This window comes from Staurois parvus, unplaced genomic scaffold (assembly GCF_062004578.1).
Source record: "Staurois parvus isolate SC_StPar_1 unplaced genomic scaffold, SC_StPar_1.0 ptg001181l, whole genome shotgun sequence".
Taxonomy (NCBI): domain Eukaryota; kingdom Metazoa; phylum Chordata; class Amphibia; order Anura; family Ranidae; genus Staurois; species Staurois parvus.
The window spans coordinates 2,568,374-2,710,088 of NW_028318977.1; the positions used below are offsets into that span (position 1 = coordinate 2,568,374).

Genomic DNA, 141,715 nt, shown 5'->3' on the forward strand with positions numbered 1-141,715 from the left:
GATTGCTGAGGGTATGACAGTGGGCAGTATGTACAGGAGATCAGTGTGGAGGGTATGACAGTGAGTAGAATATACAAGAGAGGAGTGTGGAGGGTATGACAGTGATCAGTATGTACAGGAGAGGAGTGTGGAGGGTATGACAGTGAGCATTGTGTACAGGAGAGGAGTGTGGAGGGTATGACAGTGGGCAGTATGTACAGGAGAGGAGTGTGGAGGGTATGACAGTGGGTAGTATGTACCGAAGAGGAGTGTGGAGGATATGACAGTGATCAGTATGTTAATGAGAGGAGTGTGTAGGGTATGACAGTGGGCAGTATGTACATGAGAGGAGTGTGGAGGGTATGACAGTGATCAGTATGTACATGAGAGGAGTGTGGAGGGTATGACAGTAGGCAGTATGTACAGGAGAGGAGTGTGGAGGGTATGACAGTGAGCAGTATGTACAGGAGAGGAGTGTGGAGGGTGTGACAGTGGGTAGTATGTACAGGAGAGGAGTGTGGAGGGTATGACAGTGGGTAGTATGTACAGGAGAGGAGTGTGGAGGGTATGACAGTGGGCAGTATGTACAGGAGAGGAGTGTGCAGGGTATGACAGTGTGCAGTATGTACAGGAGAGGAGTGTGGAGGGTATGACAGTGTGCAGATCGTACAGGAGAGGAGTGTGGGGGGTATGACAGTGGGCAGTATGTACAGGAGAGGAGTGTGGAGGGTATGACAGTGGGCAGTATGTACAGGAGAGGAGTGTGGAGGGTATGACAGTGGGCAGTATGTACAGGAGAGGAGTGTGGGGGGTATGACAGTGGGCAGTATGTACAGGAGAGGAGTGTGGAGGGTATGCCAGTGGGCAGTATGTACAGGAGAGGAGTGTGGAGGGTATGGCGGTGGGCAGTTTGTACAGGAGAGGAGTGTGGAGGGTATGACAGTGATCAGTATGTACATGAGAGGAGTGTGGAGGGTATGACAGTAGGCAGTATGTACAGGAGAGGAGTGTGGAGGGTATGACAGTGAGCAGTATGTACAGGAGAGGAGTGTGGAGGGTGTGACAGTGGGTAGTATGTACAGGAGAGGAGTGTGGAGGGTATGACAGTGGGTAGTATGTACAGGAGAGGAGTGTGGAGGGTATGACAGTGGGCAGTATGTACAGGAGAGGAGTGTGCAGGGTATGACAGTGTGCAGTATGTACAGGAGAGGAGTGTGGAGGGTATGACAGTGTGCAGATCATACAGGAGAGGAGTGTGGGGGGTATGACAGTGGGCAGTATGTACAGGAGAGGAGTGTGGAGGGTATGACAGTGGGCAGTATGTACAGGAGAGGAGTGTGGAGGGTATGACAGTGGGCAGTATGTACAGGAGAGGAGTGTGGGGGGTATGACAGTGGGCAGTATGTACAGGAGAGGAGTGTGGAGGGTATGCCAGTGGGCAGTATGTACAGGAGAGGAGTGTGGAGGGTATGACAGTGAGCAGTATATACAGGGGAGGAGTGTGGAGGGTATGACAGTGGGCAATATGGACAGGAGAGGAGTGTGGAGGGTATGCCAGTGGGCAGTATGTACAGGAGAGGAGTGTGGAGGGTATGACAGTGAGCAGTATATACAGGGGAGGAGTGTGGAGGGTATGACAGTGGGCAATATGGAAAGGAGAGGAGTGTGGAGAGTACAGCAGCTTATTTTTATTTTATTATCAACAAATCATTCTATAACAACAATGAATAAAAAAAGCCCTCAATCTCTAGATTACATTCCAGTGTTGATGTGAGACTGTAAAGTTCATCATATACAGGGCTCAGTACAATCTGAGCCATCTAAAAGGTCTGAGCCTACAAGACTGAATAACATCCCGATCCCAGGTGGAAGATCCTTCTGTCCATCCTTTCACTGGGGAAGACAACCACGAAGATCCACATTTGCTTCTGCTATGGCAGTTCACTCAAAATTGTTTGTTGGTTGAACTGAGAAATAAAAAATGTAAAATGTTAGGTCCGATGTACAGTGCATTGAAAAAGTATTCCTACCCCTTGATACCTTCCACATTTTGTCATATCACAAGGGGCTCATAATTGTGAAGTGGAAGGAAAATGAAAAATGGTTTCCAACAATTTTGACAAACAAAAGTGTGGCAGTATTTGTATTCAACCCCCCGGAGTCAATACTTTGTAGGACCCCCTTTCTCTGCAATTCCAGCTGCAAGTCTTTTTGGGGATGTCTCTCCCAGCTTTGCACATCTAGAGAGGGACATTACTGCCCATTCTTCTTTGCAGAATTGCTCAAGCTGTGTCAGATTGGATGGAGAGCGTCTGTGAACAGCAATTTTCAAGTCTTTCCACAGATTCTCATTTGAATTTAGGTCTGGTCTATGACTGGGCTATTCTAACACGTGAATATGCTTTGATCTAAACCATTCCATTGTAGCTCTGGCTGGATGTTGGGTCGTTGTCCTGCTGGAAGGTGAACCTCCGCCCCGGTCTCAAGTCTTTTGCAGACTCTAACAGGTTTTCTTCTAACACTGCCCTGTATTTGGCTCCATCCATCTTCCCATCAACTCTGGTCATCTTACCTGTCCCTGCCGAAGAAAAGCATAACCACAGCATGATTTTGCCACCACCAAGTTTCAAAGTGGGGGATGGTGTGTTCAGGGTGGTGTGCAGTGTTCATTTTCCGTCACACATAGCGTTTTGTTTTTAGGCCAAAAAGTTAAATTTTGGTCTCATCTGACCAGAGCTCCTTCTTCCACATGTTTGCTGTGTTCCCCACATGGCTTCTCGCAAAGTGCAAATGGGACTTCTTATGGCTTTCTTCCAACAATGGCTTTCTTCTTCCCACTCTTGCATAAAAGTCAGATCTGTGGAGTGCATGACTAATAGCTGTCCTGTGGACAGATTCTCCCACCTGAGCTGTGGAGCTCTGCAGCTCCTCCAGAGTTATCATGGGCCTCTTGGCTGCTTCTCTGATTAATGTTCTGTCAGTTTAGGTGGATGGCCATGTTTTGGTAGGTTTGCAGTTGTGCCATACTCTTTCCATTTTCGGATGATGATTGATTGAACAGTGCTCCATGAGATGTTCAAAGCTTGGGATTTTTTTTATCACCTAAACCTGCTTTAAACTTATCCACAACTTTATCCCTGACCTGCCTGGTGTGTTCTTTGGCCTTCATGATGCTGTTTGTTCACTAATGTTCTCAAACCACTGAGGGCTTCACAGAGCAGATACAGTATGTTTATACTGAGATTACATTACACACAGGAGGACTCTATTTACTAATTAGGTGACTTCTGAAGGCAATTGGTTCCACTAGATTTTAGTTAGTGGTATCAGAGTAAAGGGGGCTGAATACAAATGCATGCTACACTTTTCAGATAATTATTTGTAAAAAATATTGAAAACCATTTTCATTTTCCTTCCACTTCACAATTATGTGCCACTTTGTGTTGGTTTATCACATTAAATCCCAATAAAATACATTTACATTTTTCGGTTGTAACATGACAAAATGTGGAAAATATCAAGGTGTTATGAATACTTTTTCAAGGCACTGTATTGCCTATTTTCTGGACGGAATTATATTGTCTCCCTACCCACCTGTGGTCATCCCCTGCCTTGACCCTAGCCTCCTTTTTGTCCATGCTAGCCTCCTGTTGTGTTTGTATACACTGCATAATTCAGTTCTTCTTTGGGGTAACTACAACTCACAGCATACCCTGCCGGTCAGATCCTCCAAGTATGGCACTGTGCAACTAGACATACCTGGTTGAGGGGTGCCACTGCTATGGAATTACATATTCTAGCATGCCTAGTCACCCTGTGCCGTACATACACAATCTGTATAAGGCTCTAAGAAATTTAAAAAAAATGGGGAGCAGCTGAGGATGGAGCAATTAGCTGGAAATTTAGTGGTAGAAGTTTATTCCATGAGATCTGCTCCCACGTTGTGTACTTACTATGCTTCTATACTTTCTACTACCGGTCCATGACTTGCACATACTTTATCATAAGTTCACGGACAGTAGGAAGGTCATGGTGGGACCACATGAAAACATTACTGTGACGAGAGTGACTTTGGGTGGGGGGCCCATGGGGCACAGCCCCCTTTGGAGAGGTAGGGAGATCCCTGTCTCGGCTCCTCATATTCCTCTTATGTGTAAGCCACCCTGTGCCTGTTAGGGGTACAGGGTGGAATGTCCTAGTATTGTGTGGACATGTATAGGTGGGGGTGTGGGGGTTGTTCATTGTTCACTGCCACATGCTGCATCCCATTGTTCTATTTGTCTTGCTTGCCAGCAAACTATTATGGGATGTATGTGTTCCTGTATTGACTACTGCCATGTGGTGTATCCCTTTGTTCTATTGTGTGTCTTGGTTTGGTGGGGGGTGTTTCCGGCAGCCCTTCCCCCTGATGGGACGGCCTGCTGATGTGTTTCCTGTTACTGGTTGTATTTCCCCGCCCTGTGTATACATCTTGTGTTTGTGTTAAAATAAAGAAGTTTACTTCCTGTCTTTCAAGCCTGGTGCTGTCTCGTCCTGTATTGCCAACGGTGGTGTCCATGGATAATGTTCAGACAGGGAAGCGGAAATACGCTAGCACAGTAGGGGTCCGGTTCCATTACAATTACTATGGAGCCCAAAGATCTGTAATTATTCCCATTGACACATGTACAATATTGAATAGTGGTGCCACTTGTTTCCATAGTGTGGTGGGGAGTGTAATCAGCATGTTGCAGTGTAGATGTGGACTATATGATGTGGATGGTGTCACTCTCCTTATAACTTACACGGCAGTATCCGCGTGCACTGACGCCTGCACTGGAAGCAGCACTTGTATGAGCCGGGACACTGGTCATCTCGGTGGCACTCATGAGGTAATGTTTGCTCGCTGTTACATAGGGCGGGCTCATATAAAGGACAAGAGCCAGACTTCACTGTGGAAATAAAATGAAATTCATTAGATCCGGAGGAAATGACCCAGAAGACATTTCAGAGGACAGCAGACATGTTAGTGCTCTTGTGTCAGGACCTTGGCAAGACCAGTACTTGATATCCACCAGCTAGGCTCCCAGACAGAACTGAAGTCCATCCTGCACCTTCACCTTTCGTGCTTTACACCCCGGTCCCACTGGATGTGAATCGGCATGCCATGCGATTTGCAAATCACATGCCAAATCAAAGCCTATTGTCCACAATTGGAGCAGTCATATCGGTGTGGTTCTGACTTGGTCGGAGCCACACCGAATTCTAAAGTAGTCAGATGTCTTGCAAGTCGCACCTGAAATCATCATGTCCCCTGAATTTGAAATCGTGCCACTTCACTGTAAGTTGCAAAATTTCTGGACTTGATGTGACCGGGGTGTTAATGAGTATGTCACTCCAACATTTCATATTCCAGATACGCTATATTGCCAAAAGTATTGGGCCCGCCCTCCAAATCATATGATTCAGGTGTTCCAATCCCCTCCATGGACACAGGTGTATAAAATCAAGCCCCTAGGCATGCAGACTGCTTCTACAAACATTTGTGAAAGAATGGGTCGCTCTCAGGAGCTCAGTGACTCCAAGCGTGGTCCCGTGATAGGTTGTCACCTGTGCAATAAGTCCATCCGTGACATTTCCTGACTACTAAATATTCCACGCTCAACTGTTAGTGGGGTTCAGGGGCGGACTGACCATTCGGGGCACTCAGGCACTGCCTGAGGGTCCCAGGTTAGTAGGGGGCTCCATGAGATGCCCCTATACCTTTCATAGGCTTTTTTGGGTGTGGTTAGAGTGTGGGTGAGGACACAGGGGACCCAATTTCCCCTATTACTACGCCACCCTCACCTAACTGCCGTTCTTCTTCCTACCACTCCATCCCCCACAGCCACTTCCTCCTGTACCACTACCCCCTCCCTCCTAGATTGTAAGCTCGAAAGAGTAGGGCCCTCTAACCCTCGTGTGCTGTTTGTTGTTGCTGTACTGTCTCATGTATTGTCCCCCCTCTATTGTACAGCGCTGAGCAAACCCTTTGGCGCTATATAAACTCGATGTAATGTAATGTAATGTATTACCCAGGGGCCCCATGAGTTGTCAGTCCGTCTCTGGTGGGATTATAACAAAGTGGAAGCAACTGGGAACAACAGCAACTCAGCCACCAAGTGGTAGGCCACGTCACATGACAGAGCGGGGTCAGCGCATGCTGAAGCACACAGTGCGCAGAAGTCACCAACTGTCTGCAGAGTCAATAGCTAAAGACCTCCAAACTTGGTGTGGCCTTCAGATGAGCCCAACAACAGTGCATAGAGAGCTTCATGGAATGGGTTTCCATGGCCGAGCAGCTGCATCCAAGCCTTACATCACCAAGTGCAATGCAAAGCATCGGATGCCGTGGTGTAAAGCATGCCGCCACTGGACTCCAGAGCAGTGGAGACGTGTTCTCTGGAGTGATCAATCATGATTCTCTGTCTGGCAATCCGATGGACGTGTCTGGGTTTGGTGGTTGCCAGGAAAACGGTACTTGCCTGACTGCATTGTACCAAGTGTAAAGTTTGGCGGAAGGGGGATTATGGTGTGGGGCTGTTTTTCAGGGATTGGGCTTGGCCCCTTAGTTCCAGTGAAGGGACCCCACATCAGAAAGTGCAAGGGAAAAGAGAATAGAGGGAGGAGGTGTAGGGTCATTGCCAGGGTCCCAGGGGTGTAAATCTACAATCTCCATCATAACTGCTGTATTAAGCTCTACTTTTGGTAGTCCCATGGAGGGAAAGCTTTATAGACATGTGCAGAACAAAAACATTTGTTTTGTTTCAATTCACTACCTAAGTAATTTTGTTTAATTAATTTCCTTTAATTTGTTTAATTAGTTTTCAGAATTTGTTTAATTTAATTTTTTTTTACTTTGAATCAAATTCAATTTAAACAATTGGCATTCAAATTCAAATGTATTCTATTTAATTTTGGAAGAGGGTTATATTATTTCTATTTTGTTCTATTGTTTTTTCTATTTTAATCAATTATTTTCTACTCTATTCTAATCTATTCAAATTAAATATATTCTATTTCAAATTTGAATTTCGGAAGACAGCTAAATTCTTTCTATTTTTTTCTATCCTATTGAATTCTATTCTATTATGCAATTCTTTTCTATGTTATTCTAAATTCAAATTTCAGAAGACAGCTATATTCTATTGTATTCTATTGTTTTTTTCTATTCTATTCTATTCAAATTCAAATTTATTCTATTCAAAATTTGAAATTCTGAATGCAGTTATATTGTTTCTATTTTATCCTATTCTATTGTCTTTCTATTCTAGTCTATTCTATTCTTTTATATTGTATTCTTTTCTATTATATTGATTTTCTATTCTATTCTTTTATTTTATTTTCTATTCTCTTCTATTCTCTTCTTTTATTTCCTTTTCTCTTCTCTTCTCTTCTCTAGTCTTCTTATACTATCAATTCTGTTCTTTTATGTTCTATTCTAATTCTTTTCGTTTTCAAGTTTGATTCGAATTTGAGTTGAATTCTATTCAAATTAGAATCTTGTCCGGATCTCGTTTTTTTGGATTCGTAACTATTGTAATTCTGAAATTCAAACATATCCGAATTTCTGAATAATGAAAAATTTGTCCTGATTTCGATTCAGAAACGAAATGAACCGTACATGTCTAAAGCTTTATACCTGCAATCTTGCTCTCAGGACTCTTGGAAATGAACACGGCAGATTAGAGTGCTGGAGGGTATAGCTTGCAGAGTGATGGGAGGAATTTCTGTGGGGCCTCAGTGTCACATTCTGCCATATGAAATACTGCTTATTATATCAGATTTACATTCACATCCAGGGGCGGACTAACAACTCATGGGGCCCCCAGGCAATAGGGGATCATGGGGCCCCTGTGTCCTTGCCCAAACTCAAAAAAGCCTATGAAAAAGGTACCAGGGGCATCTCATGGGGCCCCCTACTGACCCCGAGCCCTCGAGCAGTGTACGAGTTTCCAAATGGTCAGTCTGCCCCTGTTCACATCATTAGTCAAGCTCATCCCTCCTCTTCCCATACCTTTTAGTGTCATGAGACAGAGCTTGGTACAGCCAGATATGCAGCATTTCCTTCCTCCCTCACAGTCCTTGTCCGTAGTACACTGGGTTTGCTGTATCTCCCGTTTGGGTCCACATTTTGGGTAATCCACATTTAGAGGGCATTTAGGGGCTTCCACCACTATATACTCCGGCTCTGAAATCACAGAACAGTTTATAAGACCCATCATCACTGGAAGAGAACTCATGGTATATAGATTTCTTCATTGTCTACAGCAGCCTTTCACACAACTCAGTCTGAGGCACTTACTTAGAATGTTTTAGGTAACTTTGGGTTTGAAGGCTGTGCCGTATTTATAGAATTTCCCTCTATACAGATCAGTCAGAGCTCTCTCTAATGACTGTCTACATGTTAGATAGTACAGCTAGCATCTCTAATAAACACCAACCTGCAAATTCCAGCTGAAACTCTGCATGAAATGACATAACCAAGAGGAGGGATAAATCGTAAGGATCATTTCATTTTGATGTGAATAATCTGACGTATTGTAAACAGGTGCCAATGGTTTCCAAGGTTTTTCATCAAGTGGAATATTGACATTATAGTTGCTCCTCACATCCTCTATCCATGAGACAGTTACGGCCTGCTGGTTTCAATAGGCCTTCCTCAATGGTGAGAAGACCTTGCATGTGGGGACTATTCATTGGCTGGTAGGAGGAAACCACTCATTGCCATGCCACTGTTCTAGCATCTCATAATTTATCTCAGGTATTCTTGGGTGGAGTGATCTTCTGCCCCATGGTGCCTTTGTAGTCCTGGCCATGAAGTCACCACAAGGAGCAGCATATACAATGAATTGAACACTATTGAAGGGCACCGTTCTTCCCAATAAACAATGATAGGCACTATACTAATTAAATTGACCATTTAACACCAACGATGGAGCATTATTCCTACCACTGACCATTGGACACCAATGATGAGCAGTATATTCTTCTCACTGACAACTAAAAATCAGTTATGGAGCACCATTCTTTCTACTGACCACCAAACACCAATAAGGGGCGCACTATATTCTTCCCACTGACCACTGAATGCCAATGGCGAGACACCATTTTTCCAATTGACAAATGAACACCAAAAATGGGGCATCATTCCTCCCTCTGATAATTGAACACCAATAATGGGGCATAATTCCTCCCATTAACCTCTGAACACCAATAATGAGGCGCCATTCCTCCCACTGACTCCTGAGCACAAATAATATTTCACCATTCTTCCCACTTACCACCAAACACCAATTTTAGGGTGTTATTGCTCCCACTGACCACTGAACATCAATAATGGGCACCATTCTTCCCACTTACCACCAAACACCAATAATGAGGTGCCATTACTTCCATTGACCACTGAACCCCAATAAGGCGGCGCCATTCTCCCATCTAATCATCAAACACCAATATTGGGGTGTCATTACTCCCACTGACCAACAATAATGGGGCATAATTCCTTCCACTGATCACCAAGCACCAATTTTGGGGTGCCATTGCTCCCACTGACCACTAAACACCAATAAGGGGGCATCATTCTTCCCACTTCCCACCAAACACCAATAATAAGGTTCCATTAATCTCACTGACCACTAAAGACCACTAATGGGACACCATTCCTGCCACTGATCACAGAACACCAATTTTGGTCTGCCAGTGCTCCCATTGACCACTGAACCCCAATAATGCGGCACCATTCTTCCATCTGATCACCAAATGGGATGCCATTACTCCCACTGACCAATAATGGGACACCATTCCTCCCACTGATCACCAAACAAAAATTTTGGGGTGCCATTTCTCCCACTGAACACCAATAGTGGGGCACCATTCCTCCCACTGTTCAAACACCAATTTTGGGGTGCCATTGCTCCCAATGACCACTGAACACCAATAATGGGGCACCATTCCTCCCACTGATCATCAAACACCAATTTTGGGGTGCCATTGCTCCCACTGATCACCAAACCCCAATAATGTGGCACCATTCTTTCCATTTACCCCCGAACACCAATAATGGGGTGCCAGTACTCCCACTGACTACTGAACAACAATAATGGGGAACCATTCTTCCTACTTACCTACAGACACCAATAATAGGGAACCATTCCTTTTATTTATCCACTTAGCACCAAATACCAATAATGAGGCATTATGTCTCTGACTGACCACCGAACACCAATAATATCAGACCATTCCTCCCACTTACCACTGAACACCAATAATAGGGCATCATTCCTCCCACTTACAGTGGGGATCGAAAGTTTGGGCACCCCAGCTAAAAATTTGTATTAATGTGCATAAAGAAGCCAAGGAAAGATGGAAAAATCTCCAAAAGGCATCAAATTACAGATTAGACATTCTTATAATATGTCAACAAAAGTTAGATTTTATTTCCATCATTTACACTTTCAAAATAACAGAAAACAAAAAAATGGCGTCTGCAAAGGTTTGGGCACCCTGCAGAGTTAATATCTTGTACTGCCCCCTTTGGCAAGTATCACAGCTTGTAAACGCTTTTTGTAGCCAGCCAAGAGTCTTTCAATTCTTGTTTGAGGTATCTTTGCCCATTCTTCCTTACAAAAGTCTTCCAGTTCTTTGAGATTTCTGGGCTGTCTGTCACGCACTGCTCTTTTAAGGTCTATCCATAGATTTTCAATTATGTTGAGGTCAGGAGATTGTGAAGGCCATGGCAAAACCTTCAGTTTACGCCTCTTGATGTAATCTCCCGTGGATTTCGAGGTGTGTTTAGGATCATTATCCATTTGTAGAAGCCATCCTCTCTTTAACTTCAGCTTTTTCACAGATGGCATCAAGTTACCATCCAAAATTTGCTGAAATTTTATTGAAATCATTTTTCCTTCTACTCGTGAGATGTTCCCTGTGCCACTGGCTGCAACACAACCCCAAAGCATGATTGATCCAAACCCATGCTTAACAGTTGGACAGAGGTTCTTTTCATTAAATTCTGTGCCCCTTCTTCTCCAAACGTACCTTTGCTCATTCCAGCCAAAAAGTTCAATTTTAACCTCATCGATCCACAGAACTTGTTTCCAAAATGCATCAGGCTTGTCTATATGTTCATTTGCAAAGTTCAAACGATGATTTTTGTGGTGAGGATGTAGAAGTGGTTTTCTTCTGATGACTCTTCCATGAAGACCATATTTGTACAAGTATCTCTTTATAGTGGAATAGTGTACCACAACTCCAGTGTCTGCCGGATCTTTCTGGACGGATCGTGCAGTCAAACGTGGGTTTTGAATTGTTTTTCTCACAATCCTGCGAGCTGTTCTGTCTGATATTTTTCTTGGTTTTCCAGATCTTGCTTTATTTTCCACTGTTCCTGATGACTGCCATTTCTTAATTACATTTCGAACAGAGGATATTGACATCTGAAAACGCTTTGCTATCTTCTTATAGCCTTCTCCAGCTTTGTGAGCGTCAACTATTTTCAGTTTCAGTTTTCTACACAACTGCTTAGAAGAACCCATGGTGCTGATTGTTGGGGCAAGGTCAGATGAGTCTGGGCATTTAAAACCTTTGAGATTGACATCATCTGGTCTTCCCAGACGATCATTGAGAACAATCCATGACACTGGCAGGTCTCAGCTTGGCAAAGGGGGCAGTGCATGCTATAAATTCTGCAGGGTGCCCAAACTTTTGCAGACGCCATTTTTTTGTTTTCTGTTATTTTGAAAGTGTAAATGATGGAAATAAAATCTAACTTTTGTTGACATATTATAAGAATGTCTAATCTGTAATTTGATGCCTTTTGGAGATTTTTCCATCTTTCCTTGGCTTCTTTATGCACATTAATACAAATTTTTAGCTGGGGTGCCCAAACTTTCGATCCCCACTGTACCACTGAACACCAATATTAGGGCACCATTCCTCTCATCTACCACTGAACACCAATAATGGGGCATCATTCTTTCCACTTACCACCAAACACTAATAATGAGACACTATTCCTCCCCCAGGCCACCGAACACCAAAAAGATGGAATCTTTACTTCCACTCACCACAGATGCATTTATTATTTCTACTAATGGGGCAGTTTTTACGACCACTGAGCAATAACCTGGGAATATTTATCATTTAATTTGACCTCTTTTTTTTCTTTTACTCTCACTGGCCAATTGTTTATTATTACTAGCAACAGTCAAACCTCAAAACAATCTGATAGACAATGAACTGTCCTTAGTTTAAAAATTTGAGGATCTCTGAATGATAGTGTTCTTGGTCAGTTGAGCTGCCATGTTATTTTGGTTATAATATAGTATTTATTGCCAGGATAATACACTGTATGTTACCCTGGGATTTAGGATTAGGGTAATGGTTCAGATAGGTTGATCGGCTACATTACAGTTAATTGTTGGGTTCATTGGTCTGGTTGATTTTTACATTTAGGGTCAAACTTAACTCTGTAGGTTACACTGCAGTTAAAACCCTTTAAGTAAATATATTTTTTTGTGAAATAATTTAATTCATTTTATGTAATAAGTAGGTATTTCCCTACAAGGACTCTGGTGTATGGCACTACCTGAATGCGGCAAAGGGTCTGATTCCTAGGTTTTGGCATAGACCAGAGGCGCCGAGGGAGGAGGATTGGGTAGAGAGAACGAATCAGATATGTAAGATGGAGAAATTATAATATACGCAAGAAGACAAGATGGGGCTATTCTATAAGAAGTGGAGAAAATGGGAAGAATTTGTAGCGAGATATACGAAGTAGTAATGAGAAAGAAGAGGAAGTATTTGTATATACTATTTAGGAAAAGAGTAAATAGAATAATGCAGAGTGGGAGGGTTCATTAGTGGGGAGGGTGGGTACTCTGAGGGGGGTGGTGGGGTATTAGACAGGGGCCGGGGAGGTAACGGGAATAAAAGATAGGAAGAAAAGTAATTAATGGTTTGGAAAATGATTTTTGTATGAAAATAATGAAGAAATGTGTATTTTATATGGAAAATTAATAAATATTTAAATTAAAAAAGTAGGTATTTCCCTTTGATAAGTGTCTATTACATGGATACCAGATACTTTTTCATTCAATTTTTGCTGGCTCCGCCACCAAAAATAACCAAAACAATTTTCTAACATTGAAAATTAATATCCTTCCCCACATATAGAGAGAGTAGTAATTACTTCTACATTTTAGAGGTTTAAAAAAAGTAAAACAAAGTACATAAAGACACATGCCTCCCATCTGATATAAGAATCGGAGTATGCAGTAGAATATGATCACTCCCCAGACGCGTACAGGAGTCTCTGGTCAGACGAGTTATCAGTCTGCAGAGTGGAGAACATTTAAGAGGTCTGGAAATGGAATGTTTATAATCTCATGTGCTTCTGAACTACAAATTCCAGACACCTACCCTCCACCATTATACTGCAAGCAGCACAGTAAAACTATGACTTTGCTGTACAATGACATAAATCCTGGATGGATGACGGACACAGCACTTGGATATCTTTATAGAATCAGTATTGGTGCTGAAAGCCAAGAAATTTGGTGTTTATGGAGAAACCTGTATCACTAAGATAATGATGGGAGCCCATAGGAAGAGCATCATTGGGTCCCCTTGTTTTTCAGCCATTGGGGCCCATGCCAGTATAAAACAATAACCCAATAATGATATTTTTGCCCTCTTTGTATCCCAATCAGAGATCTCTGTCTTGACAAAACATCATACAGACAGAACAAAGTGCTCCACTGTTCCAGGGCCCCGAAGCACGTGCCCGGTCTGCTGGGACAACCATGCCTGGCACACCCATTGGCTAACTACTCACCATCCAGAAGGACTCTGGAGTAGACCAGAGAGGGCAGAACAAGAAGGACAATCACTGGGTTCATTATTGGTGCTGTGGATGTGTCTGTTGTCCCGTAGTATACAACAATGAGACAAACATTCTTCTTCATACAGGTGACACACTGACAGGAGGCCTGGGGGCCTGACAACCTTCCACCCCATAGATTCCTCAAGTAAATGTCACAGTCAGTGCAAGTGCAATGTGCTCAAAGGGAGTCTGTCACAGAACACCTGGGTGACTAGGCTGTGATGGAAGCAGTCTTTCGCTGTACCCCTTTGGTCTGGTAAACATACCATTAAAATCAATTTGTTATATTTGCTCAATAGATGTGTGGACAGGGCCACCCGCATGGCAGAGATGAAAGGGAACAGGACAAAACAAGCTATGTAAGGGTTTCTCTTTTTGTAAGTAATAATCTGCGGTTACAACAATGTGTTTTTCTTCCTTTACAGATCAATTTCATACAACAAAGCACTATATACATATACATATGCCAGTCACTAGGCAGCTGAAGAATGGAAGGCTTACGTACAAGGCAAGATTTTAAGCATGTAACCCTTAAATTTCAGAGGTGGCTTTCCTGAATGTGGATTCATATACTGTATGTGCGGTGTGGATTGAAGCTCATATTTCACATCTAATTGACTAAACCGAAAATCACGTTAACCGAGACGCTCATAAACCAAGGTGCTTAAAGATACACCTCAGGGCCCCTACCATTTCAAAATCCAATCCAATTTTATTAGAAGTTAATCCTAAGGTGCGTGATATATATAATGATCAGAAGAGATATATAGCCATTGAATACGACCGTTCAGAATATTATTAGTACCATGTGTGGGATAGTGATGCCTCCACTCTGTCCGGTTCGCCGGTCAAACATTCGAACCTACAGAATGTTCGACCGCGAACTTCAAACACAAACAATATACTGATGCGGTATCTTGCTGCACCTGAGTATGTGGTAAGATACCGCTCAGTTACTAAAATCTGAGTTACAGTATATTATGAAGTCATGCGGTATGTTAGTATGTTAGTAATGAACATTCATTCATGTTTCAGCTGTCAGTGGATTTTAAGGGGAACCAACCCAAAATTCATAAAAGAGCATGCAGCCTGGCAGGTCAGGAAAGGGAGGGTGAGCAAGTGCCCCCCCCGAACCAGACCAGGCTACATGCCCTCAACATGGGGGATACATTGGGGCAGGAGGGCTCCCCTCTCCAACGCAGCTTGTTTCCATTTTTATGGGGACAAGGGGCTCTTCCCCAGAACTGTGGCCAGTGTTTGTGGGGGTTTGTGGGCAGGAGATTATTGGAATCTGGAAGCCCCCTTTAACAAGGGGGCCCCCAGATCCCCCCCGCCCATATGAATGAGTATGCGGTACATGGTACCACTACCCATTCACAAGAAAAAGTGTAATGTAAAAAAAACAGTAGGCAGTATTTGACAAGTCCTTTATTAAAAATAAAAGTAAAAAAAAAATGTCCCCCCAAAGTAGTTCCAATGTCAATCACGATGCCCGCCGCCACCACCCAAAAAATGAAAAAAAAAAACCCTGCTACGTTTGTGACACTGAGCCTCGATGACAGTTCTTAAAGACTGTCATGATGTCACAAGGGGGGCGGGGTTCACCAATTCTTAAATAGTGTCATAACGTCATCCTGAGCTGTGATTGGCCAAAGCATTGCACCTGAGCTGTGGTCAGGTGCATTGCTTTGACCAATCACAATGCACTGTCAGGCGAACAGCCTGCCAAACGCCCGTACCATTCATGTGTTCAGCGAACACACGAACTGTCTATGTTTGAGTCAAACTTAGGTTCAACTCAAACATAGAGCCCAACACTACTACCGTTCAGAATATTATTGGTACCGTGCATGGGAGAAAGAAAGAAAGAAAGAAAAGAAAGAAAAGAAAGAAAGAAAGAAAGAAAGAAAGAAAGAAAGATCATATGAAGCCATTTATTATCAAATAGTTTGACAGAAATCACTAGAGATGAGCGAATCGAACCAGGCGAACCGGAATTCGATACGAATTTCAGGAAAATTTCGATTCGCGGCGAATCCGAACATTTGCCTACTTCGGGTGCGCGAATCGGATTTTTCCCGATCAGCCGGCAAAAGTGTCCCTGCAGAGAGCTCCGCTATTTCTGACATTTCTCTGACAGTTCCTTCACATGTACAGCGGTTGAAACATTGTATCTATTAGTTTCCATTTAGGATACAGATGTTTCAACCGCTGTACATGTGAAGAAGCTGTCAGAGAACTGTCAGAAATAGAGGAACTCTGCACATACACTTTTTGCCGGTTTGGAATTCTTATTTTCATCCTACTTCTTCTTATTCTTCTTCTTTTTCTTCATCCTCATCCTCATCCTCAGAAGAAGAAGAAGAGGATGAGGATGAGGATGAAGAAGAAGAAGAAGAAGTAGGATGAAAATAAGAATAATTCCAAGCCGGCAAAAAGTGTATCTGCAGAGCTCCTCTAAGTGTATCTGCAGAATAGAGGAGCTCTGCAGATACACTTTTTGCCGGCTTGGAATTATTCTTATTTTCATCCTACTTCTTCTTCTTCCTCTTCATCCTCTTCTTCTTCTTCTGAGGATGAGGATGAAGAAGAAGAAGAAGAAGAAGAATAAGTAGGATGAAAATAAGAATAATTCCAAGCCGGCAAAAAGTGTATCTGCAGAGCTCCTCTATTCTGCAGATACACTTAGAGGAGCTCTGCAGATACACTTTTTGCCGGCTTGGAATTAATCTTATTTTCATCCTACTTCTTCTTCTTCTTCTTCTTCATCCTCATCCTCATCCTCAGAAGAAGAAGAAGAGGATGAGGACGAAGAAGAAGAAGTAGGATGAAAATAAGAATAATTCCAAGCCGGCAAAAAGTGTATCTGCAGAGCTCCTCTATTCTGCAGATACACTTAGAGGAGCTCTGCAGATACACTTTTTGCCGGCTTGGAATTAATCTTATTTTCATCCTACTTCTTCTTCTTCTTCTTCTTCTTCATCCTCATCCTCAGAAGAAGAAGAGGATGAGGATGAGGATGAAGAAGAAGAAGAATAAGAAGTAGGATGAAAATAAGATTAATTCCAAGCCGGCAAAAAGTGTATCTGCAGAGCTCCTCTAAGTGTATCTGCAGAATGTCATTTATGGAAACAAATAGATACAATGTTTCAACCGCTGTATGGAGTGAGTGTCCCAGAACTGTCAGAAATAGCCTATTTCTGACAGTTCTGGGACATTCACTCCATACAGCGGTTGAAACCGCTGTATGGAGTGAATTAGAGATGAGCGAATCGAAGTATCCGAAGTGGAATTCGAGTCGAATATCTGAAAAATTTTTCAGATCGAAATTTTTCAGAAAATGGCGGCTGACATGTGCGGCGACGGAGCGGGGATGTCTGGGAAGGCGCGCAGACAAGGCGCGCTGCCCCATAATGCATTCCTCAACGACATGTGATCGCATCAGCCAATCAGCAGCCAGCCAGCCAGCACTGTGTAATGGTCGAGGTATATATAGCGGCCATTTTGGAATTCTTCATTTGCCTGCAGTCATTGAACAGAGGCAGACCGCTCTGTACTAGGGACAGGGACAGAGTTAGGGCCACAGAAACGAGAATTGGGGACAGAGAAAAGTTACTTAGGGACAGAGAACCATTACTCAGGGACACAGACTTGTTAATGAGGGCCACAGAATCGTTATTTAGGGACAAAGAAACGCTAGTTAGGGCCACAGAATTCATACTCAGGGACAGACAGAATTGTTACTCAGTGCCAGAGAATTGTTACTTAGGGCCACAGAAACGTTATTAGGGCCACAGAATTTTTACTCAGGGACAGACAGAATTGTTACTGAGTGCCAGAGAATTGTTACTCAGGGACAGACAGAATTGTTACTGAGTGCCAGAGAATTGTTACTCAGGGCCACAGAATTCAGACTCAGGGACAGACAGAATTGTTACTCAGGGACAGACAGAATTGTTACTGAGTGCCAGAGAATTGTTACTCAGGGACAGACAGAATTGTTACTGAGTGCCAGAGAATTGTTACTCGCACAGACACAAAATTGTTACTCGCACAGACACAGAATTGTTACTCGCACAGACACAGAATTGTTACTCGCACAGACACAGAATTGTTACTCAGGGCCACAGAATTCATACTCAGGGACAGACAGAATTGTTACTGAGTGCCAGAGAATTGTTACTCAGGGACAGACAGAATTGTTACTGAGTGCCAGAGAATTGTTACTCGCACAGACACAAAATTGTTACTCGCACAGACACAGAATTGTTACTCAGGGCCACAGAATTCATACTCAGGGACAGACAGAATTGTTACTGAGTGCCAGAGAATTGTTACTCAGGGACAGACAGAATTGTTACTGAGTGCCAGAGAATTGTTACTCGCACAGACACAAAATTGTTACTCGCACAGACACAGAATTGTTGCACAGACACAGAATTGTTACTCGCACAGACACAGAATTGTTACTCAGGGCCACAGAATTCATACTCAGGGACAGACAGAATTGTTACTCAGGGACAGACAGAATTGTTACTGAGTGCCAGAGAATTGTTACTCAGGGACAGACAGAATTGTTACTGAGTGCCAGAGAATTGTTACTCGCACAGACACAAAATTGTTACTCGCACAGACACAGAATTGTTACTCGCACAGACACAGAATTGTTACTCGCACAGACACAGAATTGTTACTCAGGGCCACAGAATTCATACTCAGGGACAGACAGAATTGTTACTCAGGGACAGACAGAATTGTTACTGAGTGCCAGAGAATTGTTACTCAGGGACAGACAGAATTGTTACTGAGTGCCAGAGAATTGTTACTCAGGGACAGACAGAATTGTTACTGAGTGCCAGAGAATTGTTACTCGCACAGACACAAAATTGTTACTCGCACAGACACAGAATTGTTACTCGCACAGACACAGAATTGTTACTCAGGGCCACAGAATTCATACTCAGGGACAGACAGAATTGTTACTCAGGGACAGACAGAATTGTTACTGAGTGCCAGAGAATTGTTACTCAGGGACAGACAGAATTGTTACTGAGTGCCAGAGAATTGTTACTCAGGGACAGACAGAATTGTTACTGAGTGCCAGAGAATTGTTACTCGCACAGACACAAAATTGTTACTCGCACAGACACAGAATTGTTACTCGCACAGACACAGAATTGTTACTCGCACAGACACAGAATTGTTACTCGCACAGACACAGAATTGTTACTCAGGGCCACAGAATTCATACTCAGGGACAGACAGAATTGTTACTCAGGGACAGACAGAATTGTTACTGAGTGCCAGAGAATTGTTACTCAGGGACAGACAGAATTGTTACTGAGTGCCAGAGAATTGTTACTCGCACAGACACAAAATTGTTACTCGCACAGACACAGAATTGTTACTCGCACAGACACAGAATTGTTACTCGCACAGACACAGAATTGTTACTCAGGGCCACAGAATTCATACTCAGGGACAGACAGAATTGTTACTCAGGGACAGACAGAATTGTTACTGAGTGCCAGAGAATTGTTACTCAGGGACAGACAGAATTGTTACTGAGTGCCAGAGAATTGTTACTCGCACAGACACAGAATTGTTACTCGCACAGACACAGAATTGTTACTCGCACAGACACAGAATTGTTACTCGCACAGACACAGAATTGTTACTCGCACAGACACAGAATTGTTACTCAGGGCCACAGAATTCATACTCAGGGACAGACAGAATTGTTACTCAGGGACAGACAGAATTGTTACTGAGTGCCAGAGAATTGTTACTCAGGGACAGACAGAATTGTTACTGAGTGCCAGAGAATTGTTACTCAGGGACAGACAGAATTGTTACTGAGTGCCAGAGAATTGTTACTCGCACAGACACAAAATTGTTACTCGCACAGACACAGAATTGTTACTCAGGGCCACAGAATTCATACTCAGGGACAGACAGAATTGTTACTCAGGGACAGACAGAATTGTTACTGAGTGCCAGAGAATTGTTACTCAGGGACAGACAGAATTGTTACTGAGTGCCAGAGAATTGTTACTCAGGGACAGACAGAATTGTTACTGAGTGCCAGAGAATTGTTACTCGCACAGACACAAAATTGTTACTCGCACAGACACAAAATTGTTACTCGCACAGACACAGAATTGTTACTCGCACAGACACAGAATTGTTACTCGCACAGACACAGAATTGTTACTCAGGGCCACAGAATTCATACTACTCAGGGACAGACAGAATTGTTACTGAGTGCGAGAGAATTGTTACTCAGGGACAGACAGAATTGTTACTGAGTGCCAGAGAATTGTTACTCAGGGACAGACAGAATTGTTACTGAGTGCCAGAGAATTGTTACTCAGGGACAGACAGAATTGTTACTGAGTGCCAGAGAATTGTTACTCGCACAGACACAAAATTGTTACTCGCACAGACACAGAATTGTTACTCGCACAGACACAGAATTGTTACTGAAGGCCACAGAACTGTTACTTAGGGCCACAGAATTGTTACTCGCACAGACACAGAATTGTTACTCGCACAGACACAGAACTGTTACTGAGGGCCACAGAACTGTTACTTAGGGCCACAGAATTGTTACTCGCACAGACACAGAATTGTTACTCAGGGACACAGAATTGTTACTCAGGGACACCTAATCGTTGAATTAAAGAGTATGTCAGACAACATGCAGAGGAGTGGCAGAGGAGGCAATGTTTTAGGAGCGAGCAGACGTGGCAGCAGAGGAAGGGGTCGAGGCAGCAGTATTCGCAGCCAGAGGCCAGTGCTCCCGGTGTCATCCAGCGGTCGTGTCTCCACCGACAACCCTGCCGTCATTGATTGGTTGGCTCGGTCGTCTTCCTCTTCCCAGGTCACCTCTGACACCTACAGCCAACGGTCGGTGGGTACGTCAGACACAACCGTTAGTTGGCATGGCCCGGGAGCAAGCCCACTGAAATCACGTGTCCTCTACCTGCCCCTGTCCTTTGCTGTTCCCTCACCAAGCGAAGTATCGCATGCTGTGGGCTCAGCCCCACTGTACAGTGAGGAAGAGCTAACAGAGGGCGGTCAGGAACGGGGGGAGACATCGGCCTTTTCAGCAGCCAAGCGAACAAGTACTGGCGAGGAGAGTGGCTCGGTAGCCGGTCTAGAGACAGGTCTGTCTCCTGACCCAGACGCAGCCGAGGGGGCTAGTAGTGAGGCGGAGACCGTACTTGATGATGAGGAGGTTGATCGCACTTGGCTGCCTCGTCGTCATCAGGCAATTTCTTCCGCATCATCAGGAGAAGAGGGTGCCAGCTTGGCAGCGAGCGAAACAGTCGGTGGGTTGCCCAGGAGGCAGCAGGGTCGCATCAGTGTCAGTGGAGCCAAACGTCCACGGAGTAGAGCACCAGCTCCACTGCAGCCTACCACCACGGCCAGTAGTGGTGCCGGTGCGCACGGAGGAAGTAGCAGTCAGCCAGTGAAGAGTAGCGGGGGCAAAGTTTCCTACTCGGTGGTGTGGCAATTTTTCGTCAAGCCGCCCGAGGAAGTAAACGTAGCCGTATGTCGACTATGTGGCCAGAAATGCAAGCGTGGCCAGGGGGCCCATGTTGGGACTACAGCGTTGCGTCAGCATATGCAGCGTCACCATTCGGTGGCCTGGGAAAACCGTGATAAAGATATGGCGGTTCTGCCTGCCCCAGCCCCCGCTCCATCACCCGCTCCGTTACTTGCTCCGTCACCCGACGTCGTCAATCACCCTCTATCAGCCAGTCAAGGCTCCAACACCTCTGCTGAGGGGAGTTGTCGCTCGTTGGCATCTTCCGCTCGTTCAGATGCTCCTTCTCCTGCTACTCCTCTTCTCGGATTCCGTCAACAGTCTTTCTTGGAATCCGTATCCAAGAGACAACAGTTTGCGAGCACGCACCCGACGGTGCAAAAGCTGAACGTCCTCCTGTCCAAGTTGCTGGTGCTGCAGTCCCTCCCTTTCCAACTGGTGGACTCAGCACCTTTCCGAGAAATGATGGCTTGTGCCGCGCCGCGGTGGAGAGTGCCAAGCCGTCATTTCTTTGCCCAAAAGGCAGTGCCAGCCCTGCATTCACATGTAGAAGAGATGGTGGGCCAGTCTTTGAGCATGTCGGTCTCTGCCAAAGTGCACGGCAGCGCCGACGTGTGGAGCTGTAACTACGGTCAGGGACAGTACATGTCATTTACGGCCCACTGGGTGAACGTGGTGCCGGCACAGCCACACCAGCAACTTGGACAGGTCACGACGCTTTTGCCTCCACGTTTGCACGTCCTTGGTCCAGCAAGCATGTCCGCCTCTACCACCTCTTTTTCCGCCGTGTCCTCAGCCGCCACCCCCGTGCCAAGTCCCATTACCCGACCGGCATATCACATGTGCAGGGCGCAACGGTGTCACGCTGTGCTGCACCTGGTATGCCTTGGCGAACGTAGTCACACAGGGGAGGAACTTCTGAGTGTAATGAACAGAGAAATCGACAGATGGCTGTCTCCGCGCAAACTGAAAATCGGAACCATGTTGACTGACAACGGAAAGAACATGGTGTCTGCTCTGCGTCAAGGAAGGTTGTGCCATGCGCCATGCATGGCTCACGTGTTCAATCTGGTTGTCAAGCGGTTCCTAAAATCCACCATCCCACTGCAAGACATCCTTAAAATGTCACGTAAACTGTGCATGCATTTCAGCTATTCCTACACCGCAAAGAACACCCTCATTGAGCTGCAGCGGCAGAACGGAATTCCACAGCATCGCCTGATCTGCGACGTTGCAACAAGGTGGAATTCAACCCTACACATGTTAGACCGCCTTTACGAGCAGCGAAAGGCCATCACCGATTTCCTGATGTTACAAGCGGATAAAGGTACTCCCCTGTGTAACTTAGATGTCAGCCATTGGCAGCTCATGCGTGACACCTGCCGCTTGCTCAGGCCCTTTGAGGAGGCCACGCTATTCGTGAGTCGGCAGGACTATGGGATGAACGACGTCATTCCTCTGTTGCACGTCCTGGAACAAATGCTGTTAACAATGGCTGGTCAGGGTGCGGTAGACGTGGCGCACAGATCTCAACGCCACATGACCCCTGTGGGGGCAGGACAGGAAGAAGAGGAGGAGGTAGAGGAGGACATTTGTGCTCAGGAATTATTGAGTGAAATGGGTGGTTTTTCCACTCAGCGGACAGGAGTGGAGGAGCAGGAGCATCTGGGAGAGGAGGAGGAGGAGGAGACAGAGGACCCAGACGCACCGTGGCAGTATGCTGTGGAGATGGAGGCAGGGAGTCCCTCGCATTCCTTGGCACAAATGGCCCATAGCATGCTCGGTTGCTTGCGTAGCGACAGCCGAATAATAACCATCAGACAGAGGGATGACTTTTGGCTGTCCACCTTGTTGGACCCTCGCTACCGGTCCAAAATGGTGGCCTTTTTCACACCTGCTGAGAGGGAGGCCAAAATTACGTACTATAAAAACCACCTATGTAGTCAGTTGGTCTCTGCCTTTGTGCGCCAACGTCCATCCTCAGACACTGTGGGCCCTGTGCGCTCGCGTTCCGCTGGTATGGCAGCAGGGGAGGGGTGGGGTGGTAGGAGCAGTGGCAGCTCCACCAGCAGCGGCTGCCTCAGTCTGCAGTCGATGATGAGTAGCTTTCTTCACCAGCGCAGTGAGGAAACTACTAACCAGCCGCAGCAGCAGCAGCAGCATCAGGTGGACCTGGAGCAGGAGCTCAAACAACAGGCTTGGGCCTACTTGGACAGCACCCTGCCAACCGAGGTAGACAATCCCCTTGACTACTGGGCAACGAAACTTGACCTTTGGCCCCAACTAGCTGAATTTGCCCTTGAAAGGCTGTCATGCCCGGCCAGTAGCGTGGCATCGGAGCGCGGGTTTAGTGCGGCAGGAGGTATTGTAACTCCGCGGAGGACACGACTGTCCACCCAAAGTGTGGAGAGACTCACGTTTGTGAAAATGAATCAGGCGTGGATTAGTCTGGATTTCAAACCACCAGTTCCTGACACAACTGACTAAATCCGCCATGAATCATGCCTCAAACATGTGCCACTTTCAGGTCTCCTCACACACTGCTGGTGTGTTGAATTTTTTGACATAGGGTGCTGGCAGATTACGGGCCTCCTATAGCTGCTGCCAGGCCCCTAATCTGCCATAGGCCCCTATATACCACCTCCTCCTGCTGCTGCCAGGTCCAGAGTCTCTCATGGGTCCCTGTACGGCCTCCCATTGCTGCTGTCTCCATCGCCACACTCTGCTGCCATGTGCCACTTTCAGGTCTCTTTACACTTTAGTTGTGTTTAATTTTTTGACATAGGGTGCAGGCAGATTACGGGCCTCACATAGCTGCTGCCAGGCCCCTAATCTGCCATGGGCCCCTATATACCGCCTCCTCATGCTGCTGCCAAGTCTAGAGTCTCTCATGGGTCCCTGTACGGCCTCCCATTGCTGCTGTCTCCATCGCCACACTCTGCTGCCATGTGCCACTTTCAGGTCTCTTCACACTGCTGGTGTGTTTAATTTTTTGACATAGGGTGCAGGCAGATTACGGGCCTCACATAGCTGCTGCCAGGCCCCTAATCTGCCATGGGCCCCTATATACCGCCTCCTCATGCTGCTGCCAAGTCTAGAGTCTCTCATGGGTCCCTGTACGGCCTCCCATTGCTGCTGTCTCCATCGCCACACTCTGCTGCCATGTGCCACTTTCAGGTCTCTTCACACTGCTGGTGTGTTTAATTTTTTTAAAATAGGGTGCTGCAAGATAACGGGCCTCACATAGCTGCTGCCAGGCCCCTAATCTGCCATGGGCCCCTATATACCGCCTCCTCATGCTGCTGCCAAGTCTAGAGTCTCTCATGGATCCCTGTACGGCCTCCCATTGCTGCTGTCTCCATCGCCACACTCTGCTGCCATGTGCCACTTTCAGGTCTCTTCACACTGCTGGTGTGTTTAATTTTTTTAAAATAGGGTGCTGCAAGATAACGGGCCTCACATAGCTGCTGCCAGGCCCCTAATCTGCCATGGGCCCCTATATACCGCCTCCTCATGCTGCTGCCAAGTCTAGAGTCTCTCATGGATCCCTGTACGGCCTCCCATTGCTGCTGTCTCCATCGCCACACTCTGCTGCCATGTGCCACTTTCAGGTCTCTTCACACTGCTGGTGTGTTTAATTTTTTTAAAATAGGGTGCTGCAAGATAACGGGCCTCACATAGCTGCTGCCAGGCCCCTAATCTGCCATGGGCCCCTATATACCGCCTCCTCATGCTGCTGCCAAGTCTAGAGTCTCTCATGGGTCCCTGTACGGCCTCCCATTGCTGCTGTCTCCATCGCCACACTCTGCTGCCATGTGCCACTTTCAGGTCTCTTCACACTGCTGGTGTGTTTAATTTTTTGACATAGGGTGCAGGCAGATTACGGGCCTCACATAGCTGCTGCCAGGCCCCTAATCTGCCATGGGCCCCTATATACCGCCTCCTCATGCTGCTGCCAAGTCTAGAGTCTCTCATGGGTCCCTGTACGGCCTCCCATTGCTGCTGTCTCCATCGCCACACTCTGCTGCCATGTGCCACTTTCAGGTCTCTTCACACTGCTGGTGTGTTTAATTTTTTGACATAGGGTGCAGGCAGATTACGGGCCTCACATAGCTGCTGCCAGGCCCCTAATCTGCCATGGGCCCCTATATACCGCCTCCTCATGCTGCTGCCAAGTCTAGAGTCTCTCATGGGTCCCTGTACGGCCTCCCATTGCTGCTGTCTCCATCGCCACACTCTGCTGCCATGTGCCACTTTCAGGTCTCTTCACACTGCTGGTGTGTTTAATTTTTTGACATAGGGTGCAGGCAGATTACGGGCCTCACATAGCTGCTGCCAGGCCCCTAATCTGCCATGGGCCCCTATATACCGCCTCCTCATGCTGCTGCCAAGTCTAGAGTCTCTCATGGGTCCCTGTACGGCCTCCCATTGCTGCTGTCTCCATCGCCACACTCTGCTGCCATGTGCCACTTTCAGGTCTCTTCACACTGCTGGTGTGTTTAATTTTTTTAAAATAGGGTGCTGCAAGATAACGGGCCTCACATAGCTGCTGCCAGGCCCCTAATCTGCCATGGGCCCCTATATACCGCCTCCTCATGCTGCTGCCAAGTCTAGAGTCTCTCATGGATCCCTGTACGGCCTCCCATTGCTGCTGTCTCCATCGCCACACTCTGCTGCCATGTGCCACTTTCAGGTCTCTTCACACTGCTGGTGTGTTTAATTTTTTTAAAATAGGGTGCTGCAAGATAACGGGCCTCACATAGCTGCTGCCAGGCCCCTAATCTGCCATGGGCCCCTATATACCGCCTCCTCATGCTGCTGCCAAGTCTAGAGTCTCTCATGGGTCCCTGTACGGCCTCCCATTGCTGCTGTCTCCATCGCCACACTCTGCTGCCATGTGCCACTTTCAGGTCTCTTCACACTGCTGGTGTGTTTAATTTTTTTAAAATATGGTGCTGCAAGATAACGGGCCTCACATAGCTGCTGCCAGGCCCCTAATCTGCCATGGGCCCCTATATACCGCCTCCTCATGCTGCTGCCAAGTCTAGAGTCTCTCATGGATCCCTGTACGGCCTCCCATTGCTGCTGTCTCCATCGCCACACTCTGCTGCCATGTGCCACTTTCAGGTCTCTTCACACTGCTGGTGTGTTTAATTTTTTTAAAATAGGGTGCTGCAAGATAACGGGCCTCACATAGCTGCTGCCAGGCCCCTAATCTGCCATGGGCCCCTATATACCGCCTCCTCATGCTGCTGCCAAGTCTAGAGTCTCTCATGGGTCCCTGTACGGCCTCCCATTGCTGCTGTCTCCATCGCCACACTCTGCTGCCATGTGCCACTTTCAGGTCTCTTCACACTGCTGGTGTGTTTAATTTTTTTAAAATAGGGTGCTGCAAGATAACGGGCCTCACATAGCTGCTGCCAGGCCCCTAATCTGCCATGGGCCCCTATATACCGCCTCCTCATGCTGCTGCCAAGTCTAGAGTCTCTCATGGATCCCTGTACGGCCTCCCATTGCTGCTGTCTCCATCGCCACACTCTGCTGCCATGTGCCACTTTCAGGTCTCTTCACACTGCTGGTGTGTTTAATTTTTTTAAAATAGGGTGCTGCAAGATAACGGGCCTCACATAGCTGCTGCCAGGCCCCTAATCTGCCATGGGCCCCTATATACCGCCTCCTCATGCTGCTGCCAAGTCTAGAGTCTCTCATGGGTCCCTGTACGGCCTCCCATTGCTGCTGTCTCCATCGCCACACTCTGCTGCCATGTGCCACTTTCAGGTCTCTTCACACTGCTGGTGTGTTTAATTTTTTGACATAGGGTGCAGGCAAGATTACGGGCCTCACATAGCTGCTGCCAGGCCCCTAATCTGCCATGGGCCCCTATATACCGCCTCCTCATGCTGCTGCCAAGTCTAGAGTCTCTCATGGGTCCCTGTACGGCCTCCCATTGCTGCTGTCTCCATCGCCACACTCTGCTGCCATGTGCCACTTTCAGGTCTCTTCACACTGCTGGTGTGTTTAATTTTTTTAAAATAGGGTGCTGCAAGATAACGGGCCTCCTATAGCTGCTGCCAGGCCTCTTATCTGCCATGGGCCCCTATATACCGCCTCCTCATGCTGCTGCTAGGTCCAGAGTCTCTCATGGGTCCCTGTACGGCCTCCCATTGCTGCTGTCTCCATCGCCACACTCTGCCATGTGCCACTTTCAGGTCTCCTCACACTGCTGGTGTGTTGAATTTTTTGACATAGGGTGCTGGCAGATTACGGGCCTCCCATTGCTGCTGCCAGGCACGTAATCTGCCATGGGCCCCCGTACCGACTCCTCATGCTGTGACGTTGCAACAAGGTGTAATTCAACCCTACATATGTTAGACCGCCTTTACGAACAGCTAAAGGCCATCACAGATTTCCTGATGTTAAAAGCGGATAAAGGTACTCCCTGTGTAACTTAGATGTCAGCCATTGTCATCTCATGCGTGACACCTGCGTTTGCTCAGGCCCTTTGAGGAGGCCACGCTATTCGTGAGTCGGCAGGACTATGGGATGAATGAGGTCAAATCGGCCATGGGCCCCCGTACCGCCTGGTCACGCTGCTGCTGAGCCCACAGTGTGACCTGGGTCCCTGTACGGCCTCCCATTGCTGCTGCCAGGAGGCAGCAGGGTCGCAGCTTTGTCAGTGGAGGCAAACGGCCACGGAGTAGAGCAGCAGCTCCACTGCAGCCTACCACCACAGCCAGTAGTGGTGCCGGTGTGCACGGAGGAAGTAGCAGTCAGCCAGTGAGGAGTAGCGGGTGCAAAGTTTCCTACTCGGCGGTGTGGCAAGTTTTCGTCAAGCCTCCCGAGGAAGTAAACGTAGCCGTATGTCGACTATGTGGCCAGAAAGTCAAGCGTGGCCAGGGGGCCCATGTTGGGACTACAGCGTTGCGTCAGCATATGCAGCGTCGCCATTTGGTGGCCTGTGAAAAACGTGATAAAGATACGGCGGTTCTGCCTGCCCCAGCCCAGGGTTCCATTTTGTCATAGGTTGCTGGCAGATTAGCGGCCTCCCATAGGTGCCGCCAGGCCCCATATCGGCCATGGGCCCCCGTACCTCCTGGTCACGCTGCTGCTGAGCCCACAGTGTGACCTGGGTCCCTGTACGTCCTCCCATTGCTTCCACTCTGCCATGTGCCACTTTGAAATCTCCTCACACTCCTGCGGTTGTCCATTTTGTCATAGGTTGCTGGCAGATTACAGGCCTTCCATAGGTGCCACCAAGCCCCATATCGGCCATGGGCCCCCGTACCTCCTGATCACGCTGCTGCTGGGCCCACAGTGTGACCTGGGTCCCTGTACGGCCTCCCATTGCTTCCACTTTGCCATGTGCCACTTTGAAATCTCCTCACACTCCTGCGGTTGTCCATTTTGTCATAGGTTGCTGGCAGATTACAGGCCTTCTATTGATGCCGCCAGGCCCCATATCGGCCATGGGCCCCCGTACCTCCTGGTCACGCTGCTGCTGAGCCCACAGTGTGACCTGGGTCCCTGTACGGCCTCCCATTGCTTACACTCTGCCATGTGCCACTTTGAGGTCTCCTTACACTCCTGCGGTTTTCCATTTTGTCATAGGTTGCTGGCAGATTAGCGGCCTCCCTTAGGTGCCGCCAGGCCCCATATCGGCCATGGGCCCCCGTACCGCCTGGTCACGCTGCTGCTGGGCCCACAGTGTGACCTGGGTCCCTGTACGGCCTCCCATTGCTTCCACTCTGCCATGTGCCACTTTGAAATCTCTTCACACTCCTGCGGTTGTCCATTTTGTCATAGGTTGCTGGCAGATTAGCGGCCTCCCATAGGTGCCGCCAGGCCCCATATCGGCCATGGGCCCCCGTACCTCCTGGTCACGCTGCTGCTGAGCCCACAGTGTGACCTGGGTTCCTGTACGTCCTCCCATTGCTTCCACTCTGCCATGTGCCACTTTGAAATCTCCTCACACTCCTGCGGTTGTCCATTTTGTCATAGGTTGCTGGCAGATTACAGGCCTTCCATAGGTGCCACCAAGCCCCATATCGGCCATGGGCCCCCGTACCGCCTGGTCACGCTGCTGCTGGGCCCACAGTGTGACCTGGGTCCCTGTACCGCCTCCCATTGCTCCCACTCTGCCATGTGCCACTTTCAGGTCTCCTCACGCTCCTGCTGGTTTCCATTTTGTCATAGGTTGCTGTATGGCCTCCCATTGCTGCTGGCTCCACCACCACACTGTGGCTCCAAACACTGGTTTTGGCCCCGTGACTGGCCAAAGGAGTGAAGTGTGCAGTGATTCTAAGATCGACGGCACTCATCTGCATGTCATACTGACTGACAGTATTATTTCTCTTCCCCAGCAGACTCCAAGGGCATTTAAATTAAAGGTACAGTGTTCTGCACTAATATTAAGTCTCTCTGAAGCCTAGAAACACCCTTTTTTAAGTTAAATTCACAGCGAATTTATTCGACTCGAATCGAATATTGTCCACGAATTCGCCGAATCAGTCGAATCGAATTTTTCATTTCTTCGCTCATCTCTAGAGTGAATGTCACAGAACTGTCAGAAATAGACAGAAACTGTCACAGAACTGTTCTCAGACCTTCTTCTCATCCTTCTCCTTCTTCTCATCCTTCTTCTCATCCTTCTCCTCTTCTCATCCTTCTCTTCTTCTCATCCTTCTCCTTCTTCTCATCCTTCTTCTCATCCTTCTTCTCATCCTTCTCCTTCTTCTCATCCTTCTCCTTCTTCTCATCCTTCTCCTTCTCCTTCTTCTCATCCTTCTTCTCTTCTCCTTCTTCTCATCCTTCTCCTTCTCCTTCTTCTCATCCTTCTCCTTCTTCTCATCCTTCTCCTTCTTCTCATCCTTCTCCTTCTCCATCTTCTCATCCTTCTCCTTCTCCTTCTCATCCTTCTCCTTCTCCTTCTCATCCTTCTCCATCTTCTCATCCTTCTCCTTCTCATCCTTCTCCATCTTCTCATCCTTCTCCTTCTTCTCATCCTTCTTCTCATCCTTCTCCTTCTCCTTCTTCTCATCCTTCTCCTTCTTCTTCTTCTCATCCTTCTCCTTCTCCTTCTTCTCATCCTTCTCCTTCTTCTCATCCTTCTCCTTCTCCTTCTTCTCATCCTTCTTCTCATCCTTCTTCTCATCCTTCTTCTCATCCTTCTTCTCATCCTTCTTCTCATCCTTCTTCTCATCCTTCTTCTCATCCTTCTCATCCTTCTTCTTCTCATCCTTCTCCTTCTCCTTCTTCTCATCCTTCTCCTTCTCATCCTTCTCCTTCTCCTTCTTCTCATCCTTCTCCTTCTCCTTCTTCTCATCCTTCTCCTTCTCCATCTTCTCATCCTTCTCCTTCTCCATCTTCTCATCCTTCTCCTTCTTCTCATCCTTCTCCTTCTTCTCATCCTTCTCCTTCTTCTCATCCTTCTCCTTCTTCTCATCCTTCTCCTTCTTCTCATCCTTCTCCTTCTTCTTCTCATCCTTCTCCTTCTTCTCATCCTTCTCCTTCTCCTTCTTCTCATCCTTCTCCTTCTCCTTCTTCTCATCCTTCTCCTTCTTCTCATCCTTCTCCTTCTTCTCATCCTTCTCCTTCTTCTCATCCTTCTCCTTCTTCTCATCCTTCTCCTTCTTCTCATCCTTCTCCTTCTCCTTCTTCTCATCCTTCTCCTTCTCCTTCTTCTCATCCTTCTCCTTCTCCTTCTTCTCATCCTTCTCCTTCTTCTCATCCTTCTCCTTCTTCTCATCCTTCTCCTTCTTCTCATCCTTCTCCTTCTTCTCATCCTTCTTCTCATCCTTCTTCTCATCCTTCTTCTCATCCTTCTTCTCATCCTTCTTCTCATCCTTCTTCTCATCCTTCTCATCCTTCTTCTTCTCATCCTTCTCCTTCTCCTTCTTCTCATCCTTCTCCTTCTCCATCTTCTCATCCTTCTCCTTCTCCATCTTCTCATCCTTCTCCTTCTTCTCGTCCTTCTCCTTCTTCTCATCCTTCTCCTTCTTCTCATCCTTCTCCTTCTTCTCATCCTTCTCCTTCTTCTCATCCTTCTCCTTCTTCTTCTCATCCTTCTCCTTCTTCTCATCCTTCTCCTTCTCCTTCTTCTCATCCTTCTCCTTCTCCTTCTTCTCATCCTTCTCCTTCTTCTCATCCTTCTCCTTCTTCTCATCCTTCTCCTTCTTCTCATCCTTCTCCTTCTTCTCATCCTTCTCCTTCTTCTCATCCTTCTCCTTCTCCTTCTTCTCATCCTTCTCCTTCTCCTTCTTCTCATCCTTCTCCTTCTGCTTCTCCTTCTCCTTCCTCATCTCCAAGGGCATTTAAATTAAAGGTACAGTGTTCTGCACTAATTTAAAGGCTCTCTGAAGCCTAGAAACCCTTTTAATAAGTTAATTTTGTAGCGAATAAATTTGCATCGAATCAAATTTCTTCCTGAAATTCGCCGAATCAGCCGAATCAAATTTTTGAATACTTCGCTCATCTCTAGAAATCACCCAAATGGCCCAGATCAGAAGTCTCCGCCCCCTGGATCAAAAGTTTACATACCCTGGAATGTTTGGCCTTGGTACAGACACACAAGGTGACACACACGGGTTACAATGCCAATTAGAGGTTAATGTCCCACATCTGTGGCTTTTTAAATTGCATTTAGTGTCAGTGTATAAATAGTCAATGAGTTTGTTAGCTCTTACTTGGAAGCACTGACTAGGCTAGATACCTATAGGCTAGATAATATAAATTATTAACTCCCAATAGTGAAGTTGTCCTTTAACACCCTGAACTCCAAATCTTCAACACCAAATCTCAATTCACCCCTAAGGCTAAAAAAAAAAAAAAAAAAAAAAAAAAAATCAATCAATAATCCATATTTAGAAAAGAATGAAAATGTATGTATTCTAAGAATAATAGTTTTGTAAAATAAAATTTGGTCAGTTTGATATTAGGTCACTTTATCATCTCTTCAGTGGACAGCAAGACAGTCTCCAACTGCCCAGGAAATGTGAGGAAATCTGAATTTATGGCCCAGTATTTGTCCCTGCCTCTTCCTCTCACATGACCCAGCTACCATAATTCAGCAGGGTTTTCCTTGCTCTGCTCCAGCATCATAAGTGTTGTTATTGGAAAGACATGACCAGGCATAGTGCAGAGATAAATGATTCTTTATTTTTATAAGATTGTCTGCTGGGTGTGATCACCTATACATACAAAGGGGTTAATATCATTGTAATCTCTCATCGATCATCTTGTTCTCACACCGCATCCCATGTTCTGAGACTTCTGCGGAGACAAGGAAATGTGAATTACTGCTTTATATTGGAGAGTCTCAGCAACAGAAACCACGGATACATATGTACATAGGAAAGTAGAGAATGGCAGGGACATTATGGAGGGTTCTGCTAGAGCAGTGGTTCTCAACCTGTGGGACGCAACCCCTTTGGGGGTCTAACGACCCTTTTACAGGGGTCCCCTAACACCATCAGAAAACACATAATTCTGATGTGTAAAGAGCAGCTACTGTGTAGAAAGCAACTACTGTGTAGAAAGCAGCTACTCTGTTAAAAGCAGCTACTGTGTTGAAAGCAGCTACTGTGTTGAAAGCAGCTACTGTGTTGAAAGCAGTAGTATTGGAGGTAAAACGACACTCATGAATTATAATTACTGGGTAAATAATTTTATGGTTGGGGGTCACCACAACATGAGGAACTGTATTAAAGGGTCACGGCATTAGGAAGGTTGAGAACCACTGTGCTAGACTATACTTATTTAACTCTAAATTTCCCTTATATAGCTCTGACATATACTATAGTGCTGTACAGAGAACATTGAGCCAGTCACATCAGTCTCTCCACCAGTGCTCTTCTTTAAGGTGCTGCTGGCTTACTCTGCTCTGGTGTCAGCTGGGAGAAGCAACAAGCTTGGGGCTCTCCTCCCACATGGAAGAAAAATATATATTAAAAATATTATTCCTAAATATATTGACATATATTTGAAATACTACAATTTTGTCCATATTTAATATATATATATATAAAAAATAAATTATTTATATATATATATATTATTATTATTATTATACAGTATTTATAAAGCGCCAATGGTTCACTCAGCGCTGTACATTACAAAGGGGGACAGAACATGTGACAGAATAATACCAATACAATGCAAAACATGAGGGGATGGAGGGCCCTGCTCTTTCGAGCTTACAATCTAGGATATAGTATATATTTATATATATATACTGTATGTTGAAATTTTTTTTTATATATTACAAAATATAAGAAAAACATTTTTAGAAATAAATTTTCAAATATACTGTGTCTTTAAAAAAACATTTAATCTATATTTTTGGAATGAATTTACAAATATATGTAAAAACATGTTAAAATGAATTTTGTATATGTTTAAAAAAATGTGAAGAATATATTTTAAAAATATTTTTAATATATTTTGTAAAATATATAAAAAACACATTTCAACATACATTGTGTGTATATATACTGTATATGTGTATATGTATATATATTGTATATGTGTGTGTATATATATATATATATATATATATATATATATATATATAGCATATGGACAAAATTGTAGTATTTTGGAATGAATTTACAAATATATGTAAAAACAAAGGTTAAAATGAATTTTGTATATGTTACAAAAAATGTGAAGAATATATTTTAAAAATATTTTTAATATATTTTGTAAAATATACAAAAAACACATTTCAACATACATTGTGTGTATATATACTGTATATGTGTGTGTATATGAATATATACTGTATATGTGTGTGTGTATATATATATATATATGTATATATATATATATCATATGGACAAAATTGTAGTATTTCAAATATATCTCAATATATTTGGGAACAATATTTTTAAAATATATTTAAAATATATTTTTCTTCCATGCAGGCCTCTCCCCAGCAAGGATACAGCAGGCTGGGGAGGATGAAGGCAGGGGCTCTCCAGAGGGACTGCTGCAATGGATCCTGGCCAGGGGCGGACTGACAACTCATGGGGCACCTGGGCAATAGGGGATCATGGGGCCCCTATGTCCTTGCCCAAACTCAAAAAAGCCTATGAAAAAGGTACCAGGGGCATCTCATGGGGCCCCCTACTGACTCCGGGCCCTCGGGCAGTGCCCGAGTTTCCAAATGGTCAGTCCGTCCCTGATCCTGGCTATGCCCTATGCAGGGCGAGTCTTTACCAGTCTTCCAGGACAGAGTGGTGAACAAACTTTTCTGTATAACTAAAGAGGAAGGGAAGCTTGCTGTCCTAAAGGAACATAGGAAAAAAAAAACTTTGCAAGACCTGGAGCAGTAAGAGGCAAGACTCCAAGTTGAAGTCTCTGGAGGATGCAGCAAAGCAGCAGGAGAAGTTGGTCATCTGTCTGTAGGAAAGCAGCGGAGCGTTCAGATTAAAATATCAGAATGAGGAAAGGTTCCAGCAGATAAAGAAAGGTGCCTCTGCCAGTACCAGCCAGAGGGCAGATACCAGAGCAATGGTGACAGTATGGATGGGGGGGTGGGTAAGGAAGTGGTTTCATGTGGTGACCCCAGTACTACCCCTGTCTCAGGATCTGTCGCATCTGAGTCAATATCTGCCCCCCTCCATCCTTAGCAGCCTGAGTTATCTCAGGAGGAGGTTGAGTAAAAAGGCGAATTGTTGAAAGCCATGGAGGAAACAGAATCTCCCTTGAGTGGCAGAATAAATTGGGCTTTCATTTGGTGGTAAATGGTAATGGATATCTACTGATTTTTTTTCTATTACCAAAGGAAAACTGACCCAAAATAGTAAAAAAAACTGCATTTTTTAAAATTTAGCTGTATATTTCTTGCTACTACCATAACCTACCACCAAACAACAACCCAAAATAGTTTCTCCTGCTCCTGATGACTGCAGTGATACCACATAAGTGTATATTAGTTGTTGTTTGTACCCATAGTACAGCCCGGAAACAATAGTATGAAATTAGCTTTTTTTTATCCTGCTACTAAGTTATGCTGATACTAATTTAAAAATTAAAGAAAAAATCCTGACCAAAAAAAAACCTGACCCTGACCCTTGATCCTGACCTTTGACCCTGACCTTGACCCAAACACAAACCATGGCACAGACCTAGATCTAGGTATTTTTGTTTATTTTTTTATTTAAATGTTTTAATTAATATTTTTATTTATTTATTTTTTACACATACTTGTTTTTCTTTCTCTCTGAAAGGACAGAGAGAGATACAATGTATATCTTTCCTCCATTCAGAGAGAGAAAACAAGAGGGGCGGGCTTCACAGTGACTGATCACCAATCAGAGGCTATTACAGCAATGAGGTGACCCGAAATCGGGAGTTCCAGGACCCGATCGTTAGAACACTCCCAGCACAAAGACAGGTCCACACACTGAGAGAGAAATTTTCGCTAGGCATTCCCTCACCAGAACTTTCTTTAACCCTTTGACGCCGACCGTACGCAAATTAGCAGCCCCACAGAAAAAAAGCCCAGTTCTGTGAGGCCACTAATTTGTGTATGGTCGGTGTCAAGGGGTTAAAGAAAGTTCTGGTGAGGGAATGCCTATCCAAAATTTCTCTCTCAATGTGTGGAGGATTTTTCTGTGATTTACAGAAGTAGAGATTACTTCTGCTGATGAATCATTGCAATCAGCAAGGAATGCAGGAGGAGATGGCATGAATCCAGAAGAAGATGGTGGGAATCAAAGAGGTTCCTGCTGGCTGTGAGGACACAGAGCAGGAGTCCTGCATGGACCACTAAGACTTCAGAGCAGGAGTGCCATATAGACACTAAAGCAGCAGGAGATTTTTCTGAACAGAGGACTTTATTTGATAACAGGACTGCTGGTAATTGTACTACTAGGAGTATGATGAGCAGGACCAGGGGTGGCCTGACAACTCATGGGGCCCCTGGGCAATAGGGGATCATGGGGCCCCTGTGCCCTTGCCCAAACTCAAAAAAGCCTATGAAAAAGGTACCAGGGGCATCTCATGGGGCCCCCTACTGACCACGGGCCCTCGGGCAGTGCCCGAGTTTCCAAATAGTCAGTCCGCCCCTGAGCAGGACTTTTTGTGCCAGGGGGAGGAGGGAGGATCAGGTGGTGGGTAATCCTCCAAACATGAATTCAAAGATTCCTATACAGCCATTAAATGTGCCTGAATGCAGCAATTCTGTGTCACCATCTGCTGTCCGGGGTAGGAGCTATGCTAAGGCTGGGTCAGGACAAAGTCATACTGATGCCGGAAGGGAGCCAGTTGTGGGACTTTCACCTAACACACCTTCTTCCTTTAAATGCTGGAATGTGGTACAGATCAGATGGGAAGGAGAAGGTATTCCACCTCTTTTTACAGTCCAGCAAGTTGTCTTCAGTGGTGACTTTAACACCGTCACTAAGACTAAGGTACCGGAGTCAGGCTGGATTGTGACGGCTTTTTAAAAAAAAAAAAAAGCTAGAGAGGCAGGTCTGGTTGATATGCACATTCATTGCTGCCCAGATGACACGGGATTCACTTTTCAGTGAGGTGCTAGTAAGAGTAGAATCGATAGGGATTTCTTAAAGGGGAACTTCACATTCTCGGCACCAGTGTGTCAGGCGGTGGAGTTTTCTGATCACTGTATTTTGTCTGTGACTCTGAATAGCCCCAATACACCACCTAGGAGGAGGGGTACCTGGAAGCTGAATTCGGCACTCCTGGGCGATGAGAAGATGAGTCAATACTTTGAGGATTTTTTTCAGGCACATGTATCAATCATGGACTTTTGCAGCAGTAAGTCAGAGTGGTGGGAGCTTACACAATGAAGGATCGTTGGGTTTTTCAAGGCCATAGGAAGAAATAAACAGCTTAATAAGTATGTCACCTACCAGCATCTGCGGAGGAAGCACGGTAGGCTTGTCTCCCATAATGGAGATCCAGGGGCAATCTCTGAGGTTAAACTCTTGCTCAGGAAGTGTCAATATGACAGGCATGCCTCTTTGGTTCTGGAAAGGGATTATGGGAAATATCACTCGCCCGACGCTTACCAGAATTGCAAACAAGGTAGAGCAGTTAAGTTGGTTGTAGGCCTGGTTTACAGTACGGGTTCCCTGATAATGTCCATTTTGGGGTTCCTGGAAACCTCCAGGTCATAATATGCTGACCTCTTGGGTAGGAGGGACCTCGATCGGGTGAGCGTGTTGGGTTTTCTGGACTCTACTCCAGGACTGGGAAATGGCAGTTCTCCTGTGAGTTTGACAGAGGACATTACGGCAGATGAGGTGGTTAAAGCTATTGATAAGCTTGCCATTAAGAAGTCGCCTGGGCCAGATGGATTGACAGCCGAGTTTTATAAGCACTTTAAGGTTACTCTGGCAATCGATCCCTAGAGAGCGGACAGTTGTGTGCAGTTCCTTTGGCCATTCCTGGGGAGCCTCCTCTGAGGGCTATGGCCTATGCTGATGACATGTCTGTTTTTATCTCTGGGACGCAGGAGGAGGAGGTGGTTTTAGTGTTGGAACAGTATGCTAAAGCATCTGGCTTAAAGATTAATCAGAATAAGAGTGCGGTTTTCTAGATGGGAGAGAAAAGCGAAGGCTTTACCCTTCTGGACGCCTTCCCAGCAGGAAATTAAAGTTTTAGGCATCAGATCTGGTCCCGGTGATTACGGCTTTGCAAATTGGGTAAGCAGGCTACAAGATGCCGATGCCAAGGTTGCCAGCTGGAAGGATTGGAAACTCTCTTACAGGGAAAGGATTGACCTGATTAAAACCTACCTGATCCCAGTATTTCTGTATGTCAGCTTTGCCTGTGTTTTGTCAGTGTCTCTTTATGCAAAGGTCCAACATGGAAAGCTCCTGACTTATGTTGCCCCGTGTCCGAAATTGCTTTGGCAGTGGCAAGTGAAGGCAGAGGAAATTAAGTCTCTTCCTAGGAAGGCCCTGGAGAGGAGGGTTGTTGAATCTGCCTTTAAAGAGCCACTGGCCTTGAAGGATTGCCCAGGCCCTGTTATGACGAAGGGTCTGCGTTTAAATCTGGAGAGAATCCCAGTTTCGGGATTTGGCCTGGCGATCATTCCATGGCAGACTCTATGTGAAGGGCAACCTTAAAACCTTGGTTTTCCAAGAGTGGAATGCGGTGGGGTGGAGGAGACCATGGACCATTTCTTGCTTCAGTGCCCCTTCAATATAGTCTACAAGCGAGTGGGTGGGGCTCTGGGTATCCCTTTCCTTTCCTGCTTGAGTTATATGGAATGGTCTTATGGAGCTTTTCAAGCTCACTGTGATTTTGATTTTGAGACACTTTTATTAGTTATCCTAGTAGTCCGTTACTACATGTGGAAAGCACGGTGTCAGGTTTCCATGCGGAAAAAAGTCCTTCCTGTCGAGGTGGTGGTGCACAACATTCTGTGTGAGGTTGGGAAGATTCGGGGTCTTGAGTAGGACAGGTGGAGGCCGGAAGCTTGGACAAAGGTGTGGAGGAATTTCAGGTCCCTGTAACTGCTATCTGTCAGTCTCTGGGTACATGGCTCATCTTTCTGTCCTTTCACATCCCCCAGATTTTTGTAAGATCAGATTTTTGAAAAAAGGCTGTATGCATGGGATAAATGTTTAATCGTTTCTTAGCCTGAGGGGGTGTTTAGGTAAAGGTTGGGTTTGTTAAGTTACAACATAAAGATAATAATATTAAAATATGATTGGTTCTGTTTATGTTTTTCCTGAAAAAAAAAGCCATTTATTGTTTTCTATGCTGAAGTAAGCTATTCTGTTTAATGATATATATATAGAATATATATATATATTCTGTATATATGTAAATATGTTTTTTATTATATTTGTAAGATTTTTAATAAACAAAAATTTACATTCTAATGCAGCAATGGGCAAACTACGGCCCGCGGGCCGTATACGGCCCGGCGGACCTTTTAATCCGGCCTGCGGAGCTAGGCTCCCGCTAGGCTCCTCTCACAGTCCGCCCTGAAGACCGGTGTAGCATGAAAATCTGTCTCCTATGAGGATCTGTCCCCCTCGACGTATCTGCGCATGTGCCGGAGATCGCCGATCGGCTGCTAATGCCGGAAACTGGCACATGCGCAGATACGTCGAGGGGGACAGATCCTCATAGGAGACAGATTTTCATGCTACACCGGAATGGCGCGAGAACACGGCGAGAGGAACGCGCGGAGCAAAGGTAAGTGAATTGACACAGGGGGGACTTACTATAGGGGGGATGAATTACTATAGGGGGGATGAATTACTATATGGGGGATGAATTACTATATGGGGGATGAATTACTATATGGGGGATGAATTACTATAGGGGGGATGAATTACTATATGGGGGATGAATTACTATGGGGGATGAATTACTATATGGGGGATGAATTACTATATGGGGGATGAATTAATATATGGGGGATGAATTACTATATGGGGGATGAATTACTATGGGGGATGAATTACTATATGGGGGATGAATTACTATATGGGGGATGAATTACTATGGGGGATGAATTACTATATGGGGGATGAATTACTATATGGGGGATGAATTACTATGGGGGATGAATTACTATATGGGGGATGAATTACTATATGGGGGATGAATTACTATATGGGGGATGAATTACTATGGGGGGATGAATTACTATATGGGGGATGAATTACTATATGGGGGATGATTTACTATGGGGGATGAATTACTATATGGGGGATGAATTACTATGCTTACTATGGGGGAATATTACTATACTTACTATGGATGACACATACACATCATTCATCTACTCTTGGTCCGGCCCCCGGGTCCAATATATGAACCCATTGCGGCCCTCAAGTCAAAAAGTTTGCCCACCCCTGTTCTAATGTCTCCACACAGGCAATCACTATTATTATTATACTTTTATATAGCTCTGACATATACTGCAGTGCTGTACAGAGAACACTGAGCCAGTCCCATCAGTCTCTGAGCCAGAGGAGCTTTTACCACTAATACCAATGGTCCAGTATTAATAAACCCGAACGGGTGTATGGGGAGGTGTACTGTTCAGTTGCAGAAACAGAATTTGTATTAAGGTTGAAGTTCAATAATTAACAAGCTCGGCAGAATGGCACCCGACCAGGAACACTCACAAGATGCAAAGCAATGTGTTGCAGAGCAGGTCTTAGGAGTGCCAACAGTGTCTGTCTTGAGGAGGAGAATGTGGCCTGGCCTGTCCAAGCCCAAATGGGGAAGCTTCCAGGAAGAAAGTAGTGTCTCTATCCTTTCTATACTCATTTGGATCCTTTCCTTGCCACCAATCACTGTCACCTGTCCATAAACTACCCACACCTGAAATGTGCACCAAGCCTGGGAGCCAGGTAATTAAATAGGTTCTTCCTGACCCAAGATAGCTGCCAGAGTCACATGGAATAGCAGCATCCAACTGGATAGCTTCTCCAGTGACCTAGAAAACCATAGAGGAACCATGTTCCTCTTGACATCCCCTCCAGCTGCAATGCCACTGCGGTTGAGCACCACCAACATGGGAGAAAATAGACTGCCCCTGTCTACAACTGAATGGTAACATTGCTCCTCCTGTGTAGCAGTCCTTCACAAATCATTGTTCTGTAGAGTGTGGAAGCTCTTTGTGATCTCTGGGCTGATGTACCTTAATGTTTGGCGACAACGCACTTCAACCCACATTGAGGGCAGCACTTCTTGTCCTGGGGACAGTGCCAATCTAGTATGCACTCAGGACCTAAAACATTCGTGCAATGTTTTTTCCAGACTGGGCATTTTCCAGGTCTGTCTGTGGAAAGAAGACAGAGATTGGACAGTCAGTAGCTTTCTACACCAGGCAAGTCAAGCTCATATACAAGAATCAGCCTCAAAGTTGGTCACACCTTCATCCATTGGCAATACATAGATGGATATACTGTACATGGTAAAAGGATATTGTTAAAAACAAAATTTTACTTACTAATATTTACTGTTTAGATTCACCTTCTTCAGCTCTGGCTCACCATTTATACCCTTCATTACAATATTTCCTATCCACCCAACTGTCTGTCCTTCATAGAGTCAGAGATAATGTAAAAGAGCACATTACAGCTACAATGGCTCTGACATGCACAGGGACATTGTGCTGACTGTAACTTGGGTCACTCTGCACACTACGGCCAAGGTGAGCAGTAGCATCACTAGGATTGTTGTCATCGGTACGGTAAAACATGGTGTCACTTCCCTCTCCACCAAGTATAGTTTCCACTCAGTACAGATCTCCCCCTCCCTCACTACAGACCCCCCTCTCCACTAAAGTGGTATTCACACTTGAGCGATAGACCTCCTCCCTCAGTACAGACCCCACTCTCCACTAAGTATAGACCTCCTCCCTCAGTACAGACCCCACTAAGTATAGATATCCTCCCTCAGTACAGACCCCACACTCCACTAAGTATAGACCTCCTCCCTCAGTACAGACCCCACTCCCCAGTAAGTATAGACCTCCTTGTAACAATCATGCACACAGGGAGAGGCGTGATTCTCCATTTTGCTCCAAACTTCTGCATTTTGGTATTTCTCTTAAATTCCAAATCAGTCTCCCCCCTCCCTCAGTAATGCGGTCAGTGTACCTTGCTAGTCCCTGCCTTTATACAATACTTTTACCAAATAAGGCAATTGCGTTCTGTTGGAAGAGACACCCCGTTGATTTTGGGTAGAAAAAGAGGCTGGTATGTTTTGTGTGTAGACAGAGAAGTGAGGACCTTCTGCGTTTTAACATCTAGCAGACAGAGAGAAAGGAGAATCTTGCTGTAACAACGAAACTGAGTGCGAGACCAGAAATCCCTTTTTGAGCTCATCAGACTTGAAACTGCTTAACCCCATGCAACTTTTGGCAAGTACTTATTTACCTAAACTTCTTTCTGTTATCTGTTTGCTGTGCTGTTGTGCTCTGTATATATATATATATATATATATATATATATATATATGTTACATCTTTTTTCTGTAAATATTTTTACTGCACCCTTTTGACCTGCTAGTAATAAATCTTACTTTCTGAAAGTGTTGAACTGTTTCTATAGCCCTTTAATGTAACTTTTGAATCCCTGCCGCTGAAGAGCGCTACTATGAGTGTTTAACCCTCTGTATAACCTGTCTGTGGAGATAGTGGTATACCGACAATTAACCAATCATCCTAGTGTATTGCTGGAGTTTCCTCTTTCTCTGTACAAAAAGGAGGTGGTGGCAGTATAAAGGGTTAATTGCGTAATTAACCTGACCCAGTAACAAACGCTCCCAGGCTGCAGGTACACCGATTGTGGTCCAATTAGCTGGAAAATCATTGTGCAGGGTGCAGCTGGGCGTGGCATTGGCATGCACGTGACAGATTGGCTAGTCCTTCGGTCATGAGTTTGGTGAGAAGGTCAGGGGTCTGACGCCACGATCGTCACAGTCCTCCCTTCTGCTGACTTGGCTGTCTGACTGAGGAGATTCGGGGAGCTACTAACCCCCCTGAAGAAGATTGTGGATGAGAGGGGGATATAGACTGGAGGGGGGTCAGTGCAGATGAGGCTGTATGTGTGTGGGAATGTGTTCCAGCATCTGCCCTCCTCAGCCTTCATTGGGAAGGATAGGATTGTCATGTTCTACCCTGGACAGCCCAAGCTCTGTAATAAGTGTGGTTCTCTGGGTCATTTCGCCTCCTCATGTCCAGAGATGAAGTGCTCTCTGTGTCAGGATCTGGGGCATCTGGTTAAGGATTGCAATATTATCAGGTGCAATCTTTGTGATAAGGTTGGCCATTTGTACAGCCAGTGCCCTGAGGCCATGCATAATCAGTCAGCTTTGATAGAAGTGTTTTTTTTGTCTGGACATGGAAGAGGCAGAGGAGAGGGGGGCTGTGCCAGTGGTCTGCAATGTCTCTGTCCCTGTTGTCTTAGTGGTATCAGTGTCTGATGATCCATCTAATATGTCATCTCCTTGTGTTGTGCCCCTTGAGTTAGTCAGGATCTGGGGCATCTTGTTAAGGATTGCATTATCATCAGGTGCAATCTTTGTGATAAGGTTGGCCATTCCTACAGCCAGTGCCCTGAGGCCATGCATAATCAGTCAGCTTTGGTAGAAGAGTTTTTTCATCTGGACATGGAAAAGGCAGAGGAGAGGGGGCTGTGCCAGGGGTCCCCAATGTCTGTCCCTGTTGTCTCAGTGGTATCAGTGTCTCATGATCCATCTAATATGTTATCTCCTTGTGTTGTGCCCCTTGAGTTAGTGTCCATGGATGTTGTGTCTGATCCTCCTGTGTCAGTTTCCCCAGAGGAAATAGTGGGGGCCGTGGAGGGAGCTTGACCAGTGTGTATGGTTGCACCGACCCACGCTCACTGGCGTCTGAGGATCAGAGGGTGTGAGGCACTGGGAGGTGGAGTGGGTGATGGTGGGGGTGCTGGAGTGAAGGTTGGGGGGACCGCTGTGGTGAGTGGAGAGAGTGGGGTGGATGATGTTGTGGGTGATGTGGAAGGGAAGGGAAGGGAAGGGGAGGGAGCTTTGCAGTCCAGGTTGTCAAATGATGATATAGAGTGGTTGGAGGCAAAAAGAAAGTCTGGGAAGAAGAAGAGAAAGACAGATGTGCCTGTAATTGAAACCAGGGAGGGTGGAGGTGTCTAACACATTTGATGTATTATCTGAGATGGAGGGTGAGGAAACTTTGGGTGATGAGTCAATGGTTTCCATGGAGGAGGAATCACAGAGGACACTGAAGCCTGCAGGGTCTCAAAGTAGGGAGGGGGGTAAGCAGGCTAAGAAACGCACACCTCAATAAAAGAGCTTGGGCTGTCCAAGGTAGACCTCTTACCTCAGTACAGACCCCTCTCTCCACTAAGTATAGACCTCCTCTCTCAGTACAGCCCCACTCTCCACCAAGTATAGACCTCCTCCCTCAGTACAGACCCCACTCTCCACTAAGTATATACCTCCTCCATCAGTACAGACCCCACTCCCCACTAAGTATAGACCTTCTCCATCAGTACAAACCTTACTCTCCACTAAGTATGCACCTCCTCCCTCATTACAGACCTTACTCTCCATTAAGTATAGACCTCCTTCCTCAGTATAGACTCCACTCTCTACTAAGTATAAACCTCCTCCCTCAGTACAGACCCCACTCTCCACTAAGTACAGACCTCCTCCCTCAGTACAGACCCCACTCTCCACTAAGTATAGACCTCCTCCCTCAGTACAGCCCCACTCTCAAACAATTATAGACCTCCTCCCTCAGTACAGCCCCACTCTCCACTATGTATAGACCTCCTCCTTCAGTACAGTTCCCACTCTCCACTATGTATAGACCTCTTCCCTCAGTACAGACCCCACTCTCCACTAAGTATAGACCTCCTCCCTCAGGACAGACCCCATTCCACAATAAGTATAAACCTCCTCCCTCGGTACAGACCCCACTCTCAACTAAATATAGACCTCTCTCAGTACAGACCCCACTCCCCACTAAGTATAGGCCTCCTCCCTCACTACAGACCCCACTCCCCACTAAGTATAGACCTCCTCCCTCAGTACATACCCCACTAGGCATAAACATCGTCCTCAGTACAGACTCCACTCCCCACTAAGTATAGACTACCTCCCTCAGTACAGACCCCACTCCCCACTAAGTACAGACCTCCTCCCTCAGTACAAACCCCACTCCCCACTAAGTATAGACCGCCTCCCTTAGTACAGACTCCACTCCCCACTAAGTACAGTCCTCCTCCCTCAGTACAGACTCCACTCCCCACTAAGTATAGACTGCCTCCCTCAGTACAGACCACACCATTCACTAAGTATAGACCTCCTTCCTCAGTACAGACGCCACTCTCCACTAAGTATAGACCTTCTCCCTCAGTACAGATCCCACTAAGTATATACCTCCTCCCCCAGTACAGACCCCACTCTCCACTATGTATAGACCTCCTCCTTCAGTACAGTCCCCACTCTCCACTATGTATAGACCTCTTCCCTCAGTACAGACCCCATTCTCCACTAAGTATAGACCTCCTCCCTCAGAACAGACCCCACTCTCCACTAAGTATAGACCTCCTCCCTCAGTACAGACCCCACTCTTCACTAAGTATAGACCTCCTCCCTCAGTACAGACTCCACTCTCCACTCAGTATAGACCTCCTCCCTCAGTACAGACCCCACTAAGTATAGACTTCCTACCTCAGTACAGACTCCACTGTCCACTAAGTATAGACCTCCTCTCTCAGTACAGACCCCATTCCCCACTAAGTATAGACCTCTTCCCTCAGTACAGTCCCCACTCTCCACGAAGTATAGACCTCCTCCTTCAGTACAGTCCCCACTCTCCACTATGTATAGACCTCTTCCCTCAGTACAGACTCCACTCTCCACTATGTATAGACCTCTTCCCTCAGTACAGTCCCCACTCTCCACGAAGTATAGACCTCCTCCTTCAGTACAGTCCCCACTCTCCACTAAGTATAGATCTCCTCCTTCAGTACAAACCGTAATCTCCACTAAGTATGCACCTCCTCCCTCAGTACAGACCCCACTAAGTATAGGCCTCCTCCCTCAGTACAGACTCCACTCCCCACTAAGTATAGACCTCCTCCCTCAATACAGACTCCACCCTCCACCAATTATAGACCTCCTCCCTCCGTACAGCCCCACTCTCCACTATATATAGGCCTCCTCCTTCAGTACAGTCCCCACTCTCCACTATGTATAGACCTCCTCCCTCAGTACAGACCCCACTCCCCACTAAGTATAGACCTCCTCCCTCAGTACAGACCCCACTCTCCACTAAGTATAGACCTCCTCCCTCAGTACAGACCCCACTAGGCATAAACATCCTCCCTCAGTACAGACTCCACTCCCCACTAAGTACAGTCCTCCTCCCTCAGTACAGACTCCACTCCTCACTAAGTATAGACCTCCTTCCTCAGTACAGATCCCACTAAGTATAGACCTCCTCCCTCAGTACAGACCCCACTCTCCACTAAGTATAGACCTCCTCCCTCAGTACAGACCCCACTCTCCACTAAGTATAGACCTCCTCCCTCAGTACAGACCCCACTCTCCACTAAGTATAGACCTCCTCCCTCAGTACAGACCCCACTCTCCACTAAGTATAGACCTCCTCCCTCAGTACAGACCCCACTCTCCACTATATAAAGACCTCCTCCTTCAGTACAGTCCCCACTCTCCACTAGGTATAGACCTCTTCCCTCAGTACAGACCCCACTCTCCACTAAGTATAAACCTCCTCCCTCAGTACAGACCCCACTCTCTACTAAGTATAGAATTACTCCCTCAATACAGACCCCACTCTTCACTAAGTATAGACCTCCTCCCTCAGTACAGACTCCACTCTCCACTCAGTATAGACCCCACTAAGTATAGACTTCCTACCTCAGTACAGACTCCAATCCCCACTAATTATAGACCTTTTCCCTCAGTACAGACTCCACTCCCCACTAAGTATAAACCTCCTCCCTCAGTACAGACCCCACTCTCCACTAAGTATAGACCTCAATAAATGTTAACCATTTGACCACCGGAAGGTTTTACCCCCTTCATGACAGGGCATTTTTTGCTATTTAGCACTGTGCTACTTTAACTGTCAATTCCCAGCCAAAAACCCTTGTGCTGAATGCATGCTCAAAGGAATTACTTCAATCGTTAACAAATAAATAGCAAATAATGATCACTGCTGCCACTTTAACCACTTGCCCTCCTGAGGATTTACCCCCCTTCATGACCAGGCCATTTTTTGTGTTACAGCGCTGCGTTACTTTAACTAACAATTGCGCAGTGATGCAACGCTGCACCTAAATGAAATCTATGTCCTTTTTTCTCCACAAATTGAGCTTTCTTTCAGTGGTATTTGTGCCGGGTTTTTTTTTGCGCTATAAAGCAAAAAAAAGACCGACAATTTTTAGAAAAAAAAAACAATATTTTTTACTTTTTTGCTATCAAACATGTCCAGTAAAAAAATGTTAAAAAATCAAATTTCGTCGTAAATTTAGACCAAAATGTATTCTGCTCCATGTCTTTGCTAGAAGAACCCCCAATACGTGTAAAATAATTGGTTTATGTGAAAATTATAGCATTTACAAATGGTGGTATAGATAATGGGATTTTTTTTTCCTACTAGTAATGTCCATCATGACATGTAGATGTCACTTTCAGTGTTGCAATCTTCTAATATTCCCAAACCCAAATCACCACATGCTCATGAAACCACCTTCCCTTTTGGGTATGCCCTCACCAGACCCACATGCCTTCCACTCTCATGGTTGGCACGTATCGCTTGTGAAATCTCTAATTGTGGTATCAGCATGTAAACTTGTAAAAATGGATATCCTTTAACCATTAGCCGCCCGGCCAATGGCCGTTTGGCGGCCGCAAAAACGCTTCAGCATTGCGGGTGCACGCCATTTGGCGTGCTCCCGCACATGCGCAGTTCACGCGGTTGCAGAGACGCGCAGCGGTGCGATCTGTCACCGGCCGTGTACCTCGGACATCCATTGTATACCAGTGCCTAGCTGTGAATGGTCACAGCAGGTCACATGCACATGTCATGTGATTAGCTGTGACCAAATCACAGCTAAGCACAAAAAAAAAACACCTGAATGAATCGATTTCATTCAGGTAAATGCTTGCTTATAGCAAAGTAATTCTTTGCTATAAGCAAATTGTGTATAAAAAAAATACTGATCACTTCCCCAAAGTAGTACGATGTTACTATGGTAACATTTTACTACTTTGGTCATAGTAAAATATGAAAAAAAAATCTTAAAAAAAATAAAAAAAAAATTAAAAAAAAATTAAAAATAATAAAAAAATAAAAAAAATTAAAAAATATATATATATATTTTTATTTCATACTGTCACCAGTCAGTGTCCCTGTTCACCGCAATGCCAGTTATATGATGATGCTGTACTGCACTGGTGACAGTATGTAAAAAAAAAATAGTGAAAATAATTTTTTTAATTTTTTCATTTTCCGAAAAATTATGACAAAAAAATACAACTTCAAAAAACTTGCCATTCCTCTTATGAAGTACGTCGGACTGTCTACTCTGCAAAAAGGGGTCATTTGGGGATATCTGTACTGTTCTGACATTCTTGGACCTCAAGAAATTAGATTGGCTGTCAGTACTTCAGGATTGATCAATATTCAGATCTATACCATAGTTTGTGAACTCTATAACTTTCCTACAAACTAAATAATACATCCTAATTTGGGTTATTTTCACCAAAGACATGTAGCAGAATACATCTCGGCCTAAATTATGAAGAACAATTATTTATTTGTAAACTTTTATAACAGAAACAAAGAAAAACGTTTTTTTTTCAAAATGTTTGTTTTTTTTTGTTAATTTAGCAAAAAATAAAAACCCCAGCGGTGATTAAATACCACCAAAATAAATCTCTAGTTGTGTGAAGAAAATGATAAAATTTTAGTTTGGGTACAATGTTGTATGACCGCGCAATTGTCATTCAAAGTGTGAGAGCGCTGAAACCTGAAAAATGGCCTGGGCAGGAAGGTGTAAAATTGCCCAGTATTGAAATGGTTAAAATCATTTTAAGCTACACATAGTGAAAGGCTTCTTCACAGTAAGAGCTGTGAAAATGTGGAACAGACTCCCTTAGGAACTGGTCCTGGCCAGCTCAGTAAATGTTTTAAAAACAAGCTGGTGGATTCCTAAATATTCAAAATTTAACTGAATATTAACATTTATAGGTAATACTTCCAGGGTAGTTGATCCAGGAAATATTCAATTGCCTCCCTAGATTTTTAGTCATGTTTGAGCAAATTAGATCATGCTATATAGTGATTTTTTTTTGCCTTCCTCTGGATCAACTGAGGGCATAGGTTTCTGTATTTTGAGTTTTTTTATTTATTTTTTTCTATTGGTTGAACTATGTGGGCTTTTGTCTTTTTTCAACGTGACTAACTAAGTAAAAAATGTCACCATTGGGTTGTCTTGGCTGTTGTACCTGGTTCAAGTGGGTTATAACACTTTGTCTTTTCGCATCGATAGCAGCACATGTGATTCTCAGGACAGTTCTGATTTGTCTCACAGTCATCTTCTATTGCATCCCCTATGCAGTATTTTGGGCTTGCAGGGCAATGCATGAATTTTTCTGTGAAAAGAAGACAAAGAAGGACAGTCAGTAACTCTCTACATCAGACATGCCAAACTCAGATACAAGACTGGGTCCCAAAGGCGGTCATACCCTTATCCATGGACAGCACTTTCCTAGATATACATGGTAAAAGGACTGTTCTGTCTCTCCAATCTAAGCATTGACAGTGTGATCTCTGTAACTTACAGATGTGATGAGATAGCGATAACTCCAATCTTATTTAAATGAACAGGCTGTGACTCAATCCAGACAGGAAAGGGAGGAGCAGAGACAAAATACAAAGAACACTTAAAGGCATATGACAGCCATGTGAAACATGACAAGGATATTTGTAAATACAAATTTTTACTTTTACTCAAATTCACAATTCAGCTTCACCTTCTCTTGCCCAAATTTACTGTCTGTGTCCACCATTACAATAATTCCTGCCCACCCAACCACCTGTTCTTCTCAGTACACACAACAGATAATTTTTATGCTTCACAGAGTCAAAGACAGTGAAGAGTACTTTATAGCTACAATGGCTCTGACATGCACAGGTATGTAGTATCAGTTCAGCAATCTGCAGGAAAAGACAAAGTCGGTCTATCTATGTCATGGTCAAAGATCAGGTTTAAAAGCCAGTAGCTATAGCAGTGAAGCTTCACACAGAAACCAGCAGGATAATAACTGCCCCTAACTACCTCACCGACCTGATTCCCAGGTACCACCCTACCCGTACCCTTCGCTCTTCACAGGACCTCCTTCTATCTTGCTCCCTGGTCTCCTCCTCCCACGCACGACTGCAAGACTTCTCCAGGTCCTCCCCCATCCTCTAGAACTCACTACCCTAATCCATCAGACTGTTACCTTCCCTCCTCACCTTCAGGCGCTCCCTGAAAACCCACCTCTTCAGGGAAGCCTACCCCACCCTCACCTAACAGCCGCTGCCCTTCCCTCCTCCTACCACTCCATCCCCCACAGCCATTTCCTCCTGTACCACTACGCTCTCCCTCCTAGATTGTAAGCTCGAAAGAGTAGGGCCCTCTTACCCCTTGTGTGCTGTTTGTTGTTACTGTACTGTTTCATGTATTGTCCCCCCCCTCTATTGTACAGCGCTGAGCAAACCCTTTGGCGCTATATAAACTCGATGTAATAATAATAATAATAATAATGAGCAAGCAGGTCCCCCGGAAGGTGATGTAGGCACATACAAGGGTCTAAGCACTAGCCAAGCTTCGTGAGAGCTGCTGATGGTGGAGATGGGTTTCACTGTTTGTTAGTGCCCGATCAGGGTCCTCAGGATCACTACACTAAGAGGTGAACAAGCCAGGGTCCAGTAGCAGATGTCTCAGGTAGGGATCAAGCAGGAGCGTAGTTAGTAAGCAAGTCAAAGGTCAGTAACAGATGGTTGCAGGTTGAGATCACCAGAAGTATAGTCAAGGAACACGCAAAAAGTCGGTAAATAGTGGAAATGATGATACGAATGTCAGCAAGAGTTTAAGGAGCAAGATTTTGTCTGGAAAAGACCACAATAGCTTGGAAAACAGGAAGTGCAAAGGCATGGCTTAAGTAGGAAGTTCATGGGAGGAGCAAGGAGTTCAAGATTCACCAGAATCAGGAAAGAAATAAGGTTGTCCAAAGGAACAGACAGTTGTCCAACATCTCAGGTGGCACAGTAAGATGAGCTACTGCCAGATGCAACCTTGGTGTCACGTACCTGATAGGAGACTGAAATGACAAGGTTGGCCTCACTTGTGTCACTAGTCCTGACCCCACTGGAAGTGGAACAGAGGGTGTCTAGGGACCAGGGGGACAAGAGTGCCAGCAGATGTTGTTTGCAGCTCTTGCAGCTGGAATCCTTAAAAGACTGATGAACCACCGATATGCAAAGCTGGTGTAGTAGATCGCCAGGCGTGCACCAGAGCAAGGCAGGAAGCTGGGATGGGAGTCAGGAGCAATGTCATAGGAATAGCCGGGGTCATCAACGGGCGGACAGCAAGGTACCAAATCATAAGCAAGCCAAAGTCAGGAGCAGAACCAAGGTCAGGAATGAGTATCAAGTCAGGAACAGGCTGGGTCAGCAACAAGGGAATCACACAGGAATGAGCAGGACACAGGGACAGCTGAAGACCAGTCAGCACTTAGCATAGACAAAGGCACCCTTTAAATAGTCCGTCAGGCACCAATCTTCGCATACGTGTGTGCGATCACGCATTTCTGTGCGCATGCGCATGACTGGTCACTCTTCTCCGGACATTTCTGTGTGCATGCGCATTTCTATTCGCCAACCGTCTCACAGGAATTCCCTTACACTTGGGTTCGGATCCTGGTTCTGATAATCTATCTTTAGGAAGGCAGGGTTCCCTTTAAAAGTTGCTCTTCCCTAGAGGTGGAATGGTCACATGAGTTTATTTAGTGGAAGGAGCTTGTATTGAGGAAGAACATTCCTGGTGCCACTAACAGGGAGGAGAGCTAAAGGGTCCTAGTGTAGTGTGCTCTCCCCTTCAGAAGAGGGTAGGTGCACAACTCCATGAACCAAGTTATGGACTGTTATCATATTGTGATTGCTTTGTACTTCCACTGTTTTTCAAGATACAACAATATAAGAAACTGATGTGTTCTACCTCCCTTAATATCACAAAAGGTTGTTGCTATTGAGGTAGATTGTTTTTTATCTTGCTTATCTTGCTTCAGGATAAAGAAGGCCTCTGTGTAATTTTCCATTGAGAGTAAAGGTTAAGTACAGCCAATGCTTGGGGGTGAAGAGTTGTGTGCTTTACTAGTGAAATCCTGGAAGCTCTGGAGTGGGTGGTGATGGAGGAAAAGGAGTCCCCACCCAACAGTGGGAGAAAAAAACCCTCATGTATCATGTATCAGTTGGCCCAGGCTCCAAGTCTCATGAGCCCCTGGTGGACAGTAGGACTTCTGGAACTTTTGTTTGGAACATGTGTCAAGCATAGGTGTATGTGTAGGTATTCCAGGCCAGAAGTGTTAAGGCTTGTAGTGACCAGGAGAATGTGGAGTAGAGGACTAGGATTGTCATCTGTGCATGCGAATAGTATGTTGGCTCGTACTGAACACTTTCACTTACCCTGCAACCCTTTACGCACTGCTCAAAAAAATTGAAGGAAGACTTTGAAAACACATCAGATCTCAATGAGAAAACATCTCATGCTGGATATCTATACTGATATGGACTAGGTAATATGTTAGGAACCTAAGAATGCCCAATCGTTTGATGGAAATGAAAATGACCAACCCACAGAGGACTGAATCCAAAGACTCCCCGAACATCAAAGTGAAAAAATGATGCAGCAGGCGAGTCCATTTTGCTGAAATTTCATTGCAGCAACTCAAAATGGTACTCAGTAGTTTGTATTGTTTTGTACGTGCTTGTATGCATGCCTGACAACATTTGGGCATGCTCCTAATGAGATGACAGATGGTGTCCTGGGGTATTTCTTCCCAGATCTGGACCAGGGCATCACTGAGCTTCTGGACAGTCTGAGGTGCAACCTGGCAGTGTCTGATTGACCGAAACATGATATCCCAGAGGTGTTCTATTGGATTTAGCTCAGGAGAGTGTGGGGGCCATTCAATGGTATCAATTCCTTCTACTCTTGCCACATGAGGCCAGGCATTGTTGTGCACCATGAGGAACCCAGGACCCACTGAACCAGCTTAGGGTCTGACAATGGGTCCAAGGAATTCACCCTGATACCTAATGGCAGTCAGGGTGCCATTGTCTAGCCTGTAGAGGTCTGTGCATCCCTCCATGGATATGTCTCCCCAGACCATCACTAACACACCACCAAAACGGTCATGTTGAACAATGTTACAGGCAGCATAACATTCTCCACGGCTTCTCCAGACCTTTTCACGTCTGTCACATATGGTCAGGATGAACCTGCACTCATCTGTGAAAGGCAAAGGGCTCCAGTGGTGGACCTGCTAATTCTGGTGTTCATTGGCAAATGCCAATCGAGCTCTATGGAGTCGGGCAATGAGCACAGAGCTCACTAGAGGATGTTGGGCCCTCAGGCCACTCTGAAGTCTGTTTCTGATTGTTTGGTCAGAGACATTCACACCAGTGGCCTGCTGGAGGTAATTTTGTAGGGCTCTGGCAGAGCTCATCCTGTTCCTCCTTGCACAAAGGAGCAGATACCGGTCCTGCTGATGTGTTAAGGATCTTCTATGGCCCTGTCCAGCTCTCCTAGAGTAACTGCCTGTCTCCTGGAATCTCCTCCATGCTCTTGAGACTGTGCTGGGAGCCACAGCAAACCTTCTGGCAATGGCATGTATTGATGTGCCATCCTGGAGGAGTTGGACTGCCTGTGCAACCTCTGTAGGGTCCAGGTATGGCCTCATGCTTCCAGTAGTGACACTGACCCTAGCCAAATGCAAAACTAATTAAAAACAGAAAAGATGAGTAGTGAAAAAATGTCAGTGGCCTCCACCTATAAAACCATTCTTGTTTTGGGGGTCATCTCATTGTTGCACATCTATTGCACTTGTTGTTAACTTAATTTACACCAAAGCAGCTGAAACTAATTAACAACCCCCTCTGCTACTTACCTGACCAGATCAATATCCCAGGCATTTCATTGACTTGATGCTAGACTCGGATTACAAAGTCTTCCTTTCATTTTTTTTTTAGCAGCCTCTTAGAATGAGAGATATATTAAAGGGATTGTTGTGTGGATGGTACATGGGAAGATCAAACAAATGCAACACAAGTCTCTCTACTGTATGAGTTGTCAAACAGGATAGCAACTATCATGGAACTTTTTTGAAGGTGAAGGCTACATAAATGTCAGGGCAGGGCTGTGGAACGGACAGGTAGGCCTAGTGGCAGGGTAAGGCACTGGCTGACGACAACCACCACCAACAGACCGAAGTCCCTCAGGGCGCGGAGTCTAAGTCCCAGGCTGCCCTTCACCAGGGCCCCTGATGGTGGGGATGGACTTGACGCAGCCAGGAACCAGGTCGCGGCCCCCGAGACACCCCGGCTGCGGTAATGGCCGCCGCCAATGGCATGTAGCTGGTGAGAATGACAATAGCGTAGTCAGGCAAGCGGAGTCGACAACAACAGGACAAAACAGTACAGAACAGTAGACAGAGAATCACAGGTCAGGGGCCGGGTTCAGCAACGGAAGGTCAGATCGAAGGAAAACACAGAGAATGGTCTTAGTCACAAGCCGAGTCAGAATACCAGAAGAGTCACGAGCGTATACACAGAGCTGTAGGAAGACAAAGACACAAGACACAAGTGCAAAGAGCATGTGCGGATCACAGGCTTATATGTACTCAGCCACACCCCTCTGGGGGATGGACCTCAGAGACCTGAAGGCATAAAAGCTTCCCACCATGCTCAGCAGAAATCCAAGATGGATGCCAGCACATGGAGTAACATAACCTCTGGGAAAAGGTAGGACCTTGACAATAAGAACATGATTTTAGAGGTTTTGAATGGGTATATCCAGGAAATTATTTATTATTTACCCCTCATGATTTAAATGACATACAGTTGTGACCAAAATTATTCAACCCCCACTGAAATTGAGTGTTTTGGCCAGTTTGACATTGCTTTTGATCATTCAGTCATCTTGCTTACATTTACATTAAAGAGGCACTTGTAGGTCAGACAAATATAACATAACAGTTATAATGAAATAACCACAAATGTCTTTTCTGTGCTCACAGCATTATCAGTTTTATTCAACCCCCAAGTGACATTCAATCTTAGTACTTAGTACAGCATCCTTTTACAGTTATAACAGCTTTTAAACGTGAAGCATAGCTTGACACAAGTGTCTTGCAGCGATCTACGGGTATCTTCGCCCATTCTTCATGGGCAAAGGCCTCCAGTTCAGTCACATTCTTAGGCTTGCGCACTGCAACTGCTTTCTTTAAGTCCCACCAGAGGTTCTCAATCGGATTTAAGTCTGGTGACTGCGATGGCCACTCCAAAATGTTCCAGCCTTTCCTCTGCAACCATGCTCTAGTGGACTTGGAGGTATGCTTGGGATCATTGTCCTGTTGAAAGGTCCAACGTCTCCCAAGCCTCAGGTGTGTGACGGACTGCATCACGTTTCCATCCAATATCTCCTGGTACTGAAGAGAATTCATGGTACCTTGCACACGCTGAAGCTTCCCTGTACCTGCAGAAGCAAAACAGCCCCAAAGCATGATTGACCCTCCACCATGCTTCACAGTAGGCAAGGTGTTCTTTTCATCATAGGCCTTGTTCTTCCTCCTCCAAACATAGCGTTGATCCATGGGCCCAAACAGTTCTAATTTTGTTTCATCAGTCCACAGAACACTATCCCACAACTTTTGTGGTTTGTCCACATGGCTTTTGGCATACTGCAGTCGACTCTTCTTATTCTTTGGAGACAGCAAGGGGGTACGCCTGGGAGTTCTGGCACGGAGGCCTTCATTACGCAGTGTGCGTCTTATTGTCTGGGCTGAAACTTCTGTACCCACATCTGACAAATCTTTTCTCAGTTCCTCAGCAGTCACACGGGGACTTCTCTCCACTCTACGCTTCAGGTAGCGCACAGCAGTCGAAGTCAGCATCTTCTTTCTGCCACGACCAGGTAGCGTTTCAACAGTGCCCTTTGCCTTGAATTTGCGAATGATGCTTCCTAAGGTGTCTCTTGGTATGTTTAACATCTTTGCAATCTTCTTATAGCCATTGCCCTTCCTGTGAAGAGAAATCACCTCTTCTCTTGTCTTCCTGGACCATTCTCTTGCCTTCACCATGTTTGTAACCACACCAGTAAATGTCTAGAAGGAGCTGAGTATCACAGTCATTTTAAAGCTGCCTAATTGGTGCTTATTATGCTTGATTGCTGCTCGGTGACATCCACAGGTGTTTTCAATACCTGATGGAAAGCACCTGTATGAACCTCTGTTCTTCAGAGTGGTAGTCTTTAAGGGGTTGAATAATTGTGGCAATGAAGAAACCACATAAGAACCATTTACTACTGTATTACATAAACAATTGATGTCATTTTAGTTGCATTTGGGTAGTTACAACGTCCTTGTAGGATTTGATTCTGAATACAATTCCAAATGTACACTATAGTCCCTAAACCCCTTTACAGCATTGGGGGTTGAATAATTTTGGTCACAACTGTATTAAGAGCATAGCATGTGTTTAGAAAATCAAATGAGGAAGCTGTGAGAGTTGATGTGGCAGAAGTGTTTAGAAGAGATCAGCAGATTAAAAATGTATCCAAACAGCCAGGAGAGATTTACCCAAAACATGTGATCCTAAAATGCCACATAAAGTTAACAAAATAATATTGAACAAAATTTCAGGACCCGGATACCATTTTCTGGTAAAACAGAAATATGACCATATGAAAGCTGAATATAAGAAAAATAGCAGAATAGAAAAGAATAGAATAAAATAGAAAAAAATAGAAAGAATGTAGCTTTCTTCCAAAATTTGAATTTAGAAAAGAATAGAACAAAACAGAATAGAATAGAAAATAGCATAGAATAGAAAATAGCATAGAATAGAAAATAAAGGAATAGATTAGAAAAGAAAAGAATAGAAGATTCAAATTTCAAATAGAATAGAATAAAATAGAAAGAATATAGTCGTTTTCCAAAGTTTGAATTTTAAAAATAATAGAATGGAATAAAACAGAACAGAAATTATAATAATAAATTATAATAATACAATAGAAAAATAAAATAATGAAATAGAATAGAAAGGAACAGAATACATTAGACTAGACTAGAATATAGCCATCTTCGCCAAATTTGAATTTCAAATAGAACCCATGAATTCAGATCGATTTGATATTTTTTGTTCAACTTTTGATTCAAATATATCAAATCCATTGGAAAACTTCTAATCTGGTTGAAAACGGATAAATGAAGCAAAATGAAACTAATCAAAACAAATTTTGTTACATATACTGTACAACAAAACGTAATGAATAACTTACTGAATCGATCTGAAACTAAACAATTTTTTTCATTTTGCACATGTCCTTTTCTTGTATCTTTATCTTAATTGCTGACCGGGTACTTTTACCCCCTTCCTGCCCAGGCCAATTTTCAACTTTCAGTGCTGTCGCACTCTGAATGACAATTGCGCGGTCATGCAACACTGTGCCCAAATTAAATTTTTATCATTTTTTTGAGACAGAGCTTTCTATTGGTGGTATTTAATCACCACTTATTTTTTATTTTTTTGCTGAACAAACTAAAAAAGACTGAAAAATTAGAGAAAAAAAAGTTTTTCTACGTTCTGTTATAAAATGTTGTAAATAAGTAATTTTTCTCCTTCACTGATGTGTGCTAATGAGGCTGCACTGATGGGCACTGATAGGTGGCACTGATGAGGAGGCACTATTAGGTGGCACTGATGGGCATTGACAGGCATCACTGATGGGCATTGACAGGCATCACTGATGGGCACTGAAAGGAAGCACTCATATACAGCACTGATAGGTGGCACTGATGGGCACTGGTAGGCGGCACTGATTGGCAGCACTGCTTGGCACTGATAGGCGGCACCAATTGGAACTGTTAAGCAGCACTGATGGCCACTGATAAGCGGCACTGATGAACACTGATAGGCAGAACTGACTGGCACTGATGGGCAGCACTTACTGGCACTGATAGGCGGCACTGATTGGAACTGTTAGGCAGCACTGATGGGCAGTGATAGGCGGCACTGATGAACACTGATAGGCTGCAATAACTGGCACTGATAGGTGGCACTGATGAGGAGGAACTGATAGGGAACACTGATGGGCATTGACAGGCATCACTGATGGGCACTGAAAGATAGCACTCATATATGGCACTGATAGGCGGCACTGATTGGAACTTTTAGGCAGCACTGATGGGCACTGATAGGTGGCATTGATGGGCACTGATATGTGGCATTGATGGGCACTGATATGTGGCATTGATGGGCACTGACAGGTGGCAATTATGGGCACTGAAAGGTGGCACTGATGGGGCTACATTGTTAATCAGTGCCCTGATAATCATTGTAGATGTCCCTACATGCGATCAGCTGGGATTGGACACAGATGATCACATGATAGAGCCTACGTCATCGGCTCCTTACTGTGATCAGTGATGCGCTGTATCCCAGGGACATATTGCATCACCAATCGCTGTGGCGTGCATGCGCAGCTAGAGTAGGAGGACGTCATATGACATCCTCCCAGAATGAGAGAACAGCCGCCCGCCTGTCATTTCATTATATGGCGGGCGAGAGTCGGTTAAAACCAGAAAGACGAGTTAACACCGAACCATCATCATTATCTTTATATATTGTATGTAATTTCTAAGGTGGGATGCTACACCATGGCTGTGTATGGCATTACTTTCTGAGTTCAGAGAGCGTTTGCATTGATGCTCAGACTGGGTAGGTTGGAAGGAGGTTTTCTCTAAATTTATGAGAGGTGAGTGAAATGTTTCACTTTAGTTCAGTTTAGCATTTAGAATCTTGTTGAATCGGTCGTTTATAATACGGTGAAGACTGTGATAGACATGGAAAGAACTTTCTACATTCATGGATATGATACTGAGAAGAAGTCTACTGTTGGACTTGTCATCTTTTGCTGGGATCCAATAAACACAACATTCTCTGGAAAAGAACCGAGACTGACTGTTTCTACGGAAATAATATTTCATAAATTATTATCTATTAATATTATTAACAACATAGAGGAGCTGCCCATGGGTGACATGTTCGACACCCCTGCTATACACACTCTATATAGAAAATTCACTGCTTGGTCCTCCATTGCATGCACAGGTCCAAAGCCGACTGGGCCAGGACTTGCTTGGCCATTTTCGGCTGGTCGGGCGCATGTGCAATGAGTCATTGAGGTCATAGCGCTGCTTTGTTTGAATGAACAGCAGTACAGCCGGAGACCAGAAATGACCTGCACCATCCCACCACCATGCCACTGTGTGCAACATGGAGTCCTGGAGACTGGACCTGTGCCCTGCACCAGCCATCCATGGCTGCTGGAGACACCCATCACACCAATGTGAGCATTAGAGATGAGCGAATTATTCAAAAATTTGATTCGGCTGATTCGCCGAATTTGAGGAAGAAATTCGATTTGATGCGAATTTATTCGCTACGAAGTTAACTTATAAAAAGGGTTTCTAGGCTTCAGAGAGCCTTTAAATTAGTGCAGAACACTGTACCTTTAATTTAAATGCCATTGGAGATGAGGAAGGAGAAGGAGAAGGAGAAGGATGAGAAGAAGGAGAAGGATGAGAAGAAGGAGAAGGAGAAGGATGAGAAGAAGGAGAAGGATGAGAAGAAGGAGAAGGATGAGAAGAAGGAGAAGGAGAAGGATGAGAAGATGGAGAAGGAGAAGGATGAAAAGAAGGAGAAGGAGAAGGATGAGAAGAAGGAGAAGGATGAGAAGAAGGAGAAGGAGAAGGATGAGAAGAAGGAGAAGGAGAAGGATGAGAAGAAGGAGAAGGAGAAGGATGAGAAGAAGGAGAAGGATGAGAAGAAGGAGAAGGAGAAGGATGAGAAGAAGGAGAAGGATGAGAAGAAGGATGAGAAGAAGGATGAGAAGAAGGAGAAGGATGAGAAGAAGGATGAGAAGAAGGAGAAGGATGAGAAGAAGGATGAGAAGAAGGAGAAGGATGCGAAGAAGGAGAAGGATGAGAAGAAGGATGAGAAGAAGGAGAAGGATGAGAAGAAGGACGAGAAGAAGGAGAAGGATGAGAAGAAGGAGAAGGAGAAGGATGAGAAGAAGGAGAAGGAGAAGGATGAGAAGATGGAGAAGGAGAAGGATGAGAAGAAGGAGAAGGAGAAGGATGAGAAGAAGGAGAAGGATGAGAAGAAGGAGAAGGATGAGAAGAAGGAGAAGGATGAGAAGAAGGAGAAGGAGAAGGATGAGAAGAAGGAGAAGGAGAAGGATGAGAAGAAGGAGAAGGAGAAGGATGAGAAGAAGGAGAAGGATAAGAAGAAGGAGAAGGATGAGAAGAAGGATGAGAAGAAGGATGAGAAGAAGGAGAAGGATGAGAAGAAGGATGAGAAGAAGGAGAAGGATGAGAAGAAGAAGGATGAGAAGAAGGAGAAGGATGAGAAGAAGAAGAAGGATGAGAAGAAGGAGAAGGATGAGAAGAAGGAGAAGGATGAGAAGGAGAAGAAGCATGAGAAGAAGAAGAAGGATGAGAAGAAGGAGAATTCCAAGCCGGCAAAAAGTGTATGTGCAGAGCTCCGCTATTTCTTAGCGGAGCTCTGCAGATACACTTAGCGGAGCTCTGCAGATACACTTTTTGCCGGCTTGGAATTCTTCTTATTTTCATCCTACTTCTTCTTCTTCTTCATCCTCATCCTCATCCTCTTCTTCTGAGGATGAGGATGAAGAAGAAGAAGAAGAAGAAGAAGTAGGATGAAAATAAGAAGAATTCCAAGCCGGCAAAAAGTGTATCTGCAGAGCTCCGCTAAGTGTATCTGCAGAGCTCCGCTATTCCTGACAGTTCTCTGACATTCACTCCATACAGCGGTTGAAACATTGTATCTATTTGTTTCCATAAATGGAAACAAATAGATACAATGTTTCAACCGCTGTATGGAGGGAATGTCAGAGAACTGTCAGAAATAGCGGAGCTCTGCAGATACACTTAGCGGAGCTCTGCAGATAGATACAGCGGTTGAAACATAGGCTATGTTTCAACCGCTGTATGGAGTGAATGTCACAGAACTGTCAGAAATAGCCTATTTCTGACAGTTCTGTGACATTCACTCCATACAGCGGTTGAAACATTGTATCTATTTGTTTCCATAAATGGAAACAAATAGGTACAATGTTTCAACCGCTGTATGGAGTGAATGTCAGAGAACTGTCAGAAATAGCGGAGCTCTGCAGATACACTTAGCGGAGCTCTGCAGATACACTTTTTGCCGGCTTGGAATTCTTCTTCTTCTTCTTCTTCTTCTTCATCCTCATCCTCATCCTCTTCTTCTTCTTCTGAGGATGAGGATGAAGAAGAAGAAGAAGAAGAAGTAGGATGAAAATAAGAAGAATTCCAAGCAAAAAGTGTATCTGCAGAGCTCCTCTAAGTGTATCTGCAGAATAGAGGAGCTCTGCAGATACACTTTTTGCCGGCTTGGAATTCTTCTTATTTTCATCCTACTTCTTCTTCTTCTTCTTCTTCTTCATCCTCAGAAGAAGAAGAAGAGGATGAGGATGAAGAGGAAGAAGAAGAAGAAGAAGAAGTAGGATGAAAATAAGAAGAATTCCAAGCCGGCAAAAAGTGTATCTGCAGAGCTCCTCTATTCTGCAGATACACTTAGAGGAGCTCTGCAGATACACTTTTTGCCGGCTTGGAATTCTTCTTATTTTCATCCTACTTCTTCTTCTTCTTCTTCATCCTCATCCTCAGAAGAAGAAGAAGAGGATGAGGATGAGGATGAAGAAGAAGAAGAAGAAGAAGTAGGATGAAAATAAGAAGAATTCCAAGCCGGCAAAAAGTGTATCTGCAGAGCTCCTCTATTCTGCAGATACACTTAGAGGAGCTCTGCAGATACACTTTTTGCCGGCTTGGAATTCTTCTTATTTTCATCCTACTTCTTCTTCTTCTTCTTCTTCATCCTCATCCTCATCCTCTTCTTCTTCTTCTGAGGATGAGGATGAAGAAGAAGAAGAAGAAGTAGGATGAAAATAAGAATTCCAAACCGGCAAAAAGTGTATCTGCAGAGCTCCGCTAAGTGTATCTGCAGAGCTCCTCTATTTCTGACAGTTCTCTGACTTTCACATTTACAGCGGTTGAAACATTGTATCTGTTTCCGAATAAAAACATCTGTATCCTAAATGGAAACAAATAGATACAATGTTTCAACCGCTGTACATGTGAAGGAACTGTCAGAGAACTGTCAGAAATAGCAGAGCTCTCTGCAGGGACACTTTTGCCGGCTGATCGGGAAAAATCCGATTCGCGCACCCGAAGTAGGCTAATATTCGGATTCGACGCGAATCGAATTTTTCCTGAAATTCGAATCGAATTCCACTTCGCCTGGTTCGATTCGCTCATCTCTAGTAAGCATGACCACAGGGAGTCCCAGAGACCGGACCCCTGCACCAGCCATCCGTGGCTGCTGGAGATACCCACGGCCCTGTGAGCATGGTTATGGCTACAATCTCTGACTATCTCTTGTATCATGTCCGCAGTCTCTGACCATCTCTTGTATCATATCCACTATCTCTGGTCATCTCTTGTATCACGTCCGCAGTCTCTGACCATCTCATGTACCATATCCACTATCTCTGGCTATCTCTTGTATCATGTCAACAGTCTCTGACCATCTCATGTACCATGTCCACTATCTCTGGCTATCTCTCAGTCTCTGACCATCTCTTGTATCATATCCACTATCTCTGGTCATCTCTTGTATCACGTCCGCAGTCTCTGACCATCTCATGTACCATATCCACTATCTCTGGCTATCTCTTGTATCATGTCAACAGTCTCTGACCATCTCATGTACCATGTCCACTATCTCTGGCTATCTCTTGTATCATGTCAGCAGTCTCTGACCATCTCATGTACCATGTCCACTATCTCTGGCTATCTCTTGTATCATGTCCACAGTCTCTGACCATCTCATGTACCATGTCCACTATCTCTGGCTATCTCTTGTATCATGTCCACAGTCTCTGGCTACAGCTTGTTTTATGTCCGCTGTCTTTGACCATCTCAAGTATCATGTCTACAGTCTCAGACCATCTCTTGTATCATGTCCATTATATCTGGATATCTCTTGTTTCATGTCTGCTGTCTCTGACCATCTCTTGTATCATGTCCACTATCTCTGACTATCTCTTGTATCATGTCTGCTGTCTCTGACCATCTTAAGTATCATGTCCCGTTTCTGACCATCTCTTGTATCATGTGCACAGGGGGGTGTGACACCATGTTTTACCACACCAGGTGACACCAACCCTAGTGACGCCACTGGTCTTTTCAGATTAACCAGTTTTAGCATTTGAGACATCATTGGTTTTCGGCCATTTATTCCTCGTGATATTAACCTGTAGAGCGGGGACATGCTCTTAGGTGGGCACCAGATAGCAGTCAGAGAATCAAGAAGAAGACAGTATTTTCAGAGCAGCACTGATTACTGCTTTTCAGTTCTGCAGATATACAATGTAACCGGATTTCCCTTGCTGCATATACGAGCAACAGCAAGGTAGTAAAGCTCGTTCTTCTGCTCTCTCCATCTCTCTCCACCGTCTGCAAGTTCCATGCTATCCTTATGTGAATCCAGCACTCCTGATTGTCTCCTAGTACTGCCTTGGATTTCAAGAGACTAATACCAAGTCAGTTTCATGTACTTATACTATCTGCTACTTTTAATGATTTCTAATGAACACAGATTGTGCAATAGTTGCTGTTTCGTTGGGTTTTTTTTCATTTTCTTAAATATTAGTTTTAAAGTGTAGGAATTTGGCTGTTCTAAATAAACATATGAAGATTGCTGATCTAATTTAATCTGATTAAATCTTCATTTATGATGCATTTCTAAAAATCAATACACATTTTAAAACAGAGGGAGGGATGAATAAAAGAAGGGGTTATAGTAGTCATGGCATAGATCCACTTACCTGCGGTCACTGTTTGGAGTAGGACTGTCCCCAAGAGAAGGAAGAGAGATGCCACCAACACCTTCATGTCTGCTGAGAATATTCCTCTGATTATTGGCTCTGCAGATGGATTTTATACCCAGATCTCAGAGATATTTAGGACAGGTCAGGAACTGGAACAAAATGTTATTTTTTAATATAGTTCTCAGTTTTGCAATAGGTTAGTAACTCAAGAATGAGTGAATATTTAAATGGCTATTAGATTCTTGGTCTAGAAAAGTTACCAAACAAGTAAAAAAAATTTGCCAAGTCCACCAAACTCAATGTGATGGGGAATTCCTGGGTATCTCTGAAGATTTGTTTGTTTGGCTTGTAGGTCATAAACAAGTCATGATTGTCCAAAGATAAAGCCATTGGATTAAGGCTCCTTTCACACAAGCATGATCTGTTTTTTTCTCAGCAGGGGATCCGTTCCTTGATCCCTTCCTGAGCGGAGCGAAGTGGCTGGATGACAGGCCCACTCCAATTATTCAGAGTGGGCAGTTGGATGAAAAGGACCGGCTGTTAATTCAAACCTGACTGCCCTCCTATAAGACTAGATGGATGGGAATGGATCCCCTTCCATTTACTTTAGACGGATCAGAGGTAGCCAGGTATAAACTAACACAAGTCAGTTTACATCTGACTGCCCATAGAGGAGAATGTCTGATCAGGTCTTCCTGAAAATTGGACAGGAACAGATTGGACGTTTTGTATGAAAGGGGCCTTTGGGTAATTCTTCTGGTTGCAAGCACTTATGTTAAGGGGCCAAGGTATTACATTTATTTAATTATAGGGCCAAGTTATTCAAATAGTTTTTTTTCCAACAAAATATTTTAAAGCCCTTTCTTTAATAATGTCACACTTTACCTGTGTATTGCAGCCTACCATCCATAGTCTCCTGCATTATCTAGAATAATGACCACCAAAATCCATAAAAATATTCAAAGCTTCACAAAGCTGTAAAAATGGATCATGATTGTTCCTTATTCAGGTAATGCTTAATCGGGTGAAAAATATTTCATTACATCCCAGGGATTTTTATGCTGTATAAACATAGATAGTTCCCCAGAACTAACACATCTTCTAAGTGAAAGGAGACACACAATGGGCATAGATGGAGTTTCATTGGGAAAAGTGGAAGGGGGTTAAAACCCCGCTTAGAGTTTGCATTGTGTACAGTAACCAATAGATGGTGGAGCCAAGATATCAAGGTTTTAGAAGTTGACAAGCCTGCAAAAGGGAAAAAAAATTGCAAAAACACGGTCCACTAAATAAAGGGTGCTGACTTTACATTATTTGGACTACAAAAAGGCAATCCTGACCATACATGGTCTACCAAGAGGCAATCCTGACAATTTCATGGACTACATAAGGTGTAAACCAAACAATACGCATACTACAAACAGGCAAATGCATGGGCTGCAAAGAAGCATTTTCAGAATATGTTGGCCACAAAAGGTCAATCCTGATAATATTTGAGCTCCAAAAGGGGGAAACTGAGCAAAAGGTGTAATACCAAAGTGCATTCCTGATAATATGTTGACTAGAAATGGGCAACCAGGATGACATATGGCATTTTGACAATACAAGGGCTACAAAGGGTCAATCCACACAAAATGACGGCTACAAAGTGGAAATCCTGACAAAATGTTGACTACAAAGAGCAATCCTGTCAATATGTGGCAAATCACATATTTACAAATAGTTACATATATAGTTACATAGTTAGGCTGGCTGAAAAAAGACAAAAGTCCATCCAGTTCAACCATAAAAAAAATGTGTAATCCTATATCCACAGTTGATCCAGAGGAAGGCAAAAAACCCCAGCAAAGCATGATCCAATCATGCTCCTGCTGGGAAAAAAATTCCCTCCTGATCCCCGAGAGGCAATCGGATATTCCCTGGATCAACTTTACCTATAAATGTTAGTATCCAGTTATATTCTGTGTATCTAAGAAAGAATTCAGGACTTTTTTTAAATAGGCCATCAGGACAATACATGGGTTACTATTTTAACAATATGTGGGCTACCTAGGGTATACCTAGATAGAATATGGTCTGCAAAGTGGTCATCCTGACAAAATGTAACATACCAAGAGGGAATCCTGACAACATGTAGACTTGAAATAGGGGCAATCCTCAGAGTATGTAGGCTACAAAATGGGCAATTCTAACAATAAGTAGACTACAAACAGCCAACCCAGATAATACAGAGGCATTTTAACAATACATTGGCTTCAAAGGGTCATTCATGAAAAGATATGGGCTACAAGGGGGAAACCCTGAAAATATGTGGGCTACAAAGAGGCAATCCAAATGAACAGTGGACTACAAAGGGGCAAACCTGTCCATACGTGATTTACAAAAGGGGCAACCCTGACAACATATGGGTTACCAGGGGGCAAGCCTGAGAATACGTTGACTACAAGTGGGTAACCTGGATAAATCATCGGAAGCAAAGGGGCATTTTGACAATATGTGAGCTACAAATGGTCATTTCTTAAAATACTGTATGTGGGCTAAAAAAGGCAATCCTGACAATACGATGACAACATACAATTGTTACAATATGCTCGCAGCAAATGGGAGAGCAAGACATAAAATTATGGCATTGGAGAATAAACAGTTGTGTGCTAACCACATATTAGAAAAAGTATGTTCCTTTCAAAACTGGCCAAGGTGGGGATATTATAAATACTGCAGAGGGTATGAAAGCAAGCAGTATGTGCAGTATAGGAGTGCAGTGAGTATGAGAAGGGCTTTATGTGCTGGAGAGGAGTTTGATTGAAGTTTTGGGTACAACATGGTGACCAAGCAATAAGTATCTTCAGCAGTTTCAAATGGCAGTCTAGGCATTTCTCTCAGCAAAGGTCTCCTGCAGTGATATCAGGACACATGGCATTTGTTATCAACTGACGTTAATGGTTGCAGGTTCTCAGTGCAGCACTACAGTTTATGTAGGTGCCAGATTCATCAATAGTGACCAGCCTTACCTGTCTACCTGTGCATGACTCAGCTTTCCCCTGATCTGTCATTGGATTTATACCTGCCTGCCTGCTTTGACGTTGACTTGTATTCGGATTCTGCTCCTGTCTTGTATTCCTGTACCTCGCCACCCGGTTGTGTACTGATCACAGCTTGTGCCCTGACTATGTCTCTGCCTGATATTCCTGTACCTCTTTGCCTGGCTGTTTATCATCTTGTGTCCTGGCCAAGTTCCTATCTGGCAATCAAGTATCACCGTGTTCCAATTCCTGTTTCCTGCCTTGTGATCTACTGTCATCTGCTACACCGGCCATCATGCCACTCTGTGTCCTCACACCTCCTGTCATCACTGCCAGGGGTGTTGGACAAGAGGTTCAAGAGAAGCCCCATCTCCAGCTCAATCTCCACCAGGTACATGACAGTCTGTCTGGGGACTACACTTCTCACCAGTCATAGTTGCAGCCAGCAGGCTCTGTCCTTCCCACTATCCACAGAAGCTTAGTGTCCTCTTCCTCTCTCAGATCTTGGGTGGTGGATGGGACTTTCATCCAGCTTTTTCTGTGGCAGAATACCTGCAGCTTGCCAGTGTTCTTTCTACCTCTGTCTCCCTCTGTGGCTGCCTACAGTTCTTACCAGCATGGAAGGAGGAAAGGAAGTGCAGAGCAATAGCAGTCATAGAAGCCAAGTCCCTGCTACTAGACATAGTAATGTTATCAACCAGGGGGTTAAACACTCCTCCCCCCCCCCACCAATAGCCTTTTGTCCCCAAAGAAACCACAGGATCTAACAAATACACAGATATAAAAAAAAGTATACAATGCTCTAACATTCAACTAAACAGGCCTATTGGACATGAACATTTCAACCAAGGGAACTTCCCACCAAGGTGTGTCAGGAGATGGGCCAGAGTCGTTATTCACCAAAGCCATAGTGGAAAATCCTGGCTTCTTTTGGGACCTTCGGGTTGTGGACAAAGTTCACAAGAACAGGAATGTGCATCTGGTAAATTCTGCTAAAACTGAAAAAAAAGTTGTGTATATCGGGACCAGTATGATGGGTGCTACATTACTTGGCTTAAGAAGTCATAGCAGAGATAGAAAAAACTGTTTTGACAATCAGCGACCAGTTCTTAAAGTGGTTGTAAAAGCTCAAGGTTTTTTACTTTCATGCATTCTATGCATGAAGGTAAAAACCCTGTCACGACCAACCTGTCACGGGTCCCCCACACGCCACGCACACAGCGACTAGCTAACCGAGACACGCATGTGCGGCTGTGACTTGGGGTAAAGAGGGAGTAAAGGGACTTAACTTTGAATATATATAAAACCGTATATAAGATTAGCCGTGACACACTTTCACAGCCCGCACTACCTTTGGCCACCACCAGATGGAGACTCCACTCCAATCCAGCTGGTCGACCACACACTGACAGATACAAATCTTACATACAATCTGGTGCACTGAGTAGAGTTGAGAACCAGCTTAGTAATTACACACCCTTCTAAGGTCCCTCCAGCTCCCTACAGCTTGAACCCCGGTGTTAATCACCCTTTCACTGTCCACAACCCCCCCCCCCCACACCAGACACACCACAAAAGGTAGCCTGCCACCACCCAACAGTTTATCCGCAGAATGGTCTGCTGGGGCACCCCACACACACAGATCTCCATCTGGCCGATCTGTTACCTTTTACAATCTGCACGCAATCTGCCCACACACAGTGCAATTGCATACAGACTGGCAATGAGCTTGACCGAGCCCTTAAAGGCACTAAAATACAATACAATCTAATCTCTCCAATCCAATCTCTCCGAATATATGAGCACGTGCTTAAATACACAGAAGTCACTAATTAGTTTTAAGATTTAATTTCCTGAAAGTGGGCAGTGCATAAAATATGTACAAAATATAAAAGTTACAGAATTACAAACAATACAAGAAGACACACAAATGACTATTCACTATAAAATAAAAAGGGAATAAAAGACAGAGATAAAACTTTACCAGGATTTACCCTGCGACTGGAGCAAGTCAGAGAATCAGCAATCCGTTGGTCGATAGAACCAGCTCTGTATGAATAGCAAATGTCCCAATGCCCGGGTACCCCATTTATGGGGATATGGATGAAGGCGGGACATTAGTCCTCAGCCAATTGAACATGAGGGCTGCTCCTGGACCGGCCCACAGGATGTTCTGTGTGTTGATCTGCCCAAGTTCAATCGGGCCAAGACCGGCTTGAAACCCTAAGTCGGGGATTGGATTTCTGTCACAGCGCATCGGCCCGATCACGACAGTACCAAACACCATTCAAATGTCGCAATCCAGTGCCACCTAACCATTTCTTGCATTTTCCTGGCATTCTACCTAACACAAATATGGTTTTTATATGCAGCTGTAGCGCGCAGAATGCCCTAACAGAAGGGAGCATGCTCATCTCTCTGCAACTAATATTTTAGCTTTTATGAGAGATGAAACATACCCCTTTTGATGGATGGATGGATATTCCTTTTAGAGCTTCCAATGTCAGACAGACCCCTGTCGGCAGCCATTTCCTCCCAAACCAGTTTTCCCAGAAGGTGACAACCTTATTAACACAAAGGTGTCACATCCCAGAAGCAGGGCTTTTCAGCCTAATTGATGCTAATTGATGACCACTGTCTGAGTATCTCATTTCCCCAATGACAAGAACTGAATACACATCCTTAATGACAATGGAATGTCCCTACAGTATATACATCCTTAATGACAATGGAATGTCCCTACAGTTACAATTACATTTTGCTACTGATCACATTGCATCTACACAAATCTGTACATTTATGTCACATGCATGTTACATCATTCACATGTACGTTACACCTTCTCTGTGCGACAGCCCCCTCAATACTCACCTAATCTCCCTCTCAATCCAGCAATGTGCACTAGAGTCTCAGCTATCCTGGGTTTCCCTCTTCTCAATGGCTGAGACAGCAGTGGGAGCCATTGGCTCCAGTAGCTGTCAATCACAGCCAATGAGCCAATAAGAAGAGAGAGGGAATGAGGCCAAGCCATGGTTCCATGTGTGAATGGACACAAGAAACAGCAGGTGCCCCCATAGCAAGCATCTTGCTGTGGAGGCACCCTACAGGAGGGAGGGGGCAGGAAAGCCTGCAGGGGATCCAAGAAGAGGAGATTCTGGGTTGCTCTGTGCAAAACCACTGCACAGAGCAGGTAAGTATAGACATGTTGGTTATTTGTAGAAAAGAAAATTTAAACCTTTAATATCGCTTTTCATAAAAAAATAGTGATACCCAGATGCCTAATACATCTAAATACAGTCTATATATTGCACATGTGATTAATAAACTCCACAGTGCAAAAGTGGCATCGGAGGAAAATTAGGACTTTCCTTTCTCTGAGGGAATAGGGGTGTAACTGACAGAAGAATCATACAGTATACAGAACATACATATAACCTGTGCACTTGTGCTACAAAATGATTCTGATTAACATTCCAATGACAAAGTGTAAAAATTACATGATTTCTGTGTGTTGGGAACATCGTCTTGTAAACTTAGACTGACAATTTAAACTTAGACCATGGGAAGACTGACCATTTGGAAACTCGGGCACTGCTCGAGGGCCCGGGGTCAGTAGGGGGCCCCATGAGATACCCCTGGTACCTTTTTCATAGGCTTTTTTGAGTTTGGACAAGGACACAGGGGCCCCATGATCCCCTATTGCCCGGGGGCCCCATAAGTTGTCAGTCCGCCCCTGACTTAGACTGACAATCGTGCAGCTTGTTCTCCGATCACATTGTGGTTGATGAACTTGTCATAGGAACATAAACCAGATCATTTTATTCAAAGTCAAAGGTATGGTTTAGAGAATAAAATCATTAAAAAAATAATAACTTCTTACCTGAAATAGAAGATGTTTAGAACTCTGAGGGAACAGGACTGCAACTGACGGGATGTTCCCACCAGAAACAGGTGACTACATTCCACTTTCAAATCATTTGCATTTCCAAATATTTAGGTAGTCAAGCATATCAACGTCAGCAAATAAAAGGAATATAAATAAAATATAAGAATGGATTTATTTTTACAAAAACTTGAAAAACTGGGCACACGCTCAACAAACTCCATTAACTCCACCTATCACATCACTAAAAGGGGAGATAGCAGCTGCTTACAATTTTTCCCCTCACCATAACATAAAGTCAACAGAGCAATTTATTTACAGGCAAACTAAGGCCAGCCATACATAGGTCGAAATTCGACTGATTTTTCATCCGAAAATCGGTTGTAAGATTTCACTCTGTTAGTGGGTGAATGGCACCGGACAATTTTCTTGGTTCCTCCCCTTTTCGGTGATCGTGGCATGTTGGAAAATTCAAGAGAAATTACTGATTTTCGACTCAATGATGGTCAAATCGTACGATCATTTTTCCGAAAAGAATAACCGCATGAGCCATGACCTGGAAGGAATAGAAGCATTGCCTGTTATATGGGGTGAATTTTATGACTTGGTCGGACGATTTTCGAAATCATTGATGGAACCATTGGATTACAAAGTGAACAATGTTTTCGACAAACAATTGTTCGGAATTCGAACCATGTATGGCCTGCATTACTGCACCTGCCAAAACTGGCTCAGGCAATGGCAAAGGAAAAAAAAACACACACACCAAATATATCTGCCTCAAAAAAAAATCTCCAAACAAAAGGCTTACCATCAGGGCCTATATAGTCAGTCCATGTACACTTCCCCCAAGGAGTGACATCACTTCTGGGTGACCTGGAGGAGACAAACAAATTGCCATATCCAACAAGAATTGGCAAATCACATTGTCAGTGGACAGTTCTTCCTGGGTTGTCATGTCCTGCTGTCACAGGCCCAATTTCTGGCTTCTTGGGGAAGCGGACATGCTGGTTTGGCTTTTGCAGCCAAATGGTCTTAGATACTGAGGTGTTTCGGGTCTTGTGGTTCCTTCTGTTTAAAGGCTAGAAAGTCTACGTCAAGGAAGATTTACCAAAAGATCTTGGAAATCCTACCTTGATAGCTATGGAAGCAGAGGCGGACTGACCATTTGGAAACTCGGGCACTGCCCAAGGGCCCGGGGTCAGTAGGGGGCTACCATGAGATGCCCCTAGTACCTTTTTCATAGGCTTTTTTGAGTTTGGACAAGGACACTGGGGCCCCATGATCCCCCATTGCCCGGGGGCCCCATGAGTTGTCAGAAAGTGGCAAAATCGTGGCTTCCTTCAAACAGGGAATGTGTTACATTTGGCATTTTGCACAATCAAGTGCCACATTTCAACCTTGGCTGTCTTTCTTTAGAGGCTGATTGTTTCTCTTTCCTTGGTGCATGCCTTTGTGGGTTCATGCGTGTCATTCCTCTATTCAGCTGGCTATTTTCTCAATGTCATATCAGATTGGTTCTTCCGTTCTTAAAGAAATAGCTGTTTTAGCTTGTTTGGTACCTTCTGTTTTTGACTTGAAAGGGAATAGATTCTGGTGGCCATTCTTCAGCTTCTTCTTCTTGTAGGGCTTCATAACTTGCTAATTTTTTTTCAGTAGGAGCTATTACTGTTTTTTCCTCAAAATAAAATGACTTTTCAGCCTTGGCTATCTTTTGTCTAATGTGGTTATACCTTTTATTTCAACCAGGATTATCTTCTTTTGACCTAAAACATAGTTAGTGTGGGAATAGACTCTTCTCACAGTGGATGTTGTTCATGTTATCAGGTTACCTGTAGTCAGCTGCTGAAATTCAACATTTGGAATCTTTCCTTGTGTGCCCTGAGGACCAAAGCAGGATCATGTGGCTTTTACTGTTTTCTGTAGCATTCATTAGCTTACTACTCTAAATTATGGTTGGAAAAGAAAGTTTCCATCGTTTTTTCAGTGGTTCAAGTTGCAAAACTACTACCTGGTCTTTAGTTTACTCTTTCTGATGTTACAAGGTGGATGTAATAGATGCTGAGGATAGTGCACAGTTTGGAGGTGGATGGATGAGATTCTTCCTGTTTCTGGATTGTTTTGGGGGGTCTGTTGGCTTGTTGCTGTGTTCTTTGGGAGGTATAAACAACTTTTATACTTCCCCGATCACTTTCCCCTGCATTTAGATGTTCCAAGTTTAGAATGTTTGCTTTACAAAGCAACTTTAGAACCCTTCCATACAGGTGTCCAGCTCTTGTGCATCCAATCCTGTGCCTTCAATCTTGGCTTCATCTTGAGCAGGTAAAGGACAGGAGAAGCTTCAGTACTGAGACAAGGTCACCTAGATCCCAAGATGACAAACATTATCCCCCCTTTCCCCTTGTGTATCCTCAATGAGATTACGTGAACCCTGTGGGCTGTCTTCAGAGAAGCTTCCACAACATTCTGGTGAGACTGCAGTGCCCTGGGATCTCTGGTATGAAGAGTTTTCAATCTACTTACCAACCTGGATGGGACCTCACCTGAGAGACAGAGGGACTTGCTGCCTAACATCAGGTTCAGAAGGCTACAGGATTTTCTCAACTCTGGGAGCAGATTCTTCATGCACAGATATGCACATTTACAGTACAAGCACTGGAAAAGTGCCACGGACAGTAATGGAGCTTCTGTTCAAGTACAAAACCAATTGACAGCACACCTAATTCACATCGTTTTAACTGTGGAGGTAACCACCAAAAGAAAGGCATGAAGCTCTGACCTGCCAAGGCAAACACTGCAGGCGCTGTAACAAACTGAATCATTTTACTAAATGTTTCCATACCACCCCTAGGACATCTGTTGTAAATTAAAGCAGACACATCAGAAGCCTGATGACTTTCAGATTTATGGAATCAGAAATTACCAGACAGATTTTAATCTTTGTCACTGTGTAATTGCTAATGTCAAAATTCCATTGTTAGACACAGGAACAAAGGTTTCCATGTTGAATGCACCCTGCAATGCTCATGTAGCACCCTCCTAGATGGATGCTAGGATTTCTACAGTTAGAATAGTATAACTGTGTTTCTCTGCTTAACGGAAAGACTATTAGCAAAATCTATTTGGGCTATCTGCTTAACAGAGTGCTGTAATTGATTAGTTAGGTCTGCTCTTGATGCTTTGATGTTCTTTGTGTTTGTCTGAGTTCTGCCTGCCTTCAAGAAGCCTTCTAGAAGATGGGTAGGGGCCAGGCAAATGAACAGCATGAATATGGATACAGCCCTGGCCAATTGCAGGGGAGGGTGTCCCCATTGCATGCTGGGAGTGATATTTATGTTCTGTGAGCACATGGGTTCAGTGCCTTTCCCGGGAGTGGATTTCATCAGCCAGGCTGGAGGCAGACTTGCTTTAGGTGGGTCAACCTGAGGGCCTGGAACTAGAGTGACTCTGGTTCTACAGTATGCTGATTGAGGGGAGTTGTCTCCCAAAGCTCTGTCTGGCATCACTGGAAGGTTTTTCTTGGAAGATTGGAAGGAGGCAACCATTCTGTCCTAGGGCCTTGTGAGTACAGACATTAAGAAATTTGGGGACTCAGTGTGCTTGCTACCCACCTCTCAGTACTGCCTCTTTTATAGAATACAAACCCAGGTATCATTTTGTGATGCCCTTCTGAGTCACCTCTTGTCTCCACCCCCTAACCACCTCCGAGCACCGTTCCTTGGTTCAACCCTCTACCCACCTCCCAGTACTGCCCCTTTTATAGAATATAAACCCAGGCATCATTTTGTGTTACCCTTCTGAGTCACCTCTTGTCTCCACCCCCTAACCACCTCCGAGCACCGTTCCTTGGTTCAACCCTCTACCCACCTCCCAGTACTGCCCCTTTTATAGAATATAAACCCAGGCATCATTTTGTGGTACCCTTCTGAGTCACCTCTTGTTTCAACCTCCTACCCACCTCTGAGCACTGTTCCTTGGTTCAACCCCCCTACCCACCTCCCAGTACTGCTTTTTTATAGAATTCAGACCCAGGCATCATTTTATGGTGTTAAGTAATTTGTATGGAATTTGGTAATGATAGAAATAAAAGCAGTAAAATATGTCACCTGGAGCCATCAACAATAGATCCTGCCCAGCAACAGTAGACCTTCCCACCAACAATGGACCCCTCCACAACAAAATACCTCTACAGCAACAAAATACCTCTACAGCAACAAAAGATCCCTCCCAGCAACAATTGAACACCCAGCAACATAAGACCCATCACTAGTAACAATGGATCCCACACAAGCAACATTAGAGCCCATCTGCAAAAACAGATCTTTTCCACCCACAATAGATCCCTCATCGGTCAGCATCAATAGGCTATCCAGCACACCCAAGCACCCCTTGTCATTACCTGCATCCAGAGCTGGAGGTACTGGAACTGCGTTCCCTCGCGTTCCCACTGAAAAAAACCCAGGATATTTGAATGGTGACATCACTTTCTACCTAAAATACCTTAATTTTATCAAGAAAGCTTGTTCTTGATTAAAGTAATGTGCTTTAGGTAAAAAAAAAAAATGTAACCCACTAAACCTTGTTTTTTGAGTATTGAAGCAGATTTAGAGGTCCTATGCAGGATATTTATCTTTGGCATCGCTTTCTCTATGGTAGATAATTTATCCTAAGAAATAATCATCAAGCCCTAGCTTCCTTGTTGTCAGAGTCAAAGTCTGGCCACAGTTTTTTTTGTATACATAGATGGTCAGACAGACTATTTCAGTAAAACCTTGTCAATCGAGTAACAGATGCTTTGTCCCAAATTGTCCTAAATCCAGGAAAAACCAAGAAGAGCAACCACTTCAGACATCCAGTTTCCCAGCCTTTACAGTTACACCACAGGACCTGGTGACCATATCTTAGATAGGTCCAATGATTCCAGAAATACTGATAGCAGATGCTTTGTCCCAAGTTGTCCTAAATCCAGGAAAAAACAAGAAGAGCAACAACTTGAGATATCCAGTTTCCCAGCCTGTACAGTTACACCACAGGACCTGGTGACCATATCTTAGATAGGTCCAATGATTCCAGAACTACTGATAGCAGATGCTTTGTCCCAAGTTGTCCTTAATCCATGAAAAAACAAGAAGAGCAATCACTTGAGATATGCAGTTTCCCAGCCTTTTACAGTTACACCACAGGACCTGGTGACCATATCTTAGATCGGTCCAATGATTCCAGAAATACTGACCTACTTACATGTTGAGTGTTCATCTGCCTTTCCAGGATATTTTCAGCCATACAACTAAGTAAGAATCAAATTGTCACCTTGGAAAGGTGTTTTCCTTTTAGGAGAATGCTGCATTGACAGTTTTGTGCAATAATATGAATTGCATTATCACAGTTTAATGTAAATGTTTCATTTATTGGTAGAAAGTCATCTCGAAAAAGGGCCCGTAGATAGTTCGATTGGCAAAGGCACCCAATGTAGTTGTTCAAAGTATAGGCGCGAGTCTTCGGCTTTAACAAAACATCTTAATTATTTTGTTTCACCAAATAAAGTGTTTTGTGGCTTTAAATGGCCACTTCCTTAGTTCAAGGTGATGAAATTGGTATCTTGTATCAGCTGGTAGTTTGCTCCACTCAGGGCTGTGGATAAGGGGGTACCACTAGTCCTCCTGTATGGGGCCCAGGCCTGCAGGGGGGCCCAGGCAACTGGATGAATCATATGTGGGCAGGGAGGGTGATCAGCATGGCGGGGAGGAGAAATTATTGGAACCGATTTCCTGTATGGTTCTCTCTGCAGCAGCTGACAGCTGGCTTCTTCTCTCCCTCCTGCTGGCTTCTTCTCTCCCTCCTGCTGGCTTCTTCTCCTCTCCCTCCTGCTGGCTTCTTCTCCTCTCCCACCTGCTGGCTTCTTCCCCTTTCCTTCCCGCTGGCTTCTTCTCCTCTCCCTCCCGTTGGCTTTCAGCTGCTGCAGAGAGAACCATACAGGGGATCGGTTCCAGTAATTGCCCCCTCAACACACCCATCACCTTCCCTGTGCACCATACATCTCCCCCTTCTGCCAAGGCCCCCCCCCCCGTGTGCCCCTACCCCCGCAGTCCTGCTGGCTTCCATATTCTCTTTCCCTCCAGCAGCTGCAAACACACAATAGGATCCTTTAGGGTGGAAGGTGGAGAGTGGGGGAAGGGTCAGGCAAATATGTCACATTTACCAACCCCTTCCTTTCCCAAATGAACACAATGAGTGATCAGTACTGAGCACTTACTGTGTTCATTCATAACGGAAGCATAGTAAACAGGTTTTTTTTGGGGGGGTGCTGTCAGGTTAGCTGTATGGGGCCCTGTGGTTTCCAGTAATTTCCCCCTCACCACACCCATCACCTTTCCTGTGCACCATACATCTCCCCCTTCTGCCAAGCCACCCCCCCCCTTTTGCCCCTACCCCCACAGGCTCCTAGATGCCGCTGATATGAAGTGAAGGAGTGGTGTTTCTCTTTGGTGGAGCTGTGACTGCTTCCTTGCTGTCTTGTGGAACGTTTGCTTCCTTGATCTGGGGATCTTCACTGATCCGGGGATTGCATCTACCTCTGTTCCCTGACTACATCTTCAAACTCCATCTCTACCGCAGTATATACATCTTTGATCAGTGTATATGGGCATTTGAAGTCGTCCTTCTTTTTTGAGACTTTTTTTGGCCTAGGGCCTTCCCCTTCCCCCCTCCCTCATATTTTTGCGGACTTATTTTTATTGACTTTATGTGCGTTTATTTTATTTTGTTTTTTGTTTTCTTCAGCGCTGCACTTTACTTTTATATGTATAGAAGGCTTTGTTCCTTTAATGTAAGCAATAGCATTGCTGTTACAGCGGAGTGACTCCCAAAGTTGTCTCTTATATCTCCAACAACTCTTCCTGCACATAGACCATCAACATCATGCGTTAGGAGGAGAAAGATCCTCATGATGTAAAATCCTTTAATAATGTTAAAATCAACCTAAAACTTAATTGATTCTAAGTCCTATGTGATGAAACGCCAATTTTCAGCTTTCAGCGCTCTTCCACTTTGAATGACAATTGCGCGGTCATGCGATGCTGTGGCCAAACCAACTTTTTATCATTTTGTATACACAACTAGACCTAGAGCTTTCTTTTGGTGGTAATTAATCACCACTGGAGCTTTTTATTATTTGCTAAATTAACGAAAAAAGACTGAAAAGTTTGAAAAAAAAACAAAATTTTCTTTGTTTCTGTTATAAAATTATAAATAATTGTTCTTCATAAATTTAGGACAAGATGTATTCTGTTACATTTCTTTGGTTAAAATAACCCAAAGTCCACAAACTATGGTATACAGTATATCTGAAAATCAATCCTGAAGTAGAGACGGTCAATCTAATTTCTTGAGGCCCAAAAATGTCAGAACAGTACAGATAATCCCCAAATGATCCCTTTTTACAAAGTAGACAGTCCAAGGTATTTAGTAAGAGGCATGGCGAGTTTTTTGAAGTTGTAATTTGTTATCATAATTTTTTAGAAAATGAAGAAATTATTATTATTATTTTTTAACATACTGTCACCAGTGCAGTATGGTGTCATCATATAATTGGTGTGGCTGTGATCAGGAGCACTGACTGGTGCAGGAGAGGAGTGTAAAGGATATGACAGTTGGCACTATGTACAAGAGAGGCGTGTGTAGGGTATGACAGTGAGCAGTATGTACAGGAGAGGAGTGTGGAGGGTATGACAGTGGGCACTACGTACAAGAGAGGAGTGTGGAGGGTATGACAGTGGGCAGTATGTACAGGAGAGGAGTGTGGAGGGTATGAGAGTGATCAGTATGTACAGGAGAGGAGTGTGGAGGGTATGAGAGTGATCAGTATGTACAGGAGAGGAGTGTGGAGGGTATGACAGTGGGCAGTATGTACAGGAGAGGAGTGTGGAGGGTATGACAGTGGGCAGTATGTACAGGAGAGGAGTGTGGAGGGTATGACAGTGGGCAGTATGTACAGGAGAGGAGTGTGGAGGGTATGAGAGTGATCAGTATGTACAGGAGAGGAGTGTGGAGGGTATGGCAGTGATCATTGTGTACAGGAGAGGAGTGTGGAGAGCATGACAGTGGGCAGTATGTACAGGAGAGGAGTGTGGAAGGTATGACAGTGGGCAGTATGTACAGGAGAGGAGTGTGGAGAGCATGACAGTGGGCAGTATGTACAAGAGAGGAGTGTGGAGAGTATGACAGTGGGCAGTATGTACAAGAGAGGAGTGTGGAGAGTATGACAGTGGGCAGTATGTACAGGAAAGGAGTATGGAGGGTATGAGAGTGATCAGTATGTACAGGAGAGGAGTGTGAAGGGTATAACAGTGGTCAGTATGTACAGGAGAGGAGTGTGGAGGGTATGACAGTGGGCAGTATGTACAAGAAAGGAGTGTGGAGGGTATGACAGTGATCAGTATGTACAGGAGAGGAGTGTGGAGGGTATGACAGTGGACAGTATGTACAGGAGAGGAGTGTGAAGCATGTGACAGTGGGCAGTACGTACAGGAGAGGAGTGTGAAGGGTATGACAGTGGGCAGTATGTACAGGAGAGGAGTGTGGAGGATATGACAGTGGGATGTATGTACAGGAGAGGAGTGTGGAAGGTATGACAGTGGGCAGTATGTACAGGAGAGGAGTGTGGAGAGCATGACAGTGGGCAGTATGTACAAGAGAGGAGTGTGGAGAGTATGACAGTGGGCAGTATGTACAAGAGAGGAGTGTGGAGAGTATGACAGTGGGCAGTATGTACAGGAAAGGAGTATGGAGGGTATGAGAGTGATCAGTATGTACAGGAGAGGAGTGTGAAGGGTATAACAGTGGTCAGTATGTACAGGAGAGGAGTGTGGAGGGTATGACAGTGGGCAGTATGTACAAGAAAGGAGTGTGGAGGGTATGACAGTGATCAGTATGTACAGGAGAGGAGTGTGGAGGGTATGACAGTGGACAGTATGTACAGGAGAGGAGTGTGAAGCATGTGACAGTGGGCAGTACGTACAGGAGAGGAGTGTGAAGGGTATGACAGTGGGCAGTATGTACAGGAGAGGAGTGTGGAGGATATGACAGTGGGATGTATGTACAGGAGAGGAGTGTGGAGGGTATGACAGTGGGCATTATGTACAGGAGAGGAGTGTGGAGGGTATGACAGTGGGCAGTATGTACAGGAGAGGAGTGTGGAGGGTATGACAGTGGGCAGTATGTACAGGAGAGGAGTGTGGAGGGTATGACAGTGGGCAGTATGTACAGGAGAGGAGTGTGGAGGGTATGACAGTGGGCAGTATGTACAGGAGAGGAGTGTGGAGGATATGACAGTGAGCAGTATGTACAGGAGAGGAGTTTGAATGATATGACAGTGGGCAGTCTGTACAGGAGAGGAGTTTGGATGATATGACAGTGGGCAGTCTGTACAGGAGAGGAGTTTGGATGATAGTGACAGTGGGCGGTATATAGTTGAACAAAGATACAAATAGTTAGAGGCTGATTTCCAAATTTATCAAATATTTTCTCAATCCATTCATCATGTGAATTCTTCATGAATTTTGGTGTGCTTTATGTATTTTTTCCATACTCAATGTGGGACTTCCTGTAATAAAGATAGCTCACTGCTACTATCTCTCCTTGTATAGGGTAACTGGTCTTGTTTCCACCCCCTCTTGTACATTTCTGCAAACAGCTCATAGTAGGTGGAGCCTTCTTGGTCCCTCCCACAGTCCTTTTTTGTTTTGTTTTGTTTTTTTTTGCAGTTTATACCCTCTATTGCTATTAAGGAAAGTTTTTGTGTCCAGAGTTCTGCTTTAAATCCTGACACATTGTTGGTAATGGTGACCCCTCTGTATTGTGTGAAGAAAACTCAGCGTTATAAGTCAGAATTTTTCATTTATAAAGAAAACAGAAATTGTTATATTAGGATTGAAGAATTCTTTATTTAAAGACAATTCCTATGTGGAGGGATTTCTTGCTGGTCCACAAATGTCTTCAATATCTTCTTATTTTTTGTCTGGAAAGACAATAATGAGAAACAATAATAATAATAGTGTGTGACTGTGGTGGGATCTTAGAGTGCAAGCTCTTCTGGTGCAGAGGCTGATGTGATTGGTTCAGTATTCTTTGTTTACTTTCTCACCTATTGCTACCACTGGCTCCAGGGGTCCCTGCAGACATTTCCAAGGAAAGATTTTGGACCACACTTGGCAGTTTATAGGTGGTTCTGTGGAGAGAGGATGGAAGGGAAGTTGGTAACGCTCTACAAACCATTCATGAAAGGTATTCATTTCTACTATCTTGGTAGCACAACAATAATATGGCGTTGAAGAACTTTTCCCCTTTCACTTTTGGTGGAGTGATGGTGGGAGGAGGTCCTATAGAGAATGGTGAAAGGTGAGAGGAGAGGTCCATGTACTGGAAAGTCATCATAACAAGTCCAGTATTAATGAACCCGAACCTGTGAATGGTAACATTGGACCTCTAGTGTAACAGACCTTCAGAAAAATGTTTTTCATTTCCAGTATTTTTTATTGGCAGATTTCAGGTAATGCACATCAAACAGAAACAAATGTTTAACAGGGGGAATTATTACCCATCTAAATCAACCAACAATAACAAACAAAATGGGAGGAGGCCTGAGGCATTTACATCTACCCCCCCCCCCCCCCCCATTGAGTAGAAGAGCTCCTAGACTCCAGATAACCAATCTGTAGTCAAGAAGATAAGAGAAAAGAAAAAAAGAAGAGTAAGTATACTGTACAGTGCAATGATAATACTCCAAACTTGGACTCCAGAAGTTCCTTCAGACTCTACAAATTCCCTACAAGATAGTTACAGTAATCCAGGCTCCAAATCTTTTTGAATTGTAGAATTTTATCATTTAGAATGGCTGAGAGCTTGGCCTTAATCAGATCAAACAGTATTGTGGGGGATTTCCATGACTTACCTATCACAATGCAGGCCACCAAGAAGATGAAAGAGATCAGTTTCCTCACGCATCACAGAATTTCTAAAATTGGGTTGCCCGTTAAGCCCTTTTGTGGATTGTTCTTAAGATTCGTGCCCGTTAATGAGCAGAAAAAATTGCAGACCTGAATCCTGAATCTACAGACTTTCGGACATTCCCACTAAATATGGAGGTATGAACCATCTTGGGAACAGCCTCTAAAGCAGCATAGGGAGACTCCTGGGATGTAGAAGGCCAATCTCGATGGAACCATATACCGTCAAAGTAGCACTTTGTAATTTGATTCTATAAGCAAAGTATTAGTATATGTTCTGGATGCATTTCCCGCTAAATTCTGGCAATCTGCAAGATCCAACTCTACTTGCAGGTCCTATTCCCATTTTAGCAGATACTGTTGTTTAGAAGAAGATGACATTAGCATATAGTAAATTAAGTAATATCAAACCATAATGTTTGTTGTATGTTCTATGTACAGATTCAAAGGCAGTCTGGCTAGCAATATCCCCTAATTGTTGTACTGACTGTACGAAATTAAGTAGTTCTGTATACTGGTAGACCTCTGTGTTGGGGAGTTGGTATCTCTTTCGTAATAATTGGAGCAAAAAAACCTCCCGCCCCACACAGAAGTTCCCTCTGCGCTGAAACCCTTTACTTCTCCACCATTTGAAAGGGTTGAGACCAGGGGTGAACAATGGATTAGACAATATAGGATCAAGGGGGCTATGGGCTGATTGAAGATGATGGGATTTATTGAGTCTGTTCCAGAAGCTTAAGGAAAAGACAAGGATGGGATAAAGACTAGGCGGTCTTGCTTTTGACAGTAGCCACATCAGCTGGCTAGGAGGCCTGTGGGGAGTGGCTGAGTACTCTGTGGACATCCAGGGCATTAACGGTTTGTGAGTATGAAAGCAGACAAATTGGGCCAATTGTGCGCTTGAAATTATTTCCAGAGATCCCCCAGGCCGCCTCTTGTTTTAGGAGCGAAGAGCGTCTGTCTATTCACCCTGGGTCTCATGTCCCACCAAAGGGACCTAAACAGCTTCCGTTGAAACAGAATAAGATCCAAGTTATTTAAGGCTATCCAATGAGTTTGAAAATAATACAGTACCTGGGGCAAAATATTAATTTCGACAATATGCAACCTACCAAACCATGAAGGGGGCTTTATAGACCATCTAGTCAAGTCAGCTGTCAATTTTTGAATAGCGGAGGGGTAGTTATGCTGGTATAAAGTGCTTTACAATGGTGTCAAGAAAAACCCAGATAAGGTAAAGCATATCTCCCAATTTTTTGAGATAGGAATGAGGGACAAAAGCAAACGTATGTAGGCATGGGGTACACCCCATGCCATGCCTCCCCTTAAAGGAGAATTGTACAAAAAAAAATGACTGGTTAAACCCACAAGTGCTTTTTTTGCCACTACTATTCCTTTATATTGCCTTTTGGAATTTACAAATGCAACAATTTAGAAATTGGATGAAATGTTTAGCACCGGGAAACTTTTTGATTGATAAGTAGTGCATTTTCTATACAACTATAGAGATCAGAACAAAATGAGGGACAAATGAGGAGTGTAATGGAACCGACCCCGATTCCTCTTGGGTACTTCCGTTATAATACCGCTTCCTGTCCGAACACCGGCCACTGACACCACCGCTGACCATTCAAGACTAGACGACACCAGTCTTGGAAGTAAACCAGAAAAAAGACTACTTTATTTTAACACAGATGCAAGATATATACATTCAAGGGAACAATTCCCCCTCCCTGCAAAATGACACAAGGCGGGGAAATCCACATCCAGTAACAAGAGACACACCAGCAGACAGTTCCATCAGGGGGGAGGGCTGCCGGAAACACCCCCCACCAAGCCAATACACACAAACACATACATTCCATAATAGTTTGCTACCAAGCAAGACACAAAATAGAACAACAGGATGCAACCACATGGCATTAAACAATCCACAACCCCCCACCCCACCTATACATTTCTACACAATATTAGAACATATCACCTCTGCACCTCTAACAGGCACAGGGTGACTTACACATAATAGGGATATGGGGAGCTGAGACAGGGGTCTCCCCACCTCTCCAAAGTGAGCTGGGTTCCATGGGCCTCCCACCCAAAGTGACTCCCGTCACAAGGAGGAAAGAGGGACAGAGGGACTTTGTTCCAAATGAGAGACAGTCCCTTGAAATCAGGGACAGTTGGGAGCTATGGGTAATGCATCCTCTCTCCGTGTAAACTCGAAATATCTTTTCACGTCCCCTAAAGTCTGACTGTCCAAGGACAAACTCATGGCCTGGGATTTTGTGCGATCAACCACTAAGGCCGAGATATCAAAGAAAACCTGTAGGGTTGCAAGTAAATTTGGAATTGTAGTTATTGGTGATGAAATATTCATCAGTATATCATCAGCAAATAATGCGCATTTATGTACTTTATCCCCGCACTGGATGCCTCTGATATTTGGGTTCTGAAAAATGTTTTTCTATAGCGTGTAAAGGTTTTTCTGTTATCACTGGTCTTTCTGAGCTGATAAAATTGGTTCAGATTTCCTTAGGGGCGAGCATGGGGACAAACTGGAGGCAAAACAGGAAGGGAGGGAGGCAAATAATAAGAAATGGTGTATCTTCGTCATATTCTATCAAATTTTTTCTCCTCCTAACTCCCGATCCATTCCAAATATCTCTTACATGTTTTAAATTCTAACCAACAGCCCCACACCTTCCCAAGTTCTTACTTTTTATCTTCTACCGCATGACACAGCTCCTCCACCCTAAAATATTTTCCACTCTCTTTAACCAATCCCTAATTCTGGGTGGCTCCAACACTTTCCAGAACTTAAGGATCAGGCCCTTGGTGGCACTAAGAAGAAGAACATGATAAGTGAAAATGGGTGAGAAAGGGAAATGGGATACAGATATTTATAGATAAATACTAGAGGAGTCAAAATTAAGTTACTTAAGTAAATCCAGAGATGGACAGGGGTAATTTAGGAAGAGAGTATATGGGTGGTGGGGTGGGAGGTAAGAAATTTTAAAAGTGATTTACGAAATTGGTGTGTGTTAATTATAATGGGTGGTTGTACCCTTTTGTATTGGAAAATTTTATAAAGAAATGAAAAAAAAAAAACTGGTGTAACATATACAGTAAGAAGTAATTAAACCCAGGTCTACTTGAAGAAATGTAGGTTTTGAAATCAGTGAACACACATTTTGAAGGTTTAATTACAAATGGGTGTATGTACCAATTTTAAAACCTACATTTCTGCATGTAGACTTGGGTTTATTCATATTTTATATGTCAGTGGTGTCGCTATGGGGTGCGGGGGGGTATGGACTGTACCAGGGTGACAGCCGCCAGAGGGTGACACCATGGCCGGCCCCACCATTTACACTGTACCTGGTCCGCTGAGCTTTGCCACCCTCCTCCATTCCCACACTTAGGGCCAGAACAGGAGAGGGCAGCCTGGTGCTGTAAGCTGTGATCAGTAAAGTCTAGACAGTGGGTTGCAGTGGTAGAGGAGAGAGAGCCAGTAGAGGGTGTAGGCCATCAGTGGAGCTCTCCTCTATACAGCAGATGACATACGATCGATCTAGCAATCCTATATCATCTGCTGTATGAAGCAGTGCTCCACTGACAGGAGGGGGAGTGCACAGCCCTGTGTAAAGTGTTGTATGAAGGAGTGTTGTCCTGTGTCTTTGTAGTGAGAGGTTTGCAGAGGGGGGAGGCTATTTGTGATGGTTAGGGTAATTTGGGGGGGTGCTAAGAGGAGGATTGGGGGAGAATATGTGCTAGGAGGGGGATTACTGGGGGGATATGTGCTAAGAGGGGGGATTGGGGGGAATATGTGCCAGGAACAGGTAATGGAAGGGGGAATATGTGCTAGGCGCAAGTGTTGGAAAGGATATGTACTAGGAGCGGGGCTTGGGAGGGGTATGTGCTAGGAGGGAGTATTGGTGGGGGGATATGTGCTAGGAGAGGGATTGGTGGAGATATATTTGCTAGGAGGGAGGATATGTGCTAGGATGGGAGTTGGTGGGGGATATGTTCTAAGAGGAGGATTGGGGGAGGATATGTGCTAGGAGGGAGATTGGTGGGGGGATATGTGTTAGGAGGGAGGACTGGGGGATGATATGTGCTAGGAGGGGGAATGATGGGGGGGTATGTGCTAGGAGGCGGATTGGTGGGGGGGATATATTTGCTAGGAGGGGGATTGGTGGGGATATGTGATAGGAAGGAAAATTGGTGAAGGGATATGTGAAGAAGGGGGGATTGGGGGGATATGTGCCAAGAACAAGTCATGGAAGGGTGATATGTGCTTAGGAGGGGGATTGGGGGGATATGTGCCAAGAACAGGTCATGGAAGGGTGATATGTGCTAGGAGGGGGATTGGGGGAATATGTGCCAAGAACAGGTCATGGAAGGGTGATATGTGCTAGGAGGGGGATTGGGGGGGTATGTGCCAGGAACAGGTAATGAAAGGGGGCATATGTGCTAGGAGCAGGTGTTAGAGGGGATATGTGCTAGGAGGGAGGATTTGTGGGTGATACGTGCTAGGAGGGGGATTGGTGGTGGGATATGTGCTAGGAGGAGGATTGGTGGGGGGGATATGTGCTAGGAGGGGATTGGTGGGGGGTATGTGCTAGGAGGGAAGATTGGCAGAGGGATATGTGCTAGGAAGGGGGATTGGAGGGATTATGCGCCAGGAACAGGTAATGGAAGAGGGAATATTTGCTAGTAGTGGGGATTGGGGGGGGGGGGATGCTAGGAGCAGGGATCGGAAGGGCGGTATGTGCTAGGAGGGGGATTGGTGGGGACATAAATGCTAGGAGGGGTTTGGTGGGGATATATGTGCTAGGAGGGGGATTGTGGGGGATATGTGCTAGGAGAAGGGATTGGGGGGTGATATGTGCTAGGAGGGGGGATGGGGGGAATATGTTTATGAGCAGAGATTGGAAGGAGGGATATGTCTAGGAGCAGAGATTGGAAGGGGGGATATGTGCTAGGAAGGGGGATTGGGGTGCGAAAGTGCTAGGAGGAGAGAATTGGGGGGATATGTTCTAGGAGCGGGGATTAGGGGTGGAAATTATTGCTAGGAGGGGGGTGGGAATTTGTGCCATGATTGGGTGGGGTAATTTGGGTTAAGAAAAGAGGGCTGGGGGACAAGACGGGGCTCTGTGGTGAGGGATGCACTACAATTCCTACAATGCATTGTGTCGGTGTACAGTCATGGGATGCAGCTCAGGGCTCCCAGCCGGCCCAGACCCTCTTAATTCCCCGGGGGGGTTTAGCAACACTTTAAGCTTACTTTAATATTACTATAATGTTTTCAATATATAATCGTCATGTTTTGCGAATTTAGTGTACTACTGACCTTCTGAAGAAGCAGACTTCTCGAAACACACTGAGTTTCCAGATCTCTCAGACATTGCAGCTGTTTATCTTATAATAAAGGCCGATGCCCCATGTTTACTCAATGTAACTTTATATTAATGTTGTTAATTATATGTTTGTGATACCAAGGGGGCTTTATAGTTTCACATATCCCTGTAATATGAGGGTGTCCGTTGTTAGCCTCTTGACCTCCAAATGGTTTTACCCCTTTCATGGCCAGACCAATTTTTTTTGCTATTCAGAACTGTGCTACTGTCAGCAAGCGCGACGGCGCACGGATCTGCGCATGTGCAGAACGCCAATGCGCCCTAATCCACTGGCACTAGGACCTGGGCGGCGGCGGTGGCCGCGCATGCGCACTCGCGTTCAACGGACGTGCGCCTGGCACCAATGACGGCGCAGGGCGCCCTATTTAAACCAGCCCTGCACAGACACTAGTTGCCGTATGGTCTAATTATCCTGTGTTCCTGTTCCTGTGTATCTGCTGTTGTGATTGTTGCTGACCCTGCTTGATCCTGACCTCTGCTGACTATCTCCTGCTCTGACCCCTGGCTCGTTTGACTTCTCTCCTGGATATTCCTATTGATCTGAACTCCTGTTACCGAACCCGGCGAGTGACCTGACTACTCTTTGCCTGCTGTCTTGTACTACGCTGACCCCACTGTTACCGAACCGGCCCGTCTGACCACGCTCACTACTCTGCCATCCATCCGTCCTGCAAGGATCCGGTTATCACTGCTCAGGCCTTTCCACCTCTTCACGTCAGGCTCTCTACCTGTATATACCTCTGGCGAATCCCTCTACCACAGGCGGGTGTACTCAGGGGCCGCGACCTGGTCACTGTCTGCTCCAAGTCCATCCCCACCATCAGAGGCCCTGGTGAACAAGCAGACTGGGGCTTAGACTCCGCGCTCTGGGGAATCCTGTCCTGTGGATAGCTAGAGGTACCGCCAGGCGGTGTCTGACAGCTACTTCAACTGGCAATGATTTTGTTATGCATTACTATACACAAATTACATTTATATAATTGTTTCCCACAAATAGAGACTTATTTTGGTGGTATTTGATCACCATTTTTTTTTTGCTATATAAATGAAATTAGAAAATCTTTTCTGCTTTCTGTTATAAAACATATTTAATATAAAGAAATTTCTTTATAAATTTAGACCAAAATACATTCAGTCATTGGGCACCTAAAAGTCCACTTCTTAAATACAGTTAAATCAAGATAGTTAGGATCTGGGTGTTCTGGTAGTAGCATGCAATGCCAAGCTGAGGTTTCTAAAGCTAACAAAATATTTTCTTGTATTAAAAGAAGTTTTGACCCAAAGAAAGAGACATCATCTGTACAAATCATTAGTAAGACCTCATCTGGAATATGTAGTTCAGTTTTGGGCACCAATTCACAAAAAGACAGTTGGGCAACCAAACTGATAAGAGGCATGGAGGAGATCAGCTATGAGGAAAGATTAGAGGAACTGAATGTATTCTCACTTGAAAAGAAGAGATTAAAGGGGGATATGATCTCCATGTACAATACATAAGGGGGGATATGATCTCCATGTATAATACATAAGGGGGATATGATCTCCATGTATAATACATAAGGGGGGATATGATCACCATGTATAATACATAAGGGGGGGTATGATCTCTATGTATAATACATAAGGGGGGATATGATCACCATGTATAATACATAAGAGGGGATATGATCATCACCATGTATAATACATAAGGGGGATATGATCTCCATGTATAATACATAAGGGGGATATGATCTCCATGTATAATACATAAGGGGGGATATGATCACCATGTATAATACATAAGGGGGATATGATCACCATGTATAATACATAAGGGGGGATATGATCTCCATGTGTAATACATAAGGGGGATATGATCTCCATGTATAATACATAAGGGGGGATATGATCTCCATGTGTAATACATAAGGGGGATATGATCTCCATGTATAATACATAAGGGGGGATATGATCACCATGTGTAATACATAAGGGGGATATGATCACCATGTATAATACATAAGGGGGGATATGATCTCCATGTATAATACATAAGGGGGGATATGATCTCCATGTATAATACATAAGGGGGGGGGGATTTGATCACCATGTATAATACATAAGGGGGGATATGATCACCATGTGTAATACATAAGGGGGATATGATCTCCATGTATAATACTTAAGGGGGATATGATCTCCATGTATAATACATAAGAGGGGATATGATCTCCATGTATAATACATAAGGGGGGATATGATCTCCATGTATAATACATAAGGGGGGATATGATCTCCATGTATAATACATAAGGGGGGATATGATCTCCATGTATAATACATAAGGGGGATATGATCTCCATGTATAATACATAAGAGGGGATATGATCTCCATGTATAATACATAAGGGGGATATGATCTCCATGTATAATACATAAGGGGGGATATGATCTCCATGTATAATACATAAGGGGGGATATGATCTTCATGTATAATACATAAGGGGGGATATGATCACCATGTATAATACATAAGGGGGATATGATCTCCATGTATAATACATAAGGGGGGATATGATCTCCATGTATAATATATAAGGGGGATATGATCTCCATGTATAATACATAAGGGGGGATATGATCACCATGTATAATACATAAATGGGGATATGATCTCCATGTATAATACATAAGGGGGGATATGATCACCATGTATAATACATAAGGGGGATATGATCACCATGTATAATACATAAGGGGGATATGATCTCCATGTATATTACATAAGGGGGATATGATCTCCATGTATAATACATAAGGGGGGATATGATCTCCATGTATAATACATAAGGGGGATATGATCACCATGTATAATACATAAGGGGGGATATGATATCCATGTATAATACATAAGGGGGGATATGATCTCCATGTATAATACATAAGGGGGATATGATCTCCATGTATAATACATAAGGGGGGATATGATCTCCATGTATAATACATAAGGGGGATATGATCTCCATGTATAATACATAAGGGGGATATGATCTCCATGTATAATACATAAGGGGGGGATATGATCACTATGTATAATACATAAAGGGGGATATGATCTCCATGTATAATACATAAGGGGGGATATGATCACCATGTATAATACATAAGGGGGATATGATCACCATGTATAATACATAAGGGGGATATGATCTCCATGTATAATACATAAGGGGGATATGATCTCCATGTATAATACATAAGGGGGGATATGATCTCCATGTATAATACATAAGGGGGATATGATCTCCATGTATAATACATAAGTGGGGATATGATCTCCATGTATAATACATAAGGGGGGATATGATCTCCATGTATAATACATAAGGGGGGATATGATCTCCATGTATAATACATAAGGGGGGATATGATCTCCATGTATAATACATAAGGGGGGATATGATCTCCATGTATAATACATAAGGGGGGATATGATCTCCATGTATAATACATAAGGGGGATATGATCTCCATGTATAATACATAAGGGGGGATATGATCTTCATGTATAATACATAAGGGGGGATATGATCTCCATGTATAATACATAAGGGGGGATATGATCTTCATGTATAATACATAAGGGGGGATATGATCTCCATGTATAATACATAAGGGGGGATATGATCTCCATGTATAATACATAAGGGGGGATATGATCTCCATGTATAATACATAAGGGGGATATGATCTCCATGTATAATACATAAGGGGGGATATGATCACCATGTATAATACATAAGGGGGGATATGATCACCATATATAATACATAAGGGGGGATATGATCTCCATGTATAATACATAAGGGGGGATATGATCTCCATGTATAATACATAAGGGGGGATATGATCTCCATGTATAATACATAAGGGCGATAGAATCACCATGTATAATACATAAGGGGGGATATGATCATCATGTATAATACATAAGGGGGGATATGATCTCCATGTATAATACATAAGGGGGGATATGATCTCCATGTATAACACATAAGGGGGGATATGATCTCCATGTATAATACATAAGGGGGGATATGATCTCCATGTATAATACATAAGGGGGATATGATCTCCATGTATAATACATAAGGGGGGATATGATCTCCATGTATAATACATAAGGGGGATATTATCACCATGTATAATACATAAGGGGGGATATGATCTCCATGTATAATACATAAGGGGGGATATGATCTCCATGTATAATACATAAGGGGGGATATGATCTCCATGTATAATACATAAAGGGGATATGATCTCCATGTATAATACATAAGGGGGGATATGATCACCATGTATAATACATAAGGGGGGATATGATCTCCATGTATAATACATAAGGGGGGGGATATGATCTCCGTGTATAATACATAAGGGGGGATATGATCTCCATGTATAATACATAAGGGGGGATATGATCTCCATGTATAATACATAAGGGGGGGATATTATCTCCATGTATAATACATACAGAGCATATGATCTCCATGCATAAATACATAAGGGGGGGTATGATCTCCATGTATAATACATAAGGGGGGATATGATCTCCATGTATAATACATAAGAGGGATATGATCTCCATGTATAATACATAAGGGGGGATATGATCTCCATGTATAATAAGGGGGATATGATCTCCATGTACAATACATAAGGGGGGATATGATCTCCATGTATAATACATAAGGGGGGATATGATCTCCATGTATAATACATAAGGGGGGATATATTCTCCATGTATAATACATAAGGGGGGATATGATCACCATGTATAATACATAAGGGGGGATATGATCTCCATATATAATACATAAGGGGGGATATGATCTCCATGTATATTACATAAGGGGGGATATGATCTCCATGTATAATACATAAGGGGGATATGATCTCCATGTATAATACATAAGGGGGATATGATCTCCATGTATAATACATAAGGGGGATGTGATCTCCATGTATAATACATAAGGGGGATATGATCTCCATGTATAATACATAAGGGGGGGGATATGATCTCCGTGTATAATACATAAGGGGGGATATGATCTCCATGTATAATACATAAGGGGGGGTATGATCTCCATGTATAATACATAAGGGGGGATATGATCATCATGTGTAATACATAAGGGGGGGATATGATCTCCGTGTATAATACATAAGGGGGGATATGATCTCCATGTATAATACATAAGGGGGGATATGATCTCCATGTATAATACATAAGGGGGGGATATGATCTCCATGTATAATACATACAGAGCATATGATCTCCATGCATAAATACATAAGGGGGGGTATGATCTCCATGTATAATACATAAGGGGGGATATGATCTCCATGTATAATACATAAGAGGGATATGATCTCCATGTATAATACATAAGGGGGGATATGATCTCCATGTATAATAAGGGGGATATGATCTCCATGTACAATACATAAGGGGGGATATGATCTCCATGTATAATACATAAGGGGGGATATGATCTCCATGTATAATACATAAGGGGGGATATGTTCTCCATGTATAATACATAAGGGGGATATGATCACCATGTATAATACATAAGGGGGGATATGATCTCCATATATAATACATAAGGGGGGGATATGATCTCCATGTATATTACATAAGGGGGGATATGATCTCCATGTATAATACATAAGGGGGATATGATCTCCATGTATAATACATAAGGGGGATATGATCTCCATGTATAATACATAAGGGGGGATGTGATCTCCATGTATAATACATAAGGGGGATATGATCTCCATGTATAATACATAAGGGGGGATATGATCACCATGTATATTACATAAGGGGGGATATGATCACCATGTATAATACATAAGGGGGAATATGTCTGCGGCAAAAGAGTTGTAACCTCCACATATTGAAAAACTTCTTCACAGTAAAAGTTGTGAAAATGTGGAATAGACTCCCTCAAGAACTACATCTGGACAACTCAACAGATTGTTTTAAAAAAGAGCAGGATGTATTCCTAAATGTCCAAATGTAACTGGGTACTATCATTTAGGGGTGATAACAGCAGAGGTAGTTGATCAGGAAGGATTAATATTTTTTCCACCCCTGGATTAAATTGGACTATGCTTCCTGAAGGTTTTTTTGCCTTCCTCTGATCAACTGTGGCTATAGGATTGTGTATATGGAGGTTTACTATTTTATATGTATTTATTTGCTTCTATTGGTTGAGCTAGATGGACTTTTTTTGGCATAACTATGTAACTATGTTATCACTGGGCTTCTTAGCTGTTGTACCTGGTACAAATAGATCACGGCATTTCCATCCACATTCACTGCAGCACACCTTTCCCAAGGGACAGGACTGACTTTGCCCACATTCATCTATTATTGACTCGCAGACTGCCTCCCAGGGTGGGCACATCGAATTTCTTACTGTTAAAAAAGACAAAAAGGGACAGTCAGGGACTCTACACTAGGCATGACAAACTCAAATACATGAATGAGGCCAATGGTGGTCACATTTATAGGCTTTCATTTTGCCAATATACACAGTAAAAGGACATTGTTGAATACGAACTTTTGCTCACTCAGATTTACAGTTCATGCTCACCTCCTTTAGGTACATTGGGTCACTCTGTATGCCAGAGTTGGACTGATACAGTAACTCTGTCCACCCGCCACCTTTAAATTATTCCTGCAGCTTGCCCCTTGTGGATAGTGAAAGGTGGTTGGTGCTGTGGATATGGCATTCAGGTGATGGGTCTGTCTTTTTCCTGTAGCTGTTTTCATTCCCACCACTTGTATACAGCCATATGCTATTGCCTGCAGCCTGGAAAAGGTCTCTTCCACCCACTGAAGGTGAGGCTACAGAAGAGCTGCCCATGAGTCATCATGAGTTATCATATGATTGAGGGGTCCCAAAACATGAGCCATAGAAATTCCTGCCACCACATCCATATGCAGTAGAAATTAATTCTACAGACATACTTCAAATCATACAAATATCCCACAACTTACAATGATGATATCTACAGAGATCACAGCAGACCAGAAGCTGTTTCCTTTTGCGTCTTTTCTCTATAATTAAAACCTCTGACAGAGCTACATGCAGTGGTCAGGATGAGAGGGGGGGGGGGGGAGGACACTACTCTATCTTATTTAGAAATTTGTCCTAATTTAAGCTTGAGCTTCTGAGTTTGGTAAAAAAAAATGTACAGTATAGTTCATATTTCAATTAGCAGCTGGCAAGGAGGGGCCCCAGGCTCTTTTGTCAATTTTTTCAAGGTTAGCCTTATCGGTTGTATACAGAGATCAATAGCTCAAGCCAAATTTAATACACACAAATTAATGAGTCAGAGCAGAACTTGCTTATCTTCAGAGAAGTCCCCCCCCCCCCATCTCTTTAAAGGGCTCAGTATTGATTTTACATTTTCTATGTTTTTCTTCCTAACTCCAAATCCTAAATACAAATGGATGAATCAGATCAGCAATGTGTTCCCCCCAGAGCAGTGACACTTAACCTCCCCCCCTTTAGTGGGCTCTGCATAGCATTTCAGCTTTGACTCATGCCTAGATACTGAATGTCAGTCTCTGCTAGATACCTGGGGCTAGGCATGGCGTGCAGTTTGTAAGATTACATTACATCGAGTTTATATAGCGCCAAAGGGTTTGCTCAGCGCTGTACAATAGAGGGGGGGACAATACATGAAACATTACAGCAACTACAAACAGCACACGAGGGGTTATAGGGCCCTACTCTTTCGAGCTTACAATCTAGGAGGGAGGGGGTAGTGGTACAGGAGGAAGTGGCTGTGGGGGATGGAGTGGTAGGAGGAATGAAGGAGAGCAGCAGTTAGGTGAGGGTGGGGTAGGCTTCCCTGAAGAGATGGGTTTTCAGGGAGCGCCTGAAGGTGAGGAGGGAAGGCGACAGTCTGATGGATTGGGGTAGTGAGTTCCAGAGGATGGGGGAGGACCTGGAGAAGTCTTGCAGACGTGCATGTGAGGAGGAGACCAGGGAGCAAGATAGAAGGAGGTCCTGTGAAGAGTGAAGGGTACGGGTAGGGTGGTAGGGAGCCAGTGGAGGGATAGGCAGAGGGGGGTGGCAGAGGTGGAGTGGATGAGTCTAGCCGCTGAGTTCAGGATGGTCTGAAGCGGGGAGAGCCTGCACTGGGGTAGGCCGGTGAGGAGGGAGTTGCAGTAGTCAAGGCGTGAGATAATCAGGGAGTGTACTAGTAGTTTAGTGGTGTCTGGGGTAAGGACGGTGCGTATTTTGGCGATATTGCGGAGGTGGAGCCTGCATGTGTTTGTAAGTGATTTGACATGAGGTTGGAAGGAAAGGTTTGAGTCCAGAATGACGCCAAGGACTTTGGCTTGCGGGGCGGGATTGATGGTAGTGTTTAGAGATGAGCGAATTTCTCAAAAATTCGATTCGGCTGATTCGGCGAATTCCAGTGTGAAATTCGATTCGATGCGAATTTCTTCGCTACGAAGATGACATATAAAAAGGGTTTCTAGGCTTCAGAGAGCCTTTAAATTAGTGCAGAACACTGTACCTTTAATTTAAATGCCCTTGGAGATGAGGAAAGAGAAAGAGAAGGAGAAGGAGAAGGATGAGAAGAAGGAGAAGGAGAAGGATGAGAAGAAGGAGAAGGAGAAGGATGAGAAGAAGGAGAAGGATGAGAAGAAGGAGAAGGAGAAGGATGAGAAGAAGGAGAAGGAGAAGGATGAGAAGAAGGAGAAGGAGAAGGATGAGGAGAAGGATGAGAAGAAGGAGAAGGATGAGAAGAAGGAGAAGGAGAAGGATGAGAAGAAGGAGAAGGATGAGAAGAAGGAGAAGGAGAAGGATGAGAAGATGGAGAAGGAGAAGGATGAGAAGAAGGAGAAGGAGAAGGATGAGAAGAAGGAGAAGGAGAAGGATGAGAAGAAGGAGAAGGATGAGGAGAAGGAGAAGGATGAGAAGAAGGAGAAGGATGAGAAGAAGGAGAAGGATGAGAAGAAGGAGAAGGAGAAGGATGAGAAGAAGGAGAAGGATGAGAAGAAGGAGAAGGATGAGAAGAAGGAGAAGGAGAAGCAGAAGGAGAAGGATGAGAAGAAGGAAAAGGAGAAGGATGAGAAGATGGAGAAGGAGAAGGATGAGAAGAAGGAGAAGGAGAAGGATGAGAAGAAGGAGAAGGAGAAGGATGAGAAGATGGAGAAGGAGAAGGATGAGAAGAAGGAGAAGGAGAAGGATGAGAAGAAGGAGAAGGAGAAGGATGAGAAGAAGGAGAAGGAGAAGGATGAGAAGAAGGAGAAGGATGAGAAGAAGGAGAAGGAGAAGGATGAGAAGAAGGAGAAGGAGAAGGATGAGAAGAAGGAGAAGGATGAGAAGAAGGATGAGAAGAAGGATGAGAAGAAGGATGAGAAGAAGGAGAAGGATGAGAAGAAGGACAGTTCTGTGACAGTTTCTGTCTATTTCTGACAGTTCTGGGACATTCACTCCATACAGCTGTTTCAACCGCTGTATGGAGGGAATGTCATGGAACTGTCAGAAATAGTCTATTTCTGACAGTTCTGGGACATTCACTCCATACAGCTGTTTCAACCGCTGTATGGAGGGAATGTCATGGAACTGTCAGAAATAGACTATTAATGACAGTTCTGGGACTGTCCTTCCATACAGCGGTTGAAACATTGTATGTATTTGTTTCCATAAATGGATCCATTTATGGAAACAAATACATACAATGTTTCAACCGCTGTATGGAAGGACAGTCCCAGAACTGTCATAAATAGTCTATTTCTGACAGTTCTGGGACATTCACTCCATACAGCTGTTTCAACCGCTGTATGGAGGGAATGTCATAGAACTGTCAGAAATAGACTATTAATGACAGTTCTGGGACTGTCCTTCCATACAGCGGTTGAAACATTGTATCTATTTGTTTCCATAAATGGATCCATTTATGGAAACAAATAGATACAATGTTTCAACCGCTGTATGGAAGGACAGTCCCAGAACTGTCATTAATAGTCTATTTCTGACAGTTCTATGACATTCCCTCCATACAGCGGTTGAAACAGCTGTATGGAGTGAATGTCCCAGAACTGTCAGAAATAGACTATTTATGACAGTTCTGGGACATTCACTCCATACAGCGGTTGAAACATTGTATCTATTTTTTTCCATAAATGACATTCTGCAGATACACTTAGAGGAGCGCTGCAGATACACTTTTTGCCGGCTTGGAATTATTCTTATTTTCATCCTACTTCTTCTTTTTCTTCTTATGAGGATGAGGATGAAGAAGAAGAAGTAGGATGAAAATAAGATTAATTCCAAGCCGGCAAAAAGTGTATCTGCAGCGCTCCTCTAAGTGTATTTGCAGAATGTCATTTATGGAAAAAAATAGATACAATGTTTCAACCGCTGTATGGAAGGACAGTCCCAGAACTGTCATAAATAGTCTATTTCTGACAGTTCTGGGACATTCACTCCATACAGCTGTTTCAACCGCTGTATGGAGGGAATGTCATAGAACTGTCAGAAATAGACTATTAATGACAGTTCTGGGACTGTCCTTCCATACAGCGGTTGAAACATTGTATGTATTTGTTTCCATAAATGGATCCATAGACAGTTCTGGGACTGTCCTTCCATACAGCGGTTGAAACATTGTATCTAAATGGATCCATTTATGGAAACAAATAGATACAATGTTTCAACCGCTGTATGGAAGGACAGTCCCAGAACTGTCATTAATAGTCTATTTCTGACAGTTCTATGACATTCCCTCCATACAGCGGTTGAAACAGCTGTATGGAGTGAATGTCCCAGAACTGTCAGAAATAGACTATTTATGACAGTTCTGGGACATTCCCTCCATACAGCGGTTTCCGGCAAAAAGTGTATGTGCAGAGTTCCTCTATTCTGCAGATACACTTAGAGGAGCTCTGCAGATACACTTAGAGGAGCTCTGCACATACACTTTTTGCCGGCTTGGAATTATTCTTATTTTCATCCTACTTCTTCTTCTTCTTCTTCTTCATCCTCATCCTCATCCTCTTCTTCTTCTTCTGAGGATGAGGATGAGGATGAAGAAGAAGAAGAAGAAGAAGTAGGATGAAAATAAGATTAATTCCAAGCCGGCAAAAAGTGTATGTGCAGAGCTCCTCTAAGTGTATCTGCAGAATAGAGGAACTCTGCACATACACTTTTTGCCGGCTTGCAATTATTCTTATTTTCATCCTACTTCTTCTTCTTCTTCTTCTTCATCCTCTTCTTCTTCTTCTGAGGATGAGGATAAAGAAGAAGAAGAAGAAGAAGAAGTAGGATGAAAATAAGATTAATTCCAAACAGGCAAAAAGTGTATGTGCAGAGCTCCTCTAAGTGTATCTGCAGAATAGAGGAACTCTGCACATACACTTTTTGCCGGCTTGGAATTATTCTTATTTTCATCCTACTGCTTCTTCTTCTTCTTCATCCTCATCCTCATCCTCAGAAGAAGAGGATGAGGATGAGGATGAAGAAGAAGAAGAAGAAGAAGAAGAAGTAGGATGAAAAGAAGAATAATTCCAAGCCGGCAAAAAGTGTATGTGCAGAGTTCCTCTATTTCTGACAGTTCTCTCACAGCTTCTTCACATGTACAGCGGTTGAAACATCTGTATCCTAAATGGAAACTAATAGATACAATGTTTCAACCGCTAAACATGTGTTCCTTCTGTCAGAGAACTGTCAGAAATAGCGGAGCTCACTGCAGGGACACTTGTGCCGGCTGATCGGGAAATGTTCGATTCGCGCACCCGAAGTAGGCAAAATTTCGGTTTCGCCGCGAATCGAATATTTCCTGAAATTCGACTCGAATTCCGGTTCGCCTGGTTCGATTCGCTCATCTCTAGTAGTGTTGTTAGTAGTTTTGGATAGGATGGGGGGGGGCGCGGGCAGGGGGGAAGACGAGAAGCTCGGTTTTGGAGAGGTTAAGCTTGAGGAAATGGAGCGACTTCCAGTCAGAGATGTCGTTTAGGAGGTGAGTGATGCGGGCGGAGAAAGTGGGGGTGAGGTGGGGGGTGGAGAGGTAAATTTGAGTGTCATCAGCGTAGAGGTGGTAGTTGAAGCCGTGGGAGTGTATGAGTTTGCCAAGGGAGAAGGTGTAGATGGAGAAGAGAAGGGGTCCAAGGACAGAGCCCTGGGGGACCCCAACAGAGAGGGGGAGGGAAGGGGAGGTGGCACCATTGTAGGAAACGCTGAAGGAGCATCGGGATAGGTAAGAGGAGAACCAGGAGAGAGCGGTGTCTCTGATGCCAAGGGAGAGTAGTTTATTAACCTCCCTGGCGGTATTCCCGAGTGTAGCTCGGGGTAACATTTCAGTACCAAAAGCGGTAACCCCGATCTACACTCGGGAATACCATGCGGCGCTGCTCCGGCATGTGTTCTTCACTTACCTTACCCTGCGCTCCCACGATGTGTCCCCTGCAGCGTCCCCGGCCATCTCCTCCGGCCGATGCCGGCATCCGGCTTCTGTGTCCTGTCCCTGTGACGTCGGGACGTACAGGCGCCGCCGCCGCCGGCGGCGGGAAATTTAAAAATTTTAAAAAATGTCATTTTTTTTTTTTTACATTTTACATAGTAAAACATTGCTGTTTCAACCTATTTCACATACATTTTGTCCCTAGTGCTTTGTCCTGTGCCCTGCCTGCATTTTGTCTGTTCTTTCTGCCTGGAAACTGAGAAATGTCCATGGCGTCCAAAAAGTGTCCCTTTAGGTCAAAAGCGGTTTAGATCAGCTAGAGAACAGCGATAGTAAATCAGAACCACTTGCAGAATTGAGTGATAATGATTCGTGGGGGAAATTCGTCATCAGAAACTGAAAACGATTTTGCGACTGAGCTCAGCAATGTGCGAACTTGGCGCTCTATTTCACATTTCAGTGTTTTTGGTTTGATTATATTATTGAATTAAATTTTTTATTATTTTTATATTATTTTTATGATTATTTATTAAATTATAATTTATGATTTTGTGTTTCAAATTTTATCATACCCGGGATGTTTACTAGACTCTTGTTCGGACAGATTTCAGTGAGTTTTTCCTAAAAATTACAGCCTACAATAAAAAAAATACATATTTCCATGCAAAAAAATGGTACCGCTTTCAGCACCAAAAATCTGAAATAATCATACCGCCAGGGAGGTTAAGGAGGAGGGGGTGGTCAACTGTGTCGAAGGCCGCGGAGAGGTCCAGGAGGAGGAGGACAGAGTAGTCGCCTTTGGCTTTGACGGTTAATAGGTCGTTGGTGATTTTGAGGAGGGCGGTTTCGGTGGAGTGTAGGGGACGGAAGGCGGACTGTAGTGGATCAAGGAGGTTGTTGTCAGTTAGGTGGGCGCTTAGGCGGTCGTAGACTAAGCGCTCCAGGAGTTTGGAAGTGAGTGGCAGCAGGGAGATGGGTCTGAGGTTGTTTGGGTCAGTGGGGTCCAGGGAGGGCTTTTTGAGTATGGGGGTGATGTGCGCATGCTTTAGGGGGGAGGAAAATACGCCGGTAGAGAGGGAGAGATTGAAGATGTGGGTGAGGGAGCAGATGAGGGAAGAGGGGGGTGACCGGAGGAGTCGAGAGGGGATAGGGTCCATGGGGCAGGTAGTGAGGCGGGCTTCTGAGAAGACCCTGGTGACTTCCTCAGTGGTAGCGGGGCTGAAGGAGTGCAGAGCTGGGGGGGTTATGGTAAGCGGGGCCTTGGGTGTGGAGGGGGGCAGTGCGGTTGCGAGGTCAGAGGAGGGAAGAGATGAGGGGGAGATAGGGGGGGGGGAGGCTAGGTGGGGAGGTAGATTAAGATGTCCATTAAGATGGCAGTATGGGAGAAATTTGGAAGGATTCCATACAATAATTATTTTTTTTCTTGTATTTTAGACAGTGTTGAAGATTTTTAGTTTTTAGGGAGGTAGGTAGGATGAAGTTCCTCTTTAATCACTTAACACTGAATTGTAAGGACCATCCATCCCAAGAGATATACAGCCTTGCCTCACAGATTGAGGTTGGTGACTTGGTTATTCTCTTCTGCAAAGAGGAATAAATGGACTGAACACCAATGATATCACAAATGCTAAAGCTGTCTAATCAGATAAGACACGTTCACAACTACCCACCTGTCATCCACCCATGTGTTTCACCCATGGAAAGAGCTTAATTATGGAGGCATGTCTACATGAAAAAGCTCTTTGCTTGAGCGATATGTCAGATATGTCTCCACGATTAAGCCCTTTTTTGGGGAGAAACATGTTGGAGTGGGAGGATAACAGGTGTGAAGTCATGCTGTGAACTTGTCTTATTAGGATAAACACTTTAAGCATTTGTGACATTATTGGTGTGTGCTCTGTTTATTCCTCTGGAAACTATCCTGTAGAGTAGGGTTTCTCAGCCAGGGTTCCATGGAACCCTAGGGTTCCTCCAGAGGTTGCTAGGGGTTCCTTGAGCAACAAGCAATATCTGCCTCTCAGATAGGTTCCAGCTGACACCATTGATATTTTTAGCTATCTATAAGGGGGTAATTCTTCTCAATGACCACAAGTGTAAGGAATATTCTTTCCACTGATCATCACATGAATGTATCATGGGCCAGTGCTTCTCAACCTTTTTTTAGTCAAGGCACCCTTTAAAATTATGGACAGTCCCGAAGCACCCTTTAAAATTATGGACAGTTTTGAGGTTCCCCATTCTAAAACGGGGTACTTCAAGACTGTCCATACTTTTAAAAGGGCACCCCATTCCAAAATGTGAAAAACTATTCTAAAAGTTTTATATAACGCAGCAACATCCACATACTGTATGTAGGGTGTGACGGGAGTCACTTTGGGTGGGGGGCCCATGGAACACAGCTCACTGTAGAGAGGTGGGGAGACCCCTGTCTCAGCTCCCCATATCCCTCTTATGTGTAAGTCACCCTGTGCCTGTTAGGGGTGCAGGGTGATATGTCATGATATTGTGTAGACATGTATAGGTGGGGTGGGGAGGTTGTTCATTGTTTAATGCCATGTGGTTGTATCCCATTGTTCTATTGTGTGTCTTGCTTGGGAGCAAACTATTATGGGATGTATGTGTTTGTGTGTATTGGCTTGGTGGGGGGTTTTTCCGGCAGCCCTCCCCCTGATGGGACTGTCTGCTGATGTGTCTCTTGTTACTGGGTATGTATTGCCCCGCCCTGTGTATATATCTTGTATCTGTGTTAAAATAAAGTAGTCTATTTTTCCTGGTTTTCCTTCAAGAGTGGTGTCTGGTCTGTGTTCGGACGGGGAATCAGGAGTCTAATGGAAATACCCAAGTGCAGCCAGGGTCTGGTTCTGTTACATAGGGCACCCAGCATTAGAGATGATTTATTCTTCCAAAGCAAATACACTTTTGCACACTGGTACTGAGTAGTATTCCAGTGGTTCTCTTCTCCCTCAGTTTTTCTCCATCACTGAGCTAATGTAACCCCCAGCACTGATGGAGAGGGGCAGGGGAGGGTCAGACTAGGGTGCTGTGCAGGCAACTGACATCCTCCTTATCAACTTATGATGTCATTGGTTGTCAGGACACCGGCGGCTAGAAGGTCATAATGGTGAACAATGAAAACTTGTGACTTTGTGTACATAAAAGGTGGGCTTGTTCTACCCACTGGCTTGTATATAAGTTTTGGGCAATTTTTAGACATTTTGCCAATGCACCCCTGAAGAAACCTGAAGGCACCCCAGGGGGCCTGAGCACCCTGGTTGAGAGACTGTCATGGGCTGTAGATACAGTCATTTTTAGCAGGGGTTCCCCAAACCAAAAAGTAATTTCAAGGGTTCCTCTGTGTTGAATAGGTTGAAAAAGGTTGCTGTAGAGGAAGGATGTGCTCTCAGGTTGGCACCCAATAACAGCCAAGGATCAAGATTTAGAGAGCATTTCCAGAGGGGCGATGATTACTACTTTGCAGTTATGCAATGAAGACTGGTCACCTTCCCAGCTCTCCGCTGTGACTAGATGAGGAAGTAGTAACAGCAAGGTAATGAGCTCATCCCTCTGTTCTCTCCACTTGTCTACTGATTCTATGCCAGCTAATGAGCTTCCAGCACTCCTGATTATCTCCCAGTGCTACCATTCTTTCTTGCAGTGAGTAGTCTACCAGACGCTAATACCAAGACAGTTTTATGTACTTATACTACCTGATACGTTTAATGATTTCTAAATAACACAGAATTGTGATAATTGGAATCATTTTCTTGGAGGTTAGCTTTAACGTTTAAGATGATGGGTGTTCTAGATAAACACACTAGGTTTGCTGAAGTCTTAAATCTTCATTTATGATACATTTCTAAGAGTTAGACACACATTTACAAATAGAGGGAGGAATAAAAGACTTGGAAGGAAGAGTAGTCACAGCATAGGTCAACTTACATGCAGTCACTGCTGGGAGCAGGACTGTCCCCAGAAGGAAGAGAGATGCCACCACCTTCATGTCTGCTGGGAATATAGCTCTGATTATCAGCTCTTCAGATGGATTTTATACCCAGATCTCAGAGGTAATTAGAACTGGTCAGGAACTGAAACAAAATGTTCTTTTTAGTACAGTTCCCAGTTTCTCAATAGGTGTGAAACTCTTCAGAACAATGACTGTTTATTAAAATACGAATTAGCTGATTGGTGTAGGAAAGTTAACAAACAAATTAATAAGGCTTTATGAAGTCCATCAAGCTCATTGTGATGACAAATTCCTGGTTCACTCTGAAGATTCCTTTGTTCGCCTTGTATCCTATAAACAAGCCATGATTGTCCGAAGATTGACAAAGGCCTAAGGGTACTTCTGCTATTTGTCAACATTTCCGTAAAGGAACCAAGTTATTAAAATGTTACCTTTATGGGGCCAAGTTATATAAAATGATATGGTTATCTCCATAAATAAGTCATGATTGTTCATGTTTTATTTTTTCCAACAGAATAATCTTAAGCCTTGCCTTTATAAATGACAAACCTTACCTGTCTATTGTAGCCTACCATCCATAGCCTCCAATTTTATCTGAGTGACCACTAAAAAGTCCATAAAAATAATAAGAGCTTTACAAAGCTGTACAATGGTACCTGCTTACGAGTCTGATCATTATAAATGAAGCTAAATAAATAAATAAAGCTAAATTAGGGGGAGAATAATATCTCTACATATCCTAGAGGTTTATATGTTGTGGAAACAGAGAACTAACACATCTCCTAAGTGTAAGGAGATACACAAGGGCAATGGCAGCATTTAATTTAGAAGGGTAGAAGTGGGATAAAAGCATAGGTTACACTTTGCATATTGTGAGGTTTTCAATAGAGGATAGGGCCAAGATATCAAAGTTTTTAGTGGTGTGTGTGTGTGAGACAAGCCTACAAAGGAAGAAATTACAATAATGTGGTAAATGAAACAGTTGGTACTTGTAGGAGGAACCTGCATTGGACTCTCAAGATTTATAGAGTTAGGACCACAGATACTCAGTTTGCCGTGATGTGGCTCTGTGGCTCTGTGGCTTACGTATGTATTTGCAAATGTGTGCTAACTAAACCCCTGTTTTTAAACGCATGTCTTTAGATAGGCTAATTTGGTTTTTGATAGTTGGCTAACTGGCTGGCAGATTGAACTGGCTTTTCTTATCCCCCTCTGTTGATAAGTTATACCTATCCATGTTCCTTGCCGACAATGGCCATTATTAGACTGGGGTAGGCTGGCAAGTTGAACTGGATAGCCCTACTTTTTACTTTTTCACGTAGTGACGCCCTCCATGTTCACTGTTTAAAAAGCCAGTTATAGACCTGGGTAGGTGACCAGTTTTTTGTATACCAGTTTTTTGTATACTTGTAGGAGGAACCTGCGTTGGCACCCTTAAAAGAAGGAATCACTCATGGAGGATGGCTTCAGTTGCTGGGGATGGTGTTTCTGGACTGAATATCCAAGAGGCAATTTTTGTTTTGGCTCCACACTCCCATATTGACCACCAAAGTACAAATAGTGTAGAAAGAGCCTCCTTGAGCTTTCCCTACTCACCTGGAACCTCTGAAAAATACTGGGTGTGTTAATCAGACCAAAAGCATCCAGATGAACTTGTAGAACCCTAAAGGAGTAATAGTAGCAGTTTTCTCTTTACCCTCTGTTTGAGCAGGCACTTGCCAGTAGCCACTTGCTAAGTCTAAATTGGATAACAGGCAAGTCTTACATAGGGGCATCAAAGATTCCTCTACCCATGGTAATAGGTAAAGATCTAGAAGGATGTTGTTGATGTCATTCAAGATGGTGTCACCCGTATGGATAGGATGATCAAAGACATCAGTGCACTTATATTCTTCTGGTCCTTCTGCAAACACTAGCATGTGTTTCTGGAGTATTTGGTGTATCAGCCGCTGTTACTCCAAAGAGAACTCAGGCAGGGGTAAGGCCAACTGTTTCAGCAATTCAGTATATGCTATATATGGTATCTTCTAATATAGATATTTCAGCTATCAAGGAGGCAAAAGCTATCTCCCTCCAGACAAGCCAGTGCAATGCATTTCTTAGGGACCATGTAAACGTCTGCAATAGTCAACTGGGCTGGCAGTGAGGTAGGGGTGGTCCCCATTTTGGCCATTTGGATCAATACCTTGCCTCTATATAATTAAGACAAGGTTCTGACCACCAACCACTCACCATTCACTCATAGGTCTCATTTGGGTTCAACCACAATAGCGGCTCCTTGTTGCCTCTTCTGAGCTCCCTCTGGCAGGGTGTACACCACTTCCTGTCTTGGCTTGAGCTGCATCTTGTGCCTTGAGAGCAGTTTCACTATCCACACCTTTGGCTGCTGACAGTCCTTCTGGAATTGGTCCTGGTAGGCGCTGATCAAGTTTTGAATTTGAAGCTGTTCCTTGAAGGAGATGCTTAACTGAGTTGTGACATTTGTAAAGTGGTTGTAAAGACTTAAGCTTTCTTACCTTCATGTATTCTATGCATGAAGGTACAAAAAACTTTTGTGCCTGTGATCCCCCCCAGCCCCGCCTATACTTATCTGTATGAGCTGTGCATGAGAGCAGCGGCTCTCCTGGCTCTGTCCCTCCTTACAGGGAAGACTGATAGCAGAGAAAGCCATTGGCTTCTTCTGCTTGTCAATCAACCTCTGTGACGAAGAACCGGGGCGGTGCTCTGCTATCTGTATCTATGTACACAGGTAGCTTGTGGCTCAGGAGCAGCATTGCATGAGTGTCCCCAAAATGAGAGCACTGGATGAAGAGAAGGAGCACCACAGAGGGACTCGAGAAGAGGAGAATCAGGGCTGCTCTATGCAAAACCATTGCACAGGGCAGGTAAGTATGACAGTTATTATTTTTTTTAAAATAACAATGCGTAACAATCATTTTAAGTAGCTTAGTGAGCTCTAATTCACATAGGGGATTCATGGCCAACACCACTGGGACATCTTCTAAGACTGACCCACAAGTCATTACTCAAATGCAATCTGCCATCTGGCCAAGTACTTTAAAGGACATCCATAGTCCACAGTGGTTAAGTCTGATTATGTATCAACCAAACACTGGACCTGGCACCCATGAATTGATCTGCAGCATCTGCAGGACGGGCTTGGTAGTTGTCACAAACAATTGTCAGCCATTCAACTGTGTCTGCTGACAAATGAACACTTTGTCTGTCACAAAACCCCACATGGCACTAATATACAGTACATTCAGAGAGGATGCTGGCTCAAAACGAACTCAGCAGCTCAGTTGAATAGTAGACAAGCCAGTGGTCCATCTTCTTTACCCAATAATCAGAGAGGATCCAGAAGGGTTGCCAACAGGTAATGGCTCCTCTCCCCGATGCCATGAATCCTTTCCTTGGGTCCTTTGGGTCACTGTGGTTAACATTGTTCCTAGCTATCTCCCCCAGCCACATATACCTCTCAGGGTTTGTGAGAGATGAAACCCACTAATGGGAGCCTGATCCATACTTCTCTTCATGTTCCTCCTGTGCCTGCTGATGCCTCAAAATTAGGACAATTGTATGGTACAGTTCATAGAGGCCCCAGCTAGGAATGATGCTCTGCTGGACCTGGTAATCTCAAACCATGCAGAGCTTATTAAGAATGTCCATATAAAAGAACATCCAGGTAGCAGTGACCATAACATGATTTAATTTATTAGCTGTAAACAGCAAGCACATACGGGAAAAATAAAAGGCTCAATTTCAAAAGAGCTAATTTTCCAAGGCAGAGAGCTGCTCTCCAAGCTTAAGACTGGGAGGAAATATTGGCATTGATGAACACAACACAGAAATGGGAGTTTGTCAAAAAGACTGTATGTGAACACACTGCAAAATATATTCCCATGGGCAACAAGTTTAAAAGACTAAAAATCAAACCTATTTGGCTTACGGCCAAAGTTAAAAAAACTATAGATAATAAGAAAAGAGCTTTTATTAAATATAAAAATGAAGGAACGCTATCATCATTTAAACACTACAAAGAATACGAGGAGGTGAGCAAAACCTTGGACAGAGGGGTGGTTGTGGACATGGTATACTTGGACAGAGGGGTGGCGGTGGACGTGGTATACTTGGACAGAGGGGTGGCGGTGGACGTGGTATACTTGGACAGAGGGGTGGCTATGGACGTGGTGTACTTGGACAGAGAGGTGGCTGTGGACGTGGTATACTTGGACAGAAGGGTGGCGGTGGACGTGGTATACTTGGACAGAGGGGTGGCGGTGGACGTGGTATACTTGGACAGAGGGGTGGCGGTGGACGTGGTATACTTGGACAGAGGGGTGGCGGTGGACGTGGTATACTTGGACAGAGGGGTGGCTGTGGACGTGGCATACTTGGACAGAGGGGTGGCGGTGGACGTGGTATACTTGGATTTTGAAAAAGCGTTTAATACAGTTCCCCACACATGGCTAATGTGTAAGGTAAAGCCTATGGGCTTGGAAAAATCAGTATGTAAATGGATAGAAAACTGGCTAAAAGATGGTATTCAGAGAGTAGTGGTTAATGATTCTTACTCTGAATGGTCTAGAGTTGTCAGTGGTGTACCTCAAGGTTCAATATTTGGACCCTTACTTTTTAATATATTTATAAACAATATAGGGTCTGGGATTATAAATCCCATTTCAGACTTTGCAGATGACACCAAGCTGAGCCGTGGAATAACATCCTTACAGGATATCTCCAACTTACAAGCCAACCTCAATGCTCTGTGTAATTGGGCAACTATGTGGCCAATGAGGTTTAATGTTGATAAATGTAAGGTTCTGCACTTGGGGGCTAAGAATATGCATGCATCATACATACTAGGGGGGTACAACTGGGGGAATCAATGGTGGAAAAGGATCTGGGGGTTCTGGTAGATCACAAGCTTAATAATGGCATGCAATGCCAAGCTGCGGTTTCTAAAGCGAAGAAAATCCTCTCTTGTATTAAAAGACGTATAGACTCCAGAGAGAGAGATATCATTTCCCCCGGGTACAAATCATTAGTAAGACCTCATCTGGAATATGCAGTTCAGTTTTGGGCACCAATTCACAAAAAGAACATTGGGGAACTGGAGAAAGTACAGAGAAGGCAACTAAACTGATACTAGGCATGGAGGAGATCAGCTATGAGGAAAGATTAGAGGAAATGAATTTATTCTCTCTTTAGAAGAGATTAAGGGGGATATGATCTCCATGTATAATACATAAGGGGGATATGATCACCATGTATAATACATAAGGGGGATATGATCTCCATGTATAATACATAAGGGGGGATATGATCTCCATGTATAACACATAAGGGGGGATATGATCTCCATGTATTATACATAAGGGGGATATGATCACCATGTATAATACATAAGGGGGGATATGATCTCCATGTATAATACATAAGGGGGGATATGATCACCATGTATAATACATAAGGGGGATATGATCTCCATGTATAATGCATAAGGGGGATATGATCTCCATGTATAATACATAAGGAGGGATATGATCACCATGTATAATACATAAGGGGGGATATGATCTCCATGTATAATACATAAGGGGGATATGATCTCCATGTATAATACATAAGGGGGGATATGATCTCCATGTATAATACATAAGGGGGATATGATCTCCATGTATAATACATAAGGGGGGATATGATCTCCATGTATAATACATAAGGAGGGGTATGATCTCCATGTACAATACATAAGGGGGATATGATCTCCATTTATAATACATAAGGGGGGATATGATCTCCATGTATAATACATAAGGGGGATATGATCTCCATGTATAATACATAAGGGGGGATATGATCTCCATGAATAATACATAAGGGGGGATATGATCACCATGTATAATACATAAGGGGGATATGATCACCCTGTATAATACATAAGGGGGGGATATGATCTCCATATATAATACATAAGGGGGATATGATCTCCATGTATAATACATAAGGGGGGATATGATCCCCATGTATAATACATAAGGGGGGATATGATCACCATGTATAATACATAAGGGGGGATATGATCTCCATGAATAATACATAAGGGGGGATATGATCTCCATGTATAATACATAAGGGGGGATATGATCACCATGTATAATACATAAGGGGGATATGATCTCCATGTATAATACATAAGGGGGATATGATCTCCATGTATAATACATAAAGGGGATATGATCTCCATGTATAATACATAAAGGGGATATGATCTCCATGTATAATACATAAGGGGGGATATGATCAACATGTATAATACATAAGGGGGATATGATCTCCATGTATAATAACATAAGGGGGGATATGATCACCATGTATAATACATAAGGGGGGATATGATCTCCATGTATAACACATAAGGGGGGATATGATCTCCATGTATAATACATAAGGGGGGATATGATCACCATGTATAACACATAAGGGGGGATATGATCACCATGTATAATACATAAGGGGGGATATGATCACCATGTATAATACATAAGGGGGGATATGATCTCCATGTATAATACATAAGGGGGATATGATCACCATGTATAATACATAAGGGGGGATATGATCTCCATGTATAATACATAAGGGGGGATATGATCTCCATGTATAATACATAAGGGGGGATATGATCACCATGTATAATACATAAGGGGGGATATGATCTCCATGTATAATACATAAGGGGGGATATGATCTCCATGTATAATACATAAGGGGGGATATGATCACCATGTATAATACATAAGGGGGGATATGATCTCCATGTATAATACATAAGGGGGGATATGATCACCATGTATAATACATAAGGGGGGATATGATCACCGTGTATAATACATAAGGGGGGATATGATAACCGTGTATAATACATAAGGGGGGATATGATCTCCATGTATAATACATAAGGGGGGATATGATCTCCATGTATAATACATAAGGGGGGATACGATCTCCATGTATAATACATAAGGGGGAATATGATCTCCATGTATAATACATAAGGGGGGATATGATCACCATGTATAATACATAAGGGGGATATGATCACCATGTATATTACTCAAGGGGGGATATGATCACCATGTATAATACATAAGGGGGATATGATCACCATGTATAATACATAAGGGGGGGATATGATCTCCATGTATAATACACAAGGGGGGATATGATCACCATGTATAATACATAAGGGGGGATATGATCTCCAGGTATAATACATAAGGGGGGGGGTATGATCTCCGTGTATAATACATAAGGGGGGATATGATCTCCATGTATAATACATAAGGGGGATATGATCTCCATGTATAATACTTAAGGGGGGATATGATCTCCATGTATAAATACATCAGTGGTTCATATAGTGAACTCGGTGTAGAGTTATTCCCCCTGAAGTCATCACAGAGGACAAGGGGTCACTCCTTCCGTCTGGAGGAAAAGAAATGTAATCTCCAAATACGGAAAGGTTTCTTCATAGTAAGAGCTGTGAGAATGTGGAATAGACTCCCTAAAGAGTTGATTCTGGCCAGATCAGTGGATTGCTTTAAAAAAGTCCTGGATTCTTTCTTGGATACACAGAATATAACTGGATATAACATTTATAGGTAAAGTTGATCCAGGGAATATCCGATTGCCTCTCTGGGGATCAGAAAGGAATTTTTCCCCTGCAGGAGCAAATTGGTTCATGCTTTGCTGGGATTTTTTTTTCCTTCCTCTGGATCAACTGTGGGTGTAGGATTATAACTTTTTTTTATGGTTGAACTGAATGGACTTTTGTATTTTTTCAGCCAGACTATGTAACTCAGAGGGATGGCATCTGGATATAGCAGTCCCTAAGACACCAGAAAGTCATTCTCTTTCTCCTTCTGCTCTGCTTCCAGTGCCCTGTCTATAAATAGGCAGGAACACCACAGGAATATTGATGCCGATGGCTGCTTATGCACAGCTCACCATTCTGGCTGCCTACTCAAATGGTAACAGTACAGCGCATGCATGCTGTATGAGGAATTCCAGCTCCTCCGAGTCCGTCCTCATGCCATAATTGCACAGTTACTCATTTATGACCTGCTGATGTATGTGCAGTGACTGCATCATGGCCAAGCTGGTGTTACGCTCAGTGGGCTTGTCACTTATCAAGTGATGTATAGGCAGATGGAGTTCCCACTGAACGTCACCCAGCCATACACTGTCTGAACATCACTGCTTGAAATGGTGATGAACTTTTTTGACCTACCTAAGGACATCCTGTAAGCAAGGGAACCTATCCAGGAACCATTGCACCACCAAGTTGAGGTTGTATGCGAGAACTCCTAAATGATTTGATAATTTTTCCTTTAGTAACCATTGGGAGCAATAGATGGCATTGTTGAACAAAAGCAAACAAGGGCGCACTCTCATCGTGCATTACCGTAGTACACTACGTATTTATTGAAAAAACATATAGATATATACTCACAAACCAAAAGAGAATAAAAACAGAGCAAGTAGTCCGCAATATCAGTCCAATGGAATATTGTGCCCTTTGTAGGGATAGGCTGACCAATTTCGGGAGACAAACTCCCTTCTTCAGTATATCTATCACGTACCTGGTGATGGAGGCCAATGGAGAGAGGGCTTCCCTTGCGGCTAATTTCCGGACTCCCCTGAGAGTGGGACAGCGGGAGGCAGGCCCAAAGTTGCACAGGTTGCCTGTAGGAGTGCTGGTTGGTAGTCCACTCAGAAGCACAGCTGGTTCACAGAGATAGGACTGCAGACAGGAGGCGCCCGTGCGTGGTATTCAAGACCTTCTGGGATTTGGATGTTTACTGGGTAGTTGGTTCAAGCCAAGGTCAGGTACCAGGTGGGAATGAGAGCAGATGTAGTCAGATGGGAAAGCCGAGGTCATTCTCAGAGGAGCGAGAGAGAAAGAGAGAGAGAGTATCCGTAAGCCAAGCCGAGGTGAGATCAGGGGTAAATCAGAGTAGACAGGTCCAAGAGCAAGCTGAGTCGGTAACAGGAAATCACAAGTCAAAATCACAGGAAACAGGAACCAGGAACAAAGCACGGGGAGCTAGAGATCATCCAGCAACTAGAGGAAGTGATGAACCTCCTTATAAAGGCCGTCTGGCACCAGACTGAGGCTGATGTGTACTTCTGCGGCCATGTAGAGTACTGACAGAAATGCCAGATCTTCCAGAACTCCTGTCGTGGACAGGACCCTGACACTATCCCTACACAGGGCACAGTATTCCATTGGACTGATATTGCAGACTACCTGCTCTGTTTTTATTCTCTCTTGGTTTGTGAGTATATATCTATATGTTTTTTCAATAAATACATGGTGTACCACGGTAATGCACGATGAGAGTGCGCCCTTGTTTGCTTTTGTTCACCAGTACGAAGATTTCCCGATCTTTGAAGGGCTGCGCTTCACCATTTGACATTTCTTATGCCCTCTAGTCTGCATGAGGATTTGAGCACTGGTTTCGTTTGTTCTTTTGGATTTCAAAAGATGGCAAGCATAAGTTGTTGCAGTTCCTTCTTATGAAAAGTTTTCTCACTGGAGCTTCTCCATCTAGAGAAAAAGTGAGACGTTTTTGAATGTAGATTGAGTTCAGCATCCAGTTTCTTTCTGGAAAATATATATTAAAGAGCCGTTTTAACATTCGTTATTGTAGGCACCTATTAAAAAGGACTCTAAACAAAACCATCACTGACCAAAGTCTTGCACCCTCTGGCCAACTGAAAGCAGGGGCGGACTGACAACTCATGGGGCCCTCGGGCAATATGGTATCATGGGGCCCCTGTGTCCTTGCCCAAATTCAAAAAAGCCTATGAAAAAAGGTACCAGGGACATCTCATGGGACCCGCTACTGACCCCGGGCCCTCGGGCAGTGCCCAAGTTTCCAAATGGTCAGTCCGCCCCTGACTGAAAGATTTGGCCAATGGGAGTTGTTTGCAATGCATTATGGGATGTTTTTAGGTGGAGCAATTGTCTAAAAGTTCAGAATTATTATGCCTGAACAGTCAATATTCACACCAGATGCATCTCTATTATACATCTAACAATCATCTCCATGGCATTAAGCAGATATAAATACGTATTAGCTATAAAATTCAGTCATTACATGGCAGTGAATATCAAATAGTAAATTATTAAATTAGTGTTCAGTACTTAATTAAAACTAATCATGCTACCTAGTTCTTACCTAGAAAACAATCAAACTTTGTATTCTTCTGTACTATGATGCAAACCGTGAAAACCACACTCTTTATTTCCTCTTGTGCAATCTCCAATAAATACTGCTGAAAACAATACTTGGCTTCTAGCACCTTCCTCCTTATCATTCTTATCAGTCTCATTCAACAAACCAAGTTTTTTTTCTTTTTGCCTTTTTCTCAGAAAGGTCGATATGTGTTTTTCCACCAAATAACTCTAACATAACCAGAATTGGAGAGAGAGAGAGGAAAGAACTCACTGACCGCCCAGCTTGCCACGCTACCAAGCAGGCCACTCTGAAAACAGGAAACAGAGTGGGACACCAAGTCTGAAGCAGAGGGTCCGCGGACTGTCCCTATCCATTGGGAGAGATGGAGCGCAGCAATCCACTGAATCACATTGATTGGGTGAGAGAGAGTCTTTGACAATATTTAAGGATTTTTACACTGTTGATCTTCTTAACCACTTCATGTCCGGACACTTTCGCCCCCTTCCTGCCCAGGCCAATTTTCAGCTTTCAGCGCTGTCACACTTTGAATGACAATTGTGCAGTCATGCAACACTGTATCCAGGGGCGGACTGACCATTTGGAAACTCAGGCGTTTCCTGAAGGCCCGGGGTCAGTAGGGGGCCCCATGAGATGCCCCTGGTATCTTTTTCATAGGCTTTTTTGAGTTTTGGCAAGGACACAGGGGCCCCATGATCCCCTATTGCCCGGGGCCCCATGAGTTGTCAGTCCGCCCAGGACTGTATCCATATGAATTTTTTTGCATTTTTTTGAGACCGATAAAACTTTATTTTGCTGGTATTTATTCACCACTGGGATTTTTTTTTTTTTTCTTGCTATATAAACGAAAAATTTCAAAGATTTTGAAAAAAAGTGTTATCTTATAAAATTTTGCAAATAAATAATATTTCTTCATAAATCTTGGGCAAAAATTATTCAGTTATCTTTTTAGTAAAAAAAATAACCCAAATTAGTTTATAAACAAAAAATTAAAATTAAAAAAAAAATTTTTACATTTGTGTTTTTTTTTATATTATTTTTTTTTTTTTAACATACTGTCACCCTAGCAGTACAGTGTCACCATAGTGACACTGTACTACTTGTGGAGGGTGATGAAGATTTTTTTTTCATTTTACTCTGATTGCTGTTACACCCATAAAGGCTGTAAAAGTGATCATTTCTCCTTGTCTCTGGCTGCATTCTTGCAGTCATTGAGAAGCACTGTGTGAGCTGTGATTGGTCACAGCTTGTCACATGGTACAAGGCTCTTGTGAATAGCCCTGTACCATGTGATCTCTGTGATCATTCACAGATTTCATACGTAGTAAGCAATGATGTCAGAAGTGACATCTTGCTTACACCTATTCATGTTATCACTGATTGGCCAATCAGTGATCACATGATCGGGACCTCACACAGAGGTCCCGTACAGTGATCAGTGTCCTGCTGTGTCCTGAGGACACAGCGGGCACCGCCTCGCGGTGCCGCACGCTCCCAGGGAGTGCACACAATCTAAAATGGTGGGTGCCATTTATGAACGGCAACCCGCCCCTAGACTGCCACCATCCGGCCGTTTATATACAGCGGCCGGACGGGAAGTGGTTAATGTATGACGTTGATTATCCATGATGAGTTGGTGGAAAAATAGTAGGCAATACAAGGAGTATTGCTGGAAAAGTGCATATTGACCTGTCTAAAAATACATAAATTTGGTTTGCATTCCTGCAGACATTGAGAACTACTGCGTGAGCTGTGATTGGTCACAGCTTGTCACATGATACAAGGCTGTTGTGAATAGCCCTGTACCATGTGACCTTTGTGATCATTCACAGATTTAACAAGTAGTAAGAAATGATGTCAGAAGTGACATCTTGTTTACTACTATTCATGTGATCACTGATTGGCCAATCAATGATCACATGAATCGGGACCACACACAGAGGTCCCGTACAGCGACGGGGGACATTTAGAAACATCCACCCACATCGGCAGTGCTCCCGTCCGGCCTTTTATCGGCAATGGGCCGGACAGAAAGAGGTTAAAGGATAAGTTCACACTTTGCACAAAAATAATGCACATATTTTTGCAGGATAAAAAATGAGTATTTATTTATTTTTGACCAAAGGAGCCTAGAAAGCATTGCACCAGTGATCAGTAGATCGATGATGCCATACAGGTCTCCTGCAGACCTGTCAGAATATCTCCTTGCCATACAGGGATGTACAAGCAAGCAGATATTCTGAGAGGAAGCTTCAATGAGCTACTACAGCGCTCCACAGCTCCATGGTAGTTCATTTGTATCTACAAGCCCACAGCCGCTAAGGCTGTCAGGACTTACAGATCATTCATTCACAGAAGTCCATGAATGAATGGCGCGGTCATGTGGGCGGAGCCCAGCACGGCCGCGCTGTTTTCAAATTTGACAGATATTATGGGGAAACTTCTCCTTGTACTATTTGTCAGAGGGAGGGGGGATGGTGGGCGCGGCTGTGGCTATGGGAATATTCTACATGTTCCACCCTAAAAATGAGTGCAACATGTTCCAAAGGTGAACTTATCCTTTAACCTCTTGGCACCGGCCGCACACAAATGTGTGACCTCCCAGTGTCTGGGCCTTGACACCGAGTGACCGCGCATTTGCGTACAATTAAGAAAAACATGTGCTGAGTGCGCACCCTGCACACTCCCCGCACACATGTCCGGTACTCACAGAAAGGTCCCAATCTCCTCTTTCGATCGGGACCTTTCCCGATCATGTGACCGCCGTGAAAGCGAATCACGGCGGTCACATGACCCTAAAACCCCGTCCCACCTCCCGGCTTCTGAAACTCTTAAAGGGGTGGGAGGCACCGGCGCCAAGGGTTTAAGGATAAGTTCACCTTTGGGAACATTTTACATGTTCCACCCGTTTTTAGGTTGCTGTGAAAGTGAGTAGGAGAGTGTCAGTCGTGTTATACTGTATATATACAGGTGAAAATCTGAAAATTTAAAAATTAGAATATCGTGCAAAAGTTCATTTATTTCAGTAATGCAACTTAAAAGGTGAAACTAATATATGAGATAGACTCATTACATGCAAAGCAAGAGAGTTCAAGCCGTGATTTGTCATCATTGTGATGATTATGGCTTACAGCTCATGAAAACCCCAAATCCACAATCTCAGAAAATGAGAATATTCCATGCAATCAATAAAACAAGGATTGTACATAGAACAATATCGGACCTCTGAAAAGTAGAAGCATGCATATGTACTCAGTACTTGGTTTGGGCCCCTTTTGCAGCAATTACTGCCTCAATGCGGCGTGGCATGGAAGCTATCAGCCCGTGGCACTGCTGAGGTGTTATGGAAGACCAGGATGCTTCAATAGCGGCCTTCAGCTCTTCTGCATTGTTCGGTCTCATGTCTCTCATCTTTCTCTTGGCAATGCCCCATAGATTCTCTATGGGGTTCAGGTCAGGCGAGTTTGCTGGCCAATCAAGCACAGTAATCCCACGGTCATTGAACCAGGTTTTGGTGCTTTTGGCAGTGTGGGCAGGTGCGAAGTCCTGCTGGAAAATTTAGCCAGCATACCCATAAAGCTCACCTGGTAGACGGCTGCGTTGACCCTGGACATAATGAAGCACAGCGGACCAACACCAGCAGATGACATGGCTCCCCAAATCAACACAGACTGTGGAAACTTCACACTGGACTTCAAGCATCTTGCAGTGTGTGCCTCTCCATTCTTCCTCCATACTCGGGGTCCTTAGGCCTCTCCATTCTTCCTCCATACTTGGGGTCCTTGGGCCTTTCCATTCTTCCTCCATACTCGGGGTCCTTGGGCCGCTCCATTCTTCCTCCATACTCGGGGTCCTTGGGCCTCTCCATTCTTCCTCCATACTTGGGGTCCTTGGGCCTCTCCATTCTTCCTCCATACTCGGGGTCTTTGGGCCTCTCCATTCTTCCTCCACACTCGGGGTCCTTGGGCCTCTCCATTTTTCCTCCATACTCTGGGTCCTTGGGGCTCTCCATTCTTCCTCCATACTCGGGGTCCTCGGTTTCCAAATGAGATGCAAAGGTTGCTCTCATCAGAAAAGAGGACTTTGGACCACTGAGAAACAGACCAGGTCTGTTTTTCTTTAGCCCAGGTAAGACGCTTCTGACGTTGTTTGTTGTTCAGGAGCGGCTCGACAAGAGGAATACGACATTTGAAGCTGATGTCCAGGATCCGTCTGTGTGGTGGCTCTTGATGCACTGACTCCAGCCTCAGTCCACTCCCTGTGAAAGTCCCCAACACTTTTGAATGGCCTTTTCCTGACAATCTTCTCCAGGCTGCGGTCATCCCTGTTGCTTGTGCACCTTTTTCTTCCACACTTTTCCCTTCCACATAACTTTCTATTAATGTGCTTTGATACAGCACTTTGGGAACATCCAACTTCTTTTGCAATTACCTTTTGAGGCTTTCCCTCCTTATGGAGGGTGTCAATGATGGTTTTCTGCACAACTGTCAGATCAGCAGTCTTTCCCATGATTGTGATTCCTACTGAACCAGACTGAGAGACCATTTAAAGGCTCAGGAACCCTTTGCAGGTGTTATGGCTTAATTAGCTGATTAGAGTGGGACACTTTGAGCCGAGAATATTCCACCTTTTCACAATATTCTCTTTTTCTGAGATTGTGGATTTGGGGTTTTCAAGAGCTGTGAGCCATAATCATCACAATGATGACAAATCACATCTTGAACTATCTTGCTTTGCATGTAATGAGTCTATCTCATATATTAGTTTCACATTTTAAGTTGCTGCACTGAAATAAATGAACTTTTGCACCATATTCTAATTTTACGAGTTTCACCTGTATATATTGTGTTATAGCTTTTATTAAAGGACCTTCAGTATATCACTTTTATTTGGTACACTTAAACAAAAAAATTAAAAGAGTTTTTCTATCATTTGTTTAACATTTGAAATTAACACTGTACTTGTCTTCTTTTAACACTGCATTATTTTTCTGCCAATGAGTGCACAGAGAAAAAATACAGCTTTATCCAGGAGACAGTTTTCAAAACTCATGTGATCATCATATCACAGCTGTCAGGGTGGGTTACATGAACGGGAACCACGCTGATTGGTTTCTGATCATTAGGGATGATCAAGATTGCCAATAGCCAATATGGAACATAGAATAACATTTCTTAACCACTGGGTCCTATTCCAATGAATTTGCTCTACAGATTCCAAGCACATAGCAGTTTATCATTTTTCTTCTTTACAAACGTTTGTTTTTTTTTATTAAGGAATAAACTGCAAGAACGGCATAACAACATAAAGTATAGTATGCAACAGGAAAAAGGCACATAAGTAAAAATCATCTTAAAAAAGTTAAATCACGTAAGAAATTAAGGTCAAGTACATGAAAAAGGTAGGCAGGTAGATATGCAGAGTAATAAAACTACCAACAAAGGAACAATATCAAGCAAACCATGATAAACCATCAGTCAAACAATAGATGCCGATGAGTTTTCCAACCATCCCACTTTCTGTTAACTTGTTGCCGACCGCAGATAGCCGAATGACGGCTGCACTGCGGCCGGCCAGTTCTGAGTGGACGTCATATGACGTCCCCCCCAGAACACGCTCTCCTGTGCGCCCCAGGGGGCGCGCACCCGGCGATCTCCGTGATCGCTGTGTCCTATGGACACAGCTGATCACGTGATGTGGTAAAAGGCCAATCACAGCGGCCTTTTACCACCTGATCAGCGGTGTCCAATGACACGCTGATCAGAGGGAAATGCAAGTGCCGGTTCTCGGCTGCACTTTCCTCACGCTGTCAGATCGTGAGGAAAGTACTGCCGAGAACCGGCAGTTGTCAGAGCGGGGATCGGCACCGATCATCAGGGCACTGATGATCAGTGCCCTGATGATCGGTGCCCAGCAGTGCCACCCGCAAGTTCCGCCCACCTGTGCCCAGCAGTGCGCCCACTAGCTCCGCCCACCTCTGCCCAGCAGATCACCCACCTGTGCCCAGCAATGCACCCACCTGTGCCCAGCAGTGCACCCACCTGTGCCACTCTGCAATGTCACCTACCTGTGCCCAGAAGTGCCACCTACCTGTGCCCAGCAGTGCCACCCACCTGTGCCCACCCACCTGTGCCCACCAGTGCCACCCACCAGTGCAGCCCAGCAGTGCTGCCAGTCAGTGCCACCAGTCAGTGCCCAGGGGTTGTGCCAGTCAGTGCCGCCAGTCAGTGCCCAGCAGTGATGCCAGTCAGTGCCGTCTATCAGTACCCATCATCAGTGTCACCTATCAGTGCCGCCTATCAGTGCTGCATATTAGTGCCGCCTATCCGTGACACCTCATTAGTGCTGCCTATCAGTGCCGCCTATCCGTGCCACCTCATTAGTACTGCCTATCAGTGCCCTTTAGTGCTGCCTATCAGTGCCCATCAGTGCCGCCTATCAGTGCCCATCAGTGCTGCCTCATCAACGCACATCAGTGAAGGAGAAAAATTACCTGTTTGAAAAATTTTATAATAGAAACAAAGAAACTTTTTTTTTTTTTTTCAAATTTTTGGCAATTTTTTATTTATAGCGCAAAAAGTAAAGTGCCCAGTGGTGATTAAATACCACCAAAAGAAAGCTCTATTTGTGAGAAAAAAATGATCAAAATTTCATATGGGTACAATGTTGCATGACCGCGCAATTGTCAATCAAAGTGCGGCAGCGCTGAAAGCTGAAAATTGGCCTGGTAAATAAGGGGGTATAAGTGCCTGGTAGGCAAGTGGTTAAATAAGTGCATTCTATCCAGCAACGTGTAATGAACACGTTTCATAAGCCTCACCATATCGACTTTCCATAGAACCAAGGCCAAAAGGTACTACTGGCGACTTCCAATGAAAGGCTATGGCCCATAGGGTTGAGACACAGATGGTGTGAATTAGCCTCATAGCATTGGTCTGTATCTCCAAGGTGGGGCTGCCAGTAAGCAAATCTGCACAGATAAATGAACCGGAGCATCCGCCACCGCATAGGCCACTTCATAAACTTTACGCCAGACCAATGAAAGGCCTGGACAGACCCAAAACATATGCACAAGGGTACCAGCAAGGCCACACCCCAGGAAGCAGAGGTGAGACGTCCCCGGAAACATGATATGTAGTCTAAAACCTCAAGGGCCGTCTCATGGACCGAAAAAGATCTAGAGATCTTAAGTATGCTATCCATCGTGGATTACCAGTCCTCTTCAGAAAAAGTGATACCACAATCAACCTCCCATTTCTGTCTATACAAGGGTAAGGGAAAGATATGTACCAAAAAAAGAGCGATACAAGTCAAAAATAAGACCCCTACCCCTAGGAGAGTCAAGACTAATGAGTTCAAAAAACGTGATCGGAGACCAAGGTGTCAGTCCAAAATGTGAACTAAAAAAGTGTCTTATTTGCCATTAACGATAGTGTTTGTGAAGTGGGATATCAAAGAGTTCGTAACTTCTCAAAAGAGATATAAGACCCACCTCTCTGAAAATCAGATAATCTGATAAGGGCTCGATCATACCACCAGTGAAACGCCTGTGGAGACGAAAACGCTGTGACAAAATTTGTGCCACCAAAAAATAATGAAACAGAAGAGACAAGACCCAATTTTAATTTATAGTGGGACCTTCATCAAAGGGGTCAGGGAGGCAGCCATCCAATCTCAGTGACTTTTTAGACAGCCAACCCCAGACAAAACTTTTTTATTCATTTTTTTTGGAGAGATAAACAGTGTTAGAGTCATTGCCAGTTTTATATCGCTGTATGTGCCCCTGCTGCAGAAACTTCTCTTCATTTCCTGTCAAGACAGCAAATGATAGGAAATCTCTCTAATAGGGAGACTGACAAATAGACAATTATAGCAAGGCGGAGAAGAGACAGAACTTCTGAAAATGTTCTTATTGTTGTCCGAGAATACTAGATCTGGTAATTTCTGGTATGAGTATAACAAAGACATGAAGAAAGGGAAAATATCTCCCCTCCCAAAAAAACTCAAACACAAAAATCTAACAGAAACTTTAACTCTTACCCAAAAATAAACAAGAAAAATATTCATATTACTGTATTTGGCTGGAGCATACAGTGATCAGTATAGCAGAGGAGAGGAGTGTGGAGGGTATGAAAGTGGGCAGTATAAAAAGGAGAGGAGAGTGGAGGGTAAGAAAGTGAGCAGCATGTACAGGAGAAGAGTGTGGAGGGTATGACAGTGGGCAGTATGTACAGGGAAGGAGTGTGGAGGGTATAACAGTGGGCAGTATGTACAGGGGAGGAGTGTGGAGGGTATGACATTGGGAAGTATGTACAAAAGAGGAGTGTGGAGGGTATTACAGTGGTCAGTATGTACAGGAGAAGAGTGTGGAGGGTATAACAGTGGGCAGTATGTACAGGGGAGGAGTGTGGAGGGTATGACATTGGGAAGTATGTACAAAAGAGGAGTGTGGAGGGTATTACAGTGGTCAGTATGTACAGGAGAGGAGTGTGGAGGTATGACAGTGGGCAGTATGTACAGGAGAGGAGTGTGGAGGGTATAACAGTGAGCAGTATGTACAGGAGATAAGTGTGGAGGGTATGACAGTGGGCAGTATGTACAAAAGAGGAGTGTAGAGCATATGACAGTGGGCAGTATGTACAGGAGAGGAGTATGCAGGGTATGACAGTGGGCACTATGTACAGGAGAGCAGTGTGGAGGGTATAACAGTGGGCAGTATGTACAGGAGAGGAGTGTGGATGGTATAACAGTGATCAGTATGTACAGGAGAGGAGTGTGGAGGGTATGACAGTGGACAATAAGTACAGGAGAGGGGTGTGGAGGGTATGACAGTGGGCAGTATGTACAAGAGAGGATTTTTGGAGGGTATGTCAGTGGGAAGAATGTACAAGAGAGGAATGTGGAGATCATGATAGTGGGCAGTATGTACAGGAGAGGAGTGTGGAGGGTATGACAGTGGGTAGTATGTACAGGAGAGGAGTGTGGAGGGTATGGCAGTGATCAGTATGTACAGGAGAGGAGTGTGGAGTGTATGACAGTGATCAGTATGTACAGGAGAGGAGTGTGGAGGGTATGGCAGTGATCAGTATGTACAGGAGAAGATTGTGGAGGGTATGTCAGTGGGAAGTATGTACAGGAGAGGAGTGTGAAGAGCATGACAGTGGGCAAATAGTACAGGAGAGGAGTGTAGAGGCTATGACAGTGGGCAGTATGTACAGGAGAGGAGTGTGGAGGGTATGACAGTGGGCAGTATGTACAGAGGAGGTGTCAGGAATCTAGGAATGACCAGAAAGGTGTGGACTGACACAGGGAAACGCCGGCTTCAGGTATAGTATAATAATACAGTTTATTATTAGCCACCCAGATATATATATATATAAACGCACAGTGAACAAACTAACCTTCCACTAATCTTAGTAGGTGCAGGAACACAGGCGTAGTCAGGGCTGGAGAGGTGGAATGGTCAGGCCGGCCGTAGGGTTCTGTAACGACTGCCTGGTGGTACCTCTAGCGGTCCTCAGGGCAGGATTCCCCAGGGCGCGGAGTCTAAGTCCCAGTCTGCTTATTCACCAGGGCCCCTGATGGTGGGGATGGACTTGGAGAAGACAGGAACCAGGTCGCGGACCCTGAGTACACCTGCTAGTGGTAGAGGGATCCGCCAGAGGTATGTGCAGGTAGAAAGCCTGATGTGAAGAGGCAGAAGGTGTGAGCAGGGACGGCTGGATCCGTGCAGGATGGATGGATGGCAGAGTAGTTAGCGTGGTCAGACGGCCAGGTCAGCAACGTGCGGGCAGCAAGGTACCAAAGGAGCAGGCAGAGAATGGTCAGGGTCACAAGCTGGGTTCAGTAACTCACGGGCAGCGCGGTACAGGGGATCAGGCAGAAGGATGGTCAGGCAAGCCAGGGGTTCAACAGGAGACAGTCAGCAGAGGTCAGGATCAAGCAGGGTCAGCAACGAAGCAGGAACACAGGATACCAGGTACAGGGGCTCATGGGAAAACATACACCAAGGCCCTGATCACAGGCCTGGTCATGCCTTAAATACACCTTCTGCAATCAGCCCCAGGATTGGCTGATTGCAGGAGTGAGCTTCTGGCTGCTGAGAGCACCCGCTGGTCAGCTCTGGTACTGCAGCCCACACGGCAGGTGAGTCCCACCACCAGTGCTGAGTCCATTCCTGACAGGAGGAGTGTGGAGGGTATGACAGAGGGCAGTATGTACAGGAGAGGAGTGTGGGGGGTATGACAGTAGGCAGAATGTACAGGAGAGGAGTGTGGAGGGTATAACAGTGTGCCATATGTACAGGAGAGGAGTGTGCAGGGTATGACAGTGTGCAGCATGTACAGGAGAGGAGTGTGAAGAGTATGACAGAGGGCAGAATGTACAGGAGAGGAGTGTGGAGGGTATGAAACAGAGGACGAGTGTATGTACAGTATGTACAGAGGACGAGTGTGAAGGGTATGACAGTGATCATTATGTACAGGAGAGGAGTATAGAAGGTATGACAGTGGTCAGTATGTACAAGAGGGGAGTGTGGAGGGTATGACAGTGGGCAGTATGTACAGGAGAGGAGTGTGGAGGGTATGACAGAGGGCAGTACGTACAGGAGAGGAGTGTGGAGGGTATGAAAGTGATCAGTATGTACAGGAGGGGAGTGTGGAGGGTATGACAGTGGGCAGAATGTACAGTAGAGGAGTTTGGAGGGTATGACAGTGGGCAGTACGTACAGGAGAGGAGTGTGGAGAGTATGACAGTGGGCAGTATGTACAGGATAGAAGTGTGGAGGGTATGACAGTGGGCAGTAAGTACAGGAGAGGAGAGTGAAGGGTATGACAGAGGGCAGTATGTACAGGAGAAAAGTGTATAGGGTATGACAGTGGCCAGAATGTACAGGAGAGGAGTGTGGAGGATATGACAGTGGGCAGAATGTACAGGAGAGGAGTGTGGAGAGTATGACAGTGGGTAGTATGTACAGGAGAGGAGTGTACAGGGTATGACAGTGAGCAGAATTTACAGGAGAGGAGTGTGGAGGGTATGACAGTGATCAATATGTACAGGAGAGGAATGTGGAAGGTATGACAGTTGGCCATATGTATAGGAGGGGAGCGTGGGGGGTATTACAGTGGGCAGTATGTACAGGAGAGGAGTGTGGAGAGTATGACAGTGGGCAGTATGTACAGGAGAAGAGTGTGCAGGTTATGACAGTGGGTAATGTGTACAGGAGAGGAGTGTGAAGGGTATGACAGGTGGCAGTATATGCAGGAGAGGAGTGTGGAGGATATGACAGTGATCAGTGTGTACAGGAGAGGAGTGTGGAGGGTATGACAGTGGGCAGTATGTACAAGGTAGGAGTTTGGAGGGTATGACAGTTGGCAGTATATACAGGAGAGGAGTGTGGAGGGTGTGATAATGGCCAGTATGTACAGGAGAGGAGTGTGGAGGGTATGACAGTGGGCAGTATGTACAGGAGAGGAATGTGGAGGGTATGACAGTGGGTAGTATATACAGGAGAGGAGTGTGGAGGGTATGACAATGGGTAGTATGTATAGGAGAGGAGTGTGGAGGGTATGACAGTGATCAGTATGTAAAGGGGAGGAGTGTGGAGGGTATGACAGTGGGCAGTATGCACAGGAGAGGAGTGTGGAGGGTATGACAGTGGGCAGTATGTACAGGAGAGGAGTGTGGAGGGTATGACAGTGGGCAGTATGTACAGGAGAGGAGTGTGGTGGGTATGACAGTGGGCAGTATGTACAGGAGAGGAGTGTGGGGGGAAGGCCGTGGGCAGTATGTACAGGAGAGGAGTGTGGAGGGTATGACAGTGGGCTGTTTGTACAGGAGAGGAGTGTGGAGGGTATGACAGTGGGCAGTATGAACAGGAGAGGAGTGTGGGGGGAAGGCCGTGGGCAGTATGTAAAGGAGAGGAGTGTGGAGGGTATGACAGTGGGCAGTATGAACAGGAGAGGAGTGTGGAGGGTATGACAGTAGGCAGTATGAACAGGAGAGGAGTGTGGAGGGTATGACAGTGTGCAGTATGTACAGGAGAGGAGTGTGGAGGTTATGACAGTGGAAAGTATGTACAGGAGAGGAGTGTGGAGGGTATGACAGTGGGCAGTATGTACAGGAGAGGAGTGTGAAGGGTATGACAGTGGGCAGTATGCACAGGAGAGGAGTGTGGAGGGTATGACAGTGGGCAGTATGTACAGGAGAGGAGTGTGGAGGGTATGACAGTGGGCAGTATGTACAGGAGAGGAGTGTGGAGGGTATGACAGTGGGCAGTATGTACAGGAGAGGAGTGTGGGGGGAAGGCCGTGGGCAGTATGTACAGCAGAGGAGTGTGGAGGGTATGACATTGGGCAGTATGTACAGGAGAGGAGTGTGAAGGGTATGACAGTGGGCAGTATGAACAGGAGAGGAGTGTGGAGGGTATGACAGTGTGCAGTATGTACAGGAGAGGAGTGTGGAGGGCATGACAGTGGGCACTATTTACAGGAGAGGAGTGTGGAGGGTATAACAGTGGGCAGTATGTACAGGGTAGGAGTTTGGAGGGTATGACAGAGAGCAGTATGTACAGGATAGAAGTGTGGAGGGTATGACAGTGGCCAGAATGTACAGGAGAGGAGTGTGGAGAGTATGACAGTGGGTAGTATGTACAGGAGAGGAGTGTACAGGGTATGACAGTGAGCAGAATTTAAAGGAGAGGAGTGTGGAGGGTATGACAGTGATCAATATGTACAGGAGAGGAATGTGGAAGGTATGACAGTGGGCCATATGTATAGGAGGGGAGCGTGGGGGGTATTACAGTGGGCAGTATGTACAGGAGAGGAGTGTGGAGAGTATGACAGTGGGCAGTATGTACAGGAGAAGAGTGTGCAGGTTATGACAGTGGGTAATGTGTACAGGAGAGGAGTGTGAAGGGTATGACAGGTGGCAGTATATGCAGGAGAGGAGTGTGGAGGATATGACAGTGATCAGTGTGTACAGGAGAGGAGTGTGGAGGGTATGACAGTGGGCAGTATGTACAAGGTAGGAGTTTGGAGGGTATGACAGTTGGCAGTATATACAGGAGAGGAGTGTGGAGGGTATGATAATGGCCAGTATGTACAGGAGAGGAGTGTGGAGGGTATGACAGTGGGCAGTATGTACAGGAGAGGTGTCAGGGATCGCGGCGTCCTGTCGGCCGGCGCATGCGCGCTGGCCACGGCTCACGCCGGGACACAGGCACTAGGTCCCGGCGAGCCGTGGATGACAGGATGCCGCGCATGCGCAGTGGGACCCGCGGGCGCGCCTCGGGCGGCCAATGACAGCCCGGGGGCGCGTCCCGAGCGGCCAATGACAGTGCAGGGCGCAATATTTAAAGATGCCCTGCACTGTCAGTAATCGCCGCAAGGTCTATCTGAGTTCCTGAGTCCTGTACCTGTGTTTTTGACCCTGATTGACCCTGACTACGCTGCCTACTCCTGTGTTGACCCGGATTGTACCTGACTACTCTGCCTTCTCCCATCCTGACCCTCGGCTTGTTTTGACCTCTCTACGGACTGACTTATCCTGCTGACCCTGCATGTGACCTGACTACTCTCCGCCTGCCGATTCTGTACCTCGCCTACCCCACGGGACCCCCGCTCGTGATCCATCCTGCTAGGTCCTGCCGTCCTCCTCACATCTGGCTCTCCCGGTACCCATACTTCCCCGGAGGTTGCCCCTGCCACTGGTGGGCCTGCTCGGAGGTCGTGACCTGGTCCCGGTCTGTTTCAAGTCCATCCCCACCATCAGGGGCCCTGGTGAAAGCACAGACCGGGACTTAGACTCCACGCTTTGGGTAGGTCTGTCAAGTGGGCAGCCAGGGGCACCACCTGGCGGGTTCTAACAGTACCTTGCGGCCATGACAGAGCCAGGAAGAGGACCGGCGTCCCTAGAGGATATATGCCAGCACCTGGCGACTCTGACCCAGGCCTTCCAGAATTTTCACAGCCGCTGCACCCGGCTTGAGGACCGCATGGAGTCGTTTGCCACCCAGACTCCCCCTGCTCCAAGTTCCGCAACAGCGGAATCACCCGCTGCTCCAGCATCCGGAGCAGTTGCGGCACCCCTAGCTCCCGAACCCCGCGTTCCCCTGCCGGAACGATTCCGTGGAGACCGAAGCCGTTTTCGGGCCTTCCGGAACGCGTGCACTTTATTTTTTGACCTGCAGCCCCGCACGTTTTCCGTCGAGACCGTCAAGGTGGGGTTTATAATCTCTCTCCTTCAGGATGAGCCCCAGGATTGGGCTCACCGCCTGATGGAGAAGCGTGACCCCCATCTCGATTCCGTGACTGAGTTCTTTCAGGCCATGGCTGTCCTATATGACGACCCCCAGCGGGCTGCCTCTGCAGAGGCTACTCTATACTCTCTGCGGCAAGGCCGCCGGGCGGCCGAAGAGTATGCGTCTGATTTCAGGCGTTGGATGGGAGATACCAGATGGAACGATGCGGCATTATGTCACCAGTTCCGCATTGGGCTGTCTGAGTCTCTAAAAGACGAATTAGCACGAGTAGGACTACCGGACTCTCTTGAGAAACTGATAGAGTTGGCCATCCAAATTGACCGCAGACTGAGAGAGCGTCGCCTGGAAAGGAGTAGCCAGGGTCAAAGGGTGGCATGGATCCCACAGAGAGAAGCAGCTCCAACCCCAGGGAGCCATGCTCGGAGCACGGAAGCAGGGGACACCTCAGAACCCATGCAACTGGGACTGGCCCGTTCCACGTTATCGGCCGAGGAACGTCAGAGGAGACGATCGCAGAACCTATGTCTGTACTGTGGGGAAGCTGGTCACCAGGTGCGCTCCTGTCCTGCAAAAATGAGTAAGTCCGCTTCCTGTTTTCCTTTACCTACAGAAAGGGGTGACCTATCTAGTTACCTGGCAATACCTGTGTCGTTACAGCTTCCCAGAGGAACCCTGTCGGTGACCGCAATCATTGATTCGGGAGCATGTAGTTGTTTCATTGATCTTACTTTTGCTCACCGGCAAAAGATCCCCCTCCAGACCAAAGAAAGGGGGTTTAACATCTTCCTGGCAGACGGGTCTAGCATAAAGTCGGGAGTGGTGGATCAGGAGACTCCCCCTATTTTTACCACGATGGCTGACCATCATCAGGAGTTCCTCCGTCTGGATGCCATCGCATCCCCCCTTTTCCCAATCATTCTGGGGCTTCCTTGGCTGCGGGCCCATAACCCCCGGGTTGATTGGGAGAAGGGAACGGTTCAGTTTCGGTCACCATACTGCCGGGATCACTGCCACGTCCCAGGGCCCGTGCCGCCCCGGTTTCTCCTATGCATGGATGGTGATACGGATCTGTCTCAGGTTATCCCTCCGGCCTACCACGATTTCTTAGACGTGTTCAGTAAGCGAGGAGCAGACATTCTTCCCCCACACCATTCCTACGATTGTCCCATAGACCTCCTACCCGGATCTGAGATTTCATTCGGTCGCATTTTTCCATTATCGGAACTAGAATCAGGGGTTTTGAGGGAGTATATTGATGACAATCTGCGGAAGGGATTTATTCGCCCGTCCACGTCCCCGGCCGGGGCTGGGTTGTTTTTTGTAGAAAAAAAAGACAAATCGTTACGGCCCTGCATTGATTACCGAGACCTGAATAAAATCACAGTAAAAAATCGCTATCCGTTACCCCTAGTCCCTGAGCTCCTCCAGAGGTTAGGTTCAGCAGCGATTTTTACTAAATTAGACTTGCGGGGGGCATATAACCTTGTACGTATCAGGGAGGGGGATGAATGGAAGACAGCCTTTCGTACGAGATTCGGTCATTTCGAATATTTGGTGATGCCGTTCGGGCTCTGTAACGCACCGGCCACCTTCCAACACTTTATTAACGATGTCTTTCGTGATTTCCTCGATGTCTTCGTGGTTGTCTACCTAGATGACATCCTGATATTTTCACCCTCACTGGAGGCTCATAGGGAGCATGTGGCAAGGGTCCTAACACGTTTACGCCAACACGGGCTTTACGCCAAGGCAGAAAAATGCTGTTTTGAACAGTGTGAAATAACGTTCTTGGGACTGGTCCTCTCTCCCGCGGGGGTCGCGATGGATCCCCAGAAAGTCACGGCGATCTTAGATTGGCCAACACCCACCGATAAGAGGGGGGTACAGCGTTTCATTGGATTCGCAAACTTTTATAGAAAGTTTGTCAGGAACTTCTCAGGGCTGGTCTCCCCAATCACGCAACTGACTAAACAAGGGACTCGTTTTAAATGGACCCCTGAAGCCCAGACCGCGTTCGACATGCTCAAGAAATTGTTTACTTCTGCTCCCATTCTCTGCCATCCAGATTCTTCTCTTCCATATGTTTTGGAAGTGGACGCCTCCGAAAACGCGGTAGGAGCGATTCTTTCCCAAAGGAGTGGTACCAAGGAGTTACTGCATCCCGTGGCGTTTTTCTCCAGGAAGTTGACTCCGGCGGAGCGCAATTACGATATTGGAGATCGGGAACTCCTGGCCATCAAGTCCGCTCTAGAAGAATGGAGGTATCTCCTGGAAGGAGCCACACACCCAATCCTAATATTCACGGATCACAAAAACCTCGAGTATTTAAGGACGGCGAAACGACTGAGACCACGCCAGGCGAGATGGGCTCTTTTTTTCTCTCGATTTACCTTTCATATAACGTACCGACCTGGGTCTAAAAATACAAAACCAGACGCTCTGTCCCGCATGTTTGAGGACCCCGACGATACAGTGTTACCTGACACAATTTTGCCATCCGGAAGCTTCCTCGTCCTGCAAACGGAACTTCGCTCCAGACTGATTGACGCTTCCGTTGGACTGCCAGTCCCGCCTGGGTCGCCTCTCCAGAACCGCGATGGTTTGCTTTGGAAGGAAAATCGGATCGTGGTGCCAGAAGGAGTTCAAACTTTCGTCCTGGGGCACTGCCACGACCATCCAATGGCAGGGCACTTTGGGGTGGCGAAGACTCTGGAGCTACTACGGCGCTCATTCTGGTGGCCAAACATGGTCAAAGACTGCGAGCGCTACGTCCAGACCTGTCCCACCTGCCAAAGGAACAAGCCCTCCAGAAGCAAGGCCTGGGGATTGTTGCGTCCATTGCCGATACCCAAACGGGCCTGGCAAATGATTGCCATGGATTTTGTGGTCGAACTCCCACCGTCTCAAGGCTACACTGCTATAATGGTGATCGTGGATCGCTTTTCAAAGATGGCTCATTTCGTGCCCTTGGAAAGAACCCCGTCGGCACCGGAGACTGCACGGATATTCATCAAGGAAGTAGTAAGGCTACATGGGATACCCGAAGACATAGTATCGGATCGGGGAGTCCAGTTCACATCTAGATTCTGGAAAGCCTTATGTGAAGCATTAGGAATCAAACTGTCACTGTCATCTGCTTACCATCCACAGACCAACGGGCAAACAGAAAGGACCAATCAAACATTGGAACAGTACCTCAGATGCTACACCTCCTATCTCCAGGACGACTGGCTAACACTGTTGCCTTCTGCAGAGTTCGCCTATAATAACTCGAGCCACTCAGCGACGGGACAATCACCGTTTTTTACCAATTTCGGATATCATCCTACGTTTCTCCCCGACCTAACGCCCGAAAGTCCGGTACCCGCATCTCAAGATGTCTTGCATTTCTTTTCTGTCAATAACAAAACGATTCAGGAGGCCATCACTAAGGCCCAAGAAGATAGTAAAAAGGCGTTCGACAGGAAGAGAAGAGGAGAGCTGTTGCTCCAGCCGGGGGATCAGGTTTGGTTGGCTACGACCAACTTGAAAATGCTGTGTCCTTCCAGGAAGTTAGGACCGAAGTACCTAGGACCATTTCCAATTAAACGGGTGATCAATGAAGTGGCCTATGAACTTGAGCTCCCGGAGTCTTTCAAAATACACCCGGTGTTCCATGTCTCTCTCCTGAAACCATCCAGACCAGATTCCTTCCCGGATCGCCAATCCAGACCTCCTGAGGCAGTCGCCATAGGTGACCAGGAGGAATATGAGGTAGAAACTATTCTCAGTTGCCGAAAGAGGGGGGGCCAGACGCAGTTCCTGATAAAATGGAAGGGTTATGGCCCTGAGGAGAATTCTTGGGTGCCCATCCAGGATGTTCACGCCCCCAGACTCATCCGGGAATTTTTTCGTGGCCACCCGCGGTGGAGAGATCAGTGGGGCTCCCGGAGGGTGCCCATAGGGGGGGGGCAATGTCAGGGATCGCGGCGTCCTGTCGGCCGGCGCATGCGCGCTGGCCACGGCTCACGCCGGGACACAGGCACTAGGTCCCGGCGAGCCGTGGATGACAAGATGCCGCGCATGCGCAGTGGGACCCGCGGGCGCGCCTCGGGCGGCCAATGACAGCCCGGGGGCGCGTCCCGAGTGGCCAATGACAGTGCAGGGCGCAATATTTAAAGATGCCCTGCACTGTCAGTAATCGCCGCAAGGTCTATCTGAGTTCCTGAGTCCTGTACCTGTGTTTTTGACCCTGATTGACCCTGACTACGCTGCCTACTCCTGTGTTGACCCGGATTGTACCTGACTACTCTGCCTTCTCCCATCCTGACCCTCGGCTTGTTTTGACCTCTCTACGGACTGACTTATCCTGCTGACCCTGCATGTGACCTGACTACTCTCCGCCTGCCGATTCTGTACCTCGCCTACCCCACGGGACCCCCGCTCGTGATCCATCCTGCTAGGTCCTGCCGTCCTCCTCACATCTGGCTCTCCCGGTACCCATACTTCCCCGGAGGTTGCCCCTGCCACTGGTGGGCCTGCTCGGAGGTCGTGACCTGGTCCCGGTCTGTTTCAAGTCCATCCCCACCATCAGGGGCCCTGGTGAAAGCACAGACCGGGACTTAGACTCCACGCTTTGGGTAGGTCTGTCAAGTGGGCAGCCAGGGGCACCACCTGGCGGGTTCTAACAGTAGGAATGTGGAGGGTATGACAGTGGGTAGTATATACAGGAGAGGAGTGTGGAGGGTATGACAATGGGTAGTATGTATAGGAGAGGAGTGTGGAGGGTATGACAGTGATCAGTATGTAAAGGGGAGGAGTGTGGAGGGTATGACAGTGGGCAGTATGCACAGGAGAGGAGTGTGGAGGGTATGACAGTGGGCAGTATGTACAGGAGAGGAGTGTGGAGGGTATGACAGTGGGCAGTATGTACAGGAGAGGAGTGTGGTGGGTATGACAGTGGGCAGTATGTACAGGAGAGGAGTGTGGGGGGAAGGCCGTGGGCAGTATGTACAGGAGAGGAGTGTGGAGGGTATGACAGTGGGCTGTTTGTACAGGAGAGGAGTGTGGAGGGTATGACAGTGGGCAGTATGAACAGGAGAGGAGTGTGGGGGGAAGGCCGTGGGCAGTATGTAAAGGAGAGGAGTGTGGAGGGTATGACAGTGGGTAATATGAACAGGAGAGGAGTGTGGAGGTTATGACAGTAGGCAGTATGAACAGGAGAGGAGTGTGGAGGGTATGACAGTGTGCAGTATGTACAGGAGAGGAGTGTGGAGGTTATGACAGTGGAAAGTATGTACAGGAGAGGAGTGTGGAGGGTATGACAGTGGGCAGTATGTACAGGAGAGGAGTGTGAAGGGTATGACAGTGGGCAGTATGCACAGGAGAGGAGTGTGGAAGGTATGACAGTGGGCAGTATGTACAGGAGAGGAGTGTGGAGGGTATGACAGTGGGCAGTATGTACAGGAGAGGAGTGTGGAGGGTATGACAGTGGGCAGTATGTACAGGAGAGTAGTGTGGGGGGATTGCCGTGGGCAGTATGTACAGCAGAGGAGTGTGGAGGGTATGACATTGGGCAGTATGTACAGGAGAGGAGTGTGGAGGGCATGACGGTGGGCAGTATGAACAGGAGAGGAGTTTGGAGGGTATGACAGTGTGCAGTATGTACAGGAGAGGAGTGTGGAGGTTATGACAGAGGGTAGTATGTACAGGAGAGGAGTGTGAAGGGTATGACAGTGGGCAGTATGAACAGGAGAGGAGTGTGGAGGGTATGACAGTGTGCAGTATGTACAGGAGAGGAGTGTGGAGGGCATGACAGTGGGCACTATTTACAGGAGAGGAGTGTGGAGGGTATAACAGTGGGCAGTATGTACAGGGTAGGAGTTTGGAGGGTATGACAGAGAGCAGTATGTACAGGATAGAAGTGTGGAGGGTATGACAGTGGCCAGAATGTACAGGAGAGGAGTGTGGAGAGTATGACAGTGGGTAGTATGTACAGGAGAGGAGTGTACAGGGTATGACAGTGAGCAGAATTTAAAGGAGAGGAGTGTGGAGGGTATGACAGTGATCAATATGTACAGGAGAGGAATGTGGAAGGTATGACAGTGGGCCATATGTATAGGAGGGGAGCGTGGGGGGTATGACAGTGGGCAGTATGTACAGGAGAGGAGTGTGGAGAGTATGACATTGGGCAGTATGTACAGGAGAAGAGTGTGCAGGTTATGACAGTGGGTAGTGTGTACAGGAGAGGAGTGTGAAGGGTATGACAGGTGGCAGTATATGCAGGAGAGGAGTGTGGAGGATATGACAGTGATCAGTGTGTACAGGAGAGGAGTGTGGAGGGTATGACAGTGGGCAGTATGTACAAGGTAGGAGTTTGGAGGGTATGACAGTTGGCAGTATATACAGGAGAGGAGTGTGGAGGGTATGATAATGGCCAGTATGTACAGGAGAGGAGTGTGGAGGGTATGACAGTGGGCAGTATGTACAGGAGAGGAATGTGGAGGGTATGACAGTGGGTAGTATATACAGGAGAGGAGTGTGGAGGGTATGACAATGGTAGTATGTATAGGAGAGGAGTGTGGAGGGTATGACAGTGATCAGTATGTAAAGGGGAGGAGTGTGGAGGGTATGACAGTGGGCAGTATGCACAGGAGAGGAGTGTGGAGGGTATGACAGTGGGCAGTATGTACAGGAGAGGAGTGTGGAGGGTATGACAGTGTGCAGTATGTACAGGAGAGGAGTGTGGAGGTTATGACAGTGGAAAGTATGTACAGGAGAGGAGTGTGGAGGGTATGACAGTGGAAAGTATGTACAGGAGAGGAGTGTGAAGGGTATGACAGTGGGCAGTATGTACAGGGCAGGAGTTTGGAGGGTATGACAGTGGGCAGTATGCACAGGAGAGGAGTGTGGAGGGTATGACAGTGGGCAGTATGTACAGGAGAGGAGTGTGGAGGGTATGACAGTGGGCAGTATGTACAGGAGAGGAGTGTGGAGGGTATGACAGTGGGCAGTATGTACAGGAGAGGAGTGTGGGGGGAAGGCCGTGGGCAGTATGTACAGCAGAGGAGTGTGGAGGGTATGACAGTGGGCAGTATGTACAGGAGAGGAGTGTGGAGGGTATGACAGTGGGCACTATTTACAGGAGAGGAGTGTGGAGGGTATAACAGTGGGCAGTATGTACAGGGTAGGAGTTTGCAGGGTATGACAGAGAGCAGTATGTACAGGATAGAAGTGTGGAGGGTATGACAGTGGGCAGTAAGTACAGGAGAGGAGAGTGAAGGGTATGACAGAGGGCAGTATGTACAGTAGAAAAGTGTATAGGGTATGACAGTGGCCAGATTGTACAGGAGAGGAGTGTGGAGGATATGACAGTGGGCAGAATGTACAGGAGAGGAGTGTGGAGAGTATGACAGTGGGTAGTATGTACAGGAGAGGAGTGTACAGGGTATGACAGTGAGCAGAATTTACAGGAGAGGAGTGTGGAGGGTATGACAGTGATCAATATGTACAGGAGAGGAATGTGGAAGGTATGACAGTGGGCCATATGTATAGGAGGGGAGCGTGGGGGGTATGACAGTGGGCAGTATGTACAGGAGAGGAGTGTGGAGAGTATGACAGTGGGCAGTATGTACAGGAGAAGAGTGTGCAGGTTATGACAGTGGGTAGTGTGTACAGGAGAGGAGTGTGAAGGGTATGACAGGTGGCAGTATATGCAGGAGAGGAGTGTGGAGGATATGACAGTGATCAGTGTGTACAGGAGAGGAGTGTGGAGGGTATGACAGTGGGCAGTATGTACAAGGTAGGAGTTTGGAGGGTATGACAGTTGGCAGTATATACAGGAGAGGAGTGTGGAGGGTATGATAATGGCCAGTATGTACAGGAGAGGAGTGTGGAGGGTATGACAGTGGGCAGTATGTACAGGAGAGGAATGTGGAGGGTATGACAGTGGGTAGTATATACAGGAGAGGAGTGTGGAGGGTATGACAATGGGTAGTATGTATAGGAGAGGAGTGTGGAGGGTATGACAGTGATCAGTATGTAAAGGGGAGGAGTGTGGAGGGTATGACAGTGGGCAGTATGCACAGGAGAGGAGTGTGGAGGGTATGACAGTGGGCAGTATGTACAGGAGAGGAGTGTGGAGGGTATGACAGTGTGCAGTATGTACAGGAGAGGAGTGTGGAGGTTATGACAGTGGAAAGTATGTACAGGAGAGGAGTGTGGAGGGTATGACAGTGGAAAGTATGTACAGGAGAGGAGTGTGAAGGGTATGACAGTGGGCAGTATGTACAGGGCAGGAGTTTGGAGGGTATGACAGTGGGCAGTATGCACAGGAGAGGAGTGTGGAGGGTATGACAGTAGGCAGTATGTACAGGAGAGGAGTGTGGAGGGTAAGACAGTGGGTAGTATGTACAGGAGAGGAGTGTGGAGGGTATGACAGTGGGCAGTATGTACAGGAGAGGAGTGTGAGGGGAAGGCCGTGGGCAGTATGTACAGCAGAGGAGTGTGAAGGGTATGACAGTGGGCAGTATGAACAACGAGAGGAGTTTGGAGGGTATGACAGTGTGCAGTATGTATAGGAGAGGAGTGTGGAGGTTATGACAGAGGGTAGTATGTACAGGAGAGGAGTGTGAAGGGTATGACAGTGGGCAGTATGAACAGGAGAGGAGTGTGGAGGGTATGACAGTGTGCAGTATGTACAGTAGAGGAGTGTGGAGGGCATGACAGTGGGCACTATTTACAGGAGAGGAGTGTGGAGGGTATAACAGTGGGCAGTATGTACAGGGTAGGAGTTTGGAGGGTATGACAGAGAGCAGTATGTACAGGATAGAAGTGTGGAGGGTATGACAGTGGGCAGTAAGTACAGGAGAGGAGAGTGAAGGGTATGACAGAGGGCAGTATGTACAGGAGAAAAGTGTATAGGGTATGACAGTGGCCAGAATGTACAGGAGAGGAGTGTGGAGGATATGACAGTGGGCAGAATGTACAGGAGAGGAGTGTGGAGAGTATGACAGTGGGTAGTATGTACAGGAGAGGAGTGTACAGGGTATGACAGTGAGCAGAATTTACATTAGAGGAGTGTGGAGGGTATGACAGTGATCAATATGTACAGGAGAGGAATGTGGAAGGTATGACAGTGGGCCATATGTATAGGAGGGGAGCGTGGGGGGTATGACAGTGGGCAGTATGTACAGGAGAGGAGTGTGGAGAGTATGACAGTGGGCAGTATGTACAGGAGAAGAGTGTGCAGGTTATGACAGTGGGTAGTGTGTACAGGAGAGGAGTGTGAAGGGTATGACAGGTGGCAGTATATGCAGGAGAGGAGTGTGGAGGATATGACAGTGATCAGTGTGTACAGGAGAGGAGTGTGGAGGGTATGACAGTGGGCAGTATGTACAAGGTAGGAGTTTGGAGGGTATGACAGTTGGCAGTATATACAGGAGAGGAGTGTGGAGGGTATGATAATGGCCAGTATGTACAGGAGAGGAGTGTGGAGGGTATGACAGTGGGCAGTATGTACAGGAGAGGAATGTGGAGGGTATGACAGTGGGTAGTATATACAGGAGAGGAGTGTGGAGGGTATGACAATGGGTAGTATGTATAGGAGAGGAGTGTGGAGGGTATGACAGTGATCAGTATGTAAAGGGGAGGAGTGTGGAGGGTATGACAGTGGGCAGTATGCACAGGAGAGGAGTGTGGAGGGTATGACAGTGGGCAGTATGTACAGGAGAGGAGTGTGGAGGGTATGACAGTGGGCAGTATGTACAGGAGAGGAGTGTGGTGGGTATGGCAGTGGGCAGTATGTACAGGAGAGGAGTGTGGGGGGAAGGCCGTGGGCAGTATGTACAGGAGAGGAGTGTGGAGGGTATGACAGTGGGCTGTTTGTACAGGAGAGGAGTGTGGAGGGTATGACAGTGGGCAGTATGAACAGGAGAGGAGTGTGGGGGGAAGGCCGTGGGCAGTATGTAAAGGAGAGGAGTGTGGAGGGTATGACAGTGGGCAGTATGAACAGGAGAGGAGTGTGGAGGGTATGACAGTGGGCAGTATGAACAGGAGAGGAGTGTGGAGGGTATGACAGTGTGCAGTATGTACAGGAGAGGAGTGTGGAGGTTATGACAGTGGAAAGTATGTACAGGAGAGGAGTGTGGAGGGTATGACAGTGGAAAGTATGTACAGGAGAGGAGTGTGAAATGTATGACAGTGGGCAGTATGTACAGGGCAGGAGTTTGGAGGGTATGACAGTGGGCAGTATGCACAGGAGAGGAGTGTGGAGGGTATGACAGTGGGCAGTATGTACAGGAGAGGAGTGTGGAGGGTATGACAGTGAACAGTATGTACAGGGTAGGAGTTTGGAGGGTATGACTGTGAGCAGTATATACAGGAGAGGAGTGAGGAGGGTATGACAGTTAGCAGTGTGAACAGGAGAGGAGTGTGGAGGGTATGACAGTGATCAGTATGTAAAGGAGAGGAGTGTGGAGAGTATGACAGTGGGTAGTATGTACAGGAGAGGAGTGTGTAGGGTATGACAGGTGTCAGTATATACAAGAGAGGAGTGTGGAGGGTATGACAGTGATCAGTGTGTACAGGAGAGGAGTGTGGAGAGCATGATAATGGCCAGTATGTACAGGAGAGGAGTTTGGAGGGTATGACAGGTGGCAGTATATACAGGAGAGGAGTGTGGAGGGTATGATAATGGCCAGTATGTACAGGAGAGGAGTGTGGAGGGTATGACAGTGATCATTATGTACAGGAGAGAAGTGTGGAGAGTATGACAGTTGGCAGTATGTACAGGAGAGGAGTGTGGAGGTTATGACAGTTGGCAGTGTGTACAGGAGAGGAGTTTGGAGGGTATGACTGTGAGCAGTATATACAGAAGAGGAGTGAGAATGGTATGATAATGGCCAGTATGTACAGGATAGGAGTTTGGAGGGTTTGACAGTGATCAGTATGTACAGGAGAGGAGTGTGGAGGGTATGACAGTGGGCAGTATGTTCAGGAGAGGAGTGTGGAGGGTATGAGAGTGATCAGTGTGTACAGGAGAGGAGTGTGGCGGGTATGATAGTGATCAGTATATACAAGAGAGGAGTGTGGAGGGTATGACAGTGTGCAGTATGTACAGGAGAGGAATGTGGAGGGTATGGCAGTGATCAGTGTGTACAGGAGAGGAGTTTGGAGAAAATGACAGTGGGCAGTATGTACAAGAGAGGAGTGTGGAGAGTATGACAGTGGGCAGTATGTACAGGAGAGGAGTGTGCAGAGTATAACAGTGGTCAGTATGTACAGGAGAGGAGTGTGGAGGGTATGAAAGTGATCAGTATGTACAGGAGAGGAGTGTGAAGGGTATGACAGTGGTCAGTATGTACAGGAGAGGAGTGTGGAGGGTATGACAGTGATCAGTATGTACAGGAGAGGAGTGTGGAGGGTATGACAGTGTGCAGTATGTACAGGAGGAGTGTGGAGGGTATGGCAGTGATCATTGTGTACAGGAGAGGAGTGTGGAGAGCATGACAGTGGGCAGTATGTAAAAGAGAGGAGTGTGGAGAGTATGACAGTGTGCAGTATGTACAGGAGAGGAGTGTGGAAGGTATGATAGTGGAAAGTGTGTACAGGAGAGGAGTGTGGAGAGCATGACAGTGGGCAGTATGTACAGGAGAGGACTGTGGAAGGTATGATAGTGGAAAGTGTGTACAGGAGAGGAGTGTGGAGAGCATGACAGTGGGCAGTATGTACAAGAGAGGAGTGTGGAGAGTATCACAGTGGGCAGTATGTACAGGAGAGGAGTTCGGATGATATGACAGTGGGCATTGTGTACAGGAGAGGATTGTGGATGATATGACAGTTGGCATTATGTACAGGAGAGGAGTGTGGAGGGTATGATAATGGCCAGTATGTACAGGAGAGGAGTGTGGAGGATATGACAGTGGGCAGTATGTACAGGAGAGGAGTGTAGAGGGTATGACAGTGGGCAGTATGTACAGGAGAGGAGTGTAGAGGGTATGACAGTGGGCAGTATGTACAGGAGAGGAGTGTGGAGGGTATGACATTGAGCAGTATGTACAGGAGAGGAGTGTGGAGAGTATGACAGTGATCAGTATGTACAGGAGAGGAGTGTGGAGGGTATTACAGTGGGCAGTATGTACAGGAGAGGAGTGTGGAGGGTATGACAGTGATCAGTATGTACAGGAGGAGTGTGGAGGGTATGGCAGTGATGATTGTGTACAGGAGAGGATTGTGGAGAGCATGACAGTGGGCAGTATGTACAAGAGAGGAGTGTGGAGAGCATTACTGTGTGCAGTATGTACAGTAGAGGAGTGTGGAGGGTATGGCAGTGATCATTGTGTACAGGAGAGGAGTGTGCAGAGCATGACAGTGGGCAGTATGTACAAGAGAGGAGTGTGGAGAGTATGACAGTGGGCAGTATGTACAGGAGAGGAGCGTGGAAGGTATGACAGTGGGCAGTATGTACAGGAAAGGAGTGTGGAGGGTATGACAGTGGGCAGTATGTACAGGAGAGGAGTGTGGAGGGTATGACAGTGATCAGTATGTACAAGAGAGGAGTGTGGAGGGTATGACAGTGGGCAGTATGTACAGGAGAGGAGTGTGGAAGGTATGATAGTGGAAAGTGCATACAGGAGCGGAGTGTGGAGGGTATGACAATGGGTAGTATGTACAGGAGAGGAGTTTGGATGATATGACAGTGGGCATTGTGTACAGGAGAGGAGTGTGGAGGGTATGACAGTGGGCAGTATGTACAGAAGAGGAGTTTGGATGATATCACAGGGGGCAGTATGTACTGGAGAGGAGTGTGTAGGATATGACAGTGGGCATTGTGTACAGGATAGGAGTTTGGATGATATGACAGTGGGCAGTATGTACAGGAGAGGAGTTTGGATGATATGACAGTGGGCAGTATGTACAGGAGAGGAGTTTGGATGATATCACAGTGGGCAGTATGTACAGGAGAGGAGTGTTTAGGATATGACAGTGGGCAGTATGTACAGGAGAGGAGTTTGGATGATATGACAGTGGGCATTGTGTACAGGAGAGGAGTTTGGATGATATGACAGTGGGCAGTAAGTACAGGAGAGGAGTTTGGATGATATGACAGTGGGCGGTATATAGTTGAACAAAGATACAAATAGGTAGAGGCTGATTTTCAAATTTATCAAATATTTTCTCAATCCATTCATCATGTGATTTCTTCATGAATTTTGGTGTACTTTATGTATTTTTTCCATACTCAATGTGGGACTTCC

At 45.2% G+C, this 141,715-nt stretch overlaps 2 protein-coding genes and 1 long non-coding RNA gene across 7 annotated transcripts; all 3 read right to left on the bottom strand.

Annotated features, from left to right (window-relative positions):
• Positions 1 to 1,645: 1,645 nt before the first annotated feature.
• LOC149438572 (antileukoproteinase-like) lies at positions 1,646 to 13,968 on the bottom strand. The gene is made up of 4 exons (XM_089659692.1): positions 13,835 to 13,968; positions 8,015 to 8,188; positions 4,764 to 4,910; positions 1,646 to 1,946 (listed from the first exon to the last, which is right to left on the bottom strand). The coding sequence occupies exons 1-4, from the start codon at positions 13,962 to 13,964 to the stop codon at positions 1,921 to 1,923; spliced, it is 477 nt and encodes a 158-aa protein (XP_089515818.1). The 5' UTR covers positions 13,965 to 13,968; the 3' UTR covers positions 1,646 to 1,920.
• An 18,598-nt stretch (positions 13,969 to 32,566) lies between these two features.
• Positions 32,567 to 71,160, bottom strand: LOC149438573 (antileukoproteinase-like). Of its 5 annotated transcripts, none has more exons than XM_089659717.1 (5): positions 71,075 to 71,160; positions 64,169 to 64,320; positions 49,419 to 49,565; positions 41,071 to 41,211; positions 32,567 to 32,699 (listed from the first exon to the last, which is right to left on the bottom strand). In XM_089659717.1, the coding sequence occupies exons 2-4, from the start codon at positions 64,233 to 64,235 to the stop codon at positions 41,072 to 41,074; spliced, it is 354 nt and encodes a 117-aa protein (XP_089515843.1). In that variant the 5' UTR covers positions 64,236 to 64,320; positions 71,075 to 71,160; the 3' UTR covers positions 32,567 to 32,699; position 41,071. The 5 variants fall into 5 exon arrangements, with proteins under 5 accessions (XP_089515843.1, XP_089515840.1, XP_089515842.1 ...); XM_089659714.1 differs by having other exon boundaries at positions 32,567 to 32,702; XM_089659716.1 differs by lacking the exon at positions 71,075 to 71,160 and adding an exon at positions 69,189 to 69,265 and having other exon boundaries at positions 32,567 to 32,702.
• A 9,830-nt stretch (positions 71,161 to 80,990) lies between these two features.
• On the bottom strand, positions 80,991 to 104,064 carry LOC149438574 (uncharacterized). The gene is made up of 4 exons (XR_016307890.1): positions 103,928 to 104,064; positions 93,840 to 93,977; positions 81,219 to 81,302; positions 80,991 to 81,092 (listed from the first exon to the last, which is right to left on the bottom strand). It is a non-coding gene; the product is annotated as an uncharacterized LOC149438574 (long non-coding RNA).
• Positions 104,065 to 141,715: the final 37,651 nt, after the last annotated feature.

What these genes read in the sequence shown, in the direction of transcription:
- LOC149438572 (XM_089659692.1), bottom strand. Translation starts at nt 13,964, where the DNA reads ATGAAGAAGAATGTTTGTCTCATTGTTGTATACTACGGGACAACAGAC. An exon ending in CTGTCTCATGACACTAAAAG is followed by an intron (nt 4,911 to 8,014) that starts GTATGGGAAGAG and finishes TTATTTCCACAG; the next exon opens with TGAAGTCTGGCTCTTGTCCT. An exon ending in GTGCACGCGGATACTGCCGT is followed by an intron (nt 1,947 to 4,763) that starts GTAAGTTATAAG and finishes TTTATTTCTCAG; the next exon opens with TTCAACCAACAAACAATTTT.
- LOC149438573 (XM_089659717.1), bottom strand. Translation starts at nt 64,235, where the DNA reads ATGAAGGTGTTGGTGGCATCTCTCTTCCTTCTCTTGGGGACAGTCCTA. An exon ending in ACTCCAAACAGTGACCGCAG is followed by an intron (nt 49,566 to 64,168) that starts GTAAGTGGATCT and finishes TTCTTTTCACAG; the next exon opens with AAAAATTCATGCATTGCCCT. An exon ending in TTATAACCCACTTGAACCAG is followed by an intron (nt 41,212 to 49,418) that starts GTACAACAGCCA and finishes TTCTTTCCACAG; the next exon opens with ACAGACCTGGAAAATGCCCA.